The 144,179-nt window shown below is 38.1% G+C and overlaps 1 protein-coding gene across 3 annotated transcripts; it reads right to left on the bottom strand.

The window, feature by feature from the left end:
• Positions 1-29,665: 29,665 nt before the first annotated feature.
• On the bottom strand, positions 29,666-90,355 carry IL15 (interleukin 15). 3 transcript variants are annotated; one of them, XM_060095072.1, is made up of 6 exons: positions 90,290-90,355; positions 48,833-48,930; positions 47,422-47,506; positions 41,843-41,887; positions 39,694-39,831; positions 29,666-29,776 (listed from the first exon to the last, which is right to left on the bottom strand). In XM_060095072.1, exons 1-6 carry the CDS (start codon positions 90,353-90,355, stop codon positions 29,666-29,668), a joined length of 543 nt encoding a protein of 180 aa, XP_059951055.1. The 3 variants fall into 3 exon arrangements, with proteins under 3 accessions (XP_059951055.1, XP_059951057.1, XP_059951058.1); XM_060095074.1 differs by lacking the exon at positions 90,290-90,355 and adding an exon at positions 50,273-50,284; XM_060095075.1 differs by lacking the exons at positions 48,833-48,930; positions 90,290-90,355 and adding an exon at positions 48,232-48,260.
• Between the last annotated feature and the right edge of the window lie 53,824 nt (positions 90,356-144,179).

The following is a 144,179-nucleotide window of genomic DNA, read 5'->3' as shown; positions in this document are numbered from 1 at the left end:
GACATGGGTTCGTGCCCCAGTCCGCGAAGATCCCACATGCCGCGGAGCGGCTGGGCCCATGAGCCATGGCCACTGAGCCTGCGCGTCCGGAGCCTGTACTCCTAAACGGGAGAGGCCACAACAGTGAGAGGCCCGCATACCGCAGGGAAAAAAAAAAAAAACTATCTGCTATAAGTCAGTTCCTAAGGATTTGTGATAGTTAAATAATATTTGTAATAGTTAAATAATATTTATGATAGTTAAATAATCTTTTCAATTTCAGCCTACATTTTCCATACTCCAACTTAGAATTGCACTTTCTTTCTGACTAAATGTGTTCCTGAGGTCCAATTGTTTGGAGTTCGTTATTTTGAATTATGAAGATTGAAGGAAAGAATAAAATTTTTCTATTTCATTCGAGGGCACTGATTATATGACTACTGATGTGAAAATAAACTGCTTCTCAATACTCAGGATTAGAACATAGTAAATAATACCATCAATGAGATTTATGTCTAGACCTTCAAAGATAGGCGATTTGGACTAGAAGCCCTAAAGTTTTATTTTGGTTTTAGTGATGAATGGAATTTTGGACCATTAGGCTGGAACTGTTTGAAGATCTCAATGATTTGCCAACAGCATCAAGCAGCAGTAGGACATCTTAGTGGTCTTTAATCAATACAGAAGGAAGGATAGAAGGAAGGACAGACAAAAGGAGAAAGGGAGGGAAGAAAAAGAGGGAGGGAGAGAGGTCAACATGTACAAATCAGCTCCATTCTCTAAACTATGGTTTTAAAATTGAGCTTGCATAAATTCACAGAAGATAAACTTCCATAAGTTTACATCTCTGAAGCCGAAAGTATTCTTTCCATTCTCCACACTTCTCCAAGTAGAAAGAGTGTAGCTCATCATGCAACTGCTCAAACAGAGTTCCATGAACATGATGCCACAGGTTCCATTGTCTCTAAGGCAAGCAAAGAACCTCCAGAATTTAAGAATCATCCCAGTTTCAAAGCACTTGCTCTTTGTTCTTGCATTTCTGTCCCCCATTCCAAATACAGTTTAGTTCAGTGATGGAGCCAAATGGCCTCATTCCCCTCAGACTGACTCTTAAAACGTTTCACATGGGAAGATGAAATCAAGCACCTTCATTCTGGACCTTTCTTTGGTGGGAGGTTGGCTAAAATTTGGGAGTAAACTGGGCTTAGTCTTCAGAGAAACAAAGTGTGCACTGAGCAAGATTAATAAAATATTGTCTAAAGAAGCTTAATATTAAGCTGAGGAGATCATCTGGGTTTTTGGGGCCAATGAGGAATTGAGTTTTTTGGAAATTTGGGGGAAATGAATACTCTCCCTCCAAAATTCCATTTTACTTGAAAGTTAACAACCTAAACTGTTGCACATTTCAAGCTGTTTGCTGACTCTGGAAGCTTTGTGATTCAGATTAATCCCATGGTGACTGCTTCCACTCCCATTGTTTTCTTTATTAGGAAGCAAAGATTCCCATATGTTTCCATTAAAACAGAATGACTCAGGCGTTTTATGCTTAATGCACCCTTGGATAGCTGCTTTAGATTTTATATGCTGGTGCAAGAGCACAGCAATCGACTGTGACACCGTCTGTTGATGAAATATAGAGAATGGCCCGGGAGACACAGAGTTTTATGCTCTGGTTGAAAATACGCAGAATATCTGAATCTGTTCAATGGTATTTTTTGCCAATATCTCTCAAATGGACTCTTGCTTCCAACATTAAATCTAACCAAATGGTAGCTGCGATGGTATTGCCTTGACCAGTATAGAGGTCAGATGCAAGATGCTTATCCCCAGTACTCCTCAGCAACCAGCAACATATTTACAAGAACTCCTGGTTGGCACAGAAAGAAAGAACTCTGTGAAAGGACTTCCATTTCTCAAAATGAGGTCTGCCAACATTGCCTACTGCCATATTCTTATCCTTATGGCCTATGCCTTCAAGATCTGCAGGGGGACTTTGACATATGTAGCTTGTACAGGTCTCCTGATGGCAACCCAGGGAGTTGCAGTGAGACAAATTCAATTACCCATCTCCATTTCCATACATGAATTTTTAAAAATGTGCTCCATTAGTGAGTTTTAGCATGGTTCACTAGACCAAAAGGTTTCATTCTTGTCAAAAACTTGAGAGTTCATTCTCCATTCATATCTTTAAAAATCCATGGTCACCAAGTCCTATAGACTCTACCCTCTAAATATAATATTTCTTACTTCATTCTCTTCTTTGTGTAATTTCTTAATGAAGTCTCGATAGCTCTGCCCATTTATGGTAATGGCTTCATAACTAATCACCTGCATCAGTGCCCTCTTCCCCTTACCCATTACCTATAAAACCACTATCCAAACTGGTGTCAAAGTGAAAAATTACACTGGAGAAAATTTAATAAGCAAGGAAGGCTTTATTCAAGACTATTGCAATAGGGGCAAGAGACTGAACTCAACTCCACTGAAACAAAAGCCTGGTGAGTTTTGAAGAGCTAGGGTGGGAGGAATTGTAGGACATCCTGCCTACCGTTCAGAACTTGCTAATTAGCCTTACCCAATGGAAAAGTTAAGTTTCTCCTATCTTCATTACAAGAGGTAGTTTTGGAACAAGTAGCCCATGGAAGTTAGGTTCCTACCCTCCCTCAGATGCTGGGAGATAGAGGAGCTATCTTCCCTGATGATTACATTCCAAACAGGTGGCTCCCAGGTCCTTGAGAAAGGCATTCCTTGGGTTGTAAAACTGGAAAGAGGCTTTTAAGAAGATTTACAGACATTTCAAAGAAACAGAGAAAGAATTTGCAATTACAAGTTTTCTTAAAAAATGCTCTAAAAAAGGGAAGTCAGGGCCCTGAAGACCAGAAGAAATGTGTCTAGAGTTTAGTCAAGCGAAAGGGAATATTAAGGCCTTCTTGGTCACTGGCAGCAGATGAACCTTTCTAAAACACAAATATGGACATATTAGTTCCCTGCTTAAGAATCTTTGACTTCTGTTCTCATGTAGGATAAAACTGAAACTCTGAACTTGTCCTATAAGAACTACTTCTCATCATCTGATACCCTAACTACTGTTCTGGGCCTCTGTGCTTCAGACATATAGGAGAATCTGCAAATCTCTAAATATAGCATATCTGTCTCGGCTCTGTGATTTATGCCATCATCATGCTGTTCTTTCTATTGGAGACACTTTCCACTTCCTTGTTTTCCTACCAAAGTTCTTTACTCCTTCCAGGAAGGCATAGCAAATTTTCTGTAACTCTGGCATGGACTTATAAGATGGCATTATCATGGGCTGGTTCTCAGTCTCTTGAGAGCTGGAGCAGAAATAGGTGGAAGTTGTGTATTTTTCATATTATATTCTTATCACCCATTTTAGTGCCAATTACCTTGAAACTACTTCTTTAATATGTTTCAGCTAAAGATTCAGTTCTTAGAAATAACACCAGGACCTACAAATGGAGCTCCTACATGTTCTCAGTGGTATCAAATTACCATATTTTGAGGATAAATTTTTTTTATTGAAGTATAGTTGATTTACAATGTTGTGTTAGTTTCAGGTGTACAGTAAAGTGATATATATATATATTCTTTTCAAATTCTTTTCACTTATAGGTTATTACAAAATTACCATCTTTTAAGGATAGAATTTTTAAAGATAATAATCAAGTATAATTTGGAACTATATTTGAATAAAGAATATGATTAAGCCAATTTTCAAAATCTGTAATAAGTACTTTTCATGTGATTTTAACAATTAGTCCTTAAGGTTTTAATCAAAAAGTGTATCATTTAAATGAGGACCTAGATCCAAGGACTTACAAGGACAGCTCTGAATTAGATAAATGAGATTGATATGTTTGTTAGCAAATTTATCTCAGCACTATATTGATATTTGCAAAGCAGCTCTGGGTAGGGCTATGTCCTCTGTGAGTCTTAGTAAATATATGTTGCCTAAATATTTTAGAATTATCCATTGTTGAAGGCATCACAGCAAAATAGAAATTGTCCCGTGGCTTGAAAAATTTAACATGTTTGAAACAGTATAAAATCATGCTCTGTGTGATAATGAATCCATTAGTCAGGGTTCTTGTAATGCTCAGACACTTCCCCACTGTACAGCTGCTTTACACTTGGCTAGTGAATGATCTTCTCTCATTAAGTATGCTTAGTTCATTTTAAAATTGGGTTCATATCTGTGAACGTGAATTATTTAAATCCCTAAAATCTTTGGGGCAGGGGGAATACGTTTTATTTGTTTGTTTATTTATTTATTTAAATGAGGTTACACAACTATTTATTTTTCCTGCTTAAATAACCATCTATTGTGAGTGCTATCAAGCTGTGGTCTACTTTGATAATGACATAAAGCCTGATCCAAACTTAAATGCTAATATGAGACTGCTGATATTATGCTTTATTTATTTATTTATTGCGGTACGTGGGCCTTTCACCGCCGTGGCCTCTCCTGCCGCAGAGCACAGGCTCCGGACACGCAGGCCCAGCAGCCATGGCTCACAGGCCCAGCCGCCCCGTGGCACACGGGATCCTCCTGGACCGGGGCACGAACCCGCGTCCCCTGCATCGGCAGGCAGACTCTCAACCACTGCACCACCAGGGGAGCCCTGTACAGCACTTTTAAAGTCAAAAGATCAGAAAAACTTTACTCCAGTATGAGTCTGGAATGACAGATGTATGCACTGAACAGCGTGCTTGCCTTTGTCCACTCTTCTGTAGGAGTGAGGAAGATTGAAACAGTAATAGGGGCAGGAAGAAAGTACCTGAGAGAAAGCAAGGAGGGAAAAGTAACAACAAAAAAAAATCCTGAGGTCAGGGTAAAGGTATTGGAATGTCCTTCTTCAACCACCTTTTTTTGCTAACGTCTACTCATCCTTTAAATTTTTGATGTTACTTCCTTCAGGAGATGCTTTAACCTCCATCAGCCTCCTTTCAAGACTCTTGAGTTCCTATAACACTCCCAAGAATGTATCTTACATACACCATGTTAACAAAGTGAAGGATAAAAACCATATGATAATCTCAATAGATGCAGAAAAAGCTTTCAACAAAATTCAACACCCATTTATGATAAAAACTCTCCAGAAAGTATTCACAGAGGGAACTTACCTCAACATAATAAAGGCCATATATGACAAACCCACAGCCAACATCATTCTCAGTGGTGAAAAACTGAAACCAATTCCACTAAGATCAGGAACAAAACAAGTTTGCCCACTCTCACCACTATTATTCAACATAGTTTTGGAAGTTTTAGCCACAGCAATCAGAGACAAAAAAGAAACAAAAGGAATCCAAATTGGAAAAGAAGAAAAAAAACTGTCATTGTTTAGAGATGACATGATACTATACATAGAGAATGCTAAAGACGCTATCAGAAAACTACTAGAGCTAATTAATGAATTTGGTAAAGTAGCAGGATACAAAATTAATGCACAGAAATCTCTTGCACTCCTGTACACTAATAATGAAATATCTGAAAGAGAAGTTAAGGAAACAGTCCCATTTACCACTGCAACAAAAAGAATAAAATACTTAGGAATAAACCTACCTAAGGAGACAAAAGACCTGTATGCAGAAAAATATAAGACACTGATGAAAGAAATTAAAGATGATGCAAACAGATGGAGAGATATACCATGTTCTTGGATTGGAAGAATCAACATTGAGAAAATGACTATACTACCCAAAGCAATCTACAGATTCAATGCAATCCCTATCAAACTACCACTGGCATTTTTCACAGAAATAGAAAAAAAAATTGCACAATTTGATGGAAACACAAAAGACCCCGAGTAGCCAAAGCAATCTAGGGAAAGAAAAACTGAGCTGGAGGAATCAGGCTCCCAGACTTCAGACTATATTACAAAGCTACAGTAATCAAGACAGTATGGTACTGGCACAAAAACAGAAATATAGATCAATGGAACAAGATAGATAGCCCAGAGATAAACCCATGCACATGTGATCACCTTTTATTTGATAAAGAGGCAAGAATATACAGTGGAGAAAAGACAGCCTCTTTAATAAGTTGTTCTGGGAAAACTGGACAGCTATGTTAAAAGAATGAAATTAGAACACTCCCTAACACCATACACAAAAATAAACTCAAAATAGATTAAAGACTTAAATATAAGGCCAGACACTATAAAACCCTTAGAGGAAAACATAGGCAGAACACTCTATGACATAAATCACAACAAGATACTTTTTGACCCACCTCCTAGAGAAACGGAAATAAAAACAAAAATAAACAAATGGAACCTAATGAAACTCAAAAGCTTTTGCACAGCAAAGGAAACCATAAACATGACGAAAAGACAACCATTAGAATGGGAAATAATATTTGCAAATGAAGTAACTGACAAAGGATTAATCTCCAAAATTTACAAGCAGTTCATGCTGCTCAATATCATAAAACAAATAACCCAATCCAAAAATGGGCAGAAGACATAAATAGACATTTCTCCAAAGAAGATATACAGATTGCCAACAAACACATGAAAGGATGCTCAACATCACTAATTATTAGAGAAATGCAAATCAAAACTACAATTAGGTATTGCCTCACACTGTTCAGAATGGCCATCATCAAAATATCTACAAACAATAAATGCTAGAGAGGGTGTGGAGCAAAGGGAACCCTCTTGTACTGTTGGTGGGAATGTAGATTGATACAGGCACTATGGAGAACAGTATGGAGGTTGCTTAAAAAACTACAAATAAAACTACCATATGACCCAGCAATCCCACTACAGGGCATATACCCAGAGAAAACCATAATTCAAAAAGAGTCATGTACCACAATGTTCACTGCAGCACTATTTACAATAGCCAGGACATGGAAGCAACCTAAGTGTCCCTCAACAGATGAATGGATAAAAAAGATTTGGCACATATATACAATGGAATATCACACAACCATAAAAATAAACGAAACTGAGTTATTTGCAATGAGGTGGACGGACATAGAATCTGTCATACAGAGTTAAGTAAGTCAGAAGGAAAAAAACAAATACCATATGTTAACACATATATATGGAATCTAAAAAAAAAAATTCTGAAGAACCTAGGGGCAGGGCAGGAATAAAGACACAGACGTACTAGAGAATGGACTTGTGGACATGGGGAGGGGGAAGGGTAAGCTGGGAAGAAGTGAGAGAGTGGCATGGACATATATACACTACCAAACGTAAAATAGATAGCTAGTGGGAAGCAGTCGCATAGCACAGGGAGATCATCTTGGTGCTTTGTGACCACCTAGAGGGGTGGGATAGGGTGGGTGGGAGGGAGATGCAAGAGGGGGTGGTATGGGGATATATGTATACGTATAGCTGATTCACTTTGTTATACAGCAGAAACTAACACAACAATGTAAAGCAATTATACTCCAATAAAGATGTTTTAAAAAATGGGGGAAAAAAAGAGATACACTCTGAAGTATTTCGGGGTAAAGAGTTATATATCAGCAACTAAGACTCAGAAAGAATAAAAAGGAGAAATCAAAAACAAAAAAGAGAATGTAGCAAATATGACAATGTGAAAAAAATTAGAGAATCTAGGTGATGGGTGTGAATATTCATTGTAATATTCTTGTAATGACTCTGTATATTTGAAACTTTTCAAAATAAGAAATTTGAGCAAATTAAAAGAAAAGAATATGTCTTACAGTGCACTTCCATTCAGTACTCTATTGTTTTAGAGATAGGTGGAAATGTGACTCTGCATCCTCTTTTCCCATCTCATCCTCTTTGATGTCCGGGTAGTTCTGGAAGATGGAACACTAAGTTATGACACTCAAAGTTCTGTATTACACATGATGGAGACCAAGGGAAAATGCTGTTGTGGTTTTGCGTTTGCAAAGTACATCTGATGGTCAGTTACCTATCAGATGCTAAATTTGCCATGGGAATTTGTTGGCCATGAAATAAATTCTATTAGCCATCCTAACAATGGTTTCCATAAATGTCAATTATTTCTAGAATCAAAGACTATTCCACTGTCCCAATTTATTGCTAAGAGCAATCATTGGGTTTGTTCTTGTCATCAAAGGGCATAGTCAACAATTTATATCCTTGCTTTATCAATGTGATAATTGACTTACTGAAAAATCATATGATATTCCCATAAGGGGTTTCATTTTTAGAGATATATTCTTCACATTGTTTCTTTGAGGACCTATCAATGAATTTTACTCTGTTGTATTTTTTTGTCTCTAACTGTCAATGGCCAACCACATACAAGACCATACATATATATATTACGACCAGTGCATTATTAAAGAAGCTAGTACAGATATCTTCAATTACCTCTGGGCAGTCAAGTATTTGGAAAGTTCCTCTCATGGAATTACACTACTCACTGAAGATAGCCAAAGTCCCTTGGGAATATCAAAACACCTGCACCGCAGAACTAACAATCAGGAATTGCATATATAAGTCAAATCCTCCCTTTTAAGACAGAGACTAAAATTAAACAATAGCTAGAAATAGCTAGAAACCACAATTTTTTTTCCTGGATAAGTACCCAAAACCTCCTTCAGAAAGGAGGAGAACACTCTGGCCTATGTCCCAGAAAAAAAGAAGGGAGTTTTTTGGGGGATGGTATCCATCAAGTTAATGGCTGTGGCTTCTAGGGAGATCTCAGAGGCAACATGCTTTGTCACTTATGAACTTGCTAGCTCAGGGGTCCCTGTGGAAAGGCTATTCATTTTGTAGCTAATTTAAATCACAGTGCTTGTCTTTGTATTTCAGTGATTTGAAGTGACATTCTATTAAAGGTGTTCTTGACATAAACAGGATTGGGTGGTAATGGAAGAATTTAACAAGAATTATGTTTGGCTGGTAACCTTGAGCCTAATAGTCTTCAAGAATAACACAACAGTCTTTCTCTCCATTTTTTATACTGTGGTTTCTTTTCATGTGGCAACTTAAAGAATTGAAAATTTATAGATTAGATTCTTTGTTTTCTACCACTTTTGTTCACTACCATCTCAGAGACTTTATCAATGGTAGGAATTTGATAGTAAGTCAAATTAATGTGTTTCATGTTAATCACAACCTTGTTACTTTGCTAATAAAAAAGTAGTTACCAAATTGTCCTGCCTTTGTAGCTTAATGATGACAGCATGAAATCATTCATTAGCAAGGGCAGTGAATTAACTACAAAAAAACATAACCTTGACCTATTCCAAAGCATTTAAGCCCCAGCTTCACCTGACTCTTGGGAGTTGTGATACAATGCAACTTAGATATATTTGATTCTTGACAACCTGAGAAGGACAGAAAATAAGATGAGTAACCGAGGTCATACATTAAATCAATAATTAGTATAAATAATGTAAGTGATTACATTCAGTAGCAGTGAGATAGGTGAAATCTAGCAGATGGAATAGCTTGAAAATGAGTAAGAGAAATGATAAGAATTTGAGAATATTACAGTATTCGCTGTAATAAGTGACAATTAACCAATATAACTGATGCAAATAGTGTTGAAGTTGAAATAAGGGGAGAAGGCAGTGGTCAAACTGGCTTAAAGGCAGCATTCCCCAGGGCAACCTGTTGCTAAGCCAAAGCAACAACAAACAGACAATTTGTTTTGGCAGTTTACTGGTGAAATTTGATAGATAGAAAAAAACAGAATTCTAATTCTGCTTGAGACTTGGGGTATTGAAATAGAACTCTTTCAAGGAAATTCTGTAATACTGTACCTATTTTCACCCTGCGGCTATCCTCAGATTTGTTGATGATAACTCTTTTTTTTTTTTTTTTTTTGCTGTACGTGGGCCTCTCACTGCTGTGGCCTCTCCCGTTGTGGAGCACAGGCTCCGGACGCACAGGCTCAGTGGCCATGGCTCATGGGCCCAGCTGCTCCGTGGCATGTGGGATCTTCCCGGACCGGGGCATGAACTCGTGTCCCCTGCATCGGCAGGCGGACTCCCAACCACTGCGCCACCAGGGAAGCCCCGATGATAACTGTTAAATAATCACCTCACTAGAGTAAAAGGAAACTACAAAGTGTTGGGGGAAAGGGGAAGAGAATAAAGTTATTTCGTATCTACTCTGTACAAAGAACTGTAGTCAGCATCTAATTTAACTCACAACCATCCTGGTAGTCTAATAATATCATTATTGCCTTTTGAGAGACAAGAAAATAGACTCAGCATGGTTAGGCAGCTTACCAGGGCTCAGATGACTGAGGCCACACCTGGTTCCATGTCTCTCTGGGTGGTGTCCATTCAGTAATGGCCGTGGTCTCTGGAACAGCTCAGAGGCAAAAGCTCTCTGATGTCAAACCCTTGTTTCTCAAAGTATGATCCATGAACCAACAGCATCACATCACCTGGGAGCTAATGAGTCAGAATTTGCATTTTAACAAGATCCTGAGATGTACATTGAAGTACAAATGCAAGTTTTACAAGATACAACACTGTCTGACCCTTTGACTTGATAGGGAGAAAAAGGGATTCCTGGAGAGGCAGTCTTAAAACCTTTTGATTCATGGAACACTCTACTAATTCTGATGAAAACTATGGACCCTCTCCTGAAAAACAGTATTGCACACTGATACACATCTAGATTTATTTTCTGAGGGTTAGAGATCACTGGAAACTCACTAAGGGACAAACCGGTTATCTGTAGACTTCAAGTTAAAAATGACTTTGAGAGGCATTTAAGGTAATAAAGAAATCAAAGCAGGATAATGAGTTTGAAAATGAAAAACCATGGCAGAAGAAAAAAAGTCTACTCTTTCAATTAGCAACAATATAATTACATAAATTGAGCCATATACACATTCCTAGAAATTGGCAGAACATTTTCTTTAACTCATTTAACATGGACACAATGGATTTTCCTAGATATTTTGTCTCCACTTATTTCTCTCATTACTCATTTGTTCTCAATGAACCTTATCCATAGTTATTTGGAGTTTCAGTGCCAAAGTCAAGATTTTCCATATTGATAAACATGCTTTTCTACAATGGTGTTCAGATACCTCGTTCTTAGACTTTTGGAGATAATTTCAATTATGTTTTCAAAAACTAAATTTCAATAACTTTGTAATCCTCTAACTGGTTATAAAGCTGGATATTTCAGCTTTTGTCTTATTAACTGTAAGTCAGCAGCAAAAAGAAAAAAAATCATTTTTTTAGTTTGAATAAGCTGTCCAAGTTCTCAATACTTTTTCACGATTTTGTAAATATTTCTAAAGCCATAAAGTCATCAAGTGTTGACTCAATCCTTTGTCCTTTTTGCCTTTTCCTTGGACTTCAAAGAAAAATTTGTTTTTATTCTGAAGAGATCCACTTCTTTCCTAACCAGAGTAACTCTCAAGTCATGCAGAACCAGTTCTGGACAAGTAATGATATAAAAATTGTTTATCGGGCTTCCCTGGTGCACAGTGGTTGGGAGTCCACCTGCCGATTCAGGGGACACTGGTTCGTGCCCCGGTCTGGGAAGATCCCACATGCCACAGAGTGGCTGGGTCCGTGAGCCATGGTCACTGAGCCTGCGTGTCCGGAGCCTGTGCTCTGCAGCGGGAGAGGCCACAACAGTGAGAGGCCCGTGTACTGCAAAAAAAAAAAAAAAAAAAAAAAATTTTATCATCCCTCCTCTCTTCTTTAATACAGTTTTGGTCTTGCCCAAGTCTTTATTAGTGCCTTTGTCTAGTCTTACTTTGCTTTTACTGGTGCCTTTCTCTTCACTGTTAAAAAAAATTCTTGTTGGTTTTGAATTTTGCTAATAGTTTTCTCTCTCTTACTCACCACCAGTGCCCCTAGAAGAGGATTCACTGTCAAGGTAACTTCATGTTGGTATGGATTGCTCACATAAATTTCTTTACAAAATTCAGAATAATTATGAACCAGTTGCTATTTTCACAAAAATACTATAAATAATTTTAAGTACCTCTAAGAGTCTGGAGAAAAAACCTACAACTATTTAATTAATTTAAATCTACACAACAGTTTAGAATTTGATTCTTTAGTAACAATTTTATAAAATTGCTATATAAATGTTGACCTTAAAAAACAAAAGAGCCAAGTATTTTTCCAGCAAAATTTGATGTAATGTTGACCTTAAAAAACAAAAGAGCCAAGTATTTTTCCAGCAAAATTTGATGTAATGTTGACCTTAAAAAACAAAAAAGCCAAGTATTTTTCCAGAAAAATGGGTTTATTTGGGAATAGCAGAGGAATTGCAATTCGGGACAAGCAAAGTATGGTGAACCATAGGTAAGTTTGAGGAACAGAGGAAAGGGGGTTGCTTTTCTAAGGGAGAAGGAGGAAGTTGGGAGAGGCTGTTTCAAAGAGTTCAGGGTGATTACCGTTTCTCACTGGCTGAGTGTGGCAGTTTCTCATTGGCGGGGCTATTGCTGGGCAAGGAGAGATTCTTCCTTTCTCCTGCTGAGGCACATAAAGTAAGCTTCCCCCTGTTTGGGGTCTGAAAGGTAATGCATGAGAGCCCCTTCTTCAGAGCTCCCTGACTCCATTTTAAATGATGTTTTCTTTATTTTCACATAAGTAACTGACTAGTAACTAATAATTAAATTTTAATAAAACAGAAACATCTGCAAAAGAGACAATTTAGACAGCAAATAAATCAAAGCACAGATGGAGCATTTTATTTTCTTCACTTTTTCTTTTTTTTTTTTTTCTTTTTTTGCGGTACGCGGGCCTCTCACTATTGTGGCCTTTCCCGTTGCAGAGCACAGGCTCGGACGCGCAGGCTCAGCAGCCATGGCTCACGGGCCCAGCCGCTCCGTGTCATGTGGGATCTTCCCAGACCAGTGCACAAACCCGTGTCCCTTGCATCGGTAGGCGGACTCTCAACCACTGTGCCACGAGGGAAGCCCTTTTTCTTTACTTTTAGATCAAATAATAGGCAACTCAAAAAAAGAACATTTCAAAGTTAAGATATTAGTCACATTCAGTAAAGTTTCATGAATGAACTAAAATCTGAATTTGCTAAACTATTACATCTCATGGTTTGCTCTCTTTTTTAGTTTTAAATGTTAGACACAAATCAAAATTGAGTTAAGATATGGTTTCTTAATCTTTCCAGTCACTGTGTTATCATTATTTATTTCAATCTATTTAAAGAATATGCATGCAAGGCCAGAGCAGTGAAAACACCAACTGTGTGAAAAAGGCTGAACTCTTTAGAAGTCAGGGTCAACTGAATCCACTAGGGTTGGCAGCCAAACATGTAACTGAGGTCTTCAAACTAACTTCCATGTAAAATACAATGCTTATATACCCTGAGAAAACCATAATTCAAAAAGAGACATGTACCAAAATGTTCATTGCAGCTCTATTCACAATAGCCTGGAGATGGAAACAACCTAAGTGTCCATCATCGGATGAATGGATAAAGAAGATGTGGCACATATATACAATGGCATATTACTCAGCCATAAAAAGAAACGAAACTGAGCTATTTGTAATGAGGTGGATAGACCTAGAGTCTGTCATACAGAGTGAAGTAAGTCAGAAAGAGAAAGACAAATACCGTATGCTAACACATATATATGGAATTTAAGAAAAAAAAATGTCATGAAGAACCTAGGGGTAAAACAGGAATAAAGACACAGACCTACTAGAGAATGGACTTGAGGATATGGGGAGGGGGAAGGGTAAGCTGTGACGAAGCGAAAGAGAGGCACGGACATATATACAGTATCAAACGTAAGGTAGATAGATAGTGGGAAGCAGCCGCATAGCACAGGGAGATCAGCTCGGGGCTTTGTGACCGCCTGGAGGGGTGGGATAGGGAGGGTGGGAGGGAGGGAGATGCAAGAGGGAAGGGATGTGGGAACAGATGTATATGTATGACTGATTCACTTTGTTATAAAGCAGAAACTAATAAAAAAATACAATGCTTATTAAAGGATAAGTAGTAAATATGAGCTAATTTGAAGATTACATACATAGTATTAAAAATTATAACCTAAGCAATTGTTTAAGACATAGACTTCCAAAAAAATTTTTTTCAGGGAAGGGTATTCTACCACTGGCATTGTTTAGAATCACTTGCACATCGTGATCATAAAGGCAGACAGACTTTCAGTTCTATTATTGTTTTTCAGTTCTCTAAAGACAATGCACCCACTTGAGGCCTACACCTGGGGCTTCTATACGTGGTCCTCGGTACACTGTTTGCAAATATTCATTCCCTTGAGCACAGTTTATATTTGTTGTTGAAGAACAACAAACATATGTTTGTTGACTAAGAAATGACAACATATGTTATGTTTGTTGGCTAAGAAATGAAATTAATCCTTAGGGAAAAGTTGTCTCTGCTGAGAAAAAAGTATGGCGTCCTGGGAAAGCAAGTTCCTTCAAATAGGGAAATTCTAAAGCCCAATCAGATGCCTTGGAGAATTATGATCTCATTGTGGTGATAAAGGGTTATACTTTGTCTTACCTTTTCTGGAATAGAACTCAGAAGACCTGTGAGGAGAAAGGGTTCTTATGCTTTGCAAAACTACTCAGTCTTACTGAGTAGAAGGGAAAAATTGTAAATGGTCATTGTAGAAGGGAAAAATCCTTTCTACAATGACCATATCACCCATCATAAAGCCATTCAACTGAAAAGCAGGAAATAGCATCATTGTGACCATTTAAATGAAGTCTGTGGCTGCTGTTAACTTTCTGTTTCCAAGGTAAGCCGCTTTGGTGATCCCCACACTCTTAACCTGTGAAGCACTGAAAAATCAGGCCCAAGTGACCAGCAAAGACAATAACCACTTAAAAGAGTACTGCCTTATGTCTGCAGTTTGAGTTGAGTGCCTCTTTTATAGAAAGTGTGATATTTTTCTTATCATGCTGTGGTGTGGATAACAGGTCTGTGGTTTTCACTCTTTAATAAACTCTGGGACACCAAGAGCTTACATTATATTGAAGAGTGGATTTCTTTTCTGATGAGATGTTTAAAGCAATGCTATTAATAATGCTGCTTATAACAGCTGCCTCTATTTATTCATAAATACAGCACAAACATTTTACTTGTCAAAAGGAGGGGATTCTCTTTTACTATAAAAAGATAATTAATTTAGGCTGAATAATCTTTTTTTTTTTTTTTTTTTTTTGCGGTATGCGGGCCTCTCACTGTTGTGGCCTCCCCCGTTGCGGAGCACAGGCTCCAGACGCGCAGGCTCCGGACGCGCAGGCTCAGCGGCCATGGCTCACGGGCCCAGCCGCTCCGCGGCATATGGGATCCTCCCAGACCGGGGCACGAACCCGTATCCCCTGCATCGGCAGGTGGACTCTCAACCACTTGCGCCACCAGGGAGGCCCAGGCTGAATAATCTTAATGGCACATTTGCCATCTGGGCAAAGCAAACAAAACACCAGAATAGAATTGTGTGAAGAAAAAATAATCAAAATATGGAATAAAAATACCTGCTTAAACTCTGTTTTGATTTCCTTAACAACAAATAATTTTCCACCCCAAGTATCATGCTCATGATTCTTTGAAAGGAAATCTAAAGACAATACGGCATAGAAAAATACACAGCTGAATGTGGACAACCTTTTCAGCTGATTTCTTTGTTTCTTTTTGGTTTCTTACATATCAGAAACATAAGCAAATAGGTTCTGCCTCTCTTCATCTATACCCATGAGGGATGGAAATGCTTATCAAAAAAAAATAATATAGATAAAAGTGCTTTGTGAACGTTTAAGAACCATGAAAGTGTAAGAGGATCATTATTACTTGCATCAGCCTCCATGTGCCCTTAAGAGAGCAGAATCCATTGACACATTGTAGGGTGCTTTGACTTTATTAAATCAACTCAGGAAACTGAACCTGGCTGATGACCATGATCTTTAAAACCCTTGAAAAGATGGTACTTGTCACTGTACTGATGTTCTTGTCTCACCTTTAGCTCTTAGTTGTCACTAAGATTCAGAAATGTTGCTTCTTTCTTATCATCTCCTTTAAAAAAAGTCAGCTTTTATCTCTTCTAAGCCATTGTATAGCCTGATCCCATAAGTCCCTTATTACGTTAGTGAAATTGTGCTTTTGAAGTTTTCTCTCTCTCCACCTGGTCATGCTTATCTTGCCTCTTTCCACTTCCCGTTTTAACTGTGCCTTGTTGCACTATCATTACATCCTGGTGCTTTTCTCTACCCCATTTTTCTTAATGAGAATGAATGACCTCCCTTTTATCAAATAGTTCTCATTAAAGAGTGATTTAGAAAGTCCTTCCCACTGTTCAAATTTGGACTACAGGTCAGTTCTGACTGTCCTCAGATCCCAATTCTGGACATATATGTTAATCCTCATGATGTTGGCCTCTCAAGTCATAGGTACTGCAAACAGGTTTCTTGTTTTTGGCAGTGAACAAATAATTACTTGCTAAAGTTTATTTCTATTAGGTGTTATAAGGAATTCATTAAGTGACTGCAATCATTAGGCCCATGTAAGATGATATTATTAGAAATAATTTTATTATGCTGGCATTTAGTGGTAAGGAGATGTTGACTACAACTCTTGTCTCAACGGCAGAAGCAATGCCACCTATATTTTTTTACACATGTGAGAATAAGAGTCCCTTTTTTTTAGAGTATAAAGAAAAATCTTTATCAGAGCCTATGAGACCAGTTGGTACTTACCTTACCAACTTCTTTCAGGGCTTTGTCCCACTTTAGACACTCTGGCTTTCCTTCTGCTCTTTGAACTGGCCGTCATCCTTCCTGACTGAAGGTTTGTCAGGCTATCTATCTGATTGACTCTTTATAATTCATAGCAGAGCTCAGATATCACTGTCTCAAAGAAGCTCTCTGACATCTTAAATGCATCAGTTCTTCTCTTCATGTGCTTGCCTGGTACTCTTCATAGAACTGAAAATACCTGAATAAGCACTCAAGTGATTAATTTGATAACATGACTTTCCTGCTGGAATGTAAACTCCATGAGGGCTGAGATTATGGCTATCTATTCACAGCCATAACTGCAGAACCTAGCATAATGTTCACACACAGTATGTTTTCAACAAATGAGGTTACATTATGATTGATGGAGGGAATTCCCTAATGATGATGATGATGAAAACAAGCCAGCTAGAGGGTGACCCTGGATTCTCTGATGATAACATTCTGGGAATGTTGACACAGTTTGTAAAACCTAAAGGTATAATTTTCAATTCTGCTTGTGTAACAATTTCCTCTTTAATTTTTCTAATAGTTAACTTACTTTGAAATCCAGGATTAAAGAAATAAAATATAGGACAAAATCAGGACTCCTTATTTGTGATTCATTAACTTTTCTTCTATGTTGCCTCAGGTAGATTATACAATTAGGGAACTTTTCAATAAAGCTAAAGTTTACCTTTCATAATAAATTATTCAGTGAAGATAAACTTTAGTCATCAGACACATTCAGAAGCATTGAACCAAATCTCTATGGAAATGAGATTTCTTCTGGGCAAAATATTTCTACATGAATGCATATGTTAACCAGGACTCACATATGAATGCAGAGAGCTTACACTAAGCCTGATATAACACAAATGAAAGAGAAAAAAATGCATTCTCAGTATTTGTGTGGGTGGGAGGAGGAGAGGGATCAATCACATTCCTTGATTTGTATATCATATGTCAGTTTGAATCTAGGGAACATTGACTTTGATGGATAGAAACAGTAACACATCAAAACATATAAGGCCCCTCTCACAACAACAGCAACAGCAGCAAAATAAAATAATCTCATTGATTCTCTGTTCTAAGACAAAGAATGAGAGTCTATAAAACTAGGCTTGTGATTGGGTTTTAAAATCTCTGGGCTCACAAATCATGTGTATGTATTGGCTCTCTTTGTATTTCCATGTCCTCTGCCTTCTAGTCCTTTCTGCTTATTGTCAGGGAGAGTGTACAAATAATAGTCTCTCATACATCTTCTTTATCTGAAATTAAGAAAAGGTAAGAATATAATTCATCAGTATGACATTGGGCTGTAAACCTGATTTTTATTAGGCTTGCTTTTACTATTTGAGGTCCTAGGTCTATGAATTAGTGCTTTCTTTATTATATGTAACATAAGACAAATATCTTCAGCATTTAGGGCAGGTGAGACATAAACACAGCATACCAGTCTAGGCAAATAACACTGAGCTGGTTAATTAAGAACAGTTCAAGATGGGAAAATTTTGAAACACAAATGAAAGGCTAATTTGTTAAGAATACAAGCATAAAAAATAAAATTTAGATTGTTTTGTGTGATTACTTTTTTCTTAAGTTAGCTAAGAATGCTTTAAGAAGTTGCACATCTATGCCTTGAGTTTCATAAGATCAACTGAAGTTATCCATATTAAGTAACAAATGTGGGAGGAATTCTAATTTTGAGCATTGGAAAATACTAAATTTTAAACCCACTCTGTGCTTATATAACCAGAATAGATTACCAGTCACTATAAATGGTTCTTGGTAGTGTGATAATATTGGTTATGTAATGTGATACTTATGGTTATTGACAATGTGACAGTATTGGTTATATAATATGATAATTATGGTTCTTGATAATGTGACAGCCATTATGGCTTTCCTTCCTCCATCCCAACAAGCACTGCTGGGAGGCTAACTGTTGTCTAAGGACTGGATTGGAAACTTCCAGTTAAAAATGGTGCATTTTTCATTAGCATATAGGGATGCAAGAGATTTCTGTGCATTAATTTGGTATCCTGCTACTTCACCAAATTCATTGACTAGCTCTAGTAGTTTTTTAGTAACACCTTTAGGATCCTCTAGGTATAGTATCATGCCATCTGCAAACAGTGACAGCTTTACTTCTTTTCCAATTTGGATTTCTTTTATTTTTTTTTCTTCTCTGATTGCTGTGGCTAAAACTTCCAAAACTATGTTGAATAATAGTGGTGAGAGTAGAAAACCTTGTTTTGTTCTTGATCTTAGAGGAAATGGTTTCAGTTTTTCACCATTGAGAACAATGTTGGCTGTGGGTTTGTCATATATGGCCTTTATTATGTTGAGGTGAGTTCTCTCTATGCCTACTTTCTGGAGGGTTTTTATCATAAATAGGTGTTGAATTTTGTCAAAAGCTTTTTCTGCATCTATTGAGATGATCATATGGTTTTTCTCCTTCAGTTTGTTAATATGGTTTATCACATTGATTGATTTGCATATATTGAAAAATCCTTGCATTCCTGGGATAAACCCACTTGATCATGGTGTATGTTCCTTTTAATGTGCTGTTGGATCCCGTTTGGTAGTATTTTGTTGAGGATTTTTGCATCTATGATCATCAGTGATATTGGCCTGTAGTTTTCTTTCTTTGTGACATCTTTTTCTATTCTCCATCAGTAGAAAAGCTAGGGAAAAAAATAAAAAAGCTTAAAAATTTTTCATTTTATTGAGAATAGCCTCCCCCTCCCACCCAGGCAAGGGAGCTGAGATATAGCTCCACCCACTGTGGGGAGTGTCTTCTGATCCCACATGATCAGAAGAGCTGGAGACAACCTCTGGAAGTTGTGCAACCCACTGGCACTTGAGCCAAGAGGCAGGTGGGCAGAGCTGGCTTCACAGAACAAAGCCAATGGCCCTGCTCTGTCAGGAAACTTGGGGTGTTAGTTGGCTTGAGAAGACAACAAATGAAGAGCTTTACTAGCTTTAGAGCTGCTTCTCCCACTGCGTCCTGGCAAGGAATCTAATTCATGGCCCTTCAGCCTGTCCTACCAGGGAACCTAACCAGAGCACATAGGAAGGTGCAGACACCATTCAGTAGCCTATGTACAGTGGCACTGGAACAGACAGCACAGCCGCTGGCTTCCCCTATCTGCAGAGCAAAGCCAGTGGCCTCACCTGACTAGGTAATTCAGTGCACATTTTGGCCTGATTTGGGTCCCTAAACAATGAGCTATACATGCCCTGGGTCCCATCCTGCTGCCCTACTAGGGCAGTGAAGCTAATTCAGAGCCCCATCAATTATTGAAAATAGTACCCATTCCTGACCTTCTAGTAAGGCTGACAAGAGAATTCAGGCAACTGCAGAGTCCATCCTACAGCCTCACCTGGGTAGGGAACCAGTGAGTAGTCCTATCCAACTGTTCTCAGCCAGTGGCACCTCCCATCAAGCCCCATCCTCAAAGCTCAGTTGCCTTGCCCCCAAACAGACCATAATAACAGGTCCCACCTGCTTAAGGACGTGACCAGCAGACACACCCAGAAACCCAAACTGATATGACTGGTGAAGCACTGTCTCTGCCAAAGCAACCTGTACAATCTGGAAAAGGAGAAAGATTACTCAAATGCACAGATGCTAAAATAAGGAATCAAAGAAAATGAAAAATCAGGTAAATATGACACCTCCAAAGGAAACTACTGAAGCTTCAATAGAGCCTAAAGAAATGAAGATCTATGAACTATCAGACAAAGCATTCAGAATAATCCTCTTAAGGAAGTTTAGAGACAGGCAAATAAATGAAAGTAGGAAAACAGTGCAGGAACAAAACATTTCTCATTTACACAAGGAAATAGTCGTGATGGGTGGGGGGATGGGAGGGAGGTCCAAGGGGGAGGGGATATATGTATACATATAGCTGATTCACTTCATTGTACAGCAGAAACAAACACAACATTGTAAAGCAATTATACTCCAATAAAAAAAAAATACAGACCGAAATCCTAAGTTGAAAAATACAAAAACTAAACTGTGGGTTCAATATTATGTAACAACCTAAAGGGGAAAAGAATTTCAAAAGAATAGATACACGTATAAGTATAACTAAATCAATGAATTCAGCAAAGTTGCAGGGTACAAAATTAACAAATGAAAAGCACTGCTGTGCTTTAAGAAATTCTTGACTCTCAGAAGTAAAATAATTAATAGTTGAGAGAAATAAGACTATAATATTTAGTTTGGTTGAAACAGAAAAACACATTTGGCAAACATTTACTGGAATTCAAGGAAGATGGATAAAAATCAATTTTGCCTGTTGTCTACATTGCTGTTTCATTCTCCAGTTGCCAACACAGCATAAATTGGTACCAGAAATAGAATTTTGATATATCATTAACTATAACAATAAGTATGAAACAGCTTGATGAACCTTAGCATAAGAAAAAATTCAGAGGGAGCTTCAAGATGGCAGAGGAGTAAGACGTGGAGGTCACCTTCCTCCCCACAAATACATCAGAAATACATATACATGTGGAACAACTGCTACAGCACACCTACTGAATGCTGGCAGAAGACCTCAGACCTCCCAAAAGGCAAGAAACTCCCCACGTACCTGGGTAGGGCAAAAGAAAAAAGAAAAAAAAAGAGACAAAAGAATAGGGACGGGACCTGCAACTCCTGGAGGGAGCCGTGAAGAAGGAAAGGTTTCCACACACTAGGAAGCCCTTTCGCAGGGGTAGACTGTGGGTGGCGGAGGGGGGAAGCCTCGGAGCCATGGAGGAGAGCGCAGCAACAGGAGTGCAGAGGGCAAAGCGGAGAGATTCCCACACAAAGGGTCGGTGCCAACCAGCACTCACCAGCCTGAGAGGCTTGTCTGCTCACCGGCCGGGTCAGATGCAGGCTGGGAGCTGAGGCTCTGGCTTCAGAGGTCAGATCCCATGGAGAGGACCGGGTTGGCTGCGTGAACACAGCCTGAAGGGGGCTAGTGCGCCACAGCTGGCCGGGAAGGAGTCCCGGAAAAAGTCTGGAGCTGCCGAAGAGGCACCAGACTTTTTCTTGCCTCTTTGTTTCCTGGTGCGCGAGGAGAGGGGATTAAGAGCGCAGCTTAAAGTAGCTCCAGAGACAGGCGCAAGCCGTGGTATCAGAGTGGACACCAGATACGGGCATGAGATGCTAAGGCTGCTGCTGCAGCCATCAAGAAGCCTGTGTGCAAGCACAGGTCACTATCCACACCTCCCCTCCCGGGAGACTGTGCAGCCCGCCACTGCCACAGTCCCGTCATCCAGGGACAACTTCCCTGGGAGAACACATGGCACACCTCAGGCTGTTGCAATGTCATGCTGGCCTCTGCCAACGCAGGCTCCCCCACATTCCGTATCCATACCTCCCCCCGAGCTTGAGTGAGCCAGAGCCCCCAAATCAGCTGCTTCTTTAACCCCGTCCTGAGAGAAGAATAGACGCCCTCAGGTGACTTATACACAGAGGCGGGGCCAAATCCAAAGCTGAACCCCAGGAACTGTGCGAACAAAAAAGAGAAAGGGAAGTCTCTCCATGCAGCCTCAGGAGCAGTGGATTAAAACTCCACAATCAACTTGATGTACCCTGCATCTGTGGAATACTTGAAGACACAATGAGTCACACTAAATTGAGGAGGAGGACTTTGGGAGCAACGGTATATCTGTATTTTTCCCTTTTTCTCTTTTTGTGTCTGTGTTGTGTATGCTTCCACATGTGATTTTGTCTCTATAGCTTTGCTTTAACATTTGTCCAAGGGTTCTGTCTGCCCGTTTTTTTCTTTTTTTTTTTTTAAGTATAGTTTTTAGTGCTTGTTATCATTGGTGGATTAGTTTTTTGCTTTGGTTGCTCTCTACTTTCTTTTGTTCTTCTTTTCATTTTTTAAAATTAAATTTCAAAAATTTTTTAATAATTATTTTTTATTTTAATAACATTTAATTTAATCTAATTTAACATTATCTTCTTTCTTTCTTTCTTCCCCTTTTATTCTTTTTTTTTTTTTTTTTTTTTTTTTTTTTTTTTTTTTTTTTGGTACGCGGGCCTCTCACTGTTGTGGCCTCTCCCATTGTGGAGCACAGGCTCCAGACGCGCAGGCTCAGCAGCCATAGCTCACGGGCCCATCCGCTCCGCAGCATGTGGGATCTTCCCGGACGGGGGCACAAACCCGTATCCCCTGCATCGGCAGGTGGACTCTCAACCACTGCACCACCAGGGAAGCCCTCTTCCCCTTTTATTCTGAGCCATGTGTATGACAGGCTCTTGGTGCTCCAGCCAGGCATCAGGGCTGTGCCTCTGAGGTGGAAGAGCCAAGTTCAGGACATTGGTCCACAAGAGACCTCCCAGCTCCACATAATATCACACAGTGAAAATCTCCCAGAGATCTCCATCTGAACACCAAGATCCAGCTCCACTCAACGACCAGAAAGCTACAGTGGTGGACACCCTATACCAAACAACTAGCAAGACAGGAACACAGCCCCACCCATTAGCAGAGAGGCTGCCTAGAATCATAATAAGACCACAGACACCCCAAAACACACCACCAGATGTGGACCTACCCACCAGAAAGACAAGATCCAGCCTCATCCACCAGAACACAGGCACTAGTCTCCTCCACCAGGAAGCCTACACAACCCACTGAACCAACCTTAGCCACTAGGGACAGACACCAAAAACAATGGGAACTATGAACCTGAAGCCTGCAAAAAAGAGACCCCAAACACAGTAAGTTAAGCAAAATTAGAAGAAGAGAAGCACACAGCAGATGAAGGAGCAAGGTAAAAACCCACCAGACTAAACAAATGAAGAGGAAATAGGCAGTCTACCTGAAAAAAAATTCAGAGTAATGAGAGTAAAGATCCAAAATCTTGGAAACAGAATGGAGAAAATACAAGAAATGTTTAACAAGGACCTAGAAGAACTAAAGAGCAAACAAACAATGATGAACAACACAATAAATGAAAGTAAAAATTCTCTAGAAGGGATCCATAGCAGAATAACTGAGGCAGAAGAACGGATAAGTGACGTGGAAGATAAAATAGTGGAAATAACTACTGCAGAGCAGAATAAAGAAAAAGAATGGAAAGAACTGAGGACAGTCTCAGAGACCTCTGGGACAACATTAACTGCACCAACATTCGATTTATAGGGGTCCCAAAAGAAGAAGAGAAAAAGAAAGTGACTGAGAAAATATTTGAAGAGATTATAGTTGAAAACGTCCCTAATATGGGAAAGGAAATAGTTAATCAAGTCCAGGAAGCACAGAGAGTCCCATACAGGAAAAATCCAAGGAGAAACACGCCAAGACACATATTAATCAAACTATCAAAAATTAAATACAAAGAAAACATATTAGAAGCAGCCAGGGAAAAACAACAAATAATACACAAGGGAATCCCTATAAGGTTAACAGTTGATCTTTCAGCAGAAACTCTGCAAGCCAGAAGGGAGTGGCAGGACATATTTAAAGTGATGAAGGGGAAAAAACCTACAACCATCATCAAAAAATCTACAAACAATAAATGCTGGAGAAGGTGTGGAGAAAAGGGAACCCTCCTGCACTGTTGGTGGCAATGTAAGTTGATACAGCCACTATGGAGAAGAGTATGGAGGTTCCTTAAAAAACTCAAAATAGAACTACCATCCGAGGCAGCAATCCCACTACTGGGCATTTACTCTGAGAAAAACAAAATTCAAAGAGAGTCATGTATCACAGTGTTCACTGCAGCTCTATTTACAATAGCCAGGACATGGAAGCAACCTAAGTGTCCATCAACAGATGAATGGATAAAAAAGATGTGGCACATATATACAATGGAATATTCCTCAGCCATAAAAAGAAACTAAATTGAGTTATTTGTAGTGAGGTGGGTGGACCTAGAGACTGTCATACAGAGTGAAGTAAGTCAGAAAGAGAAAAACAAATACCGTATGCTAACACATATATATGGAATCTAAACAACAACAAATGATTATGTAGAACTTAGGGGCAAGACAGGAATAAAGATGCAGACCTACTAGAGAATGGGCTTGAGGATACGGAGAGGGGAAAGTGTAAGCTGGCACAAAGTGAGAGAGTGGCATGGACATATATACACTACCAAATGTAAAATAGGTAGCTAGTGGGAAGCAACCACATAGCACAGGGAGATCAGCTCAGTGCTTTGTTACCACCTAGAGGGGTGGGATAGGGAGGATGGAAGGGAGGGAGATGCAAGAGGGAAGACATATGGGGATATATGTACATGTATAACTGATTCACTTTGTTATAAAGCAGAAACTAACACACCATTGTAAAGCAGTTATACTCCAATAAAGATGTTAAAAAAAACCCGAAAAAATTCAAATAAAAAGTCATCTCATATGTGTCATTTCTTGCAGGAGCTTAATATAATTTAATAAATCATGTAAGTTTCTACAAAAGACACAAGCTCACCCTTCCTTATTTTCAATGGAAATTTTTGAAGAGAAAACATTAGTTTAATATCATAAAAATGTTTTTTTCACATATTTTTGGTACCATTTCTCTTCATGTTCACATCTAAATTCTACTTAATTTTAATTTTAGGATAGTAGTTTATATCTGAATTGAAAATTTTTCTTTTTCTGTATGTAGAGAATTCTTTTTAAACTGTTTGGGAAATATAACTAATCCAGTTTATTAAGCTGAACAGCATACATTGAATTTTTAATATATCAATAAAGAATAGATTTAATAAGTCAGTAGCATTTCTATACACTAAGTTTCTGAAAAAGTAATAAGGAAATCAATCTCATTTACAATAGCAGCAAAAACAGTAAAATACTTAGGAATAAATTCAACTAAAGAGGTTAAAGTACTCTATAAACTATTAGATATTGATGAAAGAAATTGAAGAAAAAACAAATAATGGAAAAGTATCCCATATTCATGGATTGGAAGAATAAATATTGTTAAAATGTCAATACTACCAAAAGCCATCTACAGATTCAATAAAATCCCTATCAAGATTTCAATGGCCTTTTTTTACAGAGGTAGAAAAAGCACTCCTGAAATTTATATGGAACCACAAAATACGCCAAACAGCCAAAGAAATACAGAGAAAGAAGGACAAATAAGGAGGCAAGCTAAACTATAAATCTATAGTTATCAAAACAGTATAGTACTGGCATAAAAACAGACAATAGACAAAAGAAACAGAATTGAGAGCCCAGAAATAAGACCAAGCATATATAGCCAACTAATATTTGACAAGGGAGCTGAGAATACTTAATGGAGAAAAGAAATTCTTTTCAATAAATTGTGCTGGGATAGCTGGATATTCACATGTAAAAGAATGAAATTGGACCCATATCTTAACATCACACACAAAAATTAAATAAAATGAATTAAAGACTTAAATGTAAGATCTGAAATCATGAAACTTCTAGAAGGAAACATAGGAATAAAAATCCTTTACATGGGCCTTGATAATGATTTTTTGGATATGACATCTAATGCACAAGCAACAAAAATCAAAAATAAATAAGTGGGACTACACCAAACTAAAAAGCATCTGCACAACAAAAGAATTCACCAACAAACTGAAAAGGCAACCTATAGAATGGGAAAAATTATTTGCAAGCTATATTTCTGAAACAGGGTGGATATCCAAAATAAACAAATAACTCATACAATTCAATTAAAAAAATTAATAAATGGGCAAAGGACCTGATAAACATTTCTCCAAAGAAGATGTACAAAACCAACAGATATATGGAAAGATGCTCAACATCACTAACCATCAGGGATACGCAAATCAACACCATGAGAAGTTATCCCACACCTCTTAGAATGACTAGTGTCAAAAAGACAACAAATATCAAGTGTTGGTGAGGATATGGAGAAAAGGGGGCCCTGTGTACAGATGATGGGATTGTAAGATGGTGCAGCCACTATGGAGAACAGTATGGAAGTTCCTCAAAAAATTAAAAATAGAACTACCATATATATGATCCAGCAATTCTGCTTCTGGGACTATATACAAAGGAAACAGAAACAGTAACTTGAAAATATATCTGTACCCCTAGGTTCACAGAAGCATTATTTACAACATCCAAGATATGGAAACAACCTAATTGTTCATCTATGGATTAATGGATAAAGAAGTTGAGGCATATATATTTATGTGTATTATACACACACGTATCCCATGGAATATTACTTAGCCATAAAAATGAAGACATTTCACCATTTGTGACCACATGGATGGAACCTAAAGGCATTATGCTAAGTGAAATAAATCAGAGAAAGACAAATACTGTATGATCTCACTTTTATGTGAAATCTTAAACACAACAACTCATTTTAAAAAAAGAGAGGAAGATGGTCAAAAGGTACAAACTTCTAGTGACAAGATAAATGAGTGCTAGGGATGTAATGTACAACATGATGACTCTAGCTAACACTGACCTATGATTTATAGGAAAGTTGTTAAGAGAGTAAATTTCTTTATCTTAAAAATAAATTTATTTATTAATTTTTGGCTGCATCGGGTCTTCGTTGCTGCATGCGGGCTTTCTCTAGTTGCGGTGAGTGTGGGCGACTTTGTTGCAGTGTGCAGGCTTCTCATTGTGGTGGCTTCTCTTGTTGCAGAGCACAGGTGCTAGCCACGCAGGCTCAGTAGTGGTGGCTCATGGGCTCTAGAGCGCAGGCTCAGTAGTTGAGGTGTATGGGCTTAGTTGCTGCATGGCATGTGGGATTTTCCTGGACCAGGGCTCGAACCTGTGTCCCCTGCATTGGCAGGCAGATTCTTAACCATTGTACCACCAGGGAAGTCCCAGAGAGTAAATTCTTTAAGTTCTCATCTCAAGGAGAAATTTTTTTTCCTGTTTTCTTTTTTCTTTCTTTTCTTTATATTGTATCTATATGAGAAGATGACATTAGCCAAGCCTATTTTGTTAATCATTTCACAATATATGTAAATCAAACCTCATGCTCTACATCTTAAATGTATATAGTGATGTATGCCAATTATTTCTCAGTACTGTAAAAGACAAAAAACAAACAAACATAAAAGCTTCCAGGTGATTTTGATGCCATTGGTCAACTTCAAAAATACTGACCTAAGTAATATATTTATATGAAAGTAGCCAACAATTGCAATTGCCTTTTTAATAGTCATATCAAACTGTCAACTTACACTGATTTACTAGTGCATAAAATCCCTAAAATCTTTTTTTGCTGAACCCAGCTGCATCTTCCTTATTCTTTCTCTTGCAGTTCATTATTGTGGCCAAGTACAGAACTCTTTGTATATCCTTGTTAATTTTCATCTTGTTACACTGGCACTTCCTTCTAGTCTGAGGGAATTGTAAATTTTCATTCTGTTACATAATTTACATATTCCATAAATTTGATAAGAACACCTTCTATCTTTATCCAAGTCACAGACCAAAATGTTGTACCACAAGAACCAAAATGTTGTACCACAAGAACCAAAATAAAAGAGTAGAAGCATGATCATGACTGTGTTTTACAAATACCATCATTCCATCTAGACTATTTTTATCTCAGAGAAATATATTGTCATGTTTTAGACATTATTATTTGCATCTAGAAAGATTAAACTAAAAACAGAATTCCTGTAATGTATTTGGGTTTAATGAACATAGGAAAATTCTCTTGACATATTACAATAATTTGACCTCTAATTGAATAATTATCCAAAAAATCTGTAATTTAACTTTTAAAATTTCTGCTTAGTACCTTCTGATACAATAAACAAAACAGCTGCATTGTCAAAAAATCCATTTCAAATGAAATTTAATAAACTGGTACAATCCCAATGGCTGCCAAATACTATTTGTCTGGACTGAGATCAGGGAATGAATTGAAAGTTAACACAGGATTCTGGAAGTGAAATGGAATACAGATTTCTCTAAAACTATCTTGAAAGAAAATTTCAAGCATACATTGACTAAAAGAATGAGATACATGAGCCTGGATGGGGCACTGGACTCCAAAAGAATGTTTCAATAGAGAAATGGTTTGTACTGTGAAATGGAAAGAAATCCAGTTCTTAGGAGATCAATTCCTGCCATTTAGTCTCTCAGTAAAGACTGCCAGAAGTGAACTGGGGGAAAGAAATTTGTGATGAAATGAGAATATTTCATTTCAGTCAGTTCCATTTGAAAAGATTTTGAAAATTTTAGACAGTATACTAAAAAATAATAGAAACAATTATTTTATGCCAGATCATGTTGACTTTAACTCATGAGCAGTTTTTTATTATACAAACATGGCAAATACAATGTGGAAAAATAAAATACCTGTACTTGGGGAAGCATGAAATATAAACACCAGTGCAATCATTAGTTTTTGATACACAGTTCCACCCATCAGTGAAGGTTTATTATTGCCATCCCCACCTGAGATGGACTGATGTGCATTCCATGCTGGGTACTTGCAAATTCTCTCTCTCATAACAAGCACGTTATATATCAATAACGAAATTACTGGTTTCACATCTAGTTCCTCCTTTCTCGTTGGTAGTCAATTCTCCCTCCAAGTGCTACACCTAGAGGAGAAGCAAAGGAAGGCTGGTAGTCAATTTCCACATTGGTTGGGGCATCCTCTTTACCTACAGCAGTGGTGCCCAGCCCCAGTGGTTGTTAAATAATTTGACTATCACCCTTGAACCAAACACCCTCTATTTTCTTATGACATAAAATATCAGTGCAATTTCAAAAGATAAAATATGTACACAATTTTATTCAAAATTTACATTATGTTACAAATATGTACAATCTCAATAATAAATTAAAAATAAATGAATAAAATAAGTCCTTCGTTCATAGACACCATGGTACTCAATGCCATTGTTAGGCCTTCATTTCTGTGAGTTCATCTGATCAAAGATCCTGATCATCCTCTTCCCAGAAGAATTTATTTTGGCAGCATATTTGAAATGCTGAGTGTTTCGTTGTTGCCTCTAAGCAGTGGGGAGCTGTTTGTTAATAATAGAAATGCTGAAAAGGATTAGTTGCAATCAAGAAGGGTTGATGAACATTTGCACAATATGTACAAAACTCTTCAAAAATTCTTTAATATTTTTTTCCTCCAGCTCCTCACATTCTTTGCATCCCGATTCAGTTTTATACTGCAAATAAAAAGAAAGGATTAGATTGGAAAGTCTAAAATATGCCTTTCCTGCAAATATCATAGCATTTGAACCATATGGTGAAGTCTTGAGACATAAATTCGTTGGTAGATTAATTACCATATTAGGAAGAACTATGGGAGATTTGATAAGGGCTGATTTTTCCTAGAGTGAATTAAGGACAATGAAAAAAAAATGAAAAAAAAAAAAAACTATTGAACCATGAACTTCTGCTTAGAGTCCTTCAAAAGTTTCTGGTCATCTACCCCAGCATGAAGTCCATGCTTCCCTGCATGGCATGCAGGCCCTCCTTGAGCAGTTCCTTACCTATTTCTTTCATGTTTTCCACAGCTCAAAGATATGCCCTAGGAACACTGAGCTCACACCTTTAGCTCCCATACATACATCAGGCTATTAGGTGCCTCGCTGTCTTTGCTTTTCTCTCTGCCTGTTCCACACTTCTATTTTAGCTACTACCACTCACACTTAAGATCATTGAGGCACTGTTTCCATTAGGAAGGCTTTTCTGAACCTGGGAGCTCCTGGGGCTGCACTAAATGTCCCTTCTCTACATTCTCAGAGCCTCTTGTTTAGACTCTCTCTTATATCACATCATGTATTATATTGATATTATGGAGCTTTATGCTTCTCATACCACTATTCTCTAGGTTTTTCCAGGAAGGCAAGGCTATGTATTTTTGCTCCCCTAGCATTTAGCATAGGGCCTGGCACATAATATTCACCCAATTATTATTGGTTGAATTCAACTATTTCGATGAATACCACAAATTATAGTAATTTAAACAGTTTCAGAGAGACCTTCAAGATAGCTGAGGAGTAACACATGGAGATCACCTTCCTCCCCACAAATACATCAGAAATACATCTACATGTGGAACAGATCCTACAGAACACCAACTGAACTCTGGCAGAAGACCTCAGACTTCCCAAAAGGCAAGAAACTCCCCACATACGTGGGTAGGGCAAAAGAAAAAACAGAGACAAAAAAATAGGGATGGGACCTGCACCTCTGGGAAGGAGCTCTGAAGGAGAAAAAGTTTCCAAACACTAAGAAGTCCCTTACTGGCGGAAATGGGGGGATGCAGGGGTTAAGCATTGGAGCCAAGGAGGACAGCACAGCAACAGGGGTGCAGAGGGCAAAGCAGAGAGATTCCCGCACAGAGGATCGGTGCTGACCAGCACTCACCAGCCCGAGAGGCTTGTCTGCTCACCTGCCAGGGCAGGTGGGGGCTGGGAGCTGAGGCTCCAGCATTGGAGGTCAGACCCCAGGGCGAGGATTGGGGTTGGCTGCGTGAACACAGCCTGAAGGGGGCTAGTGCACCACAGCTAGCTGGGAGGGAGTCTGGGAAAATGTCTGGAACTGCCAAAGAGGCAAGAGACCATTGTTTTGGGGTGCGTGAGGAGAGGGGATTCAGAGCACTGTCTAAACGAGCTCCAGAGATGGGTGCGAGCCAAAGCTATCAGTGTGGACACCAGAGACAGGCATGAGATGTTAAGGCTTCTCCTGCAGCCACCAAGAAGCCTGTGTACAAGCACAGGTCACTATCCACACCTCCCTTCCCGGGAGCCTGTGCAGCCTGCCACTACCAGGGTCCCGTCATCCAGGGACAACTTCCCCGGGAGAACACATGGCCCACCTCAGGCTGTTACAATGTCACGTAGGCCTCTGCCACCGCAGGCTCGCCCCGCATTCCGTACCCCTCCCTCCCCTCGGCCTGAGTGAGCCAGAGCCCACTAATCAGCTGCTCCTTTAACCCCACCCTGTCTGAGCAAAGAACTGACACCCTCAGGTGACTGTAGGAAGGGGCAGGGCCAAATCCAAAGCTGAACCCCAGGAGCTGTGCAAACAAAGAAGAGAAAGGGAAATCTCTCCCAGCAACCTCAGGAGCAGCGGATTAAACCTCCACAATCACCTTGATGTATGCTGCATCTCTGGAATACCTGAATAGACAATGAATCATCCCAAAATTGAGGTGGTGGACGTTGGGCAACTGTAGACCTGTGGTTTGCTTTCTGCATCTAATTTGTTTCTAGTTTTACGTTTATCTTAGTTTAGTATTTAGAGTTTATTATCACTGGTAGATTTGTTTATTGATTTGGTTGCTCTCTTCCTTTTTTTTAATATATATACTTTTTTTTTGTTTTTCTCTTTTTGTGAGTGTGTATGTGTCTTTGTGTGATTTTGTCTGTATATTTTTGCTTTTACCACTTGTCCTAGGGTTCTGTCTCTCCATTTTCTTTTGGTTTTTGGGTCTTTTTAGAATAGTTTTTAGTGCTTGTTTTCATTGGTGGATTTGTTTTTTGGTTTGGAACCTCTCTTATTTCTTTCTTTCTTTTTTAAATTAGTTTTCAAATGTTTTATTAAAATTTTTTTTATTTTAATAACTTTTTAGTTTATTTTACTTTTTCTTTCTTTCTTTCTCTCTTTTTTTCTCCCTCTTCTTCTGAGCCGTGTGGCTGACAGGGTCTTCATGCTCCAGCCAGGAGTCAGGCCTGAGCCTCTGAGGTGGGAGGGCTGAGTTCAGGGCACTGGTCCACCAAAGACCTCCTAGCTCCATGTAGTATCTAACAGCGAAAACTCTCCAAGAGATCTCCATCTCAACAATAAGACCCAGCTCCACTCAATGAGCAGCAAACTAGAGTGATGGACACCCTATGCCAAACAAGTAGCAAGACAGGAACACAACCCCACCCATTAGCAGAGAGGCTGCCTAAAATAATAATAAGGTCACAGACACCCCAAAACATACCACCAGGTGCTGTCCTGCCCACCAGAAAGACAAGATTCAGACTCATCCACCAGAACACAGGCACCCGTCCCCTCCACCAGGAAGCCTACAAAACCCACTGAATCAACCTTATGCACTGGGAGCAGACACCAAAAACAACTGGAACTACAAACCTGGAGCCTGTGAAAAGAAGACCCCAAACACAGTAAGTTAAGCAAAATGAGAAGACAGAGAAACACACAGCAAATGAAGGAGCAAGATAAAAACCCACTAGACCAAACAAATGAAGAGGAAAGAAGCAGTCTACCTGAAAAAGAATTTAGAGTAATGAATGAGAGTAAAGATGATCCAAAATCTTGGAAATAGAATGGAGAAAATACAAGAAATGTTTAACAAGGACCTAGAAGAACTAAAAAGCAAACAATGATGAACAACACAATAAATGAAATTAAAAATTCTCTAGAAGGAATCAATAGCAGAATAGCTGAGGCAGAAGAACAGATAAGTGACCTGGAAGATAAAATAGTGAAAATAACTACCACAGAGCAGACTAAAGAAAAAAGAATAAAAAGAATTGAGGACAGTGTCAGAGACCTCTGGGACAGTATTAAATGCACCAACATTCGAATTATAGGGGTCCCAGAAGAAGAAGAGAAAAAGACAGGGACTGAGAAAATATTTGAAGAGATTATAGTTGAAAACTTCCCTAATATGGGAAAGGAAATAGTTAATCAAGTCCAGGAGGCACAGAGAGTCCCATACAGGATAAATCCAAGGAGAAACATGCCAAGACACATATTAAGAAAACTTTCAAAAATTAAATAGAAAGAAAAAATATTAAAAGTAGCAAGGGATAAACAGCAAATAACATACAAGGGAATCCCCATAAGGTTAACAGCTGATGTTTCAGCAGAAACTCTGCAAGCTAGGAGGGAATGGCAGGACATATTTAAAATGATGAAAGGGAAAAATTTACAACCAAGATTAATCTATGCAGCAAGGATCTCATTCAGATTCGATGGAGAAATTAAAACCTTTAGAGAGAAGCAAAAGCTAAGAGAATTCAGCACCATGAAACCAGCTTTACAACAAATGCTAAAAGAACTTCTCTAGGCAGGAAACACAAGAGAAGGAAAAGAACTACAATAACAAACTCAAAACAATTAAGAAAATGGTAATAGGAATACAGATATTGATAACTGCCTTAAATGTAAATGGATTAAATGCTCCAACCAAAAGACACAGACTGGCTGAATGAATACAAAAGCAAGACCCATATATATGCTGTGTACAAGAGACCCACTTCAGACCTAGGGACACATACAGACTGAACGTGAGGGGATGGAAAAAGATATTCCATGCAAATGGAAATCAAAAGAAAGAGGGAGTAGCAATTCTCATATCAGATGAAATAGACTTTAAAATAAAGATTATTACAAGAGACAAAGAAGGACACTACATAATGATCAAAAGATCAATCCAAGAAGAAGATATAACAATTGTAAATATTTATGCACCCAACACAGGAGGACCTCAATACATAAGGGAAATGCTAACAGCCATAAAAGGGGAAATTGACAGTAACACATTCATAGTAGGAGACTTTAACACCCCACTTTCACCAATGGACAGATCATCCAAAATGAAAATAAATAAGGAAATACAAGCATTAAATGATACATTAAACAAGATGGACTTAATTGATATTTATAGGACATTTCATACAAAAACAACAGAATACACTTTCTTCTCAAGTGCTCATGGAACATTCTCCAGGATATGTCATATCTTGGGTCATAAATCAAGCCTTGGTAAATTTAAGAAAATGGAAAACATATCAAGTATCTTTTCCAACTACAATGCTGTGAGACTTGATGTCAACTACAGGAAAAAAACTGTAAAAAATACAAAAAAAATGGAGGCTAAACAATACACTACTAAATAACCAAAAGATCACTGTAGAACTCAAAGAGGAAATCAAAAAATACCTAGAAACAAATGACAATGAAAACACAATGACCCAAACTTATGGGATGCAGCAAAAGCAGCTCTAAGAGGGAAGTTTATATCAATAAAATCCTACCTCAAAGAACAAGAAAAATCTCAAATAAACAACCTAACCTTACACTTAAAGCAATTAGAAAGAAGAACAAAAAAACCCAAAGTTAGCAGAAGGAAAGAAATCATAAAGATCAGATCAGAAATAAATGAAAAAGAAATGAAGGAAATAATAGCAAAGATCAATAAACCTAAAAGTTGGTTCTTTGAGGAGATAAACAAAGTTGATAAATCATTAGCCAGACTCATCTAGAAAGAAAGGGATAAGACTCAAACAAATAGAATTAGAAATGAAAAAGGAGGAGTAACAGCTGACACTGCAGAAATATGAAGGGTCATAAGAGATTACTACTAGCAACTATGTACCAACAAAATGGACAATGTGGAAGAAATGGACAAATTCTTAGAACAGCACAACCTTCTGAGACTGAATCAGTAAGAAATCGAAAACATAAACAGATCAATCCCAAGCACTGAAATTGAAACTGTGATTAAATATCTTCCAAAAAACAAAAGCTCAGGACCAGATGGCTTCATGGGCAAATTCTGTCAAACATTTAGAGAAGAGCTAACACCTATCCATCTTAAACTCCTCCAAAATATAGCAGAGGGAGGAACACTCCCAAACTCATTCTATGAGGCCACCATCACCCTGATACCAAAACCAGACAAAGATGTCACAAAGAGAGAAAACTACAGGCTAATATCACTGATGAACATACATGCAAAAATCCTCAACCAGATACTAGCAAACAGAATCCAATAGCACATTAAAAGGATCATACACCATGATCAACTGGGGTTTATCCCTGGAATGCAAGCATTCTTCAATATATGCAAACCAATCAATGTGATAAACCATAATAACAAATTGAAGGAGAAAAACAATATGATCATCCCAATAAATGCAGAAAAAGCTTTTGACAAAATTCAGCACCCATTTATGAGAAAAACTCTCCAGAAAGCAGGCATAGAGCGAAGTTACCTCAACATAATAAAGGCCATTTATGACAAACTTACAGCCAACATTGTTCTTAATGGTGAAAAACTGAAACCATTTCCTCTAAGATCAGGAACAAGATAAGGCTGTCCACTCTCATCACTATTATTCAACATAGTTTTGGAAGTTTTAGCCACAGCAATCAAGAAGAAAAAAAAAAATAAAAGGAATCCAAATCAGAAAAGAGAAGTAAAGATTTCACTGTTTGCAGATGATATAATACTATACATAGAGAGTCCTAAAGACGCTACCAGAAAACTACGAGAGCTAATCAATGAATCTGGTAAAGTAGCAGGATACAAAATTAATGCACAGAAATCTCTTGCATTCCTATACAGTAATGGTGAAAAATCTGAAAGAGAAATTAAGGAAACATGCCCATTTACCATTGAAACAAAAAGAATAAAATACCTAGGAATAAACCTACCTAAGGAGACAAAAGACCTGTATGCAGAAAATTATAAGACACTGCTGAAAGGAATTAAACATGATACAAATAGATGGAGAGATATACCGTGTCCTTGGATTGGAAGAATCAACATTGAGAAAATGACTATACTACCCAAAGCAATCTACAGATTCAATGCCATCCCTATCAAACTACCAATGGCATTTTTCACAGAGCTAGAACAAAAAATTTCCAAATTTGTTTGGAAACACAAAAGATCCCGAATAGCCAAAGCAATCTAGAGAAAGAAAAACAGAGCTGGAAGAATCAGGCTCCCAGACTTCAGACTATACTACAAAGCTACAGTAATCAAGACAGTATGGTACTTGCACAAAAACAGAAATATAGATCAATGGAACAGGATAGAAAGCCCAGAGATAAACCCACACATATGGTCACCCTATTTTTGATAAAGGAGGCAAGAATATACAATGGAGAAAAGACATTATCTTCAATAAGTGGTGCTGGGAAAACTGGAGAGCTAGAGGAAAGCATAGGCATAACACTCTATGACATAAATCACAGCAAGATCCTTTTTGACCCATCTCCTAGAGAAATGTGAATAAAAACAAAAATAAACAAATGGGACCTAATGAAACTTCAAAGCTTTTGCACAGCAAAGGAAAGCATAAACAAGATGAAAAGACAACCTTCAGAATGGGAAAAATATTTGCAAATGAAGCAACTGACAAAGGATTAATCTCCAAAATTTACAAGCAGCTGATGCTGTTCAATATCAAAAACACAATCAATCCAATCCAAAAATGGGTAGAAGACCTAAACAGACATTTCTCCAAAGAAAATGTACAGATTGCCAACAAACACATGAAAGGATGATCAATATCACTAATCTTTAGAGAAATGCAAATCAAAACTGCAATGAGGTGTCACCTCACACCAGTCATTATGCCCATCATCAAAAAATCTACAAACAATAAATGCTGGAGAGGGTGTGGAGAAACGGAACCTTCTTGCACAGTTGGTGGGGATGTAAATTGATACAGCCTCTATGTAGAACAGTATGGAAGTTCCTTTAAAAACAGAAGTACCATATGACCCAGCAGTCCCACTACTGGGCATATACCCTGAGAAAACCATAATTCAAAAAGAGTCATGTACCTCAATGTTCATTGCAGCACTATTTACAATAGAAAGGACATGGAAGCAACCTAAGTGTCCATCGATAGATGAATGGATGAAGAAGATGTGGCACACATATACAATGCAATATTACTCAGCCATAAAAAGAAATGACACTGAGTTATTTGCAGTGAGGTAGATGGACCTAGAGTCTGTCATACAGAGTGAAGTAAGTCAGAAAGAGAAAAACAAATACCATATGCTAACACATGTACATGGAATCTAAAAAAAAAAAAAAAAAAGGTTATGAAGAACCTAGGGGCAGGGCAGGAATGAAGACACAGATGTAGAGAATGGACTTCAGGACACGGGGAGTGGGAAGGGTAAGCTGGGATGAAGTGAGAGAGTGGCCAAATGTAAAATAGATAGCTAGTGGGAAGCAGCTGCATAGCACAGGGAGATCAGCTCGGTACTTTGTGACCACCTAGAGGGGTGGGATAGGGAGAATGGGAGGGAGACGCAAGAGGGAGGAGATGTGGAGATATATGTTTATGTATAGCTGATTCACTTTGTTACAAAGCAGAAACTAACACACCATTGTAAAGCAATTATACTCCAATAAAGATGTTGAAAAAAATAAGAAATAAAAAAATAAAGTTTCATGAATAACTAGAATATTGCAAATGTAGCAATTAAAGTTAAACTTTTCAGGGATCATCTCAACCATGAAAGCTGTACCAGCAAAATTCAAAATTAGATTTTCCATCCATGAAGCATTTAAAATTCAGATTCACCAGTGTTTATCAAGCACATACTCTATGCTAGGTGCTATCATATTCCATATAATGCTGTCCTATTTGATCCTGAAAATAGTTATGCCAGATAGGAAGGTAGAGATATTAAATGACTCATTTCATTTGACATAATCAATGAAATGCTCTGCGTTTAGGTCTTCTGACTGTGCAGTCCGGCCACACTATGTCATGATGAGGGTGACTATAAAAATGCACATTAAAGTGTTCCCCATTGACACTGCTGTGAGTTATGTGTTGCATGGGTCAGTTTTTCAACCAATAACAGAGAGATAACATATCACAAGAGTATTTTAAACATTAATATATTCATTTCAGAAATAGATCGAGAATCTAGTAGATGCCAAGCATTGTTCTGGGAGTTGGGATACAGCATGAAAACAAACAAACAAACAAAAAACCCTCCCCCTCTGAAGCTGCCATTCTAGTAGGAAAAAACAGACAATATCCATCAAGTAAGATATGTAGTATTTAAGATAGAGGGACATACAGATAAGGGGGTGGGGCGTGCTGAGGTGGGGGAGTGGCTGCGGTTATAAAGAGGTAACATCACTGACACAGTGACACTGAAGCACCTGGCACTTTTAGGGAAAATCCAAGGTGTCCAGCCACACTAGCTCGGGGCGTCTGCTCTTTCAGTTGTCTCTGCATGAACATACTTTCCCCGGCATCCTTAAAGCTCTTTCCCTCTCACGCCTTTGCCAAATGTCAGCTGAGTAGGTAAACCTTCTCTAGAGTAGATTCCCAGTCGCCTTACCTGCCTCTTTTTTTTTTGCCCTTCCACTTAATAAACACCTTACTTATTATTCATTTGCTTATTGATTGATTTCTGTATGCTTCTTCTTTCCGTAAGAGCAGGAACTATGTGCGTTTTTTCACTTCTGTTATCTTGAGGGCCTACAATGGGGCCCAAAAAGTATTTGTGAAATGAAAAAATTATGATTATACACTTTTGGTTTATAAAACTTTTTCTAATCACTTTGCTTTGGCCACTAGTGTTTTGCCCTGAAACCCATAATCCTTTGTAGGGCCTTTGCATAGCTAATGCCCCAGGGGGTCCCTGGTATTTGCTCTCCTGGAGGCCTATATTGCTCCTGTTGCCTGGGATGGCCCAAATTATACTCCAATTATTAATATTTTTATTATTATCCTTTTGCAGCATTTATTCTTTGAGTAGATAAGAAGGCAGACTCTGGAGTGAAACTGCTCAGGGACTCCTGGCTCCCCATTTTACTAGCTGTGTGAATTGGAGGAAGAGATTCAAGCCCCCAGAGCCCCAATTCCTTCAACCTTAAACAGAAATAGTGATCACTATCTCACAGATTGATTGCGAGAATTCAACAAATTACCATCTAACCCTTGAAGAACAGTATCTGGCACAGAGTAATAAGCCAAGTAAATGTGGATTACTACTATGGATGCTCATCAATTATGTAATTAGATTAATGTCTATCCACTGCACCTAATGATCAACACCTTGAGGTCAGTGACCTGACTGTCTGGTTCACCCTTGTCATTCCAGCACTAAGGTACACGGCCTAGAGCATGCAGTCAATGTTTGTTGAATGAATAAATCAATAAACAGTTTAGGAGTGTGTGCACACTAGTGATGGTGTTGCTTCTGGATGCCACTCCACTGGAATTAACTCACTTTCCCAAGTGCCCCTTCAGAGGGTCTCCTTGCCCATTACATCCCATCCAGCTAATGATTTCTCCCAATCAAGCCAAGAGCATCCAATGTAGCTCTGCATAACTATTGGATAACTCACCTCAATGGAAGATAAACTGCTGTTTGCTAGGATGATAAGGTTTTCTACTGTATCATTAATGTCGGAATTTCTGGACTCACGCAAAATAACATGTAACTCCAGAAGAAAGCATTTCATCACTGTTACTTTGCAACTGGGCTAAAAGGGATACAAAGAACCATTTTGAAAAAGAAAAAAAAAAGGCAATTATTTTCCCATTATTAGTTTCACACAGATGTAATTTTGATTTTTTTAAAAGTCAATCCAGCTATTTTATAAAGAAACACAATACCCCTAAAAAGTTTTACAGAGGAAGCAGCTTGATTTTTTTCTTCTCTTTTGGCTTTGAAATCAAAACCAAAACAAACTGAGAACAAAACAGGAAGGATGGTGATACTGTATAGAAGAAAGAAGATAAAACTAGAAAACATGGAAATAATAGGCCACTTTTTCCTCACTAAGCACATTTCCTCTGTGTAAAGGGCAGATAATACTGACCTGAGACTCTCAGAACATTAAAAGAGATGGTGCATATGGAAGAATTTCTTAGAATCAGATCATATTGTTAACATTTTAAACAGTGGTGGCTGCTAATCATACTATTCCTGCAAGTTCCAAAGTTCCAGAGGCAGACGTGATTCCAAGAAATTTCTTAGAAAAATCAAAGCAGGTGTATGGTCTATTCACAGGCTGGCCATATCAGAAAGGTACCTTTCAGGTCCCACAAAAATACATTTCCCAAGAGGATTACTTTAACAAAAACTTAAACTTCAAATAAAAGAAGCATTTAATGAGCATGTGGGAATTTGACCACGACGTGTCTGATTTCCTGTTCTAAATGCCATGTATAGTGCCTGGGACTCTGCAGGCACTTAACAGGTGCTTACAGAAGGAAGGAAGGAAGGAAGGAAGGAAGGAAGGAAGGAAGGAAGAAGGAAGGAAGGATGAGAGCCACGCCCCTGGGACTGGCCATATTCCTTATTCCCCCACAGCAGCTTCTCCGGATTGAAAGGGTAATAAATGCTGTCACCATGTCGATAAGAAACTAAATAATAAATAAAATAAAATAAATAATAAAACTGAGGTTCAGAAATATTTAGTATCTTCCAAGGTAACAAAGCTTGCAAGTGGCTGAGTCAGGGTTTAAATTCCAATCGCAACTACTTTCTACAACCCACGGGTTGCGAGGTTATCTTCTTACAAAAAAAGCAATCTCAGGATTCGGAGTGCTGGTGGTTAACTGACTGCTTTCTACTTTGAAGAAAATGCAAAGTAAAGTGGAAAACATGCTGAAGCCAAAAGAGGGAAACAATTTCTAGCACAGCAGCACTATCCAAGTGAATGATGGATATCTGTTCTTTCTAGTTTCTGGCTGTGGCTTCTTTCCAATGCTTAGAAAGTCTTGATAGAGGAAAACCTTCTATTGCAGAGAAATTCTACTTAAGGAATAATAGAGAGAGGACTCACTGTTCTGAATGCACACAACACAGTTTGTTTTTCACGAAGTGAAGATGTCAGGGATTTGTTTCTTGGTTTTTTGTAGCCAATTCAGAGGGAAAAGACTAGCAACTCAGCTGAAATCCTATATGACTAAGGCAACGTCAGCAGCATATTAATGAAACAAGTTCAAGATCAGTTTTGAATTCTGATAGACTTTGTGGGTTGTGTTTATTTTTTTTCTGACATAGAGAGTAACCAGTCAGAATCCCTTTTTGACAACTGTAGAGATTCGGGCAAAATGTAGAGCATGAATGTATTTAAACAATTTGTAAAAAATATGATTAAAAGTGATAATATGCTACAGCAGTGGAAACAACTGACATATTGGATACTTTTAAATTGCCTGAGTTAACTTGATTCTTGAATTTAACTGCATCATGATTTAATTGCATCACAGAAATATATACTATATTTTGTTTGACATTGATGGGAAAAGTTTATGTTTTGATTCAGCAATGATGCTACAATGAAAACAGCATCTATGTAGCTCTTTCTCCCCAAGTCCTATAAACTCAACAATTACATATAAAATTCATTGACCATATGTCGTAAGAACATGCCACAAGTTAGATTTTAAAACTATACACCGTCCAGTAACTTTATGAAAATATACTTCTTAGACCTTTGAAAATTGGAAAATATAGCAATATTGAAAACAAACTATACTCACATGAGCATTGCTTTCAGTATATAAAGTGGCATCCATATGTATAGACTGAAATGGAAACAAAATTCGGTAATATGGAAAACGATCCCCGCTTTAGATATAATGAGAACAACCTACTGAAAACACTAAAACTTTTTTCAATGAAATTCTTTATTTTGAGATAATCTTAGATTCATATGAAATTGTAAGAGAAAATACAGGCAAATCCTGTGTGTGCCTTCACCGTTTCCTACAGTGTTGAGGTCCTGCATAATACAGGACAATAGCACAACCAGGAAATTGACATGGATGCAATCCACCCACTTTGTTCAGATTTCACCAGTTTTATGTGCACTAGTGTGTGTGTGTGCGTGTGTGTGTAGTTCCATGCTATTTTATCAGAGGTGTCAATTCATGTAACCACTACCACAGTTAAGGTACAGAATCCTCCTGCTACTGCTGTACAGCCACAATCAACTTCCTCCAGATATGCTCCTCCCACTTTCTACCATCCATCTAATCCCCAGCAACCACTTCTCTGCTCTCCATTCCTATGACATCGTTTCAAGAATGTTATATAAATGGAGTCATACAGCATGTAACCTTTTGAAATAGGCTTATTAAAAAACTTAATAGACTTTATTTTTTAAGCAGTCGTAGGTTTACAGAACATGAGCAGAAAGTACAGAAAGTTCCCATATGGCCCCTTGGCCCCCTCCCAAGTTTCCCCTATTATTAACATCTCGCATTAGCGTGGTACATCTATTACAATTGATGAGTCAATATTGATACATTTTCAACTAAAGTCCATAGATTCCATTAGGGTTCACTCTTGGTGTTGTACACCTATAGTTCTTGACAAATGTATAATGACGTGCATTGATCATTACAGTATCATACAAAATAGTTCCGCTGTCCTAAAAATCACTTGTGCTCCATCTTTTTATCCTTCCCTTTCCCTTATCCCCTGTTGTATTGTATCCAACCTTTTCCAGAGTGTCATATAGTTGGAATCATATAGTATCATATCAAATAGTATGTAGCCTGTTTTGATTGGCTTCTTTCACTTAGCAATATGCTTTTAAGGTTCCTCCATACCTTTTCATGGCTAAACAGCTTATTTCTTTTTATCACTGAGTAATATTCCATTGTATGGACGAACTACAGTTTGTATACCCCACTGGCTTTTTTTCACACAGCATAATACTCTGGAGATCCACACAACTTGTTGTATCAGTAATTTGTTCCTTATTATTGCTCACTATCATTGTTTGATATAATGTACCGAAGCTTAACTGTTGACCTGTTGAAGGACATTTGGGTTCTTTCCAGTTTTTAGGTATTATAAATAAAGTTCTATTAACATTCATATGCATGTTTTTGTGTGAATGCATGTTTTCATATCTCTGATATAAATGTTTGAGTGTAACTGTTGGATCATATGGCAAATGCATGTTTTGTTTTATAAGAAACAGCCAAACTATTTTAGAGTGGCTGTACAATTTTACATTCTCACCAGCAATATATAAATGATCCAGTTTCTCCACATCCTTGCCAGCATTTGGTATTATCAATATTTTTTATTTTAAATATTCATATAGGTGACATGTCATTGAGGCTTTAATTTGCATTCCCTAAATAAAATACAGCCATTTATTGGTACTTTCTCTCCAAAAAAGACTTAGGGTGATTTATAATTTCTTCCTTTCTAATACGCATACTTATTATTTATTTTTCTTGCCTTAGCCTTTTATTTCTTTTTTTCTTGCCTTGCCAATTGAGCTAAAGTTTCAATACTTTGTTGAATAAGAGTAGTAAGAAAAGACATCCTTGCATTGTTCCCAATTTTAGGGGAAAAGCAGTCAGTCCCCATTAAGTCTAACGTCGGCTCTAGGTTTTCTGTACATGCTCTATAACAAACTGAAGGAGCTTCTCCTTTATTCCTTGTTTGCTGAGAAATGTTTATCATGTTTATCATTGAAGAGGTGCTACAGTTTTTAAATGTCTTTTCTGCATCAATTGATATGATCATATGATTTCCTACTTTAGTCTACCCATATAGTGGATTACATTGATAGATTTTCGAATACTGAATAGGTCTTGCATTTGTTACATTTTGGTAGTTTGTGGGTTTTGAGGAAATTGTCCATTTCCTCCAACTTATCAAATTTAGGAGAATAAAGTTGTTCATAGTTTTTCTTTAGTATCCTTTTAATGGTTGTAGGTTCTGTAGTAAGACCCCAATTTCAGTCCTGATACTAATGGTATGTGTCATCTCTTTTATCTTTGTCAGGTTTTCTAAAGGTTTATCGACTTTATTGATTTTTTTTCCCCGAAGTAAAGAGCTTTATGTTTTGTTGATTTTTGTCTATTGCTTTCCTGATTTCAATTTCATTCCTTCCTTCCTTCCTTTTTATTACTTCCTTCCTTCTGCATGTGTTGGGCTTATTTTGCTCTTTTCCCAGTTTCTTGAGACAGTAACTTAGATTGGTGAACTGAGATCTTTCCTCTTTTCTAAGGTAATCATTTAGTTTTATCAATTTCCCACTAAGTAAAGCTTTAGCTAAATCCCACAAAACTTCCTATGTTGCATATTTGTCTCCATTCAGTTCTATATTTTTAAATATACTTTGAGACCTGCTCTTTGACCCATGGAATGTTTATAAGTGTCTCATTTAATTTCCAAGTGTTTGGAGATTTTCCTGTTGTATTTATGTAATTGACTTCTACTTGATTCCACTGTGGTTGGATAACATATTCTGCATGATTTCAGTTCTGATAAATGTGCTAAAGTTTGTTTTATGGCCCAGGATATGTTCAGTCTTGGTGAGTGTTGCCTGAAAAAAACGTTTATTCACTGTGGTTGGATGAAATGTTTTTCTATGGAAATGAGATATTGTTGGTTGACTGTGTCATCCAGTTCTTCTATATCCTTTCTGATTTTCTGTCTAGTAGTTCTATTTGTCACTGAGGAGGTACTAAAGTCAACTATTAATATATTTATGGATTCGTCTGCTTCACCTTTCGGTTCTATTATCAGTTTTTGCTTCTTACATTTTGAGGCTCTGCTGTTTGGTAGGTACACATTTAAGATCATTATGTTTTCCTGGTGGACTCATCTTTTACCATGATGTAATATCTCTCGTGACTCTAGTAATTTTATTTGCTGTGAAGTCTACATTATCTGATATGAATATAGCCACTTCTGATTTTTAAAATTATTGTGTGAATTATTATGTGCATGTGCCTCAGTTTCCTAGAGCTGCTGTAGCAAGGTATCACAAAGTGTTTTCTTTTTTTTTTTTCGGTACATGGGCCTCTCACTGTTGTGGCCTCTCCTGCTGTGGAGCACAGGCTCCGGACATGCAGGCTCAGCGGCCATGACTCACGGGCCCAGCTGCTCCGTGGCATGTGGGATCTTCCCAGACCGGGGCACGAACCCGTGTCCCCTGCATCGGCAGGCGGACTCTCAACCACTGCGCCACCAGGGAAGCCCCAAAGTAAGTGTCTTCAAACAACAATTCATTCACTTACAGTTCAAAGCCAAGGAGTCAATTGGGCCTGTTCCCTCTGAAGGCTCTAGAGAACTGTCCTTCCTTATGGCTCTCAAACCCTTTGCAGCTTCAGGTGATCCTTGGCCTTCCTTGGCTAGTATCTGTATCATTCCAATCTCCTTTGGCTTGTAGCTGCCTCGGTTTTCATACGGCCTTCTTCCCTGTGTCTATGTATCCTGTTCTCTTCTTATAAGGACACAAGTCATTAGATTTGGGACCACCCCACTCCACTATAACCTCACCTTAACTAATTATATTTGCAAAGATCCTATTTCCAAATAAGGATACATTCTGAGGTCCTAGGTGGACATGAATTTTGGAAGGACATTATTCAACCAACTACAGCATGGGTTTCTCTTCTTTTAATTTCAACCTACCTATGTCATTATATATATATATACAAATATATATATATATATAATATATACATATTATATATGTATATATTTGTATATATATTACATATATACATATTATATATGTATGTATTTGTGTATATATTATGTATACATATTATATGTTTATATTTGTATATATATTATATATACATATTATATATACATATAATATATTATATATATATTATATATGTATATATTATATATACACATATATAATATGTATATATTTGTATATACATGTATATTTGAAGTGAATTCCTCATAGACAGCATAAAGTTGGTTTGTCTTTTGTTATCAATTTGGCCAATCTCTGTCTTTTATTTGTATTCTTTTTCTCCTCTCCTTCTAGGATGATAATGCTAGGAATGCTGGATCTTTTACTGTCCCAAAGATCCCTGAAGCTTTATTTGCTTTTTTTTCAGTCTATTTTGTTTCTATTATTCTAGCCTCAAGTTGACTGTCTTTCCTCTGTCATATTCATTCTGCTAATGAGCCTCTCCAGTTTGTTTCATATTCCACTTGTTGTATTTCTTAGTTCTGTAATTTCCATTTGGTGCATTTTACATATTGTATTTCATTGCTAAGACTTTCTTTTTTTTTTTTTTTTCAGTTGTTTCAAGGATATTCGTAATTGCTTGCTGGCACATCTTCATGATACCTGCTTTAAAATCCTTGTCAAATAATTCCAACATCTAATCCATCTCAGTTTCAGAGTCTGTTTCTGAGTCTCTTCTCTTTCAAGTTGTGATTTTTCCTGCTTCTTGGTATTAAAAGTGATTTTTCGGGCTTCCCTGGTGGCGCAGTGGTTGAGAGTCCGCCTGCCGATGCAGGGGACACGGGTTCGTGCCCCGATCCCGGAAGATCCCACATGCCGCGGAGCGGCTGGGCCCGCGAGCCATGGCCGCGGAGCCTGTGTGTCCGGAGCCTGTGCTCCGCAACGGGAGAGGCCGCAGCAGTGAGAGGCCCGCGTACAGCAAAAAAAAAAAAAAAAAAAGTGATTTTTCAATTGTATTCTGGTATTTGGGCTATTATGTCAGGAGACCCTGGTCCTATTTAAATCTTCTGTTTTAACATGCAGCCACCCTGTGTAGGCTTAGCATAGAGGTTATGACTTATGTTTGCATGCTGTGATTCCAATGACGGTTCAGTTTTCAGAATCTTTGTGGTGCTAATTTGAAAGGTTTGGTACACCTGCTGACCCGGGACTCTCACTGGTCCCTGTTGTATCACCCACACAATAGTACAGCCCATATTTCTCCCCTCTACAGGTTCTGCCAGGTCAGCTGGTGTCTCCAAGAGGGAGAAGCATTCTCTAGCCCATGGAACAGACAGCCCTTCCCTGAGTCAGGCCATTCCCCGCACAAGGGCCACAAAGCCGCCTGGTTTCTTGGGTAGGAAAAGGAAGTCTCTCTGGCGGGTGGTGATGGAGAGCTCTTCATGCTGGGCCACTCATATATTGAGTTTTAAAGATAATTAGGGTCTGAAAATTCTAAATAAAAGAGTTCATTTGAGGTGCTACGAGGCTCACCAATTCTACAGAAACATTTTTGTTTCAAGTGAGATTTCACTAAGATTGACAGCAAAACACAAGGAATAACATACTCCATAGCAATTATACCAGATATTTTATGGAAAAATGAGTACTCACTTGAATAAGATCTTCAATTCTTTTCAAATCACTTATTACATGCTGCCAGTTTGCTTCTGTTTTAGGAAGACCTGCACTGATACAACTGAAAGCAAAACCAAAGAGCAAAGTATTTTGAATGAACATAATATTGTCTTGATGAATACTCTAGGCAAAAGAGCAATCAAGACTTTTTTTTAATCCAACAAGTGAAAAGATGAGTGCTATCCTTGCCTTTGTGTATTTGACAGCCTTGTAGATGAATATAAAAACTGAACATATAGTACAACTCTGATGCTTTAGGCTAGCCTGATGACCAACCTGAATTAAAGAAAAGCCTAATTTGAAGGCGTGACTTATAAATAACCTGGTGCAATTTATCACAATGAAATAAAAACAGTGCATGATGTGTGGCAGTGCTCAGTAATGTTTTTGAATGAATTATTACTTTTCTTTAAGTAGAGGTCCCATCAGACTTTTAAGTCTAATAAATGGGTAAAATTCTTAAAATAAGCAATTATCTTTTTCATGTAATGATCTTGACAGTAAATATTCTTTACAATAGGTTAAACATGCCCCTTGCATGCTCCTTGTAGCAGCTTTCTCCATAAACGTTATGGACTTGAGCCTAATCTAGTCATAAAACTAGATCATATAGCTCACTTATTGTTTGTAAAACAGTAACTTAATATCAGGACAAAAGACACATACACTGACCAAGTAACTGTAGAATAATTCTTAGAGCTTCAGGAAAAATAGTCTCTCCTTGATGGATCCTGTACAGAAGCATGAGAGCCAATACTATTTTTTTCTTTTGAGAGGAGGATTTACCTGCACAAATCTATGGTTCCCCACAGCATGAAGGCATTATAGAGTAAAACTGAACTGAGAAATTACATAACTATAGGTTGGGTGAGTGCAGTGTATTGGTTGCATCTAACAGAGAAGAAAAAGTTAATAGGCATGGAAAAATATGAAAGTTTATTAGGAAGAAAAACAAAAGGCCTCAATAAAGAAAGAAATGTTTTAAACTGAACTAACATAAGGCTCAAAGGATAGGAGAAGTCAGTGCCAGGGACAGATAAAAAAGTAATGTGGGTGAGCCCTCAATATCTAATTTTTTTTACTGGTGTGAAAATCACACAGGATATTAATAAAGAGTGTACTTCCAATTTTAGTTAGATACCAAGAAGTCCAATATATTTGCAGGATATAATACTCATTTGGAATATTACAAGAATATAGAAATGCTCTGTAGGATGTTTACCAAACCTCCTCTGAATCTCCCATAATCTGTCCTCTCTCATACCCCAAATACTGAGTACCTAAGGATTTAAGCAAACTGAACATAAACCAATTTAATAGAGAAGATATTGAAGAACAATGATCATGGTTATTAACATGATGATTTTATGCTGAAAGATAAAATTACCCCACAATGAAGACATGAATGCCAGCCTCAGTTAAAAAATGACTGTTCAGAAGTAAACACAAGCAGCACTGGATGGAAGTACTTCTCAAATATTGTTTCTGAAAAATATAATCATAGATAAAGTGGTTAAACTTTTTAGTTAAAATTTTTTTAGTTAAAAAGGAACAAAATTGGGTCATTTGTAGAGACATGGATGTATCTAGAGACTGTCATAAGAGTGAAGTAAGTCAGAAAGAGAAAAACAAATATCGTATATTAACGCATATATGTGGAATCTAGAAAAATGGTACAGATGAACCGGTTTGCAGGGCAGAAATAGAGACACAAATGTAGAGAACAAATGTATGGACACCAAGGGGGGAAAGTGGCGGGGGTGGTGGTGGTGGTGGTGCGATGAACTGGGAGATTGGGGTTGACATATATACACTAATATGTATAAAATGGATAACTAATAATAACCTGCTGTATAAAAAACTAATAAAATTGAAAAAAAGAGATTTAAAATAATTTTTAAATTATCATATTTTTAGGCTCCAAAATGTAAATATATCAAGATTTCAGAATTCCTTATCAGAATTAATGAAATTAGAGTTTACTTTTTTTGCTTTCCTCCCTACCTTCAGCTCTGTCTCCTATGTGCAAAATTCTTCAATACATATTTTTCCAGATGCATTTCAATGACAATAATTTAAATAAAATATACATATTTACTAATTTACATATATGCTAATATTACCACTTAACTTGTTTTTATTATCCTTAACATCCTTTTCATCCTTCTTTCCTAATATGTCCATATTTCATACAACACAAATTAGTAACATGAATTACTAATATAGGTGTACTAGTTATATATTAATTTCATGTGATGATGAAATTAAAAATTAATATCATTTGGAGAAAAATTGGATAGAAATGGAATCAACCAAAGATACTCTATGTCACCCTGAGAGTCAATATATAATCATTTTTCTGGGTGATTTAGGAAAATCACTTATCTTAGAACTTCTCAGGGTTTCAATACCTCTGCCTGCCTCTTTAACATTGTCAAAACCTTTATAGTTTCAGACAGCAGTGTTGACTTAACCACTTAACCTCTAAGAATCTGTGCTTCATGTAGTCTACACTGAAGGGATGAATAACACCCAGATCTGTTAAAGACTATACAACTTACTGAGTACACAGACACTTAAAGAATAAAACAGGGTGAGATAAGTGAAATAATACATTTACAACAACATGAAGGGCACATCAGGGTGTTAACAGACTTTAAAAACATGTTTTACTTATTTTCAAGACAACAACAATCCATATGTGAACGTACCTCTGTGACTTCCCAAAATCTTTAGAGAAGAGCCATATAACTTACTATGAAGTATCTGAGATACAAGTGACCTTTTAAGAAAAGTCCATATACTATCTTCATCTAATTTTTCTTACCAAAATTCTCATTACTCAATGCCAGAGTAAATCCTTAAGTATTGAAGAAGAGCTGGTTAAGGCATTGGGTTTCCAGCAGCCATCCATCCAGAATACTTCCTACAACACAACCCAGAGTAAAGATGATCCATTAAAAACACAAGTGGACAAATGGGGGGAAAGGAAGGGAAGAGAATTAATATTTACTGAGCACCTACTTTTCCACGGGCACTCTATTCGTCACTTGATATGTGTATCACATTTAATCCTCAGAACAATCCTATGGTGTAGGGTTAGCAGCATTTGAGTGAGCTGCCCAGGTCCCACAGCAAGTACAAGACTGCCAGGATTTGAGACCAGGTCTGTCTGATTACAGAGCCCAAGGCCTTTCCACTATATTATGTTCCTGAATTGGTTAAATTCCAAAACCTTATTAATGAAAAGCAGAAGCAGCCAAATATGTTATGTATATAAGCTACTGACTGTTAATGTAATTTATAACAGAAGTAGCTACTTCTACAGACATGGAATAGATGTCTTCAAGTCTTTAAATCACTGTTAATTGAAACATCACTTGAGAATTTCATAAGTAACAAAATTTGTTTTCTTTAATTCAAAGTGGTGAAGAATGTGAAGATTACACATTCCCATATTCAATTCCATTTTATTAAAGAAAAATTTTAAACCAAAATATATAAAATATAAACAATTATTTTTGCCATCCTTCTAAAATAGTATGTATTTGTTGACCTCCCCTTCAGAAACCAAAATCCACCACATCTCCTGACACAAGCTTACACTGAAAATAAGTTCTGTAGACTAAAATTATTTTATTTTTCAGATGTTTTTAAAATATAAAAATGATTATAATATATGATGTATAACTCTTTAAAAGAAAAACTAGGATTTAGCTAGGTATTAAAGATACTGTAAAAATATATCCAATAAAATTGCCCTTTTTTCCACAACCAAATATTAAGTCTAATCCTCCTGTTACGTACAATCTAAACCATCTATTAATCAGTTTAATTAAAGCAACCTGTCTTTGTTATTCTCATCTTATAATCATTCTCTTTGTCTATGTTATCTCAGTACTCCAAATTTTTTGCTAAACTTTAAAATTATCTTTGTAATTTCACCCAAAGTCTCTTAAATTCCCTACCTCCTTTTTAGTTGCAGGATCCCCCCACTCCACATTGTTCAAAAAATAAAATTTCTGACTTGGGACCAAGCAGTACAAAGGGTGATATAATTGTTAATAGGCCTCATGAAGCTGCTTGTGTAAACAATGAGGATTTCAATCTTGGGCTTTTACATCAGTGAGTCTCCACACGGGCAGGATGTTAAAATCTTACCAATGAGACTTTCACTGCCTTGTCCAACTACAATCAGTCAAGGACAACTAAGAGCTTTAGCCAGAATGCTCCATGCCAAGCATGGTGGAATTAGTAGGAAATGGCCTCAAAGACTTCTAACAAATAACAATAATGGAAACCAGTGTTAACTGAAAGGAAATTTTTACAGCTTTGATCGTTATTTGGCAAAAAAACGGACGTAGTTTTCTGGGCTGACAGCAAAGACTGATTTTTCATAACAGCTTTGGAAGCTTTCAACCTTCTACACTTACTGTATGTAGTTCTGTGGATCAAAAACTTTACTAGGAATGTGTGTGTATAGTCCATGTACGTGAAGAAGACCTGAAAAGGTAAAATACTCTATAACTTTCTCTTTGACCAGGACTCAATGTTAACATTTAATATAATATCATTAATGATGGCAATATTAATTAGAATACGTATTGTTTACCGAGTGCTTTTAAGTTTACAAAATTATCTCACATACATTACCACATTCCATCCTGGCAATATCTTTATGTGAGAGATACTACTCTTATTTTACAGTGAAGAAATTGAGGTTCTGAGACATTAAGTGACTTGCTTCAGGTAAATGTCATACGTGTCGCTATCAGAATTCTACCTTAAAATCCAGGTTGCACAGGCGGAGGAGAGATGCAAGAATATTACAAACTTTATGGTTGAGAAGTGGAGGCCCCTTACTCTAGGAAACATCTGACCCATCCCATGTGAATCATAAAAAGCCACTGCTCTCTGATAGTTTACAAACAGGTCTTTCACTTGTGGTTGCCAAGGGGACGGGCAGCTAGGGGAGGGATGGAGTGGAACTTGGGGTTAGTAGATGCAAAATATTATACATAGAATGGATAAACAACAAGGTCTTACTGTAGAGCACAGGGAACTATATTCAATATCCTGAGATAAACCATAATGAAAGGAATATAAAAAAGAATGTATATATATATATATATATATATATATATGTGTGTGTGTGTGTGTGTGTGTGTGTGTGTGTGTGTGTGTGTGTGTGTGTATAACTGAGTTACTTTGCTGTGCAGCAGAAATTAACATGATGTTGTAAATTAACTATACTTCAATTAAAAAAAAACAGGTGTTCAAACTGTTCTGACGTGAAACAGAACTTGAGTCCTTTCACATACATCATCTCATTTGACCCCCACAAAATACCTGTTAGAGACAAGTGGCTGAAACCAGGTTAATTACTTTCTGAGAAGTGTAGGAATGAAATAAATTGTCCACTTCCTTTTATGTCATATTTTTGAAGAATTATGGAAGCAGTGTTTAACCCTGCCATACAATTTGCATATAGTCATGAAAGGCCCTCACCATCAGCATCTTTGGTTTTGTCCTTCATTCACCTGGTACCTAGATCCAGGAAAAATAAAGACCAAATCCCAACCCTACCCTCAAGGAGCTCTCAGAGTTTAAGCAGGACTTTTTTGACTCCTGTGACTGGGTCTCATTGCAGGGTACCCACTGATCTTATGGCAGTACTCTTATCTTAGCCTGATGTCACTGCCCAAGAGTAAGACACCATGAAGAGAGGACAATCCACACAGTGGGGTGGCAGCTTTAATTCTGGAATGACATGTGAAAATAAGTGTAAACGTTATGTTCTATACCAATAGTAGAGTTTTTCCCAGTGAGGAAATACAATCTAGCACACCACTGTTTTGTTTATTCTGTTTAATTATTTACTTGCCTAGTCACACATTTAAAATAAACTTAAATAGACGTAGCAAGGAAAGAAGAGATATAAGTATTGGTTTATTTGGTAAACATATGTATCTAATCACTCAAAAAAACTAAAATTGAGGGCAAGCCAAGGTTGATTGCTTATGTGGAATATAAAGAATGTAAGATAGCATGGCTGTCCTTGATCCAATATATTTGTTGAGTACTCACTATGTGCTAAGCATTTCTGTATGACCTTGGAGTACATCAGTGAATGTAGGAGACAAAGAACCTTGGTTTCCGGGAGAAAGACAGACCATATATAGTATACATAAATGAATTGATTATATATTTCGTTAGAAAGTGGTTAAATGATATAGGAAAACGCAAACAGAATAAAGTAAAAAGGATGAGCTTGCAACTTTAAGAAGGGTAGTCAGGGCAGGGTTCAGTGAAGATGAAATTAGATCAAAGACTTAAAAGCAGAGAGGGCATGAGCTTCAAGGACATCTGAATGAAGAACATTCGAAGCAGAGGATACAGCTGGAGCAAAGCCCCAAAGGCAGCTGCACACCTATGAGTCTGAGGATCAGAAAAGACACCAGTGGAGAGAGCGAGGCAGAGAGCAGTCTGAGGTGCGGTCAGAAAGGTAGGGGGAAATGGGGATAAGGTCACACCCTTGCAGGCACTGTAAGAATCTGAAGTGAGAAACCACTGCAGCATTTTGAGCAGATAATTGATGTCATCTGAGTGACCTTTGTAAGAATCCTTCTTGGATCCTGTGTAAGGATAGGATGTAGGGGTGGGCAAGTATGGAAGCAGGGAATCATACAGCTCTAAGAATTTAAGTGAGAGATGGTGATGTTGAACAAGGCGGGTGGCAGTGGAGAGGGTCATATGGTTAGAATCTGGAAACACTTTTATGACAGAAGCAAAAGGATTTCCTGACAGACTGGTTGTGAGTGAAACGAGAAAGAATTACTCAAGTCTTTTACCCTGAGCACCTGAGAAATGGAGCTGCCATCAACGGAAACAGGGCAGGCTATGAGTGGAGCAGATATTTTGAAGGGAGGGGTCCAATCAGGAGTTTTAGTGTTGGATATGTTGAGCTTGAGAGGTCCACTAGATACACACACGGAAATGTCAAATAGGCAGTAGGAGACATAAATCTTGAATTCAGGAAAGTGGTTGGGCCTGAAATAGGTAAGGAATTCATGACACTGGTTGGGATGACCAAGAGACAGTTAGAGAAAAGGCAGAGAAAAGGACCAAAGACTGAGCCAGGGTAATTAGAGAGAAAAAAAAAAGAGAGAGAGTCATAAAGAAAAACCCAAATGACAGACAAGTGAGAAAAGGAGAAATGAAGAGAGTGTGATGTTCTAGAAATCAAGTGAGAAAAGTATACCCAGGAAAAGGAAATGATGATCATGTCAGATGCGCTGATGGGTCAGGGAAGACACAGACTGAATGATGACCAGTGGGCTTAGCAACGTGGAGGTCATGGGTGACTCTGAAAAGAGCACTTAGAGGGTGGTAATGGAGGCAGAAGTCTACCTGAAATGGGTAGAAGAGAAAGTGAGAGGAAATGATTGTAAATTGCTAGTGCCGACTGTTTCGAAGAATACCACTCCAAAAGGTGATAATAGATGGTAGAAAGTGAGGGAAATAACAGCACATTTGTATGCTGAGGGAAAAACTGAAGATGTAAGAGAGAAGAACAATTGCCAGAGTGATGTTCTTGAATAGGCAAGCTGAGGATGAGGATGATATCTGTGATATTGTGATTTATAATAAAATATATATTTGGTCTTCGTCCTCATTTCTGGCCCATCGCTCCTAAAACCCTAGGAATTTCCTAGTGACACGAGTGATCAAGAGTCTTTGAGAGTGATGAAGTCTTTTATTACGATAATAAGGTAACTTTTGGACTCCACCCAAGGATATGGGCTGGTGGTTGGGAAAACCAACTGTGTGATTAGAACGTTGGAACTTTCAGTCCTATATCTGTCCCCCACCTTGGGAGTGGAGAGAGGAACTGGAGATTGAGTTCAATCACCAATGATCAATTATTTAATCAATCATGCCTATGTAATGAAACCTCCATAAAAACCCAAAAGTTCAGGGTTCAGAGAGCTTCCGGGTTTGGGGACCACGTGGAGGTGTTGGGAGAGAGGCACACTTGGAGAAGGCATGGAGCTCATGGTGCCCTTCCCCCATACCTTGCCCTATGCCATCTGCCTATTCCTGAGTTATATCCTTTAATAATAAACCAGTAAACTGAGGGTCTTGGGAAGCTCTGATTTATAGCCAGTTGGTCAGAAGCATAGATAACAACCTGGACTTTCAATAGGCAACTGAAGGCAGGTGGTGGGAGGCTGGTGGGGTGGGAGGGCAGTCTGGAGGACTGAGCCCTCAACCTGTGGAATCTGACTCTTTATCTGGGGAAAAAGTGTCTGAACTGAGTTGAATTCTTGGACACCCTGCTGGTATCTGAGAACTGCTTGTTGGTAGTAGGGCAAATCCACCCTCCTCACATTGAAATTGAGTGCTCAGAACACCAAAAGAGTATTTCGTACACAAAGGGGGTGAAAAATCGTCATCTATTATCTCGGCAAGGAAGGCTGAGTGTAAGGAAGGCTGAGATGTATGGACTGAGCAGGAGGTAGATGTGATGGTGAAAGTTCTCAACATTGCTTTGATTTTCTCAATTAGGACAAAAAGTCATCAGCAGAGAGTGAGACTGGGGAGGTGTCATGGGTTGAGGACAAGAGAATATATGAAATAGCTATCAAGGTATGGAGGACAGTGAATTTGTTGCAGGAAGGGGGACCCCTTCCAGGGCCCACAGGTGGGCTCTCTCTCTCTCTAGTCTAACACTCGGAAATGAATTGTGCGAGGAGACACACATGCTGACAAAGCAAGAGACTTTATTGGGAAGGGGCGCCCGGGCAGAGAGCAGCGGGGTAAGAGAATCTAAGAGAACTTCTCTGCCACATGGTTCGCAGTCTCGGGTTTTATGGTGATGGGATTAGTTTCCAGGTTGTCTCTGGCCAATCATTCTGACTCAGGGTCCTTCCTGGTAGTGTGCATTTCTCATCCAGATGGATTCCAGTGAGAAGGATTCTGGGAGGTTGGTAGGACATATGGACTGACTGTTAAGTATTTTATAAAAGCCTAGCCTATTGGTCATGAATGGTCAGAAAGTAAGATTACTCAGTATGCTTGTGTGTGTTTTCTACAGCCACGTTACTACATCCAAAGAATAGCTAGGCCTGGGATAGGTAGAGAACTGGATTTAATTACAGTTGTGTATGCCAAGCAAGTACAACCAAGAGAAAGGCAAGGGATTTTAGAGTATATGTAAGGGAGTGTAAGGGAGATATGTCTAGGTAATAGAGGTTTCTTTTTTTAATTATAGGGCTTCATAAAGGAAGTGTTATTGGAATCATACCTTGAAGAATGGATAGATTTTAGATATGAGTAAAAGGAAAGAAACAACATTCTAGTTGCAGGAAAGAGCCTGAACAAGAACATATACAAACAAGGGTTGTGTATATTTAGAGAAAAGAGTCATTTGATAACAGTGTGAAAGTAGTGGTAGGTAACATGGACAAAACTGTCACCATTGTATAAAGCAGGAATTGGTAAACATTCTCCGTAAGGGGCCAGATAGTAAATGTCAGGCTTTGTAAATCTTGTAGTCTCTGTTACAATTACTTAACTCTGTGATTATAATGTGAAAACAGCCATAGGCAAGGCATGAATGGATGGGTATGGTTATATTCCAATAGAACTTTACTTATCAAAATAGACCGTTGGTGGATTTGACCTATAAGCCAGCCTCTGACACCTAAGGTTCCAATCACGGAGCCTTGTAGAATTAAGGTGCACTACCCTCCTGGCACATCGATATATGGTTACCAACCAGGAAGCTTAATAGAGATTTAGTGTCCTGAGTGTTTGCTCTGATTTTATTAAGTAGATAATTGATTAAACGATTGGCCACACTCAGTGCCTCCTTGTCTGGACTGTGGCTTCCATGTGAGGGGTACACCCTGGGGAACATGCCAGACACCCCACTGGACTGTGGGAAAGAACATCAGAACATCGAGTTATATCTATATCGATTTTTCATTTGTTTGGTAGGTTTTACAGTGTGCAGAAGACATTAGTGCAGAAGTACATGCATAGACATATAATGGGGTGATATGCTCGGACATTTTTAACGATAAGAATTGTGCTCTAAATCAGACGGAGAGCAGTGTTTTAGAGACTGAGGAGGTAAAGTCTCTCCAGGCTAAAATCCTATATTTGGCTCCTTCTAACAGACTGTGATATATTCCCCTCTCTTGACAGAATTACCCCAACACACGTTTGTTTTGTTTTGTTTTGTTTTAATGAGGCCCTCAGACCTTGGGAATAATATCACACTTTGTACTGATCTCTTAGTGTTCAGTGTTAATTCTCTAACATTTAGTAATCAGTCCCAATTTGAGTATAGTTGAGAAAGTGATATCTTTAATGTCTTAAATTGTCCTGTCATTAAGTGAACTGGCATTTTTTCACTAGTTGTTTTCAAACTGTTTTCAATTGACACCCATATTATGAAATTTCCAAATGAGAAATTTCATTAAACACAATCTGTGTTCAATATTAAGGCTAAAAAATCCAATATGAACTATGTTACCATCGGTTACTACTGAGATTTTTTAAAACTACTTCATATAAAAATATGATTTGATGTTGGTATTTAATTCTCTCATAAGACCACACAACATGTTATTAGGGCCTATAAATCTCAAAAGTTTATCAAAACAACAAAAATAAATGATTAAGTAAGATGTTTCTTAGTATTTAAAAAATACCTTTCATACCAGACCTTAGAAAATTTAAGATCCATAGAATGTCTGTGAAATAATGATGTGAAAATGCATTCCAAGAAAATAAAAAAAGTTATCCAAGAAAAGGAAAGATGTGTATATAAGAAATTATGGAGAATAAAACATATAATATTTATACTTGGGTATAAATAACAAATGGCAACATTTCTTAAAAGTCCATCTTTTAAATCTGATTCATTCATTTATTTTGCAAAACTGTGAGATTCTTGTGGTTAGAAACCTTGTTTATCTTGTTCATTACTGTACCTCCAAAATATAAAAGCATACTAGGTACAAAACAAGCACATATTACATGTTTGTTGGATTTTTTCATTTCTTTACAACTACATTGCCCTCATTCTCACACTATCAGCCTCTTACCTGCACTTGCCTCCCTGTCCAGCAGGTGTCCCAGTTGGCCACTGTAATACCATCCTAAATAGCACCTACGTTTCCTCCACATTTTATCTTTCTGCTACTTTTAGTTGGCCAATTTCCAATTCCAAGCTAAAAAGTATTGCTGAAAAAAAAGTGCCATTATAATTTTTTGAGATGCAGCCTTTAATGGCCCTTCTCGACATCTTGCTAATGATTTCTGGTTATTTCTGACATTCTCCACTATGCTGTTAAAATCAGTTTTATTGAGGTATAACTTCAAGATAATAAAGTACGTCCATTTTAGGTATATGATATGCAGGTTTTGACAACTGTATACACCCATGAAATCATCCCTACAACAATGATAGAAAACAAATCATTTATAATCACAAAAATTTATCTCATGCACCTTTACAGTCACTCCATTCCCAACCTCAACACCAGGCAACTCCTGACCTAATATGTACTTTTCCAAATGGCAATGTGGAAGGAAAATCACAGATAAGCTCCATGTGGTAAATATTGTGAGAAAAGAAGGAAAGGAAGTAAACTCATGCTAAGATTATTATTTTATTTGGTGAACATGCAACACACTCATGATGATTAATTGCACAAATCAAGAGAAAAGTTCAATACAGGAGACTAAAACCCTAGATATATCATAATTTTAAGCCAAAAAATAAAATAAAATAAGGCAAAGAAAACTTAAGCAATCTAACAGAAGGCAGTGGTAGGCATAAAAGGAGAAAATTAAACAAAGAAATCACAGTAAAAAGTTCATATATAAAAAGTAATGGAGCAGAAGTAAATCTAAACATACAAGTACAGTCACCCACACATGAAAAGATGTGATAAAAACTACATTTGCTTACTAAAAGACACTTACATTGGGTTTAAAAAATAGAGACAGAAAGACAGACAGATAAAATTTTAAATATGCTATTTATAAGAAATGGAACAAAAATAAAATGTTACCAAAAGCTTGAAAACAAAAAAGTACATAAAAACATATGCTAAGCAAATATGAGTATAGTAATAATAATAATACCAGAAAATTAGAATTCAAGAGAGAAATTCAATGAGAATTCTAAGCAATAATGCACATGGATAAAAGTTACAACCTACAAAAGGATATAGCAACCATGAACCTTTATGCTTCTAATAATATAGCTTCAAATTATATAGAGGAAAATCTAATAGAAAAACAAGTAGTTATTAAACACTGTTCAGAAATTTAAACATAAACAAAAATGAGTAGGGCTATGGTCTGGGTATGCAAGTTAGCTGGCTCTCAGAAAACAACAAGAACAACATTAACAACAACAACACTGCCTTGTAGCATTTGCCAATTTCTGTTGTGTAACACCCCACCCTACTGATTTCAAGCCACAGTGTTTTAACAACTGGTTCACAAAATTCCTGCATATTTAACCACTGGCTCTCACAAGCCAACTACAACTGTCTCCAGCACACCACTGCCTGTGGTAAATTTTAAAACACAATGAGCAATGTTTTATGTAGTATATATGTATATTAGGTTAACTATAGTTAGATGAAAATATTCTACCTTACAGAAATAGCACATAGAAAATAAACACATAGAACATTCATCAAAAGTTGTTTATGACATAGACCTAAAATGTTACGTGCTAAATCTAAAGTAACATCTCAAAAAAATTACAAAAATCTGAAATCACACCTGCCACATTTTGTAATCACAAATCAATAATATCAATAATCTTGGATGATTGGGACTTCCGTGGTGGTCCAGTGGTAGAGAATCCACCTTACAATGCAGGGGACGTGGGTTCTATCCCTGGTTGGGGAACTAAGATCCCACATGCCACGGGGCAACTAAGCCCGTGTGCCACAACTACTGAGCTTGTGCGCCTCAACTAGAGCCTGTGTACCACAAACTACAGAGCCCATGGGCTCTGGAACCCGTGTGCCACAACTACAGAGCCCACGCACCCTGGAGCCTGTGTGCCACAACTAGAGAAGAGAAAACCTGCACGCCACAATGAGAGAAGCCCGCGTGCTGCAATGAAAGATCCCACATGCCTCAACAAAGATCCCGCGTGACACAACTAAGACCCGACGCAGCCAAAAATAAATGAAATAAATGAATAATAAATAAATCTTAATTAAAAAATACTGGATGATTGAATTGATAATATTGAATTAAAATATCAATATATTGAATTAAAAATCAATAATAAAAATAGAAAAATTAAAAAAATCTATCCACTTGTAAATTATCCTTTTAAATAATGCTGGTTTATAAAAGAGAAAATCAATTTGAAAATAACACTTCATGTCGGAAGCCATCCTGGAGCCATTGCACCATGACAAAGTCATGAGCAATGGAAGGCGAAACTGCAAGGCAGCGCCGTGCCAGGAAGGTGGACTACAGCTCCGTTGTTATGTTTTACACACAGGGGCAATTTTGGGGGGATGTTGCTCCACGTGAAAGAAAAATTCCTCTAGGACTCCCCCTCCTGAAACTACTACAGAATGGGAAGTACCCGCTAAAGCCCCGGGGAAATAGGTAAAGAATTAAGAGCCTGGAACTAAGGGGATGTTTTTATGAAAAACACCCTCTAGTATGGAGTTATGGCCATGGGCCGGAGTTCCTGATGACGACATAGGAAATTTATGGTTCTATTATAAAGGAAGATTAATTATAGAAAAACAAATGACTAGAGCAGAATTCGTTGCCAGGATAGGGAGAAAACACTGTCTCAGTTGAAGAAAACAACGAGAAAGAGCATGCAGGTACATTGTAAATATTTTCATGGAACCATTGTAAAAGGTTGCTCGTGCAAGAAGAAAAATAGGAACAAGTAGCTTTAACTTTTACAATTGAAATAATCATATAACTGCTTGACTTGGTTACCAAGAAACAACCTGTGATTAATGGGAACTTGGGGAAATATTTTAATAGGACATCTAGAAACTAGGGGATATTTGTTTTAATAAATCTTTATAGAATATTTTGAGGTTTGATTGTGCTAAGATTGTTTGGCCACGTACCTGGTAATGTAATCAACTACAATATATAAACCTGTGATTGTAAACAGTAGAGGAAGAATGAAGAATAAAGACATGAGAAAGAGAAACATGCAATGCTGATACTTTAAGAAGTGTAATAGAATTATTTCCTTCGCCGACGCTATCCATCCCTCGGGTATCCCTGGACTCGCGGGAGCTGGACTCCGGCAACTTCATTAAAAAAATTATTATGGCAAAAGCATAACATAGAGAATTGTACAGACTTTCACAGAAAATAATTAGTTTGAAATATTTTATTATGCATTAATCTCAAGAATCCATAAAAATAATTTTAAAAAGAGAGTTAAGTGTTACTAAAGATAAAAACAGAAGTTAATAAAGTAGAAAATGGTAGTTAGTAAAACCAAGAGATGGATCTTTGAATAAGAAATCTGGTCAAAACTAAAAAGGAAAGAAAGTGTCAAATTATACACATATATATTAAAAAGCAAAAGAGGCCATTATTAGTATAATTTTTATAAATTATATGTTCATGCAAATCAATTTGAACATTGACTTTCTAAGAAATATAAAAATGGACTCACAAAGATAAGGAAAACTTAAAGATTAGTCAAAATATATGTAATAAAAAGATTCTGATTTCATTATGAAAGTTTTTGCCAAACATTCAAGGAATTTACAAATCCTTAAGGTAATATAGGATTATTCTAATTCATGGGCACCAAAATCTGATATCAAAACTATGTAATGATATCCCAGGAAAGAAAATTATATAGCAATCTCTTATATGAACATAGATGCTAATAACCAAAATAAAATATTAACAAAATTCACCAAGCAGAGTGTTAACAGAATAAAATTAAATAAGCAGGTTTATTCTTGAAAAGATGGTCAACATCAGGAAGTTTATTAGTGTATTGACTACATTAACAGCTTAAAAGAGAAAAGTCATACAGTTGCCTTTGTAGATGGAAAATATTTGACAAAATTCAGCATAAATTCTTAAAACAAAAAAAAATCGAAACATTCTCCAACTGATAAAGAGTGTCTACTACAAATGTGCAAGATTCCTATCTGGGGTCATTATCACTAAGTACAGGCACAGAATGAGGAGACACACACTTAGGGCTGCCAGTCAACACTGATGTGGTCACACTGTATGGGTCCTAATCCTGACACTCATTTACTCTCTAGGTGATTCCAAAACATGCATATACATTAGTTCTTTCCCCCCGCCCCAAATCAGCAAAATGAAGATGATCATAGAACATACCTCCTATGATTACTGTGAAGATTATGGTAAAGATTAAATTTTATATTGTGCACGAGGCATGGTAAGGACTCACAACATCATCTTTTAATATTACATGGGCATCCCATCAACAATCCTTCAGAAAAATATGGCAGTTGTCATTATTATCAGCCTTATTTCACAAATGAAGAGAGAGTAAAACTCAGAGAAGTTAAGCAATTTGCCCAACGTTATACATGATAAGAAGGAACATGACTGGAGTTTAGTCCTGCTTCTTTCATTCACTAATTCATCAAATATTTATTGAGCCCTTATTATGTGTCAGTCATTCTTCTAAGGACACAGCACTGAAAACAAAACAAAACAAAACAAAACAGGAAGTTAGGAAACAAGTAAATGAGCAATTATAAAGCATGACTGTTAGTGAACTCAATTACCGTGGAGAACAATAAATACAATACTTGTGAAGTTAACCTCTTTTTTACAAAGGATAGGCAAGAAAGAGCTCACCAATAAGGTGACATTAAATGGAAGCAGAGATATGGGGACATATGTATATGTATAACTGATTCACTTTGTTATAAAGCAGAAACTAACACACCATTGTAAAGCAATTATACTCCAATAAACATGTTAAAATAAATAAATAAATAAATGGAAGCAGAGATCTAAAGGAAGAGAATAAGAAAATGGTGTCTGAGGAAACAGTTTTCCAGGCAGAGGCAACAAGGAATACAAAGACCTTGTGGGAGAGGCATGCTGGGAACAGCAAGGAGGCTCTAATTCAGCCAGAAAGTCGGGAGGCGAGGCGAGAGGAGAATAGGGGACAGTGGCAGGAGGTATGCCATCAGTTAAGGACTTAGGCTTTCACTGGAAAACCCATCTGGAGCATGTTGAGCACAGATAGTGTGTAAACTGACTTTGATATATTTTTGTGTGTGGGGGGGATCTTACTTCCCCAACCAGGGATTGAACCCGTGCCCCCTGCAATGGAAGCTCGGAGTCTTAACCACTGGACCGCCAGGGAAGTCCCATGGCTTCAATTTTTAAAGCCACGCTCTGGCTACCATATTGAGAAAGACTGCATGGGCAAGTGTGGGTATAGGGAGATGAGTGGGAAGCTGCTACAATAATCCAGGATAATGGTAATGGAGATGGAGAAAAGTGTATGTTTTGAAGATACAGGATTTTCTGATGAATTGGATGCTAGGTATGAAAGAAAGAGAAGTGTCAAGGATGACGTTGAAGGTTTTGGTCCGAAATGGGGAGATCCGGGTTACTGTTTATTAAAATGAGGGAGACTGGGAGAGGAGATGATCTGAGGAAAAAGTCAGGAGTTCAGTTTTGAAAAGATTAAATTTTACGATTATTAGATATCCAATTTTATCAAGATGTTGAGAAGAGAGCTGAATTTCAAGATAAAGATCCTAGAAATAATTATGGGAATGTTGATAATATACCAAATGAGCAATAAGTAAGTAAATGCAAAGGGAACCAGAGGCCTATTGTCTTCATTATCCAGCTCTGTTCACCAGACATGTATTGAGCATCCTCTGTGTGCCTGGCACTAGAGTTACAAAGGTGAATAAGCAGTCCCTATCCTAGAAGAAATTATAGAAACACACACATACTTTCATTATAACACTGTAAATGCTAAACCAGTCTGGGTACCACAGATTTGTAGGTAGAGAAAGCATCCTAGAGGAGATGACAAAAATTGATTACCTTAGAGGATAATTAAAGTTAGCCAATCTAAGAAAGGAGAAAGGGGCTTTCCAGGCAGAGGGAAAATAATGGGCGAAGGTATGGAGGCATGAAACACTATGAAGCATTCAGGTACACTCCAGGCACTTCAATTTTATCAGCCCATGAAGTTGGAGAAAGGGAGTGAAAGTAGTATGGTCAATGATAAATGGGTTGTCATGGAGAGCCCTGCTTGACAGGAGAATTTGCTGTTCACTGTGCTCATGAGTGCAATGCACAATCAAGGTTGCATTTGATTTACATCATCTTGACCACCCTGCAGAGAATATATATAAAGGAAGCAAGACTGAAGGTAGCAAAACAAATCAAACATGATTATACTACATAGTTCACAGAAGGCTCTACACTGAAGAAGTAGTAATAGGAATTGAGAAGTAGTAGTAGTATTAGTTATTGGAGCAATATTTTCCAGCAAAATTGGCAGGTCTTGTTGGCTGTCTGGGTATGTAGAGTGGGGTGGGGTGAAGAGGGGGAAGAGTCTAGAATGACTCACAGGTTTTGGGTTTTGAATAATAGGGTAGTGGGGCCACTAACTGAGCCTGGACACAAGACAGGGCTGATCTGTGGGGAAGATGACTCACCCAGCGTTTGACATGTTAAGTTTGGGAGGCTGGTGGGATATCAAAGAAAATGGTCTGACAGATGAATATGCAAATTAGAAGCTCAAGACATGGCAGGGCTGAAGATATAACGCATGGGCTTAAAACCGTAAGTTCAGACAACATCAAGCTAGGAGAGCATGTAAAGAGAAAACTGCAGTGAGAAAAGGGAAGAACAACAATCTTCAACCTTTCTTCAGATAATGGCTTCGGTGAAAGGCTTCTAATTGCTTGGGGTTATTGGTCACAGCTAACATGATCATACAGCAAGCAATTACAGCCCCCTCGTGGACTCAGCACAATCTCCTTGAATGTACAAAACACATTTTTTCAATTTGCACATTTCTGAAATAGGGTCGCATCTTATAAATGATCTCTATCCTCATCTCCAGAAAAGCTATTAGTAAAAAGATTGTGCTTCTTAAAGAAAATGATGCTGTTTCAAGGTAAGTTCTCTGGGAAGGAGACCCTGAGACAGATTTATGTGCAGAGTGTATATTGGGAAGTGCCTTCAAGATTGCTCCCTTTGGGGGAAGGAAGGAGAAGTAAGGCCATTCATTATGCAGTCACTCTCTGGGCTCTGTGGAGCTCTGAAGCTGGGATGGCCCTTGTTGTTGTCCAAGTTGGAGAAAAGAGGGCCTTGGTAACACTCCGCTCCCTGCAAAGAACTCTGGATGCACACTGCCCTGGGAGTGGGTGTGACCTTGGACAAGGAGAGGTTCTCCCAGAGAGGACTGTCAGATGAAGACCCTAGCAAGTAGCACTCCAAGCTGTCGGGGTAGCAAATTTGTCATTCCTGAAGGAGAATATGGCCATAGCATGGCATCTACTGAAAATGATATTTATGAATAAAGGAAATACAGCATTTGTATCTCAGTGTGATTTGATCTTAATATGGTCATGAAGTATTACACATAAGTATTCCCTGGAACAACCCATTTCAAAATCTGTTTTAGTAAAAGCTTAGGGCATCTGGAGTCCTACCCTGTTTGGCATAAAGTGGAGAAGGAGAACTACTCTGGAAAATTTTAAAAATTATGTAAGATCAAAAAAGGCATTCAGGGCTTCCCTGGTGGCACAGTGGTTGAGAGTCTGCCTGCCGATGCAGGGGACACGGGTTCGTGCCCCGGTCTGGGAAGATCCCACATGCCGCGGAACGGCTGGGCCCATGAGACATGGCCGCTGAGCCTGCGCATCTGGAGCCTGTGCTCTGCAACGGGAGAGGCCACAACAGTGAGAGGCCCGCCTACCACACACACACACACACACACACACACACACACACACACACACAAAGGCATTCACTGCAAAATTCCTAAGGATTTACTGAAAAATTATTTGACAATGAAAGACTAAATAATAATGGTTAAGTGCTAACATACTGAGCACTGAGAATGAGTCAGATTTACCATGAAATTAGTGGTGCTTATGCTCTAATGCTTCTATCCTACATTGCCTTTAGTGAGGAAGCAACAGCCGCAGCCCTGTAGTGGGGGCATGGAGGGTGGCCCCAGCCTGGTAGTCACGTTCTACCTTCTAGTTGTCATCCTGGGTTTGCAGCAGGTCCTATCAGCAGGCAGGCTGCCAGCACTCCCCTCCATCTATCTGGACTCCAATGACAATCTAACCCCAGCAGACCTCCTGGAGAATCTGGACCTTATCTGTTACTCTAAGGACATGAATACCAAGCCTGATGCCTTGATGCTTCAAGGCCACTATGTCTCAGGCTCTCAGCTACTTTACATATATACTTTATTTAGATATGTGCTGATGAGCGTTTCCCTCCTCTCACAGTTGGATCTGCCCACAGGGGTGGGAATGGGGAGGCAAGAGGAACAGTGAGGAGGTGGTCAGGCTGGACCAACTGCAGAGGCACTGGCCCATCTGAGATCAGGCCAAGTGAAACCCCAAAGCTGGACTTCTCTGAGGCTTCCCTCCAAACAAGAGGGACTGCCTGAGCATGAAGCCCTGGAGGAAGTTAGAAAAGTGGTACTTCCAGTAATGTGTTCTGAAGGTAAATGAATATTTCCTAAACCATCAATAATAAAAAAGAAATTTCAATCTACTTTGCTAGAGAAATGAATAACTTTTCCGTCTATTCTCTCTATAGAAAATATTAAAAATCATTACCATATGAAAGAGGAAATCTGAGTGTATGCAGACAAAAACCCAGCTTAGAATATTGTTGTTCTTCGGTGGCTCTTGTTCTTTATTTGGGAGCTTGTTTTATTCAAACTGAAAACATGAGCTCTTTAACCCTTTTTTTAAATGATCAGTGACACTTTTAACATCTAAAAGCTATGCACTATCTCCTCAGGAAAATGCACATAAACACATATCCAAAAATTTAGATGAAATCATCTGGAGCTAAAACATTAAATCCTCTAGAGGTCTCAGGATCCCTTTCTCCTAGATTGTTGGCTTCATAAAATGATTTTTTTACTGCATATCCATAACACATACAGAAAATACATTTGTTTATCTCCTATAGTGCCTAACATTGCAATAAACACAATAGAACTTTAATAAATGTTCACTGATTTGAATTACCCAAGAACTAGGTAGTAGCCAACAGGAGACACAGAACCATCCTCATAATTTTATGCCTGGTCATGTCTTACACTATTTCATGCTTTACTTTTTTTAAAAAAAGACTTAATTATTGCCATTGTGGGTTCAGTTTTATGGTGGAGGTAAAATAAACATTAAACAACAAACTCAGTATAACTGCTTGGATATGACTATACGTGCAATAAAAATGCACGTTTAGGAGAGGAGAGCACCTGTAACATAGAGAGTACTCAATAAATATTTGTGGAGTGATTGTGAACACATGAATAAATGAATAAATGAATAATAAATAAGAATGGATAAAGGCTGCTGCAAATGGAGAAGGCTTTTGGATGGCATGGCAATTGAGATTAGTTCTGAAGAGTGAATATAACTGAAATAGGAAGAAGGAGGCTATTCCAGCTAATATAGACCCAGCATAAGTTATACCATCCAAGGATGAGAAAACTTAAGAGGAGCCACCAACTGGAAAGTATTGAAGGAAGTCACAGAAAATACATTTAAATAGGCAGGTTGGAGCTGCACTGCATTTAAACTTCAAATTCAAGGTAAAGAATCAGATATTTTTTTCTGGGAGGTGGAATACAACTTTAGATTCTTAGAGAGTGATGTTACCTAACAATTGTCCTTGACAGGAATTAGTAATTAAATCCATAACTGAAGAGAAACAAATCACATATCATTTTGTTTGTTTGTTTGTTTTGCGGTATGAGGGCCTCTCACTGTTGTGGCCTCTCTCATTGTGGAGCACAGGCTCCGGACGCGCAGGCTCAGTGGCCATGGCTCACAGGCCCAGCCGCTCCGCGGCATGTGGGATCTTCCCGGACCGGGGCACGAACCCGTGTCCCCTGCATCGGCAGGCGGACTCTCAACCACTGAGCCACCAGGGAAGCCCTCACATATCATTTTTTAACATCAGCTACTATGACACTCAGCCAGTTGTTTACCTATTAGATAAAATGTTACCCTAACCTGAGAGACAGCCCTTCGACTTTAATAAATGAGTTTTGTTTATAGTCATCAACAGACATTCTTTTTTTTTTAACATTTTTATTGGAGTATAATTGCTTTACAATCGTGTGTTAGTTTCTGCTTGATAAAAAAGTGAATCAGTTATACATATACACATATCCTCATATCTCTTCCCTCTTGTGTCTCCCTCCCTCTCACCCTCCCTATCCCACCCATCTAGCTGGTCACAAAGCACCGAGCTGATCTCCCTGTGCTATGCGACTGCTTCCCACTAGCTATCTATTTTACATTTGGTAGTGTGTATATGTCCATATATAAACTACCACTCTCTCACTTTGTCCCAGCTTACCCTTCCCCCTCCCCATGTCCCCAGGTCCATTCTCTAGTAGGTCTGCATCTTTATTCCTGTCTTGCCCCTAGGTTCTTCATGACCAGTGTTTAATTTTTTTTTAGATTTCATATATATGTGTTAGCATACAGTATTTGTTTTTCTCTTTCTTACTTCACTCTGTATGACAGACTCTAGGTCCATCCACCTCACTACAAATAACTCAATTTCGTTTTTTTACGGCTGAGTAATATTCCATTGTATATATGTGCCACATCTTCTTTATCCATTCATCTGTCGATGGACACTTAGGTTGCTTCCATGTTCTGACTATTGTAAATAGTGCTGCAGTGAACATTGTGGTACATGACTCTTTTTGAATTATGGTTTTCTCAGGTTATATGCCCAGTAGTGGGATTGCTAGGTCGTATGGTAGTTCTATTTTGAGTTTTTAAAGGAACCTTCATACTGTTCTCCATAGTGGCTGTATCAATTTACATTCCCACCAACAGTATATGAGGGTTCCCTTTCCTCCACACCCTCTCCAGCATTTATTGTTTGTAGATTTTTTGATGATGGCCATCCTGACCAGTGTGAGGTGATACCTCATTATACTTTTGATTTGCATTTCTCTAATGATTAGTGATGTTAAGCATCCTTTCATGTGTTTGTTGGCAATCTGTATATCTTCTTTGGGGAAATGTCTATTTAGATCTTCTGCCCATTTTTGGATTGGGTTGTTTGTTTATTTTGATATTGAGCTGCATGAGCTGCTTGTAAATTTTGGAGCTTAATCCTTTGTCAGTTGTTTCATATGCAAATATTTTCTCCCATTCTGAGGGTTGTCTTTTGTAACAGTCATTCTTTTTTACAGGAAAGGAGAGACTGTTGATTCTTCAAGAGTGAGAATTTGTAGTTGATTGCATGCTGCACCCACATGTTAATTATTAGATGGATAAGCAGAGGATTGGGTCATAATTAGTTGAGATCCCAGCATAAAATTTCCCAGCATACCCAGAACATATGCCCAATAAGAGCTTCCATCTGGCTTGTGGCCATTTTGTTACTGTTGCTTCCTTAAATATATATATATTATTATATATATATTTTTATATATATTATATATATTTATATATATTATATATATTATTATATATATTATTTGCTTTATATAATATTCATGGTATTTCTCTATTTTGACTGGCAACTAAAGCTGGTCTTTACTCAATCTCTCTACAAATCTGTTCACAGTATGTTTGAGTTATATCCCCTTTAGAATTCTAACTATTGATAAAAGTGAAAAGTAAGCAATGTTTTTTTTCCAGAAAATTTGTACCACCCTCCTCCAGCCTAAAGCCTATTCTTCCCCTTCAGCATCACCTTCTCCACCTGCAAACAGCTATTATTCCAATGACTGAATGTGAAAGTCAACTTGGGAATATTGTCCTAATATATAGATAAGATAAAAGTGAACCAGAAGTTATCAAACAATTTGTGCCAGGTTCCCACACTGCTTCTATTACATCACAGTGTCTCTCACCATTCCCTAACTGTCCAGGGAACTTCCCAATGTTGGCTGTCCATTGCGGGTGTGTTTGTGTGTGTGTATGTGTGTGTGTGTGAGCACACACACACACATGCACACACTCATCTTTGCCGTTGCACAGAATGTGATAAAATCTCTGCTCTTATAGAGCTTATATGTTTTTTAGTTTGACTATACATTGTGGAAGTGTGCTGTAGACATGCAGAGATAAATAGTGCTGACTATTTTTGGCGGGGAGGACTGCATCACGTGGCATGTGGGGATCTTAGTTCCCCGACCAGGGGTAGAACCTGTGCCTCCTGCAATGGAAGTGGGGAGTCTTAACCACTGGACCACCCGGGAAGTCCCAGCCTGACTTTCTGAAAGAAAAGTCTAGCTAGTATCTTATACCTTAAATAGTTTTGATCAAAAGTTTGATGGGGATTCCCTGGTGGCGCAGTGGGTGAGAATCTGCTTTCCAATGCAGGGGACACAGGTTCGAGCCCTGGTCTGGGAAGATCCCACATGCTGCGGAGCAACTAGGCCCGTGAGCCACAACTACTGAGCCTGCGCGTCTGGAGCCTGTGCTCCGCAACAAGAGAGGCCGCAATAGTGAGAGGCCTGCGCACCGCGATGAAGAGTGGCCCCCACTTGCCGCAACTAGAGAACGCCCTCGCACAGAAACGAAGACCCAACACAGCCAAAAATAAATAAATAAAAATAAAAAGAAACAAACACATCTAATAAATTAATAGAATTATTAAGCATCATTAATTAAGGATTAAAATTTTAAAAAAGTTTGATGGGGAAAAATTTGTAACTAGATAAAATTAAAATTTTTGTGGCATTCAATTGTCAATATTTTCCAAGGTTAGACTTGACAGAGAAAATTTAGAGTCATTATTAAGTAAAGTTTTTCTAGTTGTTCACATTTTCTTATGGATCTGCATTTAAGAAGAAGGTATTCATAAGGAGAACAAAGCTAGATATTACTGTGTTAGTCACTCATATAGCAAGATAATATCTATATTATTGAACTTGTCTTTGTTGAACTTGTCTTTGTTGTTAACATTAACAAGTGTTCAGAAAAAACTCATAGTATGGCAAAAACTATTTCTGAAGGAAGAAAAGTACATTTAAAGAACAGAGTCTTACATCAATAATCCTTAGAGTATACCCATTCAAATGTATCAAACATATCTAATGTTGACTCTTAATTAAAAAATTTGAACAACTGTCTAGAAAAATCACTCTTCAGCAGAAATTACTTCAACATGAGCTATTAATTTGTGAATTCAATTGAAATACACAATCTGTATGATGCCAAAAGAAAATAATGATTCTTGGCCTCAGAAACAACAAAATGGATCACTTAATATTGGGGAGTTATATAAAACCAATGGAGAGAATAAGCTCTCTGAACTAACAATCTCATATCAAGCAATTAATGACTTAACTTAAGCACCTGAAGAGTCTGTGGGTTATTATCTGAAAAGAAGGAAAGCCTCATAATAGGGTAAAAGGCCATGCAGAGTAATGGCCTTTGGAAAAAAAAATGTTTTCTCAGTTTCCAACAGAAGTACATAAAACTTAAGTTATATGGGAATGAAAAATATGTTAAGAATCTTGTTATTTCACTTTGATTCCTTCGGGCACCCATTATCGTGCTAGAACTGAATATTTACATCAAATAAACACCATTAGCAGAAAAGAAGATGAAAGAAAATTATTTTCCCACTTAGAAAATCTCAACATCTGGGCTATCGTGTGTCATTAAGGCACAAGGAAATAGACTGTCCGGACTGCCACCTACCCTTTATATTTTTAAAGGAAAAGTCAAGAAATATCTGTATTGTTTAGATTCCCTTTGGATGCCGGGCAATCTGTTTCCAGGCAAAGCAAAAGATTACTATGACTTTTATTACCCTTTAAAAAAACAATCTTCTTCTTTTTACTTGGGTTACTTAGACATGCCAACTCATAAGAAAATAAAGGAAGGAAAGGTATCATGTTTCACAGTGCCTCTCACGTAAGTGTTCAGAGTAAGCATCAAAAGGTGTTCCGGGGAAAGAAGGAAAATGTACAGTGATGGAACCAGGCACTCTCTCAGGCTCTGCTTAATTAAGGCAAAACAGGAACGCTTATAGTCACAGAATTACAGGGAGAATATGGGTGTGCACTGGCTAGGCTGAGTATCAGAGATGTCAGCCAGTAAGGATACAAAGCCAGGTGACATAACCACTAAATGTAAGTGGAGAATGAGAAGTTTTAATAAACTGGCATTAAATTATGCTCATTTCAATTTTTAAAAATCTTCCCCAAATGTTCAATGAATACTCATGGGGATTCCCTGGCGTGAAACACTTCTTAGGAGCTATGCCTAGAGTAATAAAAGAGGTGAATTACTGAACATAAATGATGTTTGGTCCTTGACAATGCAAATTGCCAAGGCAAACACCCCAAAAGCTTGGTTCCAATGTACAGCAAGGATGAGCTGAATGAGACTATTGAGCCCCGAAGAAAGGCTGGTGGGACGTATGTTCTGTAGGAAGAAAGTGGTAAGATGAAGGATGCATCCAAATACACTGGGCAAACACAGCTCTGAGTTAAAACTAACTCTCAGGTTCTGAGCTTTTTAATAGCACACAGGGCAGCAACTCATAAAGACCATTTATGATCAACTTTTATGGGACTTTCCTTTATAGCCAAGATATAAAGCCATCTCCATGCAGGAAGCTTTACAGCAAAACTTTCCATCAAGTGTTCGACAGAAACAGAACCATCTGACAAGTCTCCGATAGTCAAAGAACAACAACAAAAAATAAAAGCAGTGACACAATATTCATTCAGTAGAGGGAAGCACATAAAACACAGGAGATAGCTCACTTCTAGACATGGTATTGGTGGCATTAGGTTTCCTGCCTCTAACACATGTAGTCACATGCTCCCTCCAGCTACAATAAAATATTGTTATCCAGCCAGAAAATCAACACATTGACTTGCAAAGCACATGGACTTGGTAGTTTTCCTATCAGAATCCTACAGCTTTATGAAGCCATGCACTGACAGAATGGCAGTGTAAAAAGAAAATAAAACCAAAAGAAAAAGAGATAAACAGCTGCTTCCCCTTGCACTAAGGCATCACTGCAAACATATAGTAGTAAAGGTTCTTGCCTAGTGAAAACTCTTTGTTCCCTACATACTGAATGGCAGCATGAATAGTTTTGTTCTGTTTGGATTGCAATTTTCCAAACTTTATTACCAGAAAAATCATTCCCTAGGTGCATATAGCTCATAATATCCTCCCTTCTAGGGAGAGAAGTTATAGCTCAGAGCCCATTTCTAGTTTAACCATTCACTTAATTTTTAAAAAAAGTTTAAAACATCCTATGGATGCTTTGACTTGTCACAACTGGACCATCAATTTGGGGGAGAACCCATCAGAATGACAATACTGGTGTTTCATACAACATATTTCACAAAGAGAAGCAAAAACAACTTTGCTAAGACAATGTGTAAGAACCACTCTGGCCGTGGTCTGCTATCATGATTCTTGTGTTTTAATATTTTGGTAATTTCTCTTAGATAGCAGAAATATGAACATCTCATCAAAGTAAAAACAATCATGTCTAGATCATGACCAAATAACAATCAAAATAAAAGAGAGTTCTGGTGAAATGAGAGAAAAAGCAAAAAAAGAAAAGAAAAAAGAAAGAGAAAACGAAACACTTGAGAAGAGCAGAGTGTGCAAAATTGGAAGCCAAGAAAGAGTTTCATTGTGTGAAGAAAGAAAAACAATCCTGTAACTCGATTAAGTATGGCAAGCCCCACGCACATTCCAATCAATTTTATTATACTAGTCACACACATTCATCTGTAATTTTTTTTCATATGTTTTTTGAGATCTAACAAACAAATTTCTAGGTAGTAAAACCAAAATAAATTAAAAATCTCTAGCAACTTGGAAACTGGCCAAAGTATGTCACAAATGTGTTTAAAAGAAAAAAAATTTTTGGAACTGCTCATTTAATAGTTGGGGGCAATGAGGTTCAGAGATATCTAGTGACTTTTTCCTAATTACTTAATTATTGAGTAAACCAGGGTTGGACTCTGTTTCACTCATAAACTACATTGCTCGTAATACAGCTGAGCTGGTTATAGTCTGTGAGGCTCTGTCTGACCTATAAATCATGGGTGGGAAAAACAGATTCTCTCATTGTCTTAATGGGGGAAAAAAGAATATTCAAAAGCTGTCAACAAAGGACTCAATAGTTCTCTCAGAAAAAGTTACACTCAACATCCCTAGGGGTATATATACCATATATTCGCTTATGTTACTTAAAATCACCAAAATAACACTATCTGGCATGTGTGTGTGTGTGTGTGTGTGTGTGTGTACCAGATCAAATATTCTACTTCATAAAATTCCATGTGGTTTCTAGTTAATGGTAGCTTGGTATGTTCGAGAATGGGATTTTTCTTAATTGACTTTATGTTTTTTGCAGTTCCCTTAGCACATTGCTATAGGAATTATAGCCACTCAACTCAACTACCTCTGAAAAGGGTATGAATACAGGAGAAAAATGACAATTTCACTCAAATTTCACAAAGAAACTGAAATGAGCTTGACACTTAGATAACCAAGTCTTTAAAGTATGTTCATAAGATAAGCAGAGGGGAGACAAGGTAGAAGCAGAAACCAAAGCTTGAAATAAAACCGATGTTAAGTGCAAATCACAGAAATATGCAGAGCATAACAAAACATAATTTATGTGATTCTTGACCATCTGGATCTCCTATTTTACAGGACCAGCGTACATGTAAAGCTTGTACTGGCACCCTCTAATGCAGTACTTTTCACAGCAGTATGTAGTACTAACACAGTCTGGCTATGTAGCAATAAGGCTCATTTCCATAATGTCCATGTATAAAATCAGGCCCTCTGATGAATGTGGTATAGGGACCAAGTTCTGTAGTTCAACCAAACCCAGGCTTGAGCTCTAACTCAGTCAATTACTATTTTGAGCAATAAGGCATGGCAAGCAAAATTATACACCTCACCCCCACAAAATCCCACCTTAAATGCACAGATGATGAGGTATCACCACTGTGGATATATGATGTTATACAGCACAGTTGACCTTAACAGGGAGATTATACTGGGGGTTGGGGGAGGCGGGGAGGATGACTAATCTAGTCATGTGAGCCCTTAAAATCAGAGAACTTTTTCTGGCTGGTGGCACAAAGGGAAGCCAAAGGGACTCAAGTCATGAGAAGGACTACACATGCCTTTGTTGGCCTCCCACAATTAAGGGAGCCATGTAAGAAGGAATACTGGTAGCTTCTAGGAGTGGTGTGTAGCCCCTGCTGACAACTATCAAGGAAACAAGGACCTCACTCGTACAACCACAGGAACTGAATTATGTTCACAATGAATTATGCTTAATTATGCTTGGCAATGGATTTTTTTCAGAGCCTCCACATAAAAGCCCAGCCTGGCAAACATCTTGATTCTACCTTGTGAGACCCTGAATAAAATACCCAGTAAAGCTTGTCTGGACTTCTGATCTACATAACTGTGATATAATTAATGGGCATTATTTTAAGCCACTAAGTTTGTAACGATTTGTTACACAGCATAGAAAACTAATACATAGGGCAATTTATTTAACTTCCAAAGCTTGTAAAAAACAAAGATGATAATATAAGTCATAAGAAGTTGTAATGAGGAGTAAAGAGATGATGCGTGCAATGTGCCTAGCACAGTATTTGGCATGCAGTAAGAATTTAAGATGCAATCACTGTACTTTTAAATACTTTATTTTATGAAACTTCAAAGATATCTGACACATTTTGTAAGTCAGCCTTTCTGAAATCCTCTGCAAAATTGTTTGGATATTACTTCTGCCTAGGTCCCCTACACCTTGAACAGACTTAACAGGTCTGTGAAATTAAAATGAAGTTTCATATGAGATCGCATAATAAAATAATCAGATGATTCACAAACTATATTTGAAAATCATTTTGGTTAATTTGTATTTTCATCTTATACATGCTCCATGTCAGCTGAGCATAAAAAATAATAATAATTTAAAAACCAAACTAGATATCCTTAAACAGGATTAGAATGCTGATAAATAAAAGTCAGAAGTGCTCTAGATTGTAGTTCTCTATTACAATAAAGAACAGCTGAAGAATTACCTAAACCTGTGCAAATCTAATATCAACTTCAGCAAAACTCTCTAAATTTTAGGATCCAAACAGGAAAGATTAAGTACTTTGTGAATGTTCAATTTGCTTACATTGTTTGGTCAAAATAATGCATACCTATGAAAGTGGAAATGTGGATTGAGAGAAAAGGGCAGAAAATTAATTATGTTGAAATATTAGGAATGGGATAAGAAACTAGAGTACTTTGAAAGAGGATAAACCATATAATAAAATTGAAAAGAGAGTGAATATATGAGACTGCTGTCAGGATGACAGCAAAGTATTTTACATACATGAGCTAAATGGACTTGAGTTAAGGAAAGGAAAGGTCATTACATAATGATAAAGGGGTCAATCCAACAAGAGGATACAACATTTGTAAATATTTATGCACCCAACATAGGAGCACCTAAATATATAAAGCAAATATTAATATACCTAAGGGGAGAAAAGGAAAGAAATACAGTAATAGTAGAGAACTTTAACACCCCAATTATATCAACGGATAGATCATCCAGACAGAAAATCAATAAGGAAACACTTGACTTAAACTACATGTTAGGTGAGCCATCTGACCTAACAGACATATATAAAACATTCTCTCCAAAAGCAGTAGAATATTTAAAGGCCCGAAGATAAGAAATTGTATTGCATTTTCAAGAAAATGAAAGACTTTCCCTAGAACGAGAGACTATAATCGACATATATAATTGCCTATAAACTGGAATATTTTTACTTTGTTAACACTGCTTTTATGTGTTTTTTTTTTTAAACTGGGCAGCACCAAACCAGAAATGGTTAGGAGCGCTCCTGCTTTTATATACTGAGTCTTTTGTTCAATCTGTATCCTGTTAATACTTTTCAGAAAAATTATTGCCACTTCCAAATGTTTGAAATCTTTGTTTTTAGCAAAATGGAGAAATTTGTTTCTCTTTTGTCATACATACCCTCAAGATGAGGTATATAAATTATAAAGTCACTGAGACCACAAAACAACAAAGATAGATGAATGCAATAAAATGATATTTTGTTATGTCATTTAAAAAGTAAGGAGACTAACCAGTTAGAAATGACATTGAAACTACTAGATTAGAACAAAAAAATAAAACAAAATTGTTCCCCATCACCACTCTGTGCTCTCTAAGCCTCAGCTATGCACTGAAATAAAAGAAAAATTGAATTAAAATATATTTATCTTTTTGTCATGAAGGAATAAAAGTGATAGCTAGTAATAGGCAAGATTTACTTCCATTGCTGAACCACTGAAGATCAACTAATGAGACTTCAAAACTCTCAAATTAGTAGATTTTTCCCTCATAGATACAGACAGAACCTTTACTCATAATGCATCAGTTAGAAGATGCTGCAATATTTCCTTTATCTTACTTCATATTATTATTTGCTATTCATGATCACTGAAATACAAAAAAGAAAATGCAATTGCCAGCCATTGTATAAAGACTTATATTCTGCTAAATGTGAAATGAAAACTCACCACGTTGCAAAGATGGCCACAACAATCCCTCCATCCTTGTGCCCTTGTACAGTATGACATCACCACTCCTTCCATAGAAAGGTGAAGTCTATTTTCCCTCCCATTAACCTGGGCTGGCCCTGTCCCTATAATTTGCTGTGACTGAGAGGATGTGACAAAAATAAAATGCAACTTCCAAGGCTAGGTTGTAAGAGGCCTTGCCTCCCTGTTTTCTCCATCTTTTGAATGCTTCTGCTGTCTTGAAAGAAAATCCAGCTAGACTGCTAAATGAAAAAACTACACAGAGAGAAAAACTCAGACCACAGCCAGCCCCAAGGTCCCAGATATGTGAGTAAGGAATCTTGAATAAGCCCAGACAAGACCAGCAGAGAAACTGACCAGTCAACAAACAGAATCATGAGAATAAAGCACTGTGGCTTTAAGTCAATACAGTTTGGATGGTTTGTTACCCAGCAATACATAACTGATTCACCATATATAAATTTCTAAATCACAAGATTTACAAAATATGAGTTAGTAATCTCTTGCCAATATATCCCTCAGTCTATAATATGAAATCATCTAACTTTCTATAGCACTTTGCAGTACTTTTCACAACCTCATTTTTTCCCTAACCATAATTTTATGAGCTAGTTATTACTATTATCCAGACTTATAGAGAAGAAAACCAAGGTGATTAGTTTACCTAGCTAATAACTGCCCACAAAACTGTGAGTATCCTCATTAGTCTGTGAGCTACTTTGGGGGGGGATGTCTTACTCATCTTTGTATCTTAAGCACATGCAAGATGACAAACAGAAAGTCAATTTTGAAAAGGTTGGATGGATGGATGGATGGGTGGGTGGATGGATGGATAAATGGATGGACGAATAAACCTGTTGTTTCCTCTATTATTTTAAATATTTAAGAAAACTGATATACATGTAGCCCACCCCCATGCCCAGCCCCTCCAAAGTCTTTCTTTTCGATGCTAGTTGTTTTGGCTATTTTTCACTTAAGTTAGTACATAGATAGTTTATATTCCTGGTTGTCTTCTTTTAAGTAAAACCTAATTCATCAATGTTTTTCTCAAAATTTAGTACCTAAAACTAAACACAATATTGAATTTAAAACTACTTTCTGTAATCTGAACTCTGCATCTATAAGAAAGTAATACTCTTCATAGATATCAAAAGTTTATCTGAAATAAGGTATCATCTTAAGAAAACAAATAAAATAATGTCTTAGTTCTAATGGGGAAAGATTAAATCTCTCTAGAAATCTGTTGTAAGAAGCAAAATGCCTCGGCTAAACTTAAGATCAAAAAAATTCAGTCAAGAAAATATAATTACTCTCCAGTGTTCTACTTGAATTGAGGGAAATAAATGGACTCATTAATTTTAGCTAGTTTAAGAGGCTTCTTTAAATTATGCCATTGATTTTGGTTAATTTAGATAGAATTAAAGAACTCAAGTTGTTTTACTAAATTCTTTCTATAATGCATTTATTTAGGTCAGTTTTAAAAGAATATAACACCCTCTAATCCCATAGTTAAAACATAAATAATCCCTATTCCTTGATGCCAAGTGCAGTTGGCTACAATTATGTGCTGTTTTGTTCTATCATTTATCATGATGCTCTCATAAAAAAAAAGTAGCACTTTTTGTTTCTGTGACACCCAGTGAAACTTTATTTGCATTAATTTCCTTAGAATTATGAAATTAGGAATTTTCAGAAACTATTATGCTAAATTCTAACCAATATTTAAAAAAACATATCTATATTAATTTTATTGAAATTACTTTTGTATTTAGTCGCTAGAAGTCCTTAGAAAGTAACTTTACAGGGCTCACGAGAAGTAGGACATGATTTTATAAAATCTGTTTCTGGAAGAAAAACTTTTAATTTAAATATTTATGTCATTTTATTTTCACCATACAATTTGATTTTAATTAGAATACTACATATAGTATCCATATTCAGCAATGACTTTTCAAAACATATATATATTAAAGATTAAGAATTCTAGATCTCTAGCCCAGACATCTCTGCCATGGTTCTGTTCTTTGACAATAAATTCTAGCAGGGGTTTGCAAACTATGGCTTGATGGGGCAAATCAGGTTGCAGCTTTTGTTCTGCATTTTTACTTAAAAAAATTAAAATTCGTAAAAGAAGAAATTTTTTAAAGAATATGTAACAGAGACCATATCTAGCCCACAAAGACTAAAATATTTACTATCTGACCTTTTACACGAAAAAGTTTGCCCATCCCTGATCAATGGATATTTCCACCTGAATAGCCTATCACTATCTCAAACTTAATTAATCTAAAATCAAAGTTTTTCTGCCCAGACAACACCCTCTTCTAACTCTCCATTTCTCTTAAATTCAACTGAATTAAACCGTGATCTTTGGGTCAGAAATAACCATGGCCAGAGTCTCTGTCTGAGCCCTGACAACTATTTCTATGATTTTCTGTGTCACCACTGCCATTTGCCACAATTTAATCTAGGTTTGCATCACCTTAAGGCTGAATTTCCATAACTACAATCTCTATTTCACTCTTTGATGCTGTCTGTGCTCCTCATGGGTTAATTTAAAACAACAACTTTATTCTCATCATAAATCACTTAAATTTTATCAAGTTTTCCTATTGCTTACTATTGTATGTCTAAATTATATGGCTTTTCAAAGTCCTACTTAATCAGGCACATGCATTTCCAACTTTATTTTCCATTTAAATGGTTGTCAATTAGAAGTTACTTACCTCCCTGCAGTTAGACCCATCACTTTATTGTATTCTACTAACATTCTACATCTTCAAATATATAAAAGGATTTTTTTACTATTACTAATAATCATAGTAAAAGAATAATTACTAACAAATATCAAGTACTGACTACTTAGTTACTGTTCTGAGCTATTTACATAGTATTAACCAATTTTTTGTTACAACAACTTTATAAGGAAGGGACTGTTATTATCATCATTCTAAATATGAGAAATCTGAGGAACAGAGATCCTTGGGCCAAAGTTATACAGCTACTGAGTGGCAACACCAGGGCAGGAAACCAGGCAGCCTGGCTTATTTCCATGTTTTTAGCACTGTACTTTACTCTTTTCAGAATTAAACCAGTGTGACCTCCTGTTTGGAAAACGCCAACTGCCTGGCTTTCCTGAGGCTCCTTGAAAATGAAAGTTGGTCTACAGTTTCTTCTACAGTAGAGAGTGAAAGCACTACCTGTCTATGAAGGGTAGGCAACAGGTTGCCCTCAGGATCAGAAAGATGCGATGTAAGTAAATGTTTCAGCCAGGAGGGTGGGAAAGCTAAGAGAAACAGGTAGAAGAAGACAGGTGTGCAACAAATTCTCCCTTGAGGGGTCGGTGCCCGTAGTGGAATGGGTTGAGAGTGCATTTGGTGGCAAGGCTTAGTCCTGTGCCCCAACTTTGGAATTCCTGATGGATACCAACAGGAAGGGTAGCCCCACTCCACAGGCAGCCAAATGTGAGAGAAAAATAAAGGTGAGGATTAATTAGGCAGAGAGAAGGATTGACTTAACACACCCAAGCCTCCTCACTGGAAGGAACCCGGAAGTTTCTGCCAAAATCCACACGAGAACATAGAGGATGGCTAAGGAGAGCCAGACCTGCAGGGGAGAGGTAGTGGTGAGGTGGCATAAAGGCAGATGATCCAAGTACAGCAGAGATAGCTTAAAAGCATGGGCTGGATAGGTAGACTGAGGCTCAGAGGACCTGCAGTATCTATTTTTCAAAATGTCCTCCACTCTAAAGAAAATACCTCTTAACAAGGATGTGCATATATTTTTCTGGCATATTTAGCACTAAGCATTATCTCTATTACAAAATCAATCATTTAACAAATTTTAATAAAACCACAAAGTGGTTTAATATGTATTAAAAGGTATATATCCTTTCTGTATACTTTTTTAATGCACAAATTATAGTCCTGTAGCATGAGCTTTACATAACAGTGACAGAGAAAGCTCAATTGTCCCATAAAAATGTGAACAATGTAAGGTTAGGTTTCCACAGAAAATTAAAATAAACTACTGTGTCAGAAAATTAAAATTAAGATAAGATAGAGGATTAAATAAGTAAGCTTACTAATGGTAGGTGATGGTAATGAAGTTCATGCTTATATGCATCATGACTAGCCCTCAGTATATATGTGCATATGACTAACCAATCAAAGTATTTTGACAACTTTTTGAATATTATGCACATTAGGACACCAAGACAAAAATAAACACGCTCCACATTATCACCTACTATGAGAACTAAAAAAAAATTTTTTTTAATTAGTAGTTAACTCAACTCCACCTTTCCTTCCTGAATAAACAGAGCCTTGAAAAGCAGAAGACAAACTTGTTCCTTAATCATACTGACTGGACGAAGCAAATACATTTTTTTTTGAAGGTGCATGACATACTGAGAGTGGCACACTGAAAAAAAAATAGGGTGTGAATTAAACCAGCGGTGCTCCAACATCTGCTGTCTCCATTTTACAAATGACAAAACTGAGAACATCAGTAGCTAGCCTGAGTTAAATACAATGTTCCTAAGTGGTAGAGCTGGGCTTCAAATTCCAGCCAGCCCAATCTCTCTTTTTTTTTTTTTTTTCCGGACCAAGGCATGAACCCGTGTCCCCTGCATCAGCAGGCGGACTCTCAACCACTGCGCCACCAGGGAAGCCCCCAGCCCAATCTCTTAAACACTGCACCAACAGTGCTTCACAATGCATTTCACAAAATTCAGCATCCATTCTCTAAAAAAAAAAAAAAAAAAAACTTAATAAAAGGAATAGAATAATTATTTCTTAACATAATCAAATCTTCTTTAAACTAATACCAACTTCAGACCTACTAATAAATCACTGTAAGTGTCCCTGTTGTATTCAGGAGAAAGAATAAGATACCCTGGTGGCTTTTCTTTGGAACTTTCTGGAATTTCTGATTAATAACAAAGCAGAAAAATAAGAAACTCTAGTTATAACCATTCAAAATGATAAGACGATTACTTATAAACTGTACAACTGCTTAACAAAACTAAGCGTATAAAATAGATGTAAATTATTAGTGCTAGAAACTAAGAGAAGGTATCATTCACATTCCACTTCAAGGAATTTCTGGAAAATACAGCACAGCAGAGACTAGAACTGGAAAGAGATCTCACTTCACGTGAAAAGAACCTCAGTTGGGGCTTCCCTGGTGGCGCAGTGGTTGAGAGTCCGCCTGCCGATGCAGGGTACATGGGTTCGTGCCCCGGTCCGGGAAGATCCCACATGCCGTGGAGCGGCTGGGCCCATGAGCCATGGCCACTGAGCCTGCGCGTCTGGAGCCTGTGCTCCGCAATGGGAGAGGCCACAACAGTGAGAGGCCCGTGTACCGCAAAAAAAAAAAACTAAGCATAGTACCTAAGACACCATAAGAACTGAAATGGTAAGTTCTTTGAGATGGTTTGGAACAAAATAAACGATAAATAAAAGTTAAATAACCAATAATTTTCATATTCATCATTCTATATCTTAGCAATATATAAAGGAAATTATCTAAATCACTTAGGAATAAATATGTTAAGGAATATACTAGAGCTATATGAAAATCAATAAAACTAAATTAAAAAGCAAAAAAAGACAAATAATTTGAGAAGTATACTTTATTTCTGGATAGAAACACTGTGTATTACAGAGATATCATTTTTTCCAAATTATTTCATAAGAAATGAAAGCGGAGGTGAAATTGACATTACGATCTTTAAGTTCATCTGGGAAAATCCACTGGTGAAAATAGCGAGAATAATTTTGAAATAGAAAAGTAATAAAGAGGAACTAGACCTAGTGGATGTTAAAATTTATCACAAAATGAAAATAAGTTTCTTACTGAAATACTGATAGCTGACTCAATGAAATATCGTAATACTGAATCTTAAAGCAGCAGGTGAGGAAAGAGTTATTATTTAACAAAATTTCTATGAAGGCATTGGTTAGCGATTTAGGATAAAAATTATATTCTCATCTCACCATATGACAAATTCATATGGTAAAAAAAAAAGACATCTGAAAAAAATATATAAGTAAGAATCTGATTTCTGGATAGGCTTTAAAGCAATTTAAAAAAAAATCAACAAAATAAATTGACAAATTTGACAAAATAAAAATTAATATGTTCTATAGGTTAAAGTATAATAAAATGATAGGGTGAACAGAGTGAAAAAAGTGAAATAAATATGTTAAAATGTACTTGTTCCTTATATATGAGAGGATTATAAAATTTAGTTAAGAAAAACAAAAATATATCTAAATATAAATAACAAACAAATAATTTCAGTGAAAATGCAAACAACAGATGAACACTTTAAGGAATCCAATACCTACAGTAATCAAGAAAGCAAATTAAAATGAAATGCATTTCTCACTTTTCAAATTTGGGGAAAAATTACATTTTATTGACTTTTGGGGGTGATCTCTATGTATACAGATGTCAAATTATAATGTTGTACAGCTGAAACATAATCAAAAATAGTTTATTATATTTTTTGTAAAGGTAATGTATTTACACGGTTGAAAAACAAAACAATAGGAAAAGGTATTCATTTAGAAATTGTACCCTGATTCTTGTCCCTGTTAACCTATTTTTCCCTCCACCTCCTCTCTTGATTTAGGCAACCATTTTTAGTTCTTGCGAATGCTTAAAAGTTTCCTTATGAAATGCAAGCAAATTTAGAAATATATACATATATTCCCATATTCCTTAAATAAAATTAAATAACAACTAGCATTTTACATGAGGTTAAATATTTTTTATGAATCAAAATACTATTTGTATTTTCTTATGCAAACTGTTCATTCATCTTTGCCCACTGTTCTGTTGCTTTGTATTTCTCCACACTCCCACAATTCCTAAAATATATTTAGAGAGAAAACTCCTGGTGATTTGAGAGGCAGATATTTTTTCCCAGCTTATTATTCTCCTTTAGCATTTCCCCAGAGTTTTTGTTTTGGTTTGGTTTGGTTTTTGCCAGCAAAAGGATTTTTTTTTTAATGAGTCAGATTTATCTTTTTATCTCTCTCTTTCTCCTTTAGATGGTGGAATTGAGTAATAGAAAATTTTCAGCTAGATTCTTTTGGATTTTCTAAGTATTAAGTCATTTACAAATAACAGTTTTACTTCCACCTTTCTAAGTTTCATACCTCAAATTTCTTTCTCTCATCTGGCTTTGTTAACTAACAACACTGGCACAGCATCACCAGCAGGGGTGAGAGAGGTGGACACACTTTATCTTGTTTGTACTTTGAGCAGAAGTAGCAGAAGTGTCTCTAGAGTTTGGTCATTATTTACAATGCTATCACTGGGCTGAGTTTACGCGTGTGTATGTGTGAACACACGGTCTGTCAGTCTGCCATGCTTATAAAATGTTTAGCTCTTTCATTATTGAGCTGTCTCTCTTTTTTGAAACGTCCAGAATGGCTTTTGAATTTTGTCAAATGAGTAGAAATTAACACAGCATTTTTTCCCCTTAGATCAACTATTATGATGAATTATTTTAAAAGAATTCATAATCTTTCATCCTTGGAATGAACCCTACTTCATCATGATATATAACCCCTTTAATGAGCTGCTGCTAATAATTTTCTGAAGACTTTTTCATTGATATTCTTAAATAAAACTGGGAATAGTTTTCTTCTTGTGAAATTTTGACCAAGTTTAGGTGCCAGTGATTGTCTCCCTTCATTAAAATAATTTGAGTTTGTATTCCTCTGGAAGGGTTTAAATCACACTGAAATAATCTCTTCTTGAAAAAAGAATCATTGGATAGGATGTAACTTGCAAATGATGCATATTGTAATATCTAGGTAACACCTAATCTTGAGTTGTATCTTGAGTTACAATTTTAAAGATACATGTAATATTTAAGGTAACAAATACAAAGAGTAAAATAATATTAATTAATGAATTAGTAGAGGAAACAGGGATAGTAAAAAGTTGATTAATCTGAATTAAGACAAGAAAGGAAGAACAAAACTACGTAAAGAGATGGGTCAAATGGAAACAAAGAGTAGACTGGTAGATATAAACACAGCTATATGAGTAATTATATTAAATGAAAATGGTTTAAATGCTCTATGTAAAAGACTAAGATTGCCAGATTAAATTAAAAACAAAAATGTAAAACCTGTGGTTTTTGAAGGCACACTTGTAACATAAGGACAAAGACAGGCTGAAAGTAAATGGAAGGACCAAAAAGCAAGTCATTACAGTTAAAGGACTAAAATTATTCAGTGTTTATTATCTGACAGAATTCTGGCTGTAAAATCAATACCAAAAAATTAACTCAATTTATTTTCTCAATTCTCAATTGAGTGAAATTCTCAATTGTCTGAAAAATAAGCGATACACTTTTTGAATAACTCAGGAATCAGAGAAGAAATTCCAATGGAATTCAGGCAAACAATAAAGATATGAAATCATCATTAGGCACAGAAAAAGGATTCTATTAAATAGTGCAATTCCGGGAAAGCAAGAGAAGGTGAAAATGGGAAAGCAGCAGGAAAGGGGTGAAACCCATAGAAGAACGTGTCATGGGGCTTGCCATTCCTATGTGCACAGAGCTACAGAAGAGTCACCCCCAGACAGAGGAAGGGGCGAGAATGTGTTACTAATTCCTGCATCCCATTGGTCAAAGATTAGCCAGACAGCCCGTTAGCTTGTCCACATTTCCATGTCAGGAGGAAACCCCGGGCAGGAAACTCAGGATGTGAGCAAGTGCACCCACCCCACTTGTCAGGATGTACCCTGTGGAATCCATTAGAGATTACAAGAAGCTGCTACGCAACAGTTCTGACCTCTTCCAGCTTTGTCACTGGAAGCTACCACTGAGGGACACAGCCCCTTCCTGCCAACGTATTTCCCTCCTTTTAGAAAGATGTGCTTTCTGAGATCTTCCACCCATGGGCACAAAGAATTTTTCTCCATTCCTCCCAGCAATGAATCCCTGTTCAACCTTAGTCCCCACTCAGAACTGGGCTCTTTCCTTCTTGTTGGTGATTGTTGACAGCTGTCATCACTGGGCCCCCTCCATACTTCCATTCCTCTCTGTCCCTCCTGTGGAACTTCCTGTGCAAATTCTCTAGCCTCAGTTGCTTTTGCCTATACTCCACATGGTTTGGATTTTAGAGCTTTTCACTATCTCTGAGTTTTGATTTAGACTTAGTTTGTGGGTGTTTCCACAATCCCATTCTACATGATTTCCAAGAGAATTACATTTGGTCCAATCCACTGTTCATTATGGAACCAGGAAGGATTGTTTTGTCCATCGTCAGATGAATGGATAAAGAAGATGTGGCACATATATACAATGGAATATTACTCAGCCATAAAAAGAAATGAAATTGAGTTATTTGTAGTGAGATGGATGGACCTAGAGACTGTCATACAGAGTGCAGTAAGTCAGAAAGAGAAAAACAAATAGAGTATGCTAACACATATATATGGAATCTAAAAAAAGAAAAAAATATGGTTCTGAAGAACCTAGGGGCAGGACAGGAATAAAGACACAGATGTAGAGAATGGACTTGAGGACACAGGGAGGGGGAAGTGTAAGCTGGGATGAAGTGAGAGAGTGGCATGGACATATATACACTACCAAATGTAAACTAGATAGCTAGTGGGAAGCAGCCGCATAGCACAGGGAGATCAGCTCCGTGCTTTGTGTCCACCTAGAGGGGTGGGATAGGGAGAGTGGGAGGGAGACTCAAGAGGGAGGAGATATGGGAATATATGTTTATGTAGAGTTGATTCACTTTGTTATACAGCAGAAACTAACACACCATTGTAAAGCAATTATACTCCAATAAAGATGTTAAAAAAAAAAAGCTGTTAATGTCAGCACTGATGAGGATGCAATGTCACCAAGACTCACAAAGGGATGACAAAGATATAAATTTGTACATATTTTCTGGAGTATGTTCTGAGCACCATTAAAATATTTACAACTTTAAACATTTTAATTCTCCTAGAAAATTTTCCTAATAAAATTTTCAGAAATCTGGTCAGGGATTTATTCAAAAATATATTTACTGAAGTATTATTTTAATAACCACAAATTAATGAGATTATAATAGGTTGTGATATATTTTAAATTGGAGTATTATATAAACATTAAAAATAATATTAACTTATGTAATATCACAGGGAAATGTCACAGTTTATTGTTAAATAGACAAAAGTATAAGGCAAATTTTCAATAATTTTTATATCAACCATGTAGAAAAAATAGCCCTGGAAAGAATCATGTAATAAGCTGCCTCTTAGTTATTGCATTACTGGTGATGTTTTTCCCACTTTATACTTTTCTGTAGTTTTCACTCATACTATAGTGAGCACATGTTACTTTGATAATCAGAAAGATAATAAGAAATAAAACAAAAAAATAAAAATAAAATCTTGAGACCCTTCCTCACACCAGATAAGAACAGCTATCACAGGCCTCCACAAATAACCACAACATAATATGATTACTTAAGTACCCAAAAGGAAGCTTCTGTTTTTAAGTACCGCAAAGGAAGCTGCTCTGAATTTTTATTAAGAATCCCTAAACTCAAGAAACAACCTACTCAAAAACTAGGAATCAAGGAGAATTCTGAAAAAGAGAAAGCACTTTTTTATGATTTCAAAACAACTGAGGGGAGATTCCTGTTTAGTTTCTTGCACATTTCAAGTATGATTTCACTTAAAGAAAATTCCCCTGGCTTTTGCCCCAGAATTGATCATAATGGAATTTTTAAAAATAATATGTTTATTTATTTTCACAGACAGTGACAAGACGATTTAGAGCTATGTTGCTATTTGCTATGTTGCTATTACAAAAACTCCTCAACATCAAAAATGCCCTCCTGCTTCTTCTTTGAGCCATCAGTGGTAGCAAATACATAAAATGTGTTTAACCCTAAGACTGTCAGTAAGTTGTTTCTCGAGTTTAGGGGATTCCCTATAAAAAATCTAGGAAACAGAGCAATTTCAAAGAAGCACATGAAGTTAGAGGATATGTTTTACTTTGTAGGCAATTATAAGCAGAGGACATTTTCTTCGCACTTTTTCTTCCAGTTTATATTTACTTCATTATTTTCTGATGCCAGAAATGATTGCACAAGAGAGGAATTACTTTTTTCCTCTTAGGATTCTTATAAAGAGTTTCACTTTTCATAAACCCCTGTATTTACTCTACTGCTTATCCTGATCTATACAAATGATTCAGAAATTTTTCTAAAGGAGTTAAATATTATAACTGAAAGTAAAATTTAAATGCATGTGTTCGCTTTATCAAGAAGTCAGTTCCTTGGATTTCCATTTCTGCAGCTTTATTTTGTTTAGTTCTTGAGACTGTACTTGATTTTACATCATTCTCAAACATTTTTCAAAAGTTTCAAATAGTCATTCAAGAACTCTAATCTACATTATTCTCTAATTTCCTTACACTTGTAAAATCATTCAGAAATTTGATAGTTGCATTACATTTATTATTTAATTTTAAGCACCCCAGTTCCTTTAAAATTAACTTAATAATAGAAAAAAGTGAGATGCAGAATGTCTTCATCTAATATGCCAAGTGTTGGCAAACTACGACCCACAGGCCAAACTTCACCAGCCATTTGTTTTTGTAAATAAAGTTTTGTTGGGACAAATCCATGCCCATCCATGTCTACAGCAATAAGGGCAGAGTTTAGTAGTTGCAACAGAGATCATTTGGCTGGCAAAGTCTGTCTGTTTTTTTCAGAAAAAATTTGCCCACCTCTGTTATGTGCAGTGTTCTCTGTCCTCAGAAAATGTTTTCAACATTCTATAACAAATGGCATTTTTGTTTTTAACTAAGGTGCTCATTTTTTAAAATTCCAGATATATATATATAACATCCCCGGTTTGCCAGATCTTCATTATTATTAATTATACATTATTACATAAACGGGTCTATACTGTATGATGTAATTCTTAAAACCTTTACTTACATGACCTCCTGTACGTTTGCTATCTTCTAACACTGACTTCTTTGCTTCCTGTGACGTCACCAACATAGCACATGATGGGACATTGTTTTAAAGAACCACATGACCATATGTAGGAATGGATTCTGTAGGAATCAAAGGTAGGATACAAAGATTAAAAATTATGTACTGAATAATCTTCACTTCCTTGAATTTATTATTACTTCTGCATCTGATGATGCTAGAAAAGACAGGAAGACTCATATGGAGAAAGCTTCAGAAGTCAATAGAAACTTTTTAAAATTAATTTTTCCTAAAATCTTCAGTCTTCCTCAGAATTTAACTCACATCCATGTTGACTATAGCTGCTTCATTTGGGAAAAGAAAGTATCATACATCATTTAAAATAAAGATTTTTTTACTCTTGCCCTGGAACTGGTGACCAGAACCAAATGTTGGGGATAAAGAAGCATTAAGTTTCCCACATTCTAAAAAGAATTTTGTAGCTAGGTCCAGCCACCTGCTCCAGGGAGAACTCAGAGGTAGGCAAACCCTTACTATTTCTACTACCTCCAAACCATCAACTCCACCCCAAGACCCCATTCCCAGTCCATATACAGAAGACTAAAATACCAGTATGGGAAAGGAAAGGAAATGATTGGAATCATCAGCGAGGAACATGACCGAAAGTGCTATGGGATTATACACAAGAGACTGTGCTATAAACTGAATTATGTCTCCCCCAAATTCTTATGTTGAAGCCCTAAGCCCCATTGTGATGGTATTTGGAGACGGGGCTTTGGGAGGTAATTAGGTTTAACTGAGGTTATAAGGGTGGAGCCCTCATGATGGGATTAGTGTCATTATGATAAGTGACATCAGAGAGCTTGCTTCCTTCCTCTCTCTCTCCACCACATGAGGACACAGTGAGAAGGGAGCCATCTGAAAGCTAGGAAGGGAGTCCTCACCAGAGAACTCAAGCATCTGGCAGCTTGATCTTGTACCTTCCAGCCTCCAGAAGTCCAGGTGTGCTATTTTGTTATGGCAGTCTGAGCTGAATAATACAGACTGGCATCACATCCCCTGACTAGACATCATATCAGCTCATGAGATGGTTGATTTGTTCTTAAACCTACATGACTAAAGAAAAAAATAATGAAGAAAAGTATCAAATTTTGTTTCCAGGGTTTGATCCAGCAAAACTGTGTGAGTTTCCCATGGATCAAGACTGGCCTCCTTGCAAGGGGACTCAAAATCAGACCTGGTGGGCTGTACCACCAAGGGAAACTGATGAGAGGGTAGAAAGAGGTTAAGCCTAATCACCTACAGAGGGCTGGTATGGAGGCCACTACAGGTGTGTGGAAGAACTCACACACATGGCCCACAGGAGAGCCCAACTTTGGAACCTCCTACACAGAAGCTTTTAATGATTCATTCTTGTTATCCAGGAAGAGAAGCACCAACCAACAGAGGATAGCCTAGTTCAGTCAGGAGTCATTTGGCCCATCTGCCCTATGCCACCCTCTCAGTCCCCAACTTCCTGCAGTTAAAATCAGAAGGAGGTTAGAAAGCATGAAGACATAGATCACACCCTCTTCCCCCAACTGGTCCTACAGGCCCAACTTGAGCTGAGGGAATATACGGAGATGAGACTGGAATTTTAAATGGACTAGACAATTCAATAATTTGAAGTGACCAAAATGCTATAGGATCTGACAATTTTGCAAACGGATAATTACAAATGGATTATGAGGGAAGTCATTCCAGAAACATTGAAGAGTTAGCACAAATAGGTCTTTGATACCACCTGTTACCGAGGAAAAGGGAAGAGGCAATGATTGTTCAGAAAAGAGTAACTCATTTTGGATCAATTTAAGGCAAATTCCTATTCCATCATTTCTCCACTCTCTAGCAATGACTTTTCTAGTTTATTCCCTTTCAAACTCTCTTTTTAACAATCTCTCACCTCATTCATTACTATTATATAGTAATGAGAAGAATAATAAGAATCCTTATGAAACTTTTTGTCGAAAGAAAAAAAGATTAAGGTTTTTGAGAAAAATGTTTATTCAGTTTAAAAGTTGATCTTAGACACAGCCATCAATCTTAGCTTTTTTTTTCTTTTTTTCTTTTTTTGCTTTCTTCTCTGCATCACGTTCATATAAGAGCCAACTCCTTAGTCCTGGTTTTACTTCCCACTTCTATTATCTCATAAGAACTTTTTCTTTGAGATTTTTCTTGGATATTTTTCCATCCTCTCTACAAACCTTCATCAACCCTATCAGGCACACCTAAGAGAGACCTCTTCCTTGGACATTTTTCCTCTTCAACCAAGAAATAAGCTTTTTCAATAGCCACCACAACTGATGAATTCTGCAGGAGGCATGAGTATGAAATTAGCAAATACCCTGAAAGGCACAGGATGGGCACTTAGACCCATCTGATTCTCAAATAGAAAGACCCTGAGAACTGCTATGGCTTTTTGGCTACACCTGTTTACCCTGAGCTTCAAAAGGGAGGATGAATACCAGCACCTAAGTCTGTGGTTTAAAGCTAGATGGACTCTTGCCTTCCATACCCTGTGTAGTTTAATCTTTCAATTATTAGCAATAAGGGTTAATATTTCTAGGAAGATAGCTGTCTAGCTTCTTCAGGAAACACCTAACAAGGGGTAACCAAAATATTTAAAAAACAAAAAACTTCAATTCAGCTCTGCTGCTATTTTGCCCTAATAATCTGCCTCAAGTTAAGTGACAGAATTCTTGAAAGTGCTATAACCATGCTCGTTCTCCATCACTGCACAGCCATGATAACAGATTAAGGCTGACTTAATCAGATTGTTGGCCTCTATGTGGCCAACCACATGTTTGGGAAAATTGTCTTTTATCTATCTTGGACTTTAATTAGTACATATTAAATGGAATTAGAAGCAAAGAATGTTAGATACTCCAAAGAACATCCAGCCGGGCATCCATATTTCATAGAGAAAAAAAAAAAAAAAAGGTCCCAAAGAGACCAAATGCCTTTCTCTGACCAGCAAGGGTATCTAAGAATTGATACACATTTTCATAAAAGATGCAAAGATGCTATTCAGAGTTGTAGTGAACACTGAGGCACTCATTACCCCAGCTGAGAGCTCGGAGCTGAGCCTCTCTGCAGAAATGCCCTCAGTGGAAGACAGCTGCCCAGCACAAGGTCACAACCTCTCCCTGGGGGCCTGGCCTCCTTCCCTGGAGTTGGAATACCCCTGAAGGGTCATCACTGCTTCACAGCACTCCCTGTGGGACTGACTGGCTGAGGCTTCTGCTGCAACTGCATCCCAGTTCAACTTCTCCCTCTACCCACTTACTTCCATTCCCCCTCACTTCCATCAAGTGTTGTTCCTGAGAACATGCCCCATTGAGTCTCCTGCATGTACATTTCTATCTCAGAGTCTGCTTCCCAGGGAACCAAACCTACAAAAAGAGTATATGCTCTTTCTTGAGAAAATGTATGGTTGAGAAACACTTGGATTAATCTGACATAGATTATGGCGGGACCTCCTTTAATTTGACAATGTGCACTGTGAACCTCCAATGAATACAGAGTCACTGGAAGTTATTTAGCCTCAGAAGCCACTTTTTATATTGAACATCTTCTGAGACTTGTATTCTGTGGAATATGTTCTGGGAAACATGAATGCAGTTCACTTTAACTCACATGAGAATATAATTGTTAAAGTTACTCATGTCAGTATTTCCTGTAATGGCAAAAGAATGGAAATAACAATGGAGGAACAATAAACAATAAAAAACAATAGAGGAAACAGAAATAACAGTAGAGGAATGTTTAAGTTATGATATGTCTATTTAATGAAATATTATGCATCCATAGAAAGAAAATGAGAAATTCTTTAAGTACTAGAATGAAAAAATATCCAAGGTGTATTTTTCAAGTCCAAACAGCAAGGTTAGGCAGTAGTATGTAAGTGTTTTTAAAAAGGGGAAGGATTAAATATATGTGTATATTTTCTTGTGTGTGCACAAAATATTTGTAAAGACACACGTTAGAAAATGATAGCGGTAGTTGTTTCTACAGGAGGAAATTAAAAGCACTTTGACCTTTGAATTTTAAATGATAGAAATGGATAACCTTTTCAAAAAATTAACATATTAAAAATTAAAAGCAAAACACTGTAAAGTAATAAATAGCAGGCATTTAAATATTTTGTCTAATCATATATGAAGAAACTCTGGAAAAAAATGTATAACATCCTCTACAAAGTTACTGAGACTGTGAACTCCTTCAAGATGGGAACCATATCTTATTCATTTATTCATAAGGCCTGAAGCCTAGCAGAGTGCCTGAACCAGAGGAGCCAATCATTTGTTTGCTTTTTAATTGAATCCTATTGCTTCTAAACAGCAATAGATTTAAAACAGCCCTTCCTCCCTTCCTTCCTCCCTTCCTCCCTTCCTTCCTCCCTTCCTTCCTTCCTCCCTCCCTTGCTTCCTCCTTCCCTCCCTCCCTCCTTCCCTCCTTCCTTCCTTCCTTGCCTCCTTCCTTCCTTCCTTCCTTTCCTTCTAAAAACAACATTTTTTTAAAAAAAATGTGGGATCCAGGGAAGCTCTAGAAATGGAGAAAGAACTGCACTTTCTCTTAATGTATTTTCCTGGTTTGGTTTTCCCCTTATTAGCCTATAGCCAGAAACAGTTAAAAAGTATCTGAAGCTGTGCTGTCCAATACAATGGCCACTAGCCATATGTGGCTGTATTAAAATAAACGTAAATCAATTAAAATAAAATAAAACTAGAAATTGACATCCTCAGTTGAGACGGCCACATTTCAAGTGCCCAAAAGTCACACGTGGTTAGTGGCTACCATACTGGACACGGCAGACAGAGAACATTTTCATCACTGCAGAAACTTCTGGATAGCACTGACCTAGGTATAGTACAGAAATTGGTTTCAGACATATCTGGGTGGAATTCCAACTTAGACACTTACTAATGGTAAGTTTTAGGGAAAGTTAATCTCTCAGAGCCTCAGTTTCCTCATCTGTAGAATAGGGAAAATAAGAATACCTACCTCACTGGGTCATTGTGAGGTTCGCGTGAGCTCCTTCATGCAGACTACATAGGACACAGTGAACACGTAAAATGTTACTTCTCAGCCGTCATCACTACTGTGAATGTAACACCTCACCAAGAACCAGTCATCTCGTTCCTCACAATCAGGCTTTCCACCCCTCCCATAGGACTAGAAAGAGACAAAGTGGCCTGTAACTTCCTCACAGTCTAGTTCAGTGTTATTCAAGTGCCAGTTTACCATGAAGAAAGCTTGCACTGGGAATTCCCTAGTGGTCCAAGCATTAGCACTCCGTTCTCACTGCCGGGGCCCCAGGTTCAATCCCGCAAGCTGTGCAATGTGGCCAAAAATAAATAAATAAATAAATAAATAAATTTAAAGCAAAAAAAAAAAAAGCTTGCACTAATTCCTTCTTCAGAAAAGTCTTACTAGGAAAAAAGAAATGTCGGATGAACTAGTCGGATGAACTAAACATGTGCTAATGATGTGGTGAATTTACATTCTGGGGCAAGCTCTTTATTGGGTCAAATTCTGGGAACAAACATTTTCATATGTTAGATTGCAGTGGTCTAGTTGGGGACACATAAACCCCTTGATAGGATTTTTAAATTCTCACAGAGAAGTCTGATAAACTTTTCCATGAGTAGGGCAAAATCTAAGACAAAAGAATTGAAGGGGAAAAGACAGCTGGGTCAGTCCAGATGAAGTTTTTGTAGTGAGTATACTTGAGCTCAGTTTTGAAGAACAGAAAAATCATGATGAGGAAAGAAAGAGAAGTGGAGAAGAATAACAAAGGAATAATACCAAGAGAAAGGAAAGAGAAAGATGGGAGAGAAGACTTGTAGCTTTAGCCTTTCAAGAACACAGCAATATTTTCCTTGTATCCCAGAAGCCAAGACATTCCCTTGTTAACTTGTGGCTTCCGAAAGAGAAAACCAGATAGACTTGAATTTAGTAGTGGCCAGCGTGGGCCTTTTTAGTCCTACTATGCAGTATCTTCATATAACTGGAATATGAAATATATATAATTTTAAACTCTAAAATTATACATGGAAAGCTATTTTGGTGACTTTCTGACCCTTCAAATATTTGCAGTTAAAGATAAATGAGCCCCAAACCAAAAAGTTCCTAAGTATGTGTCTAAAAATGATGTTCTGCTTTTGCCTTCTTCAGGTATTTATATAAAAAGCTCTATAAAAAAATATTCTTCATCATAAAAATAAGCCAATCATTACTAAACAGTTTTCCAGTTCTGCCTCTATAGATACTTTTTTAACAATTAATGTGTATGTTGTGATTTATAACCGCCATAACAGCACCAATCTCTACATGATTGCTTGGTGCTGCCACGGAACACATACCTCATCTGTTGTAGCATGAAATGCGCCATATGACAATTTATAATGATGCACAATTTCTTATTACCTACTGATAATAACCTATCAGTGAAAACAACAGCTTAATTATATAGCCCATCTCTCGCTGGCAAATAACTGGATTCAAACATCTCTCGCTTCTCACCAATCCCTAACAGAAGCAAAGAAGTATGATTACCACAATCCTCAGAAACAACACTTACAATTAAGCAAAAATAAAAAAAAAAATTTAAAAAGCTGAGGCAAAGTTGCTCTTTTATTTATTAAATACAGATGTACTTTAGACCAATAATTCCTCAGTACCCTGTTTCCAGTTCACTATAGCTGGTTACCATTCTCCTATTGTTTTATTTTTCTTGCTGGTTAGGCCTCTGGTATTTCTCATTCCAAACATTTGGCTCTTTATGAAATGGATCAAATGATTCTCCCTGAACTTTGAATCCCTGAATCAACACCGTGGCCATAGATTTGCTATAGTAATCCCAAATGTCTTGTTTCTACGGCATTGCTGGTGGGCTCCTTCCTGACAAGCAGACTAAACTTCTCAAGTCTACAGAGCAAAGCAGTAGTGCTTACAAAACTCCTAGGAAGCTGGCTGTCTCTATTAATAAGTTTATTTAAAAATTGGCAGAGGGACTTCCCTGGAGGTCCAGTGGTTAAGACTCCGGGCTTCTACTGCAGGAGGCCCAGGTTTGATCCCTGGTGGGGTAACTAAGATCTCACATGCCGCACACAGTGTGGTCAAAAACATAAAATAAAATAAAATAAAATAAAATAAATTTAAAAGCATGTAATTGTGTCTCCTTTATAAAAAAAATTGACAGAGTGCTTACACTCCTGAGTTCTAGTGTGGTCCACGTGGCTGCTGGCCTTCTTTTCCCTGGACTGTATGGTAGAACTTGTCTACCTTTTCAGCACTGCTGGTTCTTTCTTCTCCACCAGGGCTGTGTCCTTACCTGGGACACAGCTAACAGAATGGCTACCCCCAGATGGGGAGACTTAATCAGTTTTAGTTCTTTACCTTTTCTTTCATTGGTCTCCTTAACTATTCTTATTTAAATACTAGTTACTCAAACTACCACTATGAATAGATTGCCATTCCTTTATTCCTTCTAATCTTTGCTTTCCGTTTTTCTCTGCTTTCTACTTCTTCCATGCTCCTCAGCTTTTGTGCCAAGAAAACGGGCTGTATAGACATCATCAAATATTCAGTGTGCCTCTACGGGATTGAAATACTCAATTATTTCTATGGGATTACATATTTTTTATAGTCTTTTAAGATTCTGACCCTTTTTGCTGGGTGTACTTGTTCAGGATGCCCAAGATGACTGCATTTTTGTAAAGTGTTAGATTTCTTTTGAGAGCTTTTTTGTTTGTTTTCAGAGGGGGTTATGAAGAGGTAAATGTGGGTAGGTGCTTCTTGCACCAGAGCCATCCCTAAATAACAGAGGCTGCACTATTAACTTAAATGACCAAATTACTCACAAGAAGATACTTTGACAAACATGGAATGAGAACAAAGGAAACTGTAAAGTCTTGCAGAATATATCTACAACATAAAAAATTATCACCAGGGGGCCTCCCTGGTGGCGCAAGTGGTTGAGAGTCCGCCTGCCGATGCAGGGGATACGGGTTCGTGCCCCGGTCTGGGAGGATCCCATATGCCGCGGAGCGGCTGGGCCCGTGAGCCATGGCCGCTGAGCCTGCGCGTCCGGAGCCTGTGCTCCGCAACGGGGGAGGCCACAACAGTGAGAGGCCCGCATACCGCAAAAAAAAAAAAAAAAAAAAAAAAATTATCACCAGGGAAATCCCTGGTGGTCCAGTGGTTAGGACTCTGCACTTCCACTGCAGGTCCATGGGTACGATCCCTGGTCCAGGAACTAAGATCCCGGAAGCCACGTATGGCGCGGCCAAAAAAAAGAAAGAAAATTATCTCCATTAGGCTATAGGACATAGCCTTCTAAACAATTAGCATTAAATGTGTCACTACCATGTGCTGGGACCACAACATTAATTTTTATAGAAATAGAATCTGTCTCTTTGGACTCGTGTAAACAATGGCAGTGGTCACCATCTTTTCTTTTACTAGACTCCATGCACACTACCATCTTTTCCTTCTATTCATCATTAGAACGTTAGGATGTTCATGTAATATTGAGATTGAAGGCTCCTTGATGAAATCTGGAGCCTCTCTAACCTTATCAAAACCATGGAATGGACTGGAAGCCTACAGACTACAGCCCTGGTCTTGGTTCTGTCTGTAGACAGCTATGTGACCAGAGCAAGGAATTTCACGTTTCTTAACCTTCGTTTCTTTATCTTTAAAATAGGGAGGTGTAATTGGATGGTGTCTAAAGTCCCTTCCAGTACCTAAGTACACCTTAATAAAGGTCACAGGTCAGTTACCAGCATATTGTCAAATTCCTCCATGTTATATTAATCCTCAATACCATCTGATTTGAACCGGAAGGAATTCCTCTGGTCTAAACATCTTAATTTTCCAGAAGAGAAAAAAAAGTGAAGAGAAACTGAATGTCTTGTCCAGTGTTACACAAATAGGTAAAACTGGGTTCTACCATGTGTCTTGGATGCCCAGTTTAATCCTTCACCAGCAGTTCATTCAGCTAATAGGAAGCACGAGACATGTGCTCTGCACTGTGCTGCTTCAACATATTAGCTTCAATTACAAAACAGGTCTACTCATCCCTAAAATCTAGGGTTACAATACGCTTGGGGCTTTCAACCCCATATGTAATGATGATAACTAAAGGGAAGTACTGGTAGATTTTGAATCGTTTTAATTTCACATCTTAGATCTAACAATCCTGCACCAGCAGCACCACTGGCAAAATGTTGCTGCAATGCCACTTACTTCGCTCCACTTATTTCCAAATAACTACTTTCTGAGTCAGAACAACTCAGGTAAACATGCCACCAATAACTTCTCTGAATAAACTCTGCTTCATTCTAACTCATTGTCACCTAATTAACAGCTTTCTACCTCTGAGAAATGGGGAAGATGGAAATTTTACCATCTCCTTTACACTGTGGCCACGACATCACACTCTGGCTTTTATACTGGGACCTCTGGGATCTTGGTCCAACGTGGCTTCATGATAATAATGGCAAATATTATTATATATTTACACATTTACTGTTTCTTGAATAAATCAGTTGGGAGAAAGGAGAATGATTAATCTTAGGCAGTTCCTAGTTAGATTAAGAATCAGCAAGGGCAGCTGGCTCCTTCTTTGGAAATCTGCCCCATGGGCTCTGGAGAAATCAGATGGTTTTTAGAATGCCAAGGCATGCTCAGGAACTAATGCCACATCTGTGAAAATCCCCTGAGAGAAGGAAATTGGATCTCAGTTTGGCAGCCCAAAGCTAGACAGAGTTGGGGACCAGAAGTGGAGGATGAGATGAGGAGGGAGGTTCTAGTTGCTGTATCCTGTTCCCTCCCTCATCTTCCCTGAAAGATAGGATTAGGAGATGCCTGCTTCACTTGACTGACACTTGCTGGCTGGGCCTGGATTGTGGGGCACTCAGAAAACTGTCAACATAATTGCACAAGCCCATACCCTGAGTCCAAGTAATTGTTCTTTCCATCACTACTACCAGACAGTGGGACACCAACAGCAAGAGACTGGGAAGGATCCTTTGGTAACAAGGTATCGGAAGAGTGGAGAGTTGTGGAGCTGTTAAATCCAGAAGGCAACAGTAAAGGGTCTTCAACCTGAAGGGTGCCCCAACCAACACATTTGGAGAACCACAGCTACAGCCAAGGGCTTTGTCTTTTGGCTGATAATACTAGGCTAACAATGATCTCAATTGAAGAAAGATCAACTTATAGGGAAGAATATATAGTGGGAACTCCATAAAAGAGTGACAAAGACTGGAAAAATGTAAGCCAGATGGGGAAAGCCTACTGGAACAGATAAGAATTTAAACCAGAATTTTAAAAAATAATAAATTCCCTGTAGACCAGTAAGAAGTATTTTGGAAACATGAATCAGGAGGAAGAAATGATGAAGAAATAACTGGGTATAGTAAATATTTTAAAAATATGTGATAAAGTAAGGAATTAAGTAAATATCTTGAATGCCAGAATGAATACTGCTGGACAGTGAAAGAATGAGCTACATGGTTAGATCAGGCACTGTCCTCAAAGGTTTCAGGGATGGACTAGAAGGGGAAAATGAAGGAAGACTCAAATGACATAGAGGATGAAAGCAGAAATTTCAACTTCTGTCCACTTGTGGTCTGGCAAAAAAAAGGGAGGGGGGCATAAATGAGAAAATAATCATCAATTTTTTTCTAAAATTGCAAATATAAGACCTCAAAATAAAGAAGACAGTAGAGTGGCAAAGAACATAAATTAAAAACAAACCCAAACTCAGTCAGGAATATTTTAGTGGCATTCAAGAACAGTCAAGCCAAGCAGAAACTTCAGAAATATTCATTAGCGTGAAAGTGGACAAAGATCAGACAGACATTAGGTTCTTGAAAGAAACAACAGATGCAAGAAGACAATGGAGCAGAGATCCTACAATGTTGAAGAAAAATAACCTTGTACCTAGAATTAAATATCCAGGGAAACCATTATTTAAATGTGCAGACAAAATTAATATAGTCACAGGCATATGATATCTCTGAAGAATTCACCCTTCATTGATCCTGCTTGAAATAATTTTTGGAGGAAGCAGAAAGATATAGCAAGCAAAGATAAGTAAATAACTTAGAGTCTACTGCTGTTTAAATAAGCAAAACAAATAAAGAACTTAGAATACTGCTTAGCACGTAGTAAGAACTCAGTGAAAATGAGCTGTTACTCTTATCTCTGTCTTCAGTACTCTCTTAAATAGTTGCATAGAAACCAATGTCCTCATCATTTCTCAAGATGAAAGAAAATGCTGTTTAAAGTTCTATGTTAAGGGGAAGGTCTTCAAGATGGTGGAGGAGTAAGATGCGGAGATCACCTTCCTCCCCACAAATACATCAGAAATACACCTACATGTGGAAGAACTCCTACAGAACACCTACTGAATGCTGGCAGAAGACCACAGACTTCCCAAAAGGTAAGCAACTCCCCATGTACTTGGGTAGGGCAAAAGAAAAAAGAAAAAACAGAGACAAAAGGATAGGGACAGGACCTGCACCAGTGGGAGGGAGCTGTGAAGGGGGAAAGGTTTCCACACACTAGGAGCCCCTTCGCGGGCGGAGACTTCGGGTGGCGGAGTGGGGAAGCTCCGGAGCCGTGGAGGAGAGCGCAGCAACAGGGGTGCAGAGGGCAATGCAGAGAGATTCCCGCAGAGAGGATCAGTGCCAACCAGCACTCACCAGCCCGAGAGGCTTGTCTGCTCACCCGCTGGGGCAGGTGGGGGCTGGGAGCTGAGGCTCTGGCTTCGTAGTTCAAATCCCAGGGAGAGGACAGGGGTTGGCTGCGTGAACAGAGCCTGAAGGGGGCTAGTGCAACACAGCTAGCCGGGAGGGAGACTGGGAAGAAGTCTGCACCTGCCTAACAGTTAAGAGACCATTGTTTTGGGGTGCACAAGGAGAGGGAATTCAGAGCACAGACTAAACGAGCTCCAGAGAAGGGCGCAGGCCATGGCTATCAGTGCGGACACCAGAGATGGGCTTGAAACGCTAAGGCTGCTACTGCAGCCACCAAGAAGCCTGTGTGCAAGCACAAGTCACTCTCCACACCTCCGCTCCCGGGAGCCTGTGCAGCCTGCCATTTCCAGGGTCCCGTGATCCAGGGACAACTGCCCCAGGAGAACACACAACATGCCTCAGGTTGGTGCAATGTCACGCCAGCCTCTGCCACTGCAGGCTCACCCCACATTCTGTATCCCTCCCTCCCCCTGGTCTGAATAAGCCAGAGCCCCCTAATCAGCCTCTCCTTTAACCCCCACATGTCTGGGTGAAGAACAGACAACAGAGGGCGACCTACATGCAGAGGCAGGGCCAAATCCAAAGCTGAACCCCAGGAGCTGTGCGAACAAACAAGAGAAAGGGAAATCTCTCCATGCAGCCTCAAGAGCAGTGGATTAAATCTCCACAATCAACCTGATGTACCCTGCATCTGTGGAATACCTAAAGAGACATCAAATCATCCCAAAACTAAAGCGGTAGACTTTGGGAGCAACTGTAGACTTGGGGTTTGCTGTATGCGACTGACAAGTTTCTGAATTTTATGTTTATCTTAGTATAGTTTTTAGCGCTTGTTATCATTGGTGTATTTGTTTATTGCTTTGGTTGTTCCCTTTTTTTATTACTTAAAAATTTTTTATTTTAATAACTTTATTTAAATTATTAATAAATTTCTCCCTTTTCTTCAGAGCCGTGTGGCTGACAGGGTATTGGTGCTCCGGTTCGGTGTCAGGTCTGAGCCTCTGAGGTGGGAGAACCAAGTTCAGGAAATTGGAACAAGAGAGAACACCCAGCCCCATGTAATATCAATCAGTGAGAGATCTCCCAGAGATCTCTGTCAATGCAAAGACCCAGCTCCAATCAACGACCATCAAGCTCCAGTGCTGGACACCCTATGCCAAACAACTAGCAAGACAGGAACACAACCCCACCCATTAGCAGAGAGACTGCCTAAAATCATAATAACTTCATAGACACCCCAAAACACACCACCAGACGTGGTCCTGTACACCAGAAAGACAAGAACCAGCCACATCCACCAGAACACAGGCACCAATCCCCTCCACCAGGAAGCCTACACAACCCACTAAATCAAACTTACCCACAGGGTGCAGGCACCAAAAACCACAGGAACTAAAATCCAGCAGGCTGCGGAAAGGAGATCCCAAACAGAGTAAGATAAGCACAATGAGAAGACAGAGAAATACACAACAGATGAAGGAGCAAGGTGAAAACCCACCAGACCAAACAAATGAAGAGGAAATAGGTAGTCTACCTGAAAAAGAATTCAGAGTAAGGATAGTAAAGATGATCCAAAACCTTGGAAATAGAATGGAGAAAATAAAAGAAACATTTAACCATGACCTAGAAGAACTAAACTGAAAACAAACAGTGATGAACACAATAAATGAAATTAAAAATCCTCTAGAAGGGACCCATAGCAGAATAACTGAGGCAGAAGAACAGATAAGTGACCTGGAAGATAAAATACTAGAAGTAACTGCGGCAGAGCAGAATAAAGAGAAAAGAATGAAAAGAATTGAGGAGAGTCTCAGAGACCTCTGTGACAGCATTGAACGCATCAACATTCAAATTATAGGGGTAACAGAAGAGGAAGAGAAAAAGAAATGGACTGAGAAAATATTTGAAGAGATTATACTTGAAAACTTCCCTAATGTGTGAAATGAAATAGTCAATCAAGTCCAGGAAATGCAGAGAGACCCATACAGGATAAATCCAAGGAGAAGCACGTCAACACACATATTAATCAAACTGTCAAAAATTAAATACAAAGAAAAAATATTAAAAGCAGCAAGGGAAAAGCAACAAATAACATACAACAGAATCCACATAAGGTTAACAGCTGATCTTTCAGCAGAAACTCTCCAAGCCAGAAGGGAGTGGCAGGACATATTTAAACTAATGAAAGAGAAAAACCTACAACCAAGATTACTCTACCTAGCAAGGATCTCATTCATACTTGACAGAGAAATTAAAACCTTTACAGACAAGAAAATGTTAAGAGAATTCAGCACCACCAAACAAGCTTTGCAACAAATGCTAAAGAAACTTCCCTAGGTGGAAAAAACAAGAGAAGGAAAGGACCTACAAAAACAAACCCAAAACAATTAAGAAAATGGTCATAGGAACATACATATAGATAATTACCAAAAATGTAAATGGATTAAATGCTCCAACCAAAAGACACAGACTGGCTGAATGGATGTAAAAACAAGACCATATATATGCTGTCTACAAGAAACCCACTTCAGACCTAGGGACACATACAGACTGAATGTGAGGGAATGGAGAAAGATATTCCATGCAAATGGAAATCAAAAGAAAGCTGGAGTAGCAATTCTCATATCAGACAAAATAGACTTTAAAATAAAGACTATTACAAGAGACAAAGAAGGACACTACATAGTGATCAAGGAATCAGTCCAAGAAGAAGATATAACAATTGTAAATATTTATGCACCCAATATAGGAGAACCTCAGTACATAAGGCAAATGCTAACAGCCATAAAAGGGGAAATCGACAGTAACACAATAATAGTAGGGGACTTTAACACCCCACTTTCACCAATGGACAGATCATTGAAAATGAAAATCAATAAGGAAACAAGAGCTTTAAATGACACATTAAACAAGACGGACTTAATTGATATTTATAGGACAATCCATCCAAAAACAACAGGATACACTTTCTTCTCACGTGCTCATGGAACATTCTCCAGGAGAGATCATAACTTGGGTCACAAATCAAGCCTTGGTAAATTTAAGAAAATTGAAATCGGGGGCTTCCCTGGCAGCACAGTGGTTGAGAATCTGCCTGCCAATGCAGAGGACACAGGTTCGAGCCCTGGTCTGGGAAGATCCCACAGGCCGTGGAGCAACTAGGCCCATGAGCCACAACTACTGAGCCTGCGCATCTGGAGCCTGTGCTCTGCAACAAGAGAGGCTGCGAGAGTGAGAGGCCCGTGCACCGCAATGAAGAGTGGCCCCTGCTCGCTGCAACTAGAGAAAGCCCTGGCACAGAAACGAAGACCCAACACAGCAAAAATAAATAAATAAATAGGAAAAAAAAGCAAAACAATCTTCCTTTAAAAAGAAAAATTGAAATCGTAGCAAGTTTCTTTTCCTAACCCAACGCTATGAGACTGGGTATCAATTACAGGAAAAAGACTGTAAAAAATACAAACATATGGGGCTTCCCTGGTGGTGCAGTCGTTGAGAGTATGCCTCCCGATGCAGGGGACATGGGTTCATGCCCCAGTCCAGGAAGATCCCACATGCCGTGGAGCGGCTAGGCCCATGAGCCATGGCCGCTGAACCTGCATGTCCTGGGCCTGTGCTCTGCAACAGGAGAGGCCACAACAGTGAGAGGCTCGCGTAGTGAAAAAAAAAAAAAAAAAGAAAAAAACATATGGAGGCTAAACAATACACTACTAAATAATCAAGAAATCACTGAGGTAATCAAAAAATACCTAGAAACAAATGACAATCAAAACAAGATGACCCAAAACCTATGGGATGAAGCAGAAGCAGTTCTAAGAGGGAAGTTTATAGCAATACAATCCTACCACAAGAAACAAGAAACATCTCAAATAAACAACGTAACCTTACACCTAAAGCAATTAGAGAAAGAAGAACAAAAAAACCCAAAAGTTAGCAGAAGGAAAGAAATCATAAAGTTCAGATCAGAAATGAAGGAAACAATAGCAAAGACCAATAAAACTAAAAGCTGGTTCTTTGAGAAAATAAACAAAACTGATAAACCATTAGGCAGAATCATCGAAGAAAAAAAGGGAAAAGACTCAAATCGACAGAATTAGAAATGAAAAAGGAGAAGTAACAACTGACACTGCAGATATACAAAGGATCATGAGGGATTATGACAAGCAACTATATGCCAATAAAATGGACAACCTGGAAGAAATGGACAAATTCTTAGAAAAGCACAACCTTCAGAGACTGAACCAGGAAGAAAAAGAAAATATAAACAGACCAATCACAAGGACTGAAATTGAAACTGTGACTAAAAATCTTCCAACAAACAAAAGCCCAGGACCAGATGGCTTCACAGGTGAATTCTATCAAACATTTAGAGAAGAGCAAACACCTATCCTTCTCAAACTCTTCCAAAATATAGCAGAGGGAGGAACACTCCCAAACTCATTCTACGAGGTCACCATCACTCTGATACCAAAAGCAAACAAAGATGTCACAAAAGAAGAAAATTAAAGGCCAATATCACTGATGAACATAGATGCAAAAATCCTCATCAAAATAGTAGCAAACAGAATCCAACAGCACATTAAAAGGATCATACACCATGATCAAGTGGGGTTTATCCCAGGAACGCAAGAATTCTTGAATATATGCAAATCAATCAATGTGATACACCATATTAACAAACTGAAGGAGAAAAACCATATGATAATCTCAATAGATGCAGGAAAAGCTTTCGACAAAATTCAACACCCATTTATGATAAAAACTCTCCAGAAAGTGGGCACAGAGGGAACCCACCTCAACATAATAAAGGCCATATACGGCAACCCCACAGCCAACATTGTTCTCAATGGTTAAAAAACCACTTCCACTAAGATCAGGAACAAGATAAGGCTGACCATTCTCACCACTATTATTCAACATAGTTTTGGAAGTTTTAGCCACAGCAATCAAGAAGAAAAAAAAAATAAAAGGAATCCAAATCAGAAAAGAGAAGTAAAGCTTTCACTGTTTGCAGATGACATAATACTATACATAGAGAGTCCTAAAGACACTACCAGAAAACTATGAGAGCTAATCAATGAATCTGGTAAAGTAGCAGGATACAAAATTAATGCACAGAAATCTCTTGCATTCCTATACACTAATGATAAAAAATCTGAAAGAGAAATTAAGGAAACACTCCCATTTACCACTGCAACTAAAAGAGTATAATACCTAGGAATAAACCTACCTAAGGAGACAAAAGACCTCTATGCAGAAAGCTATAAGACCCTGATGAAAGAAATTAAAGATGATACAAACAGATGGAGAGATATACCATGTTCTTGGATTGGAAGAATCAACATTGTGAAAATGACTCTACCACCCAAAGCAATCTACAGATTCAATGCAATCTCTATCAAACCACCACTGGCATTTTTCACAGAACTAGAACAAAAAATTGCATAATTTGTATGGAAAAACAAAGGACCCCGAATAGGCAAAGCAATCTTGAGAGAGAAAAAGGAGCTGGAGGAATCAGCCTCCCTGAGCTCAGACTATACTACAAAGCTACAGTAATCAAGACAGTATGGTACTGGCACAAAAACAGAAAGATAGATCAATGGAACAGGATAGAAAGCCCAGAGATAAACGCACGCACATATGGTCACCTTATCTTTGATAAAGGAGGCAAGAATATACAATGGAGAAAAGACAGCCTCTTCAATAAGTGGTGCTGGGAAAACTGGACAGCTACATGTAAAAGAATGAAATTAGAACACTCCCTAACACCATCCACAAAAATAAACTCAACATGGATTAAAGACCTAAATATGAGGCCAGACACTATAAAACTCTCAGAGGAAAACATAAGCAGAATACTGTATGATATAAATCACAGCAAGGTCCTTTTGGACCCACCTCCTAGAGAAATGGAAATAAAAACAAAAATAAACAAATGGGACCTAATGCAACTTAAAAGCTTTTGCACAGCAAAGGAAACCATAAACAAGATGAAAAGACAACTCTCAGAATGGGAGAAAATATTTGCAAATGAAGCAACTGACTGAAGATTAATCTCCAAAATATACAAGCAGCTCATGCAGCTAAATATCAAAAAACCAAACAACCCAATCCAAAAATGGGCAGAAGACCTAAATAGACATTCCTCCAAAGAAGATATACCTATTGCCATCAAACACATGAAACGATGCTTAACATCACTAATTATTAGAGAATTGCAAATCAGAACTACAATGAGGTATCACTTCACCCCAGTCAGGATGGCCATCATCAAAAAATCTACAAACAATAAATGCTGGAGAGGGTGTGGAGAAAAGGGAGCCCTCTTGCACTGTTGGTGGCAATGTACATTGATACAGCCACTATGGAGAACAGTGGAGGTTCCTTAAAAAACTAAAAATAGAACTACCATATGACCCAGCAATCCCACTACTGGGCATATACCCTGAGAAAACCAGAATTCAAAAAGAGTCATGTACCACAGTGTTCATTGCAGCACTATTTACAATAGCCAGGACATGGAAGGAACCTAAGTTTCCATCAACAGATGAATGCATAAAGAAGCTGTAACACATATATACAATGGAATATTACTCAGCCAAAAAAAAGAAATGAAATTGAGTTATTTGTAGTGAGGTGGATGGACTTAGAGTCTGTCATACAGAGTGAAGTAAGTCACAAAGAGAAAAAGAAATACTGCATGCTAACACATATATATGGAATCTAAAAAAAAAAAGGGTTCTGAAGAACCTAGGGGCAGACAGGAATAAAGAGGCATACGCAGACATAGAGAATGGACTTGAGGACACGGGGAGGGGGAGGGGTAAGCTGGGACGAAGTGAGAGAGTGGCGTTGACATATATACATTACCAAATGTAAAACAGATAGTGGGAAGCAGCTGCATAACACAGGGAGATCAGCTCCATGCTTTGTGACCACCTAGAGGGGTGGGATAGGGAAGGTGGGAGGGAGACACAAGAGGGAGGGTGTATGGGGATATATGTATACTTGTAGCTGATTCACTTTGTTATACAGCAGAAACTAACACAACATTGTAAAGTAATTATACCCCAATAAAGATGCTAAAAAAAAAAAGAAATAGAGGGATTGGGTTTCTCAGTCAGAAGTGAATCATGTTTGCAAGTGATGGTGACATTAAATGAGTGATTGAAAATGTATGAACTCTAGATAGAGGCAAATGAAGTGATACTTAATGGAGCATGGTTCCAGAGGAGATGAGAAAGTTTGGAATTAAAAGCACATGTGTTCGACATATACACACTAATATTTATATAACAGATAACTAATAATGACCTACTGTAGAGAACTGGGAAATCTTCTCAATACTCTGTAATGACCTATATGGGAAAAGAATCTAAAAAAATTGGATATATGTATATGTATATCCGATTCACTTTGCTGTACAGCGGAAACTAACAAAACACTATAAATCAACTATACTCCAATAAAAATTTTAAAAAAAGAAAAAGTTCTATGTTAAGTATGATGTTTACCAGAGATTTTTTAGTAGGAATCATTCATTCATTCATTTATTCATGTATTTATTTGAATGATCCCATCTAATCTTATCAAGCTCTTATTTAAGAGCTTGATAATAACTTTTTCTGCATGCCTTAAGATCATATTGATAGATTTTCTAATATTGGGCCATCCAAACAAGCTCTAAGTAAACTCTGTTTGATTGTGGTAAGAGTGTCTTCCTGCTGTGCTGAGTACTTTACTGCTGTGTTATGTTAGCTAACATTTTATTTAGTGTTGAAAAATGCTATTCATTTTTTGTTACTCTTCTGCCTGCCTGGCCATCTTGATGAACTCGCTTACTAGTCTTAGTAGTTTGTTAATATTCACAGCTTTCATTTATAAACAATGGTAATTTATTTTTAATTTATTTATTTATTTTTGGCTGTGTTGGGTCTTGTTTCTGTGCGAGGGCTTTCTCCAGTTGCAGCGAGCAGAGGCCACTCTTCATCGCGGTGTGCAGGCTTCTCACCATCACGGCCCCTCCCAACAATGGTAATTTTTATCTCCTCCCTTTTAATCTTTATGCCTCTTATTAGTTTTTCCAGTGAGGCAGCACCTGCTAGGTGAAGAGTGCAGGCTCTGCAGAGAGACCTGGGTTCAAATTCTAATTCTACCTCACTGTGGAGCCTGGCCAAGGCACGTAAACTCTTGCCGCTTCAGTTTCGTCACCCGAAAAGTGGTGAGGAAAACATCTCACAGAGCCTGGGAGGGTTACACAAGTGAAAGTGCTTGGCACGTGGCTGACAATAAATGCTAACCACAGTCCTTTTTCTGTATCCACCAGGTTCAAGGACCCTAACGGATACCAGCATCTGCAGGTGCTCAAGTCCCTTATATGAAATGATATAGTATTTGCATATGACCTACACTCATCCTCCGATATACTTTGAACCATCTATAGTTTACTTACAATACCTAACACAATGTAAATGTTATCTAAATAGGTGCCAGTGAGTAGCAAATTCAAGTTTTGCTTTATAGAACCTGCTAGAATTTTTTCCCCCCGACTATTTTCAATCTGCAGTCCGTTGATCCCGAGGATGCAGAGCCCGTGGATACCGTGGGCCAACTGTATTGAAATATTTACTAAATGAAATTAAGAATGGGAGATACCTAACCCAATCTTGGAGGCTTAGGGGAAATAGTCCCGGAGAAAACAATATCAAAATGACACCTCTGGATCAGGTAAGTGAGACAGGAGGAAGAGCGAGGAAAAGACATTGGATGAAAGAGTCCCAATGAGGGACATGCACGTCCGTACGTTTAGTGATGAAAGAAAGCATGGTCAGTCTCTTTAGAGCATGGACAGCTGTATACTGGGTACCTCAGCTCTTCATGCACATATATTCATTGCTCCACTAGATAATAAGTCCCTAAAAGGAATCATGTTGGGTGCATGTTTTTATCCATCACAGCACTTGGCAGAGAGCCATGTACAGAGAAAGTGCTCAATAAATCATAAATATCTGCCATCGTCTCGGAGAGCTTCGGGTCTGTCGTTAGCCTACCTGATTCAAAACCATCCCTAGAAGCCAATGCTTTATGAACTGCAGAAGCTGAGGAATGTGCCTTAGAGGTCAAAGCGCAGAAGAGAAATACCTCAATATCAAATCTAATAAGCCATCATAAAACCACATATCTGAAGTTTGAGAAGTCCTGCACGAAGCAATGAGAAGGAGGATCTTGCTTTCTAGGCGTAGAGTCGAAAGATATGAAATATAGATTTTTTTTAAATTTGACATTCGGAATTACTGCAAATTTTAAAGTGACGATGTTGTTATGACTGCATATTTGTTCTCTTGGATTCTCAGGAAAAAAAGGCACCAAGTAAATTAAATATTAACAATACTACAATTTTTACAAAATTCCTCTCATCTTTTTTGTACTTCCGATTTTTTTTTTTCAAAATACTTAGCAAATACTGTTGAGGCAGGAAGACGAAAGGATTTCTATTTGAAGGAATTTAGAAAATAGGGTGTGGCTTGCTTCTACTTCCTTTCTTTAATTGAAACATTTACTTTGCAATTTATAAAATTATCCTTTTGAATAATAAAACTGGCAAAATACCTATTAAACAACCTATTTCTTTTCTCAGTTCTAAAAACCTCATATTAATCTAAGAAGCTCATCTGTATCATCTAAAAATAAGTGTAAGGATTCTATCTGTAGCCTGGCCCAAATCAGACTCTCAGGAAGTTCTATTTCCCTTCCTGATACTGACAAAAAAAGCATATGCTGGGACATTCCAACAGCTATGTGATCACTAGTGAGTTATTTCCAGTCAAACTCCTTTTCTCAGAACCTGATATTACTTGACCCCTCAGCAATATGTGATAGATTACTGACAACAAAAATAACATTATTAAAGCTCTACTGTGTACCAAGCAAGTGCTTGGCACACAAGGACACAGTGTTTCCCAAACTTCAGCCCCTCCAACTCCATCACGATTCTTGTCATCCTTTGTATCACCTGTATCATTTACTTGAGGAGAGGGGCAATGTGAGCACGAGTCAATATAGAAAATACTGCAGATACTTAGAGAAGTATCCATCAGTGGGGGCAGAACAGAGGAGAGGTGTGATCAATATTTCCAGGTGGCTAGAGAGGAGGTAAAGTTGAGGTTTTGCCGAGAGAACTTCACGGAGCAAGGGACTCATAGAGAGAAAACATGGGTGGTTGGTTGCCAGAGGTGGGGGGCAAAATGCATGCAGGGGGTCAAAAGGTACAAACTTGTAGTTATAATACAAATAAGTCATGGGGATGTAATGTACAGCATGATGACTCTGGGTAACAATACTACGGTGCATACCTGAAAGTGGCTAAGAGAATAAATCTTAAAAGTTCTCAGCATAAGAAAAAATTTATAACTATCTATGGTGATACACGTTAACTAAACTTACGGTGGTGGTCATGCTGTCATATACACAAATGTTGAATCATTATGTTGTACACCTGAAACTCACATGACATTATATGTCAATTATACCTCAATTAAAAAAAGAAAAGAAAAGATGTGGGTGTAAGAATAGGCATATGGCGAATATAAAATCCATCACGAGAGGAGCAGACAGAGTGGTTAGGACGGGCACGCAAGGGCTAGGAAGTGTGAAAAGCCTAACGTTCTCTTTTGAAGACCTGGAAACTGGCCAATGCTTTCCTGAAGACATTGCCTGAACATTTCCTCTTGAGTGCACAGCTCAGTAACAGACACTCTGGTCTTCGTATATGACCCCAAACCTTCTTTACATACATTTGCCTCCTGGGGAAACATTCCGACAGTCAACGGCTTCAGTCAATAATTCTGGACTATTAACCCATAAACTAAAATCTCTTGTACTAATAGCTCACACAATCTTCAGTGCAGTACTTCTAATGACTTGCAGGACATCTTTGGCTTTATGTTCCACTGTTACCTCAATCTTGAGCTTTCCACAATGAAGCTCATCCATTTCCCTGCCTCACTCCCATGTTTTAGCTAGGAACCATATGGGTTCCTGCAATGTTTACTTTTCCTCACTCCCACTCAGTCCTCAGGATCCTCCCTGTACTCTGAACCTCTCACTGAATGAAGGCCAGTCAAGGGCTTAGAAGAGTGCCTGGCCCATACTAGGCACTCAAAATTATTTTAAATCAATTCAGTGAATAAATAAAATGTATAAATAAATTAGATCTTCTTTGAAATAGCTCTTCTTTTATTCCCCATTACTTTTAACATATTCTACCCTTTAGCATTCATTCAGCAAATATTTATTGAGAGGCTATCATTTGCCGGGCACTGACAGATGATGGGGATATAGCAATGAATGAAATAAAACTACATGTTCTCCTGTAGCTCATGTGCAGATGGGGACAGGTGAGAATGAACAAACAAGTCATTAAATAAAACATATATAAGTCCATTGTTCCTTATCTGAAAATCTTAAATCAAAAGGGCTCTAAGAACTGAGCGTTTTGCTTAATTTACTGGTTAACAAAACATGAACTGGCATAAGACTACTTATAATCTGTATTTATTTCACTTTTGAGGAGGTACCTGGATAAGCTTACTATATACCACAGTTGTCACACAGTATATATAGCAAAGGCATTATGTCACTATCTTAGTCTGCTCTGCTAGGGCTGCCGTAGAAGAATACCAGAGAGTGGGTGACACACATGAGAAATTTATTTTCTCACATCCGGGAGGCTGGAAGTACAAGAGCAAAGTGCTGGAAGGGTTGGTAAGGATTTTCTTCCTGGCCTGCAGACAGCCACCTTCTCACTATGTCTGCACATGGCCTTTCCTCTGTACATGTCAACTCCTGAAGTCTCTTCCTCTTCTAATAAAGACAGCAGTCCTACTGGATTAGGGCTCCACTCTTAGGACCTCGTATACCTGAGTTACCTCCTGAGAGTCCTGTCTCCAAATACAGTCACACTGGGGGTTGAGCTTCAATATACGGATTTGGTGGGGAGAGGGAGAGACACAACTCAGTCTATAAAAATGACCTGTCCAAAAACTGAAAAAAATCTGAATTCCAAACACATCCGACCCTAAGAGTTTTGGATAGGGTACTGTAAACCTGGCAGTATGGCAGGTAGTTGTGGGCATCTGGAGGAGAGTTTGAGCCGAGAATGCTGGTGGGAATGCAACACGAAGTCCACCAGTCAGGAAAAGCCTCCCTGCAAAGGGGGTATTAGAGCCAGGCCCGCCATGAGGTAAGGGACTGGGCCACATGTGAGAGAAAACATTCTAAGCAGGGGGAACAGCAAGTTCAAAGACACGGAGACAAGATCAGAGCAGTCTGGGTGATGAATAGAAAGGTTGTCGGTGTGACTGAGGCCCTGAGCTAAGGGAGGAGGAGCAGATGGGGCAGCAGAGGTACGAACCACTGAGGGCCTTACTGACCACGGTAATGGAATCTGGCTTTTATTGAAGTAAAATGAGACGGCAATAGAGGGTTTTGACTAGAGGAGTGGTGGAACTGGATCAATGCTTTAGCAGGATCACAATGGGTGACAGATAATCTTCAAGATGGTGGCCACCAATCAATGCCTTCTTGCCACGAACAAGCATAACATACTGCCCAGCAAGAGGTTGAGTCTATGTCCTCTCCTCTGGAATCTGAGATGGCCTCCTGACTTGCTTTTCACAATAAAATGAGATAAATGTGACAGTCTGGGAATTCCAGGCCCAGGCCTTCAGAGCGTCTGCAGTTCCTGCTTCCCTTTTATAGAAGCTGGATACTATGTAAGGAGTCTGACAACCCTGAGACCACCATGTGAGTAAGCCCAATCTACCCATGTGGAAAAGCCAAGTGGAGAAGCCTGAAGGAACCCAGCCAACAGCCAGGACTGAGGCCCCATATATGACCCAATTTCTTAAACAATCTCAGACAGTCCTTTGGAGTCATACCAGCTGACCACAGACGTTCTGGCATAGAGACAAGTCATTGCCACTGGGTCCTGTCCAAACTTCTAATCTTGGAACTTTAAACAAATAAAATAACTTTTATTTTACACTACTAGATTTGGGGGTAGTTATTTACACAGCAATTAGTAATTGACACTGAAAGTGATATGAGATCAGGTGATAGGTAGACACCTGGGGAGTACATAGCAAGGACACTCACTGTTAGTGAGGCTAGAAAGGCAGTGATGAAATTATTATTAGAGGCTGGAGAGAGGGCAACTCATGTTGCATAGTTGCCTGCAATAATATGGAAGAAAGAAAACGTATCTAATAAACTTGTGGACCTGGCTAAGAAAATTTCTGAATGTGATAATTGGCTTCATTTTGCGGCCTAGGATTAATTGCAGGAAGAGAAAGAGAAACTGAAACATTCAAGCTGAATTTAGAAGAAATCATTCAACCCAGGGCTTGCTAGGTTGGAAAATTAAACTTACTGTCATTCTTGTCTCTCGAGACAACACAAGATTCTCAAAGAAAGAAGTAGTCTTAGGGTAAAGATCAAATCCAGGGTCTATTAGTACAATGTACTCTCAGGTTAAAGATCAGATCAAGTATGTGGCTGGAAGATGCCTCATTAAGATCTAGAAAGGATTTAAAGTGGCACCTCATAGACCCTATCAGTGAGACAAAGGTGTTTCTAAAGACCTTGAAGGCTTTTCCTACAGCATTCTGACTCACAGCCAAAGTAAACCGGAGCCTGTCTCAAGAGTTTTCTGGGTATGTCTTTTCCAACGGAGTGAACCTCAATAAAGTTTACAGGAAGCCCCCAAGGTTTATAAGAAAATGGTACCCTCCCCCCCACCAAAAAAAAAAAGCACCACCAGCTAAACAAAAAAGGACACACAAAAAAGTCTCTAGATCCCTAACTCACCATGAGCAGGAAGCACCCTGCTCAACTGCTATAGCAAGAGCTATTTCTTATGGAAAAGGAAGAATCAAAGGAGGAGCCTTTAACTTCACAGCCAGCCCAGCTGAGGTGCCAGATGCACAAATGAAGAAACCTTCTTGGGTGTTTCATCCCCAGCAGCCTTAGAGGAACCGACCAGCTGCATGTAGCCCAGACTGCAGAATCATGACAAATAACAAATTTTTGTTTTTTAAGCCACTGCATTCTGGAGTGGTTTTTGTTTGTTTGTTTTGTGGTTTTGTTTGTCTGTTTAATGTAGATAAGTAAAAACAGGTAACTGAAACCTTCTTGGGGTGGGGGTGGGGAGAGGGACAAGGAGAGCAACAGAGAGACCACCTCTTGCCACTGTACCATGAGACATGATTAACAGTGGCCTGGGCCCATGTGGCAGCAGTGAAGATGGTAAGCAGGTCAGATGTGGGATCTATCTTGGAGGCACAGCTGAATGATTTAGCAGATTAAATGTGGGGTGTGAGAAAACAAGAAGTAAGCACAGCTCCACGGCTAACTGATGGGTTATCTATGCAGCTACAAGAATGGATTTGCCATCGAGTGAGATGAAGAAGACAGTGGGAGAAGCAGTTTGGGGGGTGAAGTCAGGAATCCAGTGAGTACTAGATATCCAATCAGAGATGGTGAAGAGGCTGCTATGTATGAGTCTGGAGTTCAGAGAAAGGTCATGACTCCAGACATGCATTTATGAATCACCACTTGGGAAGGTGTTGAAAGCCATGAGACTGAGATCACTAAGGGATTGAGCACAGACAGAGCAAAGGTCATGAAATGAGCCCACAGATGCCTACATTTAGAGGTTAAGAAAGTAAGGAACTGGCAAAAGAGACTGCAGTAGGTGCTGGTGAGGAAAAAGGACAATAAGGAGAGGGGATGGCCTGGAAGCCAAAGGAAGAACTTTCTAGTTCTGCTGACAGGGCACCTAGGAAGAGAACCCAGCACTAATCACTGGATTTAACATGGGTTCTTGGTGCCTTTGACAAGTGCATTTTTCATGCAATAGTGGGGATGACAGCCTGGCTGGGTCAAGAGAGATGAGAAGAGAGACCCTGGAGACAGAATAGAGTTGACTTTGAAAGCTGTCCTATAAAATGTCCTATAAAACCAGGTGGTAGCTGGAGAGAAACATGAGGTCAACAGAGACTTTTTGTTTCTTGTTTCTAATGGGAGAAATTATAGCATGCCTGCATGGTAATGGGAAAGACTTGTTAGACAGAGAAGAAAATTGATGATGAATTTTTAAAAAAATTACTAGAACTATGTCCTTGAGCAGATAATAGGAATGAGACTACATTCCTGAATGAGTGCAATAGATTTCTGGCTGGTTTCCTCAGCTCCAATTTGTTCTTTTCTTCAATAAATCCTATCCCAGACATCTTTTCCGAAAATAGTGTTTTTATTATAACGTTCCAGCAATGTGTTTTGCTATGTTACCTGTGTTTCCTACCTGTTTTTGCATGCCTCTGCTTAGCTGTCAAATTGTTCAGTGATCACTGAGGTCAATACAAGTCAACTATGTGTCCAACCCCTGGCTGGGGACACGGGACACACTGTCCTGTCTTTATTCAAAACGTAAGTGTAGAGACAGGTGCATAATAAGATGAATTTACAGAGAGAAAAGCTATTATAAGAGAATGTAGACAGCACCAAATAAATTCGTATCAGGGAGAGAATAATTCCGCCTGGGCAGCAAAAGTTAGAGACGGTGGGCTCTGTGAGTAAGACATTCGAAGGCTGACAAGGAACACAGCAAGTGTGTCTAGAGCGCAGAGCAGGTATGACTGGAGATGAGGAGGCAAAGGCAGTCCAAGCCCGACTGGAACCTACTCCTCACTCCTTTCAGTGGTAAGCCTCTATCGCAACCACACTCGCTTCTTTACTGCCCCACCCCCACCCCAGGTGTGAACACACATACTTTCTTTTAAGCACAGTGAGCCATGGCAGTCCAGAAACCACGGGCAGGGGATGGGGATGAGGCTGAACTAGATCAGATCTCTTCGAAGTGAGGGACGGGCACTCCTGGGGAACCCCCATGACTTTCCAAGGTCTGTATGACCACAGAGAGCTCTAAAGAAATGAATTTCCAGACCCACTACTTCCTTGGGTACCCCTTTGTGTAAGTGATATGCCTGAAATGTGCCTGAGGCAAAGCAGATTTCTAGCAAGTTCTCGTTTCCCCCCCGTTTCCTCTTTCATAATGATGCTTCTCCCATTTTACGAAAGAAAGGTGGACCTCTCCCCCATCCAGAATCCTACCATGAGCTTTGCCTGTCCAAGGTGCCAAATACAGGGCCAAGTGGAAAAACTGATATTAGAGATACCTTCTATAGTCAAAGCAGTGATATCCACATTACCCACCTCTACGCTGATATCATTTCCAATGTAGTTTAGTTTTACGCTAATAAAGTACTTATCAAAAGTGAATGCGTGGTGGCACAATGGTTAAGAATCCGCTTGCCAATGCAGGAGACACGGGTTCGATCCCTGGTCCAGGAAGATCCCACATGCCATGGAGCAACTAAGCCCGTGCGCCACAACTACTGAGCCTGCGCTCTAGAGCCCGCGAGCCACAACTACTAAGCCCGTGTGCCACACCTACTGAAGCCCACGCACCTAGAGCCACTGCTCTGAAACAAGAGAAGCCACCGCAATGAGAAGCCCGTGCACCACAATGAAAAGTAGCGTCTGCTCGCCCCAACTACAGAAAGCCTGTGCGCAGCAACGAAGACCCAACGCAGCCAAAAAGAAAAAGAAAAAAAAAGTGAATGGGATATTTTGGTTAATTGTGTACTAATACTATTTAAAATAATAACGAATAATTTTAACAATATAGTTATTTATTTTAGAAAATGAAATCTCACTGTATATGCTTATTTTTGGTGCTGAGGAGTAAGGAAAGCAAAAAAGTTGGGAAAATATCTTGTAAAATATCTAACTAAGACGTTCAATTAAAAAATATTATTTGAAAATGTTGGCAGTCAGGGTTAACAGTTTGACAAGGGTACAGCTAACCCTTGAACAACAGCAGGGTCAGGGGCGCCAACACTGCACTCAGTGGAAAATCCGCTGTAATTTTCAGCAGGCCCTGGGTACCGCAGCTCTTCCATATCCGTGGTTCTGCATCACAGATTCAACCAACCACGGATCCTGTAGCACCATAGCATTTACTGTAAAAAAAAAAGCCTTGTATAAGTGGACCTCGCAGTTCAAACTCCTGTTGTTCAAGGGTCAACATAGTTCCTGTCCAAATTTTTATCCAAAGGCATATAAGCAGGAGGCCCAGTAAGGAGACTTCAGTGATACGGCAATCACTGACTATGTCACTGGGCTCGTGTGTCAAGACCTTAGAGTCTCCCCACTCCCAACCTTACAGCCCTAATATTTTCCTCTTCTGGGATCATTTTCGGTTTCAATTCCTTTACTTGACAAAATACTTTCTGTCACTCTCCTTCAGTATCTGGAAAAGAAACAACTTAGAATATGATCACCTACTATAGGCACTGACTTTTTTTACTCCTTCTCATGTGGTCTATATATAGTCCTCTGCTTCTAAAAATGACCTTCCAGGCACCACTAGATTTGCAGTGGGATAAAACACTGGAAAATATATGTGTATACATACTCTGCCTCCAGATATAAATTGTGTACAAATACTATCGTTGAGATGAATTGAGATCAAAGAGCCTCTTATTTCCTATTTCTGATTCCAGCACTGAATAACTTTTTTGAAAAAAAGTGTAACATTCCCTGACATATAGCAAGTTAATAAATAATCATAAATATATATGAAATTGATTATAGTTAGTTAGTAACATTACCATTAAATAGTTAGGAGTAAACACTATGAGCAAAACCGACAAATGTTCTCTCAACTTTCCTATGGAATTTTTCCATCCAGTCCGTAAAATAGGATAGCAGCCAGCACATAAGCAATGCTCAGCCTCAACAGTCTCATGCAGTAGTAATCTGTAATCACTGGGTAAATAAATCAAAGAGCTAATACTGAGTTAAAGACAGAAGTTGGCTTCTTGCCAACCCTCAGACCATAAAATCTTCTGAAAAGGGGACTTCCCAAATAGTTGACTACATCACTTCCACTGTGATATGTGAGTCTTCTGATCACTCCCTGAATCCCAGCCTTTTACTTGGATGGATGGATATATAGGTAGATAGATAGATAGATAGATAGATAGATACAGACATATCGATCAATCCACATTTGCCTATCTGTCAAGCTCTATCAGCAAAAACTATGTAAACTGAACAAATGTTTTCATTCAGGAACCATAAAAATTTTTTTCTCCAAGGAACCAAACACATATAGACACTCATGTGAATATCATTTGCTCATAAAGATAATCTTTAAGTATATAATTAATAAGGTCAATTATGCAAGTACCGTATAAGCATTAATTTAAAATGAATGTTCCATCATTATATCACTCTGCATTAAAATGAAATAGTGGTTGATTGTCACTGTCAAACTGTGGGAAATATTTCTATGGAAATAATATCACCCTTCATAAATACCGGTGCTCTTAAATCTGTCTGGGTTCAAACCCCAGCTCTACCACTTTCTCACTCTGTGACTTTGGGAAAGTTATTTAATTACTGCTCTATGCTCCAATTTCTTCAGTTATAAAATACAGTCCCTACACCACATAAATTTATTATGATAATTTTTAAAAAATAAACACATACTTGGAGCAACATCCAGTACATAATAAGAATTCAACAAGTGTTAGCTATGATTCACATTATTTACCATAGTTCAAGCTGTGGACCTAAAACAGTACTCTCTGTATTATCATTCACTAACCTTCAAAAGAATAGTTACATAATGAAAACAACTTAACAGTAAACTCTAAGTGAGATAGGAAGAAAGGGCAGTTTTCTAAGTTTTAAAATGTTTTAAAAACTGTTTAGGGTTCGAGACTCATTTAAAAAGCTCATTACTCTTAGAGGAAAACATAGGCAGAACACTCTATGACATAAATCACGGCAAGATCCTTTTTGACCCACCTACTAGAGAAATGGAAATAAAAACAAAGATAAACAAATGGGACCTAATGAAACTTCAAAGCTTTTGCACAGCAAAGGAAACCATAAACAAGACCAAAAGACAACCCTCAGAATGGGAGAAAATATTTGCAGATGAAGCAACTGACAAAGGATTAATCTCCAAAATTTATAAACAGCTCATGCAGCTCAATAGCAAAAAAACAAACAACCCAATCCAAAAATGGGCAGAAGACTTAAATAGACATTTCTCCAAAGAAGATATACAGACTGCCAACAAACACATGAAAGAATGCTCAACATCATTAATCATTAGAGAAATGTAAATCAAAACTACAATGAGATATCATCTCACACCAGTCAGAATGGCCATCATCAAGAAATCTAGAAACAATAAATGCTGGAGAGGGTGTGGAGAAAAGGGAACACTCTTGCACTGCTGGTGGGAATGTGAATTGGTACAGCCACTATGGAGAACAGTATGGAGGTTCCTTAAAAAACTACAAATAGAACTACCATATGACCCAGCAATCCCACTACTGGGCATATACCCTGAGAAAACCATAATTCAAAAAGAGACATGTACCAAAATGTTCATTGCAGCTCTATTCACAATAGCCCGGAGCTGGAAACAACCTAGGTGTCCATCATTGGATGAATGGATAAAGAAGATGTGGCACATATATACAATGGAATATTACTCAGCCATAAAAAGAAACGAAACTGAGCTATTTGTAATGAGGTGGATAGACCTAGAGTCTGTCATACAGAGTGAAGTAAGTCAGAAAGAGAAAGACAAATACTGTATGCTAACACATATATATGGAATTTAAGAGAAAAAAAATGTCAGGAAGAACCTAGGGGTAAAACAGGAATAAAGACACAGACCTACTTGAGAATGGACTTGAGGATATGGGGCGGGGGAAGGGTAAGCTGTGACGAAGCGAAAGAGAGGCATGGACATATATACAGTACCAAACGTAGGGTAGATAGATAGTGGGAAGCAGCCGCAGAGCACAGGGAAATCAGCTCGGTGCTTTGTGACCGCCTGGAGGGGTGGGATGGGGAGGGTTGGAGGGAGGGAGATGCATGAGGGAAGGGATGTGGGAACAGATGTATATGTATGACTGATGCACTTTGTTATAAAGCAGAAACTAATAAAAAAATAATAATAATTTTTAAAAAAAGCTTATTAGAGTTATGGCTATTTTCCTCAGAAAAATCCCCTTTACACAACATTTCAGAGCTTCATTCACCACTTTCCTGAAATCCACCCAGAGCCAGCAAACCTGAGATGGAGAACCTTCTAGGATTTAAGATTCTTCAATTATCAAACTCTATTTCAATAAACTTTAGACCACTGCTTTCTCCCATCCTTCAAAGAAGTTTATAAACATGTATTGCATTGACAAACATTATGTCCTGTGATACAGCTGTTGACATTTACATATTAATTTCGTGGATTTAAATGGAAAGCATCAAATTGTTTTTCTTAAACCCACTGGTAACCTGTAGGAAAATCCTAATTCCAGAAATTGTAGCTTCAAATCAGGTTCTGGAGTTCCCACTCCAAATTAGCAGAGAACAGTGAACCCAAAAGTATGGGAACACTCTGCCTACCAGAAGTCCAGCGGCCAACCTAACCCCTCCGTCACTCTGTCATAGAGCAGATGATTCTGCTGGAAAGGCTATTCTGAGTATGACCAAAACTTTGACAGGAGAAAACAGAGGAAGAAATACAGGGATGTGCCATTAAAACACAACCAGAACGAACCTTCAGAACTTTCTAAACTTCTTAACTTTATTAAGTAAAACTTTCAATTTTTTCATCACTTTTTAAATCTAAAATGGCTATTGCTTTGTCTTCAGTCCTTTCCTTTCTATATCCTTGTGTTCTTCCCTTGTATCTCCTCCCTCTATCATGCCCACCACACTGCTTTTTTTTTTTTTTTTTTTTTTTTTTTTTTTTTTTTTTTTTTGCGGTACGCGGGCCTCTCACTGTTGTGGCCTCTCCCGTTGCGGAGCACAGGCTCCGGACGCGCAGGCTCAGCGGCCATGGCTCATGGGGCCCAGCCGCTCCGCGGCACGTGGGATCTTCCCGGACCGGGGCACGAACCCATGTCCCCTGCATCGGCAGGCGGACTCTCAAACACTGCACCACCAGGGAAGCCCCACACTGCTTTTTAATAAAAATGACAGGAGTTTAATGTATATTGTACCTTGATGCTTTCCATGGAACAGTTCACCTCTGCACAGCAGGATGCTGTAACCACCTAGATCTGATCTGTTTATTCAATCAAGTCAAAGAAGCCTCTATTCAATCAAGGCAAAGAAGCCACTTGAAGCCCACTGACAAGATAAGAATGCCTATCAGTTACAAGGAGATACCATTACCAGTGTCATAACATTAGACCATAGCTTTTAAAAACATAATGGAGATAGCTAGAGACAACCATTTCACTTCCAGTTTCTAAACTTCTGACTCACCCTATTTAAGAATCTGTTATAAGCATCACTGAAGAATTAATCTTGCCTTACATAGACTTCGAAGATAAAAAAAATTTAATGCATAGAAATTCAAGTTAAATTCAATATATTATAAGCTAAATTCAAATACATTGTATACGCTTGCAAGAGTCTCAATAACACCTGACAAAATTAACTGGATTTTCATTTAAAGCCACTTTGAATAAGGATTTCACGGCAGTACAAGTCTCCTGCATTTCTTCCAAGTTTCTAGCACTGATTTTCTGGAAATAATATAAACGGAGGCCTGATTGTCAAACGGTAACCATTCCTGTAGATTCCTCTCCCAAGGAAGGTTAAGTGTCCTGATCAAAGCAGAGGAGGATAATTTGACTGACAAAGATAGCGTCAGACGTGCGGGGCTCACACTCAAGGTGGCACCAGACGGCGGGGAGTTTGGGAGGGGGCAGGGAAGAAGCGGGAGCTGCGGTACCTTTCTTGAACTTTCTGAGCTCGATGAGGTGCAGAACTCAGCGCTCTGTGCCGCCGGACCTCGCTTTCTCCGAACCCCGCAGCTGGGCTGGGCTGGCCAGGCGCGCTTCCCTCGCCCTCCGCCGGCCGGCGCGGAGTAGGTGGAGCGGACGGCGGAGCCGAGCGGGGACCCGCTAGTGGACGAGCAATCTGTGCTCGGCTGGAAGCGGAGGATGCGGAGGAGAGCCCGCGACGGCAATAAAGGGTCGGAAGGGGAAATACCTCCGCGCGGGGCGCCACCGAAAACCGAAGTCGCGGTCAAGCGTTCCCCAGAAGAGGGCGGGGCGAGGCGGCCCGGCCGGTAGCCCGTCGCGGGGAGACGGGTGCGTCCGGCCAGAGCTGGGAGGAGTCCGAGGCGAAGGCTTTCGGGGAGGGTTCCCTCGCCCTTTCAGCCACCAGCACCTCCCCTCCCAAAGCGGGGAAGCCAAGCTCTGTACCTCCATCGAGTCCGGGCTACAGAGTCGGGGGCGGCGGGCAGCGCGGCGGGGCGGGCGCGGTCGTCCGGCTCCCTTCCCGGGCGTCGCGCCTCTGCGGCCGAGAACGAATCAGCTGGGGTTCCCCTGGACGCCTTGGAACCCAGGGAGTCCCAACTCCCAACAAAAAGAAAAGTGAAAGAGAAAGGAGGAGAGGCGAAGATAAACACCCTCAGCGGAGGCTGAGGGAGGGGCGGGTGGCGGCAGCCCTTGGCCGACTGCCCCGGGTGGCCTGGCTCCCCGCCCCCAGGGAGGTGGCCGCCGCTGCCGAGCCCGGGGTCTCAGAACCTGCAGGGTCAGAAGGAGGAAGTCTAGGAGCGCCGGCCCCGCCTCGCAGGGACGCTGGACCGGGACTTGGCCTATCCCTCCTGCGGCACCTGCAGGGAAGGCGCGAAGAGGTGTCCCGGAGTCCACCTGCCGCATCCACGGGCGCCGGGCATGGCACGCCAGGCTGCCCGGGCTGAGACTGAGACCTGGGAGCAGCGCGTGACCAGGTTAGCCAGAGGAAAGGGAAAAATGCGTTGGATCGAACGGAATGGGTGGCTACTCCAGACCTTGACCCTCCCCACAGCCTAGAAGAAGGAAGGCCCTGAAGTCCTGCTAGAGAAAACGTGGGAGGAAAACACCTGGGCGACTACTTTGTCCAAGGTAGTTGGCACGGAGGGTGAATGAACATGAACGAATGTGCCTATCTGTGGACCACTTTCCCAGCCTAGCGCGTCGTACGGTGTAAAACATTACGATGGGACCACGTGAAATGTTGTTATTGTAGGATTTTACAGTTAAAAGAAGGAACTGAGTTCTTTGAGGCTAAGTGATCCTTGTGCCTCAGAGCCTGCAGAAATGGTTTCAGTTTTTGGAAGCACTTTGGAGAATCTTGCACACGTGTGAATCACTGAAAATCCCTAACGGAAGGCTGCTTGCCCAAATTTTTCAGGGTCATGTCACGGAAATAATGATAAGGCTCCCTGGAGCTTGGTAAAACATTTAACTAACTTTTCTTTGTATTACGTACATGTTAAAATAAAATTTAAAAATATTTGAAGAGATTTAAATATTAAATGTACATAAAGTTCCACATAAAATCATTTTGCATTTTTATGAAAAAGTTGAGCTCTAGATAGTCACGATCAATAAAATAAGTGAGATGTAAATGTAAAAATTTTTTACAGCCATTCAAGTCTTTACCATAGTTGGAAATTATGTTTAAAGAAATGAAGCAATCATTCCTTTCTGTGCAAGACAATGTAATGTTCAATTTTCTTGTGATAATGTCAATGATTTCAAATCCAATCAGACTTTTTCATAGCAATACACTGAAGCTCTGATTTGCAGAATGAGGATGCATCCTGAGTGAGATTGGGCTTGCAGCTGGATTGGATTCTATTGCAACAGATGTAGCAGCCCCAAAGGTAAACTATGTGTATATGTGAATATCGAAATTAATGATGGAGAAGTGGATCTGTGTCTGCATGTCTGCTTGAACGGGTCCAGTCCTTCTGGGCTCCTGCAAGATGAGCTCCCATACCTCCTTCAGCCCCCTTACAGATGCTGCGTGTTCTGCAGCTGGTGGCTGAAGTAGTTGTCCAGATAGTAATGCCCACCCGTCATTGGCCTCACTTAGCAGCAACTAGCAGAGGCAAATATCACTGCCGCCAGAGGTCACATCATTACCTCCCAGATCCTGCTGCACTTGGGCTGCCTAAGAGCACTAGAAAAAGCTGTTCTTAGCTGGGGCTCACTAGCCTGGGGGCTCCAGCTGTCCCTGGGGCTGAGAGACATCAGCGTCTGACAGCACACTTTTAACACGTGGCCACCATGAATTTTCTGAGCTATTGGAGAAGTTTTCACAACGCTATGAAACTGATGGGAATTTTCTTCATAGAGCCGAGCTTTAAAGTACAATCTGAAGACATAAGAAGAATAAAATTGGTCTACAGATATTGATTAAGCTTCTAATATATGTAAGTTCTGGAACAAGATGGGCTGAATGATATATAAAGCATTTAGTCAGATTGGGGAGATAAAATAATGTAAATGACAAGAAAGTGAAATTGAAACTGTTGATGGCCATAAGAGAGACTTTGCTCAACTACTTGCCTCCCAAGTATGTAGGTCAAATTTGTTTTCTCAATTACTCCCCCAAAAACGTATTTTTGAATTAGTTATATAAATGCCTGCAATTTATTGAAGTTGGGTATTCAGCATAATGTTTTTGTTGCACTGCCTCAAACAGAGAAATCTAATGTATGCCACTTGTATTTTCAGTTGCCACAGGCTGTTTGACAAGATATTGAAAATTGCTCACACCAATGAACAAGTAAATTCCACTGTGTAAATTAAAAACAAAGACCAAGATTGATGAAATAATTTGAAACTGCCTAAAGGTAACTAATAAAATTACCATGTGGAAAGAAGTAAAAATTAACTAAATCTCACAGAAGTGACCATAATAAATAATTTTTCTTTGAATGAAAAAAATTAACAATAAAATCATAGTTGAATAAAATTTTAATATCTTATTTTTCATTCCAAAGACAATGTTAGCCAACTGGCTAGTTGTCTTTAAAATAAATGTTTTCTTTGGAAACTATGTGGAAGTAGTTGAAAGTTAGCTCATCTGACTTAGTGTTCAAAGTCCATGACTGTGACCTTATTTATAGTTCTCCTAAGGAACAAATCACAGGCCAAGAACAAGCTGATCTTCTGGTCTTTGAAAAACATAGTCTGGGACACCTGAATTTGCCATTTTGGTTAAAGCCTTACCTCAGTGTTGCTCCTCCCCTCTGTCTTTTTGGTGGTCCTAACAATAGAGGAATACTCTTCCTCTTACAGATTACTTGAGTTTTCAAGAGCTTCTTAAGTTACCACTTTCTCAGAGGTCCAGGATAGGTCACACCTTGGGTCACAAATCAAGCCTCAGTAAATTTAAGAAAATTGAAATCATATCAAGCATACTTTCTGACCACAATGCTATGAGATTAGAAATCAACTACAGGGAAGAAATGTAAAAAACACAAACATATGGAGGCTAAACAATACATTACTAAATAACAAAGAGATCACTGAAGAAATCAAAGAGGAAATCAAAAAATACCTAGAGACAAATGATAATGAAAACACAACAATACAATACCTATGGGTTGTAGCAAAAGCAGTTCTAAGAGGGAAGTTTATAGCTATACAAGCCTAGCTCAAGAAATAAGAAAAATCTCAAATAAAGCATCTAACTTTACATCTAAAGGAAATAGAGCAAGAAGAACAAACAAAACCCAAAGTTAGCAGAAGAAAAGGAATTATAAAGATCAGAGCAAAATAAATGAAATAGAAACAAGGAAAACAATAGCAAAGATCAATAAAACTAAAAGCTGGTTCTTTGAGCAGATAAACAATATTGATAAACCATTAGCCAGACTCATCAAAAAAAAGAGGGAGAGGACTCAAATCAATAAAATTAGAAATGAAAAAGGAGAGGTTACAACAGACACTGCAGAAATACAAAACATCCTAAGAGACTACTACAAGTAACTCTATGCCAATAAAATGGACAACCTGGAAGAAATGGACAAATTCTTAGAAAAGTATAAACTGCCAAGACTGAACCAGGAAGAAATAGAACATATGAACCGACCAATCACAAGTAATGAAATTAAAACTGTGATTAAAAATCTTCCAACAAACAAAAGTGCAGGACCAGATGGCTTCACAGGTGAATTCTATCAAATATTTAGACAAGAGCTAACACCCATCCTTCTCAAACTCTTCCAAAAAATTGCAGAGGAAGGAACAATCCCAAACTCATTCTATGAGGCCACCATCACCCTGATACCAAAACCAGACAAAGGTACTACAAAAAAAGAAAATTACAGACCAATATCACTGATGAATATAGATGCAAAAATCCTCAACAAAACACTAGCAAGCAGAATCCAACCACACATTAAAAGGATCGTACACCATGATCAAGTGGGGTTTATCCCAGGGATGCAAGGATTCTTCAATATATGCAAATTAATCAATGTGATACACCATATTAAAAAATTGAAAAATAAAAACCATATGATCATCTCAATAGATGCAGAAGAAGCATTTGACAAAATCCAACATCCATTTATGATAAAAACTCTCCAGAAAGTGGGCATAGAGGGAACCTACCTCAGTATAATAATGGCCATATATGACAAACCCACAGCAAGCATCATTCTCAATGGTGAAAAACTGAAAGCATTTCCTCTAAGATCAGGAACAATACAAGGATATCCACTGTCACCACTATTATTCAACATAGTTTTGGAAATTCTAGCCACGGCAATCAGAGAGGAAAAATAAATAAAAGGAATACAAACTGGAAAAGAAGTAAAACTGGCACCGTTTGCAGATGACATGATACTATACATAGAGAATCCTAAAGATGCCACCAGAAAACTACTAGAGCTAATCAATGAATTTGGCAAAGTTGCAGGATACAAAATTAATGCACAGAAATCTCTTGTATTCCTATACACTAATGATGAAAAATCTGAAAGAGAAATTAAGGAAACACTCCCATTTACCATTCCAGGCAAAAGAATAAAATATCTAGGAATAAACCTACCTAAGGAGACAAAAGACCTGAATGCAGAAAACTATGAGACCCTGATGAAAGACATCAAAGACGATATAAACCGATGGAGAGATATACCATGTTCTTGGATTGGAAGACTCAACATTGTGAAAATGACTCTACTACCCAAAGCAATCTACAGATTCAATGCAATTCCTATGATATTACCAGTGGCATTTTTTAAAGAACTAGAACAAAAAATCTTAAAATTTGTATGGGGACACAAAAGACCTGAATAGCCAAAGCAGTCTTGAGGGGAAAAAATGGAGCTGGATGAGTCAGACTCCCTGACTTCAGGCTATACTACAAAGCTACAGTAATCAAGACAATATGGTACTGGCACAAAAACAGAAATATAGATCAATGGAACAAGATAGAAATCCCAGAGCTAAACCCACACACCTATGGTCAACTAATCTAAGACAAAGGAGGCAAGGATATACAATGGAGAAAAGACAGGCTCTTCAATATGCAAAAACTGGACAGCTACATGTAAAAGAATTAAATTAGAACACTCCCTAACACCACACACAAAAATAAACTCAAAATGGATAAGAGACCTAAATGTAAGACCGGACACTATAAAACTCTTAGAGGAAAACATAGGAAGAAAACTCTGACATAAATCACAGCAAGATCTTTTTTGATCCACCTCCTAGAGTAATGGAAATAAAAACAAAAATAAACAAATGGGACCTAATGAAACTTAAAAGCTTTTGCAAAGCAAAGGAAACTACAAACAAGACAAAAAGACAACCCTCAGAATGGGAGAAGATATTTGCAAATGAATCAACGGACAAAGGATTATCTCCAAAATATATAAACAGCTCATGCAGGTCGATATTAAAAAAACAAATAAACCAATCCAAAAATGGGCAGAAGTCCTAAATAGACATTTCTCCAAATAAGACATACAGATGGCCAAGAAGCACATGAAAATCTGCTCAACATCACTAATTATGAGAGAAATGCAAATCAAAACTACAATGAGGCATCACCTCACACCAGTTAGAATGGGTATCATCAGAAAATCTACAAACAAAAATGCTGGAGAGGGTGTGGAGAAAAGAGAACCCTCTTGCACTGTTGGTGGGAATGTAAATTGATACAGCCACTATGGAGAACTTAAAAAACTCCATAGTGGAGTTTCCTCAAAAACTGAAGGAAATTATATGTATGAAGGTTCCTTAAAAAACTAAAAATAGAATTACCATATGACCCAGTAATCCCACTACTGGGCTCATACCCAGAGAAAACCATAATTCAAAAAGACACATGCACCCCAATGTTCACTGCAGCACTATTTACAATGGCCAGGTCATGGAAGCAACGTAAATGCCCATCGACAGACGAATGGATAAAGAAGAAGTGGTACATATACACAATGGAATATTACTCAGCCATAAAAAGGAACAAAATTGGGTCATTTGTAGAGATGTGGATGAATCTAGAGACTGTTATATAGAATGAAGTAAGTCAGAAAGAGAAAAACAAATATAGTATATTAACGCATATATGTGGAACCAAAAAAATGGTACAGATGAACAGGTTTGCAGGGCAGAAATTGAGACACAGATGTAGAGAACAAACATATGGACACCAAGGGGGGAAAGCAACGGCAGGTGGGGGTGGTGGTGGGATGAATTGGGAGATTGGGATTGACATATATACACTGATGGGTATAAAGCAGATGACTAATAAGAACCTGCTGTATAAAAAATAAATAAAATTAAATTAAAAAAAAAGTGTTCTGGAAAACCAAAAAAAAAAAAAATACTGTGGTAAAATATACATAAAATAAAATAAATCAATAAATAAAAATAAAAAGAACTTCCCCGGCAGACCAGTGGTTAAGACTCCACACTTCCACTGCAGGGGTTATGGAAAAAAATTAAAACCTGTCCTTAAAAAAAATAATAAACTTCTGCTTCCTCCCCACCCTCCTGTTCTTTATCTGTCTTTCATAACACGTGGGTTTCAGCCAAGAACCTAGAAGGGTAGAGGGAAGATTATTTTTCATCCCCTCATGCCTTAAGAAGTGATAAGGCTATCGCTAAAATTCCTCACCTGTAGATGTTAAATCAAAAGAGACAGTAATGATTACATTCCAAAATATCCCCAAGAAAGACTCATTAAAAACCGGGACTGGTCCAGTGTAAGAAATAATTGTTGATAAACACTGTATTAATTAAACAAATCACAGAAGTAAACCCTCTCATGTAGTTGAAATAGCAAAGTAAAATTTCAGTAGGCATAATATAATACTTATTTGGATTCTTGTCCAATGTAGTACACAGAAAATGTGCTATATTTCAAGAAAGCATGTCATAGTTTAATACTGAGTGCAGAAACTCACAAAAACACTGAATGGGCATTTCCTTGAAAAAATGGCTTTCAGAAAGGAAGGTTTGGCGTTTTTGTTCTTTTTGAAACATGAATAAGAAATGAAGTTCTAGTGCAGGCAAAGGAAAATCTTGTGTTTGTAAAATCGACTTTTATGCTCAAACACAGTGAAAATAGAAGTCTTGGAAAGAGTTATGCGTGGTATTTGAAGGTACTTTCATCTGTACATGAATAAATAATTATGGCATGTAAATTGTGTTAGAAGTCTTGCTGCTTCATTTGCTTGTTTCACCCCGCAGATACAAATCTTCCCTTTAAAATCTACATTTGTTTGCATTTATAACTAAGCTTAGTTCGGGAAATCTAAGATCTGAGGATTCAAAATCAGGTTTGACAGACCTAAAACTAATGTTATCAAATCATTCTTTCACTATCATTTATTTATCGCTAACTCTACACTCAGAATCTACTACATGCCACAGATTATACAGATATAGTATAAGGAATAGTTCCTCCGTTCCAAAGGGAAAATAGATGACATAATTGCCACCATTGAGAAGTTTACAATGTGTTGTGGTTAATTTTTGTAGGTTAATAAAACTGCAAATAGTGGCTTGCAGGTAACCCTATCTGTTCAAATTTTCTATCACAATTACATTGAGGTAATATCACAATGTCATTTTAATTGACTAGCTTTTTTACCCTATGATTCTTTAGTGGGAATTTTCATGCCAGATGTGTGCTAATTCTTGTGCACTCAAAAAGTGAGAGAAAAGGAAACCTGGAATTAAAGGCTTGAAGTCTGATCTATTTAAGCAAGTACCATTAGTCATACAAATTTATCTCACAGATGTACATTCACTGAGATTAGATACTGTGACATCAGCATGATATAATGTGGAAAATATTAAATTGTTAAGCACTCTAACGTGAGCCTAGTTTTAATCCGTCTGGCCAAAGTGGGCACTTTAATCATTTAGAAACTGAAAATCTGAGATAAATTTATCTAGGATCACACAGAATTAAGTGGTGAATCCAATATTTGAACTCATCTCTATTAGCAAAGCCTCACCTTCTCTAACATATTGCAAGCCAGTTGAGAATTGGCCCATAAATGGTTAACAATTGCTATGTTGCTCACGACATACCCTATGGTAAGTATACCCTTGCAGCTTAATATGCATCTTTTTTTTTTTTTTTTTTTTTTTTTTTTTTTTTTGCTGTATGCGGGCCTCTCACTGCTGTGGCCTCTCCCGTTGCGGAGCACAGGCTCCGGACACACAGGCTCCGCGGCCACGGCCCGCGGGCCCAGCCGCTCCGCGGCATGTGGGATCTTCCGGGATCGGGGCACGAACCCGTGTCCCCTGCATCGGCAGGCGGACTCTCAACCACTGCGCCACCAGGGAAGCCCAATATGCATCTTTTTTAATCCTAAAACTAAACTCCAATTTACATACGGTGAAACTGGGGTTCAAAGAGATTAAGTAATGTGCCAAAGGACATATAGCTGAAGAAATACATAAAGTGTCATTTCCTTAATTCCACCTATGTTTCAATAAAACACATACAGATTTACATATACTTACTTGGAGACTGAATCCAAAACAACCATAGGGGGAAAGGAAAACTAGCCAATTAAAATGATCTTGTGATATTACTTCAAAGTAACTGAAATGAACATTTTTTTCTGGGAACCTATGGAGTTTTCAGCTTCGTCACAGCCATCTGATTTTTTGTGTGGTCTGAATTCAATAGTCTTTAATATGTGGAGGAAAAAACCTCACATCTGCACCTAAAGTTTCAATGAAAAAGTCTCAAAATGAGCAATAAAACACTGATTTTTATTGGGTAATGTTTTGAACGAATATAGAGAGAAACATGATAAAGTGCTATTTTGACTTGCAAAGGAAAAGAAAATATCAAACACCAATTTTACATATGGGACAGCAATCAGAGCTGAACCTGAAGGTAATTGCCTATGAAGTCACATACTAATTCCTTAGGCCGTTATTTTAAAAAGCCTCCCATTAACTGATCTACTGAGTTTCATTTCCCTTTATAATCTTGTATAGTTATATTTAGCCTGAAGAACACATCGTTTTGCTGTTTCCTACTCCTGTCCCTTCAGGTGTGCTTCTCTAGCTCCTTTTCTGGTTAATATTTGACATATTAAGCCAAACCCTCTCTCAAAGCCTGTCTCAAGAGTGTTCCCATTCAAGGAATTTTCCATATAAACTTCAAGTCACATTAACTATTTCCTTTGCATTTGAGCACCCTTGTTTGTGGATTGCATGTGCTTCTTCTCAAAACAATTTGAGAACACTTAGATGGTGGTGTCAGCTTTGCGATGGCTAACCTCCCAAAAATCAAATAAATGTCTTAGAGCTAGGACAGTCTGAAGAGAACACAGGGTGTTGTTTGTTTGTCTTTTTAATAATCCTTACCTTGTGGTGCTAGTTTTAGGATTAGAGATGAGTGGCTACCATGTGCGTGGCAGCAAGTATGCACCAGGGAACATGGGCTTTTGGAGAGAGAGAGAGAAAGGGGGGGGGGAGAGAGAGAGAGAGAGAGAGAGGGAGGGATGGAGAGAGAGAGAGAGAGGGAGGGATAGAGAGAGAGAGAGAGAGAGAGAGAGAGAGAGAGAGAGAGACCTGGGCTCAAATACCAGATTCACCATTTCATTTCTCTATGATCCTGGGCAAGTCCATTTTTATCTGCAGTTTTCACATTTACAAAATGATGACAAGCATATCGTACTTTGCAAGTGCTGTGAGAATTAGCTTCAGATAATTTACATGATAAAGTTTTCATTGGCGTCCACAAGTGAGGTCAGGCTGTCCCTAAGAGAGGCCAGCTATTTAGTTGTCAGGAGGCCCACCATACTAAATTCAGGAAATTTAATACGGCCCAGGCTTTTGTTATGTAATTTGATGTTTAATAGCTTTTGGATCTTAGGATCATATAATATCACGTGCCCTGCTTCTCAATAGCTCAATCAAATAACCATGCTATCTTATCCGGACACTTTTCCCTGGAGAGTGCATGAACCGACGGCACCAACAGGTCCTCCCTTCTCTCTGCTTCTGTCACCCAGCAACCTTCCCTTGTTCACCCTTTATTCCTTTCTGATGGTATGATTGTAATCAAGTATAGTTCTGGTCTGGGAAGTGATTCATTCTTCTCTCTCTCCTCTCCTCCCTTCCCCTCCCCTCCCCATTTCTCTGTTTCTCTCTCTCTTTCTCCTCTCTCCACCCCAATCCTATCTCCCGTTTGAACTGAATACAGAAATACATAATACATACATACATAATACTTAAAGAAGGACATAAAAATCACCTGTAATCTTAGCATTGAATGCTAATAAATGGGACTTCCCTGGTGGTCCAGTGGTTAAGACTGGACCTTCCACTGCAGGGGGCATGGGTTCAATCCCTGGTTGGGGATCCTGCAAGCTGCGTGGGGTGGTCAAAAAAAGAAAAAGCGAATAAATGTTAAGTTTAGCAACAGTCTTTTCTTCTGTAGTGATCACAATGTATATAGAGGGTCTTTTAAAATTTTATTTCCAAATTATAATTTTCAGAATATAAAAGTAATTATACATTTTGCACCTAACATGTTAACATTCTATGCCATTTGTCATCTTTCAGAATCCAAATTTAATGAATGTATAGTTGACCATTTTAATTAAACATTCTTCTTTAATTGGACAATTAGAAATATTACAATTTTGCAATACTAGACAATTAACGTCATCGTAATCATCTTTAAACATACATATTTTGCACATATCTAGCTATTTTTAGGATAAAATTCTAGTAGTTAACAATCACAAGTCTCTTAGTTTAAATTACTAATTTTCTTTTCAGAAATGTCCCTCCTCATGAGCACACATGGCCCATGATGGCCCATTTCCCTGCACCATGCAAATATTAAGAAATACAAAACATTCCAGTTAGTTGAATTAGAAGGGAGAAGTGTTTTTTTCTTTTTGTGCAGTTAGTAATCCTACCATCTGTATATAATAATAAATCTGTACGTTTTCCAAAAATGTATTTCTTAACACTTAATACTTATTGAATTGGCTACAATTACAGAATAATTTAAAATAGATCTGGGCACTTTGCTTCTTGATTTTATTGGAACGATTTTAGCATTTTAACCTTAAATGTAATTAGGCTGTTGGCTGGTTAGAAAAATATTCTTTATTATATAAAAGAAGTTAGTATATTCTCATTTAATAAATCATTTTATTAGACTTTTTAAGGTTGTTAAATGCCTTTAGGGTACAACTGAGATTACCTTGTAATTGAATTTCTGTGGTTTATATGATATGTTACAATGCATTTTCTCCTTTGACATATTTAAATAACATGTTATATATATTCTAAGATTGAACTATGCATGTGGATTTTATTTTGCAATTCTGATGAATTCAGTAGCTGTTGATTTGATTTTAGAGATATGCATTCACACTCAGATTATATTGGTGTCCTTACTCATTTTCTCCTTTGATCTGTAGGATATATTTGTATTCATATATATTTAATTTTTCTATGCTGTATTATTTGGAATATAAAGTTTTAATACTATTTTAGCCCACTGATTTTTTTATTTTTTTTTACTGAAGTATAATTGATTTACAATGTTGTGTTAATTTCTGCTGTACAGCAAAGTGATGAAGTTATATATACATTATTTTTTATATTCTTTTCCATTATGGTTTATCACAGGATATTGAATATAGTTCCCTGTGCTATGCAGAAGGACCTTGCTGTTTTTCCATTTTATTTATTATAGTTTGCATCTGCTAATCCCAAACTCCATACTCCATCCCTTCCCCATCTCCCCTCCCGCTTGGCAACCACAGGTCTGTTCTCTATGTTTTAGTCTCACTGATATTTTATTTGTTATGAACTTTAAAATGTCTCTTCTCAAAGTAAATTAACCTGAATTTTAAGTTTCTTGATAATACTGGAAAAAATAAACGATTCAAACATTTGAATGAGAAAAACCCGGGTTCAAATTCCAAGCATGTGATTTTTAGCATGCAGCTTCTTTGAAGCCCAATCTCCTCTTCTGTGTTTGGGGAGATAAGGATAAACTAAGATGTTAGCATCCAGGAAGGGATCTGACATGCTCCTGTTAGCCCATGGCCTAGGAGAAGAGGAACCCAACAAGCCTGCTTTCCTACTATCTGCTTTCCTCCTCAGCACTATCTGCACTTTTTCAGTTGTATCCTTGTTCTGTTTTTCATGTTTATTGGCCTTTCGTCACCTCCTTCCCCTTATTTTATCCCTTATTCTAAGAGAACTTTGAGATTTTCCTTCTGCACACAGATGCAATTTTCTGCAGATTGGGGGGCCTGTTCTGTTATTTCTATTGGATTAGTCATCTTTCCATGCACCTCCCTTTTATTCCCAGCTTCTTATTTTCACACAGCATGCAGTTATCTCCTCCTCAGCCTGTTCCTTACATACGCCTGATACCCATATTTCTTAGGGACGACAACTAGACAACTACTTGAATCTTTTTGTGGAAGCCAAACAGTTGTCTAAAAGTTTCTTTTGCTTCCTCTCATAAATCATGTTTCCAGAGATTTGATTTCCCTGGATTTTCAGGATAATATATTCCTCTTTCTCTTATGCTACTATATTTCTTTTTCCTAGAGGGACCATATGGGGTTTTTCATCAATTTTTAACACTATGAAACAGTTGGTACATGAAAGGATATGTGTAACATATATATTTATAATATAGCGTAAGTAACAATATAATGAAACAGGATGTTACTGGGATTGTTGAAGCTTCCTGGAAACCCTCTCCAATTACCTCCCTTTGTGCCCCATTTTTAAATACATTTCAGACCTTTTCTCTATCATCTTTTCCATTCTTGAAGTCTACCCTTCAGATGTTATTTCAGGGAGAATCTGTTGTGGTAAAGTGCTTACTACATGAAAATGTCTAATTTGGCTTTCTTTGAAAGATATCTTTGCTGCATATGATGCTAGGTTGAAAGGAGCTTTCAGCATTTTTTTTTTTTTTTTCGGTATGCGGGCCTCTCACTGTTGTGGCCTCCCCCGTTGCGGAGCACAGGCTCCGGACGCGCAGGCTCCGGACGCGCAGGCTCCGGACGCGCAGGCTCAGCGGCCATGGCTCACGGGCCCAGCCGCTCCGCGGCATATGGGATCCTCCCAGACCGGGGCACGAACCCGTATCCCCTGCATCGGCAGGCGGACTCTCAACCACTTGCGCCACCAGGGAGGCCCAAGCTTTCAGCATTTTGAAGATGTTATTCTAGTGCCTTCTGGCTCCTGTTGAGAAGTCAAATATTAATCTAGCTACCATTCCTTTGTTCATAATCCATCTCTTCTCTCTGCTTTTCTAAAGATCTGTTATTTTATTTGGTGATCTGCAGCTTTTCTAATTTTGTACCTACATGTGATAACTTATTCTATTTGGGGTTTGTCGGTGTTCCTCAGAATGAGTTCATTAGTACTCATGAAATTCTTAGCCATTATCCATTTAAATACTGCTTTTGTTTAATCTAGTATTTTTCCAGAACTTTGATTAGATATATGTTGGACTAGTTCATTCTATCTTCCATGTCTCTTAATCTGTCTTTTGTACTTTTCCATCACTTTGTCCCTGTGTGAACCAGTTATATGATTTCTTAACTTATATCTTCTGGCTTCATTAATTCTCTTCTTAAAGTGTTATTCTGTAAACTTAGCTTTAATTTCACTGACTGTATTTTTGATTTCTAAGTGTTCAATTTTGCTTTTTTTCGGGTATGCCTGCTCATCTTTGATAGATGCAGAGTTATGTCATTATTTTTGCTTCTGTGTTGTCCCATAGTAGAAGTGGGGAGAGAAGGAGGGAAAAAATCTCCCTTTAGAGGACCATTCAGAAAGCAGAGGTAGAGGAAAATGCACAGAAAATATGTCAATTCTTCAAGATTTTAGAAAGAACTAGATTCCTCTTGGGATACTGTTGCTTTTCCTTTGGGTGTGCAGTTGTTTTCTTTTTCTGGGCTCTCATTCCAATGATCTCATGCCAAGAATATTAGTTTATTCCGGTCTATTGCTATTGTTTTCCACTTTCCTGTGTTTAAGTGTGAAGATTGCTTTCATTCAGTCCTACAAGTGTCTTCTGTCTCCTCTATTTGAGGTGATCCCTTCACTACAATTGCACAGTCCCTGCCCCACCAGGATGAACAGAAGCTGATATTGGGTTGCTGACTGGTTCTGGTCCAGCACTTTGTTGTCTCCCTTTAGATCCTATGAAGTCAGAGTTCACAGGAACAGTTCTGTTCAATGAATAGCATGTGCTTGAGGCCTGTAGTAAATATATATCTCACAGCAACGAAGATAATCAAACATAATTAATAACTCTACTCTTTCAGTCAGATCTGAAACTTATCTAGCAGTTATGATTTGACTGAAAGATTTTTTAAGTTACTATTTAAACTCTTAAACTCTCAGCTCTTCAACCAGAGCACAACTACCACAAATTATTTGCAAACTGATAAAAATGAGAAAAGCCAGTATAACAAGTTTTCTCTTTTACCCCTGAATGTGTATCTGCAATATTGGTGTAGTTTGATTCTTTCTCTCTCTCTCTCCCTCCCTTTCTCTCTCTCATTCTCTCCCTCCCTCATTCCCTGCCTCTCCAGGTTCTTCTCTGCTTTCAGAAAGGAAGAATAAAAAATGCTTTAGCTTTCAAGAATTTTTCAGAATTTCCTTGAACTTGTAGTGTTGCTTGAAACCAATGACCTTATAGGAAGATCTTAACATTGGCAGTGTGTTCACCATTGTTCAGGCTGAAAGAAATGCCTGACTGGCTCTGTTTAGCTCCACCTTGGTCAAGAGTAGTTTTGGTCAAGAGTTTTCCTTTTCATGCCTTCATCTCCACCTAAGACATTTCTACACCCAGGTTGGTGTAAAAAAGTCTAAGATTGCTGCAAAGTGAGTGGAACACAGACAGTAGATTACAGGGAGGGTCTGCACTGATTGACTGCTCAGTGTTGAGTCTCTATCTGATGATACTGTCCTTTCTACCTCTTACCTTTTGGCCAGGTCCTTCCTTTTAGTTCTGTCTGCCTTCTTCCCTCAGCCCCAGTCATATTAGTTTCTACAAGCAAGAATAAAAATACTCTGCCTTAGTTTTCAATATCTATTTTGCTCATATTGAGAAAAAAATTGTTTGACAGGCACAGGGTGGAAAGCTTCAGAAACTGGCAATAAGCTTAACTGGGGAAAAAAAGAAAGATTCAGGAGATTCTATCTTTTATCCTTTATATTGAATGAAAAGCTGTATTAAATATGAATTTTTATTATTAAATATATTTTTATTATTAAACCATGCAATTCATTTGGTAATATGGATTTTTTAAATTATCAAAAACAAGTCACTAATGCTGTTTATAATTTCTTAGGACCTCACCATCTTTCAATTCTCTGGACAACCTGAAAAACAGAATAAATATAGTTTTGGGGTTATACTTTCATGAAATAAGTAGAGATTTATGCATACTTAATTTTTAGAAGTTGGTAAGCTCTTAAACAAGATAGAATGTACTCAGAAGAATGACTACTATTTTTAAGCTAGTTCATATAGCTTTATCTTTTAACCTCCTAATTACATTTAGCGATATACTTGACATTATAGGCTACTTGATTTGTTTATGAAAAACTCATCATCTTAAAAAAATTTCTTCAGACTCAAATAGTGGTAAAAATTCTCATTTTAACACTTACTGACATTTATTGAGTACATACAAGACATGAGGCATTTGGTTGAGAGCTTTACATGCATTATCTCATTTAATCATCAGAGTGCTACAATGAGGTATATAGAATGTTATCTTAATTTTACACTTGAAGAAACTGAGGCTTAGAGAATTCAAATGAGTGGCTGGTCCCCAGATAGTAAGTAGTGGATGCAGGATACAAATCCATAGGTGCCTGGCTTCAAATCGCTTACTCTTCTATGTGCTGCATTTCAATATTTTTCATTATGGTGTCTTTATATCTGCTTGCTTTATAGACAGAATATCATCTTCTTACGTAAGAATCTTCTCCCAACATAGAATTATAGCATTTTACCATTGGAAAAGCCCTGCAAACCATGAGGTCCTGTAGTTCCCATGTTGGGGGCCAGTGTGCCCCGGTCTATTGCAGCAAACTCACAAAATCAAAAGGTTAGTAGGGAGAACCTTCAAAATTTTCATTGTAAACACATTATCTTCCAAGTACTGTCAGATGCAGTTTGAATTACTAGCTCAAGTCATTTCGATTTCAACTTTAGATAATGTTAAATTCCTTTGAGCGACAAGATACCTTTAGAAACTGTTGAGTTTCCTGGATTGAGATGATAAGAAGTACTGCAGTATAACCTATGTGAAACAGGAGAAGAGGGTGGCAGTGTCCAGTCTGGTTTCAAGGTTTGAGAAGTGCAGTGCTCAACACATCCCAGGAATAACTAATTGTGCTTATTTAAGAATAAAAATTTTGGCATTTTTTTCTAATGATTTTTATTAATTTTAGAAAATGGATATTAAGTTGTGAGGGTATAAATATTTATTAAATTTTTTGGACCTAGTGACTTAAAAAAGGACCTGTGAGTTATTTTTTTGGTCCAGGGGTGATATGGAAAAATTACTGGGACACTAAGAACACCATAACTGAAAAAAATTTGGGAACATCTGATCTAGTCCAATATACCATTCAATGCCTGAGGTAGACTCTCTGAACATATTCAGAGACCTATAGATGAGATAGACCTATAACAAAGAGAGAAATAAACTAAAACATGTAAAAAAGAAAATGATGTATTGACTGAAGTACTCCCAAACTGTGATTTTGATTAAAAATTATCAAGCATGGCACATATCAAAGACTTCACAGCTTCTTAAATTTACCCTGCCTGTATTTGTTCAACTCAGGACTAGGCCATTTTACTTTTCTGTTCACATCAAGAAATATCTCTTATCTGTTTTGATCTCCTATTTGGTTCCAAAGTCTGTAACACACAAGTTTTGGGAAATCCATGGGGATGGGACATACATACAAAAAATATTGTAGGGATTTCCCTGTTGGTCTGGGGGTTAAAAATTCGCCTTCCAGTTGCAGGAGACAACAGGTTCGATCCCTGGTCGGGGAACTAAGATCCCACATGCCACAGGACAACTAAGCCTGCACACCGCAACTACTGAGCACACGGGCCATAACTAGAGAGCCCACGTGCCACAACTACAGAGCCCATGTGCTCTGGAGCCTGCACACTGCAATAAGGAGCCCGCGCACCCCAGTGGAGGATCCTACATGCAAACGCAGATCCCGTCTGCTGCAGCTAAGACTCAATGCAGCCAAAAATAAAAATAAATAAATAAATGTTTTTTTAAAAAAGAAAAAAATATTGTAAATTTCCTTTTATATGCTAGTTACTAACAGTGTATATTGTTGCTGTTGTTGTTGTGCATGTAGTCTCTAAATACTAAGAGCCTATTAATTCATTCAACAACTTTTTCTTGAGTGCACACCAGAGGAGCATTATATTAAGCTATTGTTAAGTGTTCCATAATGACAGAGTTTTTACTAAGCATGGATGGTAATCATATTTAATCTTGTTCTTAAAAAAACACACATTTTAAGTGAATTAAGAAATAAAATATTATTTTTCTTTACTTAACTCATGGGTCAAGATGTCCTTAACAATTAGATGACTGGTAGTTTACAGATTAAATTAGAATGATATTTTGTTGAATATTTAATAAATGAATATTTGGCTATAAATATACTCAAACTATAGATAAATATTGAATAACATGTATAAGTCTCATTTAATAAACTTCCTCACCTTTTAACAACCAAATCCCATTTTCTTCCTCAGAAGTTACCCTTGTCCACATTGCAGGGTATATCTTTCCATTATTCTAGGCATTTAAATACACACAGAGTGGTGGGATCATATTATAATATATATAATTCTACTGTCACTTGCTTATTTCTGCTCATTTATAAATTCTGAAGCATTTTATGTATATATATCAATACATATATAACTTATTTATTTTCCCAAGTTTTATTGAGATATAATTGACATAAACATAGTATTAATTTAAGATGCACAACATAATTATTTGATATACATATATATCATGAAATGATCACCACAATAAATTGTTATTCATCACCTCACATAGTTACAAGTTTATATATATATATATACATGCACACACACATCTTTTCAATGAATTCAGCATTTTCCATGGTATGGATTTACCATAATTTAGCCAATCTCCTAACTGTGATTCTTTTTATACTGTTTCCAGTTTTTTTATATTACAGTGATGTCTTATACAGCATTTTCATTCAAATATTCCTGTGCACGTACGTAAGTGATTTTGTTGAATATATTCCTAGAAGCAAAGTCCTTTGGGACAAAATATATAAATGCTTTAAATCTTGATAGATATGGCCAAATTGCCTTCCAAAGTGGTTATAACTTATCCGTTCTTCTGCCTCAGTTATTCTGCTACTGATTCCTTCTAGTGTAGTTTTTATTTCAGTTATTGTATTGTTCATCTCTGTTTGTTTGTTCTTTAATTCTTCTAGGTCTTTTTTAAACATTTCTTGTATCTTCTCGATCTTTGCCTCCATTCTTTTTCCGAGGACCTGGATCATCTTCACTATCATTATTCTGAATTCTTTTTCTGGAAGGTTGCCTATCTCCACTTCATTTCATTGTTTTTCTGGGGTTTTACCTTGTTCCTTCATCTGGTACATAGCCCTCTGCCTTTTCATCTTGTCTATCTTTCTGTGAATGTGGTTTTTGTTCCACAGGCTGCAGGATTGTAGTTCTTCTCGCTTCTGCTATCTGCCCTCTGGTGGATGAGGCTATCTCTAATGTCCAATAGTATTAACAGAATTAGCCAGATCACACATATTGATACATTTCGCCCCCATTATCAGCGAATTTTTGAGAGAACTTTGTTTAAGGATGATGCAACTAGGATTATACCTTTGTGAGGTACTTCTTAAATGTCGAAGTTTTTCTTTTACTTTAAAGCTACGATGTTAGGTTTAAATGATTCATGAGCTATAACATTCTGGTAGGTTGTACCTTTATAACAATATATAAGACTGTCACATTAAATGTCTTTTGTCTGACTGGGAATATTTGTTTCCTGATAGTACCATAAGGAATTAATTTTATTTAGTTATGTTTATCCATTCTTTAGCCATAAAACTTTTGATTTCATATTGCTTTATGGGTACCTCTTAGCAAAGCCCTAATGACTAGAATTTTAACACTTGTTTTTCAGATTTATTTTATGTCACTTAATCTAGAAACTTTTGTCTTTTGAAAGGAATTAGTTGTTATTATTGATATATTTTGACTTATCTATTTTATGATTTTTATTTACACATGCTCTATTTTCTTCTTCATTTCTTACTTTATGTTATATTGTTGGCTTGAATTAGTTTGGTCTGCAAATTTCCAAATCACATTTTTATTCATCTACTGGTTATATTTAATTTTTTCTTATTTACTAAGGTATAATTTATATGTGTTAGGTACAAAGACCTTGCATATACAGCTTGATCAGCTTTGAAAATACACTTTTTTTTGAATGTCAGTTTGTCCCTTTCTAAAAAAACTATATTAGAAAAGGCAATTTCAGACAAGGAAATGTATGGATGACACAAATCTTGACTGTTGAATAT

Source organism: Mesoplodon densirostris, chromosome 1 (assembly GCF_025265405.1).
Source record: "Mesoplodon densirostris isolate mMesDen1 chromosome 1, mMesDen1 primary haplotype, whole genome shotgun sequence".
NCBI classification, from domain to species: domain Eukaryota; kingdom Metazoa; phylum Chordata; class Mammalia; order Artiodactyla; family Ziphiidae; genus Mesoplodon; species Mesoplodon densirostris.
Note: the sequence above shows the minus strand (reverse complement) of the source record. Positions and strands in the feature narration are given on the sequence as shown.

Excerpts from the sequence above, each read along its gene's own strand:
- IL15 (XM_060095072.1), bottom strand. The coding sequence starts at position 90,355 with ATGTTGGTGACGTCACAGGAAGCAAAGAAGTCAGTGTTAGAAGATAGC. Across the intron at positions 48,931-90,289 it reads GCAAACGTACAGGAGGTCAT|AAACAATATTTGAGAAGTAC; the intron begins GTAAGTAAAGGT and ends TATATTTTTCAG. Across the intron at positions 29,777-39,693 it reads GCAGTTTATCTTCCATTGAG|TATAAAACTGAATCGGGATG; the intron begins GTGAGTTATCCA and ends TTTTATTTGCAG.